Below are 144179 nucleotides of genomic sequence, written 5' to 3'. Positions count from 1 at the left end.
ACAAATAAGCTGAGCAGCTTTGTAAGTTGTAGGTTGATTTTTTTAATACTGAAAAGTAGGGCAGCTAGGTGGTGCAGTGGATGGACAGCCCTGAAGTCAGGAGGACCTGAGTTTACATCTAACCTCAGATCTTTAACACTTCCTGACTATGTGACCCTGGGCAAGTCACTTAATTCCAATTGTCTCAGAGAAAAAAAAGTACCAAAAAATGAAGTAATAACAAAAAATGTTTAAAATACTGAAAGGAAAAGTAAGTTTTATATAATTGAGATTCAAAATTTCATGTAAAATCCCTCTTTTTCTGCCCTATGAATATAGTGCATATGGAGATTGTTGTTTTATTTGGCATTTAAATTAAAAATTAAAATAAAATTATGGAAATAAAATAAAGTCAATAATGAGATTATACAAGATGATTGTAAGATCCCCATCCCATAACCCCAGAAAAGAGAAAAAAAAAACAGAAAGGAGTCCTGGAGGAATCACAAACAAGAAGAGATGCTTTGAAAATTATACCTTAATTCTTTAATATATTGAAAAGAAAAGCAAGTTTTATATAGTTGATACAAAATTTCATGTAAAATCCCTTTTTTTCTGTCCTATACATATAGTGTATATGAGGATTATCATTTTATTTGGCACTTGTTAAATTAAAAATTAAAATAAAATTATGGAAATAAAATAAGATCAATAATGAGATGAAGTCCCCATCCAGTGCTAAATCTTTGATCCCCTGACTTTCTACCCAGGAATCAGGAACATCATATGGGAAAATGTGATTCAAATTGAGTGATTGCAAAATGATCACAGAGATCTGGGTAGACCTGAAATTCTCAGACTCAATTCAGATATTGCAGAGATTGAAAGGAGGGTGACTGATTAGTCATACTAATCTAGAAATCATTTTGCACTTCAACTAGCAATTATAAAGGCAACAAAGTGTTGGAGAATTGACCTTTGAAAGCAACTATAGGGCATAGGCGTTTCATGCCAAAACCTTATTAAACATTGGAATCCAATCTCCCACAAAGAAAATACAAATGTTAAATAGAGTATTTCCATAATTATTCAATAATGCAAAGAATTAAATAGGCATATCAGAACTTAATTTGTTTAAAAGTGGAATGTTTGTGGTAAAACTCTACTCTCTGTGAAATTACTACTAATAGACTCCTTTGAAAATTGAGGACATGAAGATAAACTTTAGACTACTTTAGACTGATCTTAAGGTTAGCTCTATTTGTGATAGAGAAAAATGTCATTTTCTTTATTCATTAGGTATTGAGGGTGCTGCTAAACATAGGCATTATAAATAACTACTCAAGAATAACAGAGTAGAGAGGTAGGATGCACCTGAGACCATAATTTTTCTCCTCTAATATGTAAATATACATGTGGTTATCACAGAAGTTGTTGTTGTTTAGTTGTTTTCAATTATGCCTGATCCTTTTTGGGTGTTTTCTTGACAAAAGTACTAGAACTGGTTTATCATTTCTCTCTTCAGCTCATTATATTAGGTGACCTCCTCAAGGTCATTCAATTAATATCTGAGGTCAGATTTTAAATCCCTGACTCCAGGACAAGTGCACTGCACAGCCTACATATCCCATGATATATACATATCATATATGTGTATAAATATATGTATATACCTATATATAAAATAAGGATTTCACTAGATGAAGGAAAGAAGAAAGGAGATAAACATTTATTAAGCGCCTATGTGGCAAGCACCAGACAGAGTTTTACAAATTTAATTAGATTTGATCATTTCCATTCACACTAAAATAAAATTACAAAAAAATAATGATTCTGAAAGAGTGACTGACATAATAATCCACCATGATTCCAGAGACTCATTGATGAAGCATACTCATAATTTCTTGATAATAAGCATGCAAAATTTTCCACATGTTTTGAGCATAACCAATATGAGGATTTATATTGATTATGAACCTTTGCTTTAATATTTCCTTTTATAATGGGGAGAAGTAAACTAGTGAGAGAGGAAAATAAATATTAATTTAAAAAATTAAATGAATTTCCAATGACTTTTTATTGTCATTAGAATCAAATACAAGGTATTTTGTTTGAAGTGTAAATTCGTTCATAGGTTAATGTCAGCTCATATTTTGATGGTTCTGGAACATTACATTCTACCACACTTTCCACTTTCCAGTCAAACTGATTTAACTGTTTCCTACAAGCAAAAATTCCATCTCTTTTCTCCATCTTCTTTCTCTTTTTATTTGCACAAGTTGTCTACCCATGTAAAATACACTTTCCACTTAGCTGTACTTCCTAAAATCCTCATTTGCCTTCAGTTACTAATTCAAGCCCCATTTCCTCCTTGAGACCCATTCTGATGACCACATCCATTAATAGTTTCACACCTAGAAATGTATTTATACTTGGTATTTTTTGTATTGACCTTCTCTTTTCACATACCGATATATTTCCATTTCCTACTACCTCCTAACAGAATGAAAAGTCCTGAAAGGAATTTTTTTCATTTTTTCCCTTTGTCAGAAAGTAGTGAGAAACTTAGCCTTTTTGCAATTTTATAGCAATTCAATATAAAAAAAACTTTTATTAATTCTAGATGATGTGCCATGCACTATAATAAAACCAACTTTTTTGACATGAGAGGGGGGAGAATCAGGCTTGGATTCATTAGACCAGTTGATCAAGGTCTTAGATCAATAATTCTACTGAGTCTTAGACCAATACATTTTTTTCAGCCACCATCTTTATCCTCTATGCTTCTTTTACGTCAAATGAGATGCTCCATTTTCTCACCTTACAATTTTTTTCTTCAGAAATGGACTGGGACATCCAAATTTGGCTAATAATTCAATGCATCATTCCTCTGACACAATTTGCATAGTGATCCAAGTTGAGCTATTAATAGAATATAGTCTAGTGGACAATATTCTTGACTAAGACAATATCATAAGAGCACTTTCAAGATTGTCCCTATCACTCTTCCATTAAAGGACTAATGAATCACAGTATAATGAAACATGCATCACTTCTCTGTCATTGTTGTTCCACATTATTTTGTCAAAATAGGTACTGAAGTAAATGAAAATGAGATGGAGGAAGTAGTCTTAGAATCATAGAATCCATGATCTTTGGTACTAGAATAAGTGATACAGATTCTATAAATCCAATCAGCTTATTTTATTGTTGAAACTAAATTCCAGAGAGGCAAACCAATTTTTCCAGAATTGCATGTTATTAATAAATCTAGTAGTTTATAGATTTTTTTTCATTTCCTAATTTAGCACTCTTTCTGTCACTCAGATGCCTTACAGGGCTTCCTCTGCCACCATTTTTGTAGACGTTGTGCTGAATCAACTGCAATTGCTCCTTAATTTTTAATGAAGTGAGAAACTCATATTTTATTTGTTCTTTGCTTTAAGTTAATAATTTGAGATTAGTTGTGACATTTGCATGAGATGATTGTCAAATCCTCCCACATGCCTATTTCGTAACTCTATTATGAGAGAAAAAACAGAGAATTGGAAAGTGAAGAAGTTGATCCCAAATGCATACAGGTTTTGGTAAGCAGATGAGCACTAGTGTAGAAGATAGAAAGGTAGCATTCTGGGAGCATTGCCTGTAAAGAAAAGATGGATACAATGAATTATTTTTGTGTGAAGTCCAAGTTAGCTCCCTGTTGACCTCAGGATCAGCCAGAGTCAGGATCAGCAAAAATCCTTGGTCTTTAGGGGGAGAAGTAAAGGAGATGAATGAAAAATCCATGAGTTCTCCATAACTTCCTTTCTATTCCTTGTCCACAGCTAAAGTGACCCTGACTTATTTTACTCCACTCCCTAATCCCTCCTACAATTATCTGTATCTGTGTACACAAAATTGATGCAATATTTACTTTAGCACATTATAACAAGTGCAAAAATATTTGTACCAACTCTTTTTGCAGTGGATTTAGAATTGGAAATTGAGTGGATGTCTTTCAGTTGAAGAATGGCTGAATAAGCTATGGTATATAACTGTAATGGGATATTTTTGTTCTGTAAGAAATAATGAGCAGATTTCAGAAAAAGCCTGGAAGACTTACAGGAACTGATGCTGAGTGAAATGAGCAGAAGCAAAATAATATTGTATATAGTAACAACAAGATTATATGTCAATCAGCTGTGATAGAATTAGTTCATTTCAATAATACAGTGATTCAAGGCAATTCCAATTCACTTGGGATGGAAATTCCATTAGCATCCAGAAAGAGATGTCATTATATTCTCCCAGAGAGAAAATAAGTACCTGTACAATTTCGAATTCATTTGCATTTATTAATTGCAAATTAATACATTTGCAATTTATTGATAAATAAAAAAATTAATTAATTAAATTAATAAATACAAGTGAAATAAAAATTATTAAACATAATATGGGAAGGCACTAAAAGTTGTACACATCAAAAAAATTTCATGTAGAAAGTGGTGTTTCATAGATTTTTTAAAAATATATTATTTACTTCTTTTTTAAATTTAATTTAATTTATTTATTTATTTTAATAATTATAACTTTTTCTTGAAAGAACCCATGCCTGGGTAATTTTTTTTTACAACATTATCCTTTGCATTCACTTCTGTTATGACTTTTCCCCTTCCTACCTCCACCCCCTCCCCTAGATGACAAGCAGTCCTACACATGTTAAATATGTCACAGTATATCCTAGATACAATATATGTGTGCAGAACTGAGCAGTTCTCTTGTTGCACAGAAAGAATTGGATTCAGAAGTAAAAATAACCTGGGAAGAAGAAGCAAAATGCAAACAGTTTACTTTCATTTCCCAGTGTTCTTTCTTTGGGTGTAGCTGCTTCTGTCCCTCATTGATCAATTGAAACTGAGTTAGATCTCTTTGTTGAAGAAATCCACTTCCATCAGAATACATCCTCATACAGTATCGTTGTTGAAGTATATAATGATCTCCTGGTTCTACTAATTTCACTTAATATCAATTCATGTAAGTCTCACCAAGACTCTCTGTATTCATCCTGCTGGTCATTTCTTACAGAACAATGATACTCCATAACATTCATATACCACAATTTACCCAACCATTCTCCAATTGATGGGCACCCATTCATTTTCCAGTTTCTAGCCACTACAAACAGGGCTGCCACAAACATTTTGACACATACAGGTCTCTTTCCCTTCTTTAGTATCTCTTTGGGATATAAGCCCAGTAGTAACACTGCTGGATCAAAGAGTATGCACAGTTTGATAACTTTTTGGGCATAATTCCAGATTGCTCTCCAGAATGGTTGGATTTGTTCACAACTCCACCAACAATGCATCAGTGTCCCAGTTTTCCCACATCCTGCAAAAACAGACCTTTTCTGGCAAATTTCAAGGATGTCTTCTCTTTGTAATTATTTGTGGTTTTTTTTTTTTCAGTCAAGCACTAATTCCAAGGCTTGTCATGAAATAAATTCTGAGAGAAAACGCGGAGCTTAAGTAGATGTGTGCATTTTCTCTGCCATCTTGGCTGGAAGTCCCTTCATTGATACTTTAAAAGAAGATGACTCCATTAGGCAAAAGTAAAGAAAGGGGCAAAAAGGAGAAAAAGTACAAATGCTCATACAGTAGATGGAGTGTTTTGTGACGTTCATAGGTAAGGTCAGTTTGGCTGGATTGAAGAATGAATAAATGACAGTAAAAGAAAATATCTTTGAAAAGAAATATTGGACCCAGTTTGTAAAGAGTTTTAAAAGTTTATTGATGTTAATATGCTATTTTTGTTATTGAGTTTCTTCCTATGACCTCTATTCTGGGATGATTGTTCACATCAGCCATCCTTCCTTCCCTTCCATCTTACTTTGGACTCTTGAGACTTCAATGTTATCTTTTTTTTTTCAGCATTTTTCTGCTACTTTTTGAGTGTAAGATCCATGAAGGGTGGACCATCTTTTTTCTGTTTACATTTCTTTCCCCATTATTTAGCACAATTCCTGGAATGTAGTAAATTCTTAATAAATACTTGTTGCCGCCTAAATGGAGGCAGTAGGAAGACATGGTGTTTTATTGAGTAAGAGATGGTGGGACAGGATCAAATATGCATTTAAAATTGATTTGGCAACTATGTGCAGAATAGACTAGAGTGGATAGACACAAACTTGGTAAATGGATTGGTGAGACTTTTGTAATTAACTAGAGTGAGAGATGTTCAATGTATGTATAGAGAAAAAGTCAGACTTGAAAGGTGATATGGAAGTAGAAATGACAATATTTTTCAACTCACTGAATATTTGAATTGTTGGAATGAAGGATGTTTCTGAGCTCCATTTTCTTCATCTATATATCTATATATCTTTATTTCAGATCTTCTTCCTGATGGTTTAGTAATGGACCTTGCTCTACATCAGGGAATCTTAATCTGTTGTTCATGGAGTTAAAAACAAATGATAAATGAATTTAAACATAACTGGCCTTCTTTTACAATCTTATATATGTTACATTATGCTTTTAAAATATTATTGTAAAAAAGTGATTCACCAGACTATCATAGGAATCCAAATTCTAAAGGTTCCCCTTATAAGCAGTCAAGTCCATGAAAAATAGAATTGTTTGCTTTGTTTATATTTATACATTAAAGAGCACTTAAAGAATTCACTGACAATCCCAAATAGTAACATGTGGTGAGTTCAAATGTTGGAATTCTTGTTCTTCTCAAAACACAGCCGGTTTAGCTTAGAGTCCTCCAAATATCTCCAAATCCAAAGGTTCTGTCCTTTAGCCTCTGCCTCTGCTTTCTTCAGCCTCCAACCAGCACAGAGATGGAATGAATCTCTTGTCTCTTTCACTTGGGGCTCGGCTAGCTTTCTGGTGAGTCTTTCAGACCAGCTTGGTCTCAGTGGGGGAAGTGCAGGAGCCCAGCCACCAACTACAGTGGTGTGAGATGAAGATGAATCTGGTTGTCCACTAAACTCTCCACTCGTAGCTTTATCCTCTGAAAACTCTTCTTCTGCCACCAGCCAGCCAAATGGAAAATATTCCTTCTTGCCTCAGAGAGAGGGTTTCTGGAGTAATTCAGCTGAAATCTCTCAAAGTGTTCTGTGTCTGCACCAGAGTGCTCCTCTCCAACCAGCTTAACTCTCTTCTTCGACCAGCCAGCCAAGTGGAATACATTCTGGAATAGATCTCTCATCACTGGCCTTATATCTGACTCTTCTGAGAGAATGGGATTATGGATTTTCTCCCATAGTGCTCTCTGGCCCTAAGAGCTTTAAGGGAGGTGTGAATTCACCAAGTTACAAAGTTTACTTTGTGAATCTGGCATACTTGTGAACTCCGATGAGTAAAGGTGTAAACACAAGTATTGTACTAATTAGTTCTACTTAGTACCTTGTTTCAGGTTCTGGCCCAAAACATCTTCTTGTATGATTAGATCAACTCTAATTAGTTAGCAGTTTGTAAAGATTCCAATAGTAACATAATCAGCCCCTTTACTTTTTTCAAGTATGTCATCCTATAATTTCCTCCAGTAAGAAAACTGTTAAATGTATTTTTTCTGCAAAATTTTGTCCTCACCCTTCTTCTCTTCTCTCTCTAACCCATTTCACTTGGTTATCTTATTAACTTGCCTGGATTCAGTTATCATCTTTGTGTTATACTTGTTGATCCCCAATCATAATCTTACCCTTTCTACCTTTCCAAGCTTCTTATGTCTAAATTCTCTCCACATACTGATCTTTGCACAATACTCTCCATCTTACAATTCTCAGCTTTTTCACTAGCTATCCTCAAAGGCTGAGAACTTCTTCAAACTCATCTCTAACTCTCTTAGCTTTTAGTATTCCTTGAACACTCAGCTAAAATTCTTCCTTATATAATAACCTTTCCCATATCCCACTTTAATGCGATGGCATTCTTTATATTGATTATCTCCAATTTATTTTTCTCATATACTGTTTGAATACAGGTGATTACATGTTGTTTCCTCCATTAAAATCTGAGTTTCTCAAGAGCAAGGACTCATCTTTTTTGCTTTTAGTTTTATCCTCTATGATTAACATAGTGACTAGGATTTAATAGATAATTAATAAATGCCATTTGACTAATAAATATAGATCCTTGTCTTTTGTAGCTACCTTGGTTGTTAGTAATTTCTTGTGAAATTCTCTATCAAGAGTTAAAGTCAAGTGTTGCTTTTCCCTGGTACTTGGAGTTATAGTTCTAACTTCTATTGTAAGCATCTAACATTCTGGTGTTCTATTCCAGACTAGTGACCATGACTTAGTTACCCTCCATTTTACTTTGTTGCCATTGTTTGTCTTTGATGCCTAGGAAATAGTAATAGTGTTGGAATCCTTATTAACTGCTAAGTAATTAGAGTTGATCTAATCTTACAAGAAGTTGTTTTGGCCAGAACCTGAAACAAGGTACTAAGTAGAACTAATCAAGACAAGGCTTGTGTTCCCACCTTTACTCAAGGGAGTCCACACCTTAAAGCTCTTTGGGCCAGAGAGCACTATGGGAGAAAACCCATAATCCCATTCTCTCAGAAGGTTCACATATAAGGCGAGACAGCCATTCCAGAATACATTTTTTCCTCTTGGCTGGCTGATCGCGCTGGACTCGAAAGGAACGACTCTTGTGCAGAGAACACTTTAACGGATTTCAGTGGAGCTACACCAGAAGCCCTCTCTCCGCGTCAAGTTGGTGGCTGGGCTCCCCAGAAGGAGATAAGAGAGACCTTCCATCTCTGTCTTGGTTGGAGGCAGAAGAAAGCAGAGTCAGAGGCTGAAGGACAGAACCTTTGGATTTGGAGACATCCGAAGGACTCCAAGCCTCTAAACCGGCTGTGCATTGAGAAGAACAAACTCCAACATTTGAACTCTAACAAATAGTTCTCAAATAATTGGACCATAGCAATCTTTTTGGAATCCTTCCTGACATGACTCTGAGTTTTTTGACACACTCTTTTCATCCCCCATTTCCAAGAATTCACTGTTCAAATAGAGTTATGTGAGATAATATTGTAAGCCTTACTACTTGTATTACTTCAATAACTACAATTACTCCAATATATTCCATATCAAAATAGCAAGTCCACAGACATTTTCCTTCTGCTTCCACATTGCAAATCTGGTATTTCCTCTGATGTCAATCTCTCTTAGAGAGGCTTAAGGTGTTACTTTCTACATTTCTTTCCCTTATTGTCTTTCTCTTGGACACATGAACTAGAATATAAAACTTACCCAAATATCATTTGGGTATTTGAATTTTGAAAAAGGAATAAAAATCCCCTAAGAAGTTAGGTGAAGATTCATGTTCTGGTTATTTATAAAATCAAGATCATAATATCTGTTGGAGACATCTCCAGATACTTGAGAAGATTGAATGAGATGATACATTTAAAAATTTGATAAACTAGTAAGTCCTATGATAGATTTGGAAGCCATAAGCTATTCCAAACAATTTATTAGTAAACATTGTTTAAGTGCCTATCATGTATAAGATATACCTACCATATACAATGTATCGAGACTGTGTCAGTCTCCAGTGATGCAAAGACAAAATAGAAACAATTCCTTCCCTTGAGGAACACATATTCTATAGACAGTAAAAACTCACATACACATAATTCCATACAAATCACATTAAAAATAAGGTCAATGTAATTTTCATGCAAGGGAGCAATCAGATGGCTAGAGCTCTGGGTCTGGAGTCTGGAAGAGCTGAATTTAAATATGGACCCAAACACTTACTAGCTGTGTAATCCTGCACAAGTCATTTAACCTCTGTTTGCCTTAATCCATTGCAAGATATAACAAACCACTCCAACAGCTTTGCTAAGAAAACCCCATCAATGTGAATATGGAGCCTGTATTCCATGGGTTCCTGAAGAGTCAGACATTGCTCAATAGCTGAACAACAACAATTTCCATGATATAAGAATGATAAGTACTATGGTTGGAGAAAATTCTATGTAGGAGATAGCATTTCATCTGAGGATTTGAAGGAAATTAGAATGTGTTTGATATTGTAAAATATCATTGGATACAATTAATGTGGCAATTAAAGTATGTCTTGTGCAGAGTCTTCTTGAAAGTGTAGAAATTTTCAAAACCTGGATATGTGCTCTTTTTATAGAACTCTATAAAACTTTACCATTTATAATTTTGCAGATAGTATTTATCTCTTTTCTAAATACAACTTTTCTTTGCTATGATAATGTAAATCTTAAAAAAAATGAAACTGGGTTGGGGAATTAAATAAAATAGGTAAAACAAAGGACTGCTTAGTTAACTATGGCCATAGATAGAAAGTGAAATAGGGAGAGGTCTTCTTTACATGTTTTCATGTTTCATAACAATTAAGGGTTGGAGGATGATTGATAAACTAAGATTTTATTTTACTTCAGTGCTTGGTCCTTTTGTAAGAGTCTTTTTGCAAGACTCAGAAATAATACATTTTCCCTAATGCCTAACGTACAAATGAACTTGAGATAATGCATCCAAAATGTATGAATAGAATAAGGTCACATTAAATTCACAAAATCATGCAGTTCAATTCCAAAACTTTTTACTAATCAGAAAACATAAAACAGAAAATGCATGGGCTTTTACTAAAGTAATGGTGAGCAAGGGACAGATATTGTGGAGGTAGAAATGACAAGATTTGGCAACTGATTAGGCATGTGACATGAGAGAGTGAGGAGTAAGGAAAAATGCTGAGATGGTGAACCTGAAATGTGCTTTATTCTGACAAAGGCACTGTAAGAGCAATACTTAATGTCATATTCATCATCTCCATGAAATATTCCCCTGACTCAGAGAGCTTTATTAAATTTTTGTTGTAGATAAGGATTAAACATTCCTTAAAAGACCTCACTGTTTGAGCATGCACATATAAAGAATATAATTTCTCTAGGTGCCTTTCTTGGGACCTGAGGGAACTGACCACTCTCAGATCCCTAAACTGCCTGTGTCAGCCAGGAAGAAATTAGGAAGAGAGTTTCCTGTGCCAGAATCAAGACACTATCACTTCTCAGCTTCCCAGAGAATGGATGACATTTTTCAGATCACGTAGAAAGAAACTAACAGGTGACATATCACCCAAGTAAGAGACAGTGTCTTGTTACCTCATCTAAGTGTTGAGAGTGCTGGACTTGGAATCAGGACTATGGGTTGAAATTTCATCTTAGAAACTTGCTAGATGGGTGAACTCGGGCAAGTCATTTAAAAATCTCAGCAACAATTTCCTGATACATAAAATGAACAGTTAGACTTGATGACTTCCAAGATTACTACAAAATATATATCTATGATGTTGGAAGTTATCCTTTGAATTTCACAGACCTATGTTTACCATGGCAAGGTAGAATAGAATATGAAGCTCCATCATTACAGATTCCCCTAGTGAGGAATTCCCTTACTAATCAAAACAATCCAAATTCAACTATTATTTGCATTTATAGGGGGAAGGTATACAGAAACACTTACTAATTCAAAGACTAAACCAGAAATGATGGATTTTTATAACCAGCCAGAGTGACTGTAGGACTGTAGATAAAGATCTGAAAGAAAACATAGATATTATCTAGTTTAAAACCCTATTTATGCAGAAAAGGAAACTAAAACCTGAGAAAGTTGTCAATTTAAGCTTGACAGCAGAAGAGAAAAAGTTCTAAGAGTGAAGATTATTTTTTTATTTTTATTTTTAAAAAATTACTGAAGTTTTTTTTTTTTATTTACAAAACATATGCATGGGTAATTTTTCAATACTGACCCTTGCAAAACTTTCTGTTCTAAATTTTTCCCTCTTCCCGCCCAAATGGCAGGTAGTCCAATACATGTTAAATATGTTAAAATATGTTAAATCATATATATATGCAAATATATGTATGTATGTATGTATAGATATAAATTATCTTGCTGCACAAAAAAAAATCAGAACAAAAAGGAAAAAAAAAAACTTGAGAAAGAAAACAAAATGCAACATCAACAGAAAGAGTGAAAATGCTATGTTGTGGTCTACACTCAGTTCCCACACTCCTCTCTCTGGGTGTATATGGCTCTCTTCATCACTGAAGAATTGGAACTGATTGGTTTGAATCATCTCATTGTTGAAGAAAGCCATATTCATCAGAATCGATCATCTTATAGGCTTCTTGTTACTGTGTATAATGATCTCCTGGTTCTGCTCCTTGCACTTAGCTTCAATTCAAGTAAGTATCTCCAAACCTCCCTGAAATTATCCTGTTGATCATTTCTTACAGAACAATAATATTTCATAACGTTCATATACCATAATTTATTCAGCCATTCTCAAACTGATGGGAATCCATTCAGTTTCCAGTTTGTAGCCACTACAAAAAGGGCTGCCACAAACATTTTTGCACATGTGGGTCCCTTTCACGTTTTTAAAAATGTCTTCAGTATATAAGCCAAGTAGAAACACTGCTGGGTCAAAAGGTATGCATAGTTCAATAAATTTTTGATCATAGTTCCAAATTGTTCTCCAGAATGCTTGGATCCATTCACAGTTACATCAACAACATATCAGTATCCCAATTTTTCCTACATCCCCTCCAACATTCTATGTTATCTTTTCCTGTCATCTTAACCAATCTGATAGGTGTGTAGTAGCATCTCAGAGTTGTCTTAATTTGTATTTATCTGATCAATAGTGATTTGGAGTATCTTTTCATATGATTAGGAATAGTTTCAATTTTTTCATCTGAAAATTGTTCATATCCTTTGCTCATTTATAAATTGGAGAATGGTTTGGATACTTATAAATTTGAGTTAATTCTCTATATATTTTAGAAACGAGGCATTTATTAGAACCTTTGAATGTAAAAACATTTTCCCAATTTTTTGCTTCCCTTCTAATCTCATCTGCATTAGTTTTGGTTACGTAAAAACTTTTAATGTAATGTAATTAAAATTATCTATTTTGTGAGAAATAATAATCTCTAGTTTTTGGTCACAAATTCCTTACTCCTCCACAGATCTGAGAGGTAAACTATCCTATGTTCTTCTAATTTGTTTATAATACCATTCTTTATGTCTAGATCATGAACCCATTTCAAACTTATCTTAGCATATAGTGTTGTGTGGGTCAATGATTAGTTTCTGCCATACTAGTTTTCAATTTTCCCAGCAGTTTTTGTCAGATAGTGAATTCTTATCCCAAATGTTGGGTTCCTTGGGTTTGTCAAACACTAGATTACTATAGTCATTGACTACTTTGTTCTCTGAACCTAACCTATTCCAGTCATTGACTACTCTATTTTTTTTATCTAGTACCAAATGGTTTTAGTGACTACTGCTTTATAATATAGTTTTAGATATGATGCAACTAGGCTACCTTCATTTGCTTTTTTTTCACTAATTATCTTGAAATTCTTGAACTTTTGTTCTTCCAGATAATTTTTTTATTATTTTTTCTAAGTCAGTAAACTAGTTTCTTGGGAGTTTGATTGGTATAGCACTAAATAAATAAATTAGTTTAGGTGGTATTGTCATCTTTATTATATTGACTCGACCTGTCCAAGAGCACTTGATATTTTTTCAATCATTTAGATCTAACTTTATTTGTGTGGAAAGTGGTTTTTAATTTTGTTCATATAGTTCCTTACTTTTTCTTGGCAGATAGATTCCCAGATATTTTACACTATCAACAGTTATTTTAAATGGAATTTCTCTTTTTATCACTTGCTGATGGATTTTGTTGGTGATATATAAAAATATTGATGATTTCTGTAGATTTATATTGTATCCTGCAACTTTGCTAAAGTTGTGGATTATTTCTAATAGTTTTTTAGTTGATTTTCTAGGGTTTTCTAAGTATACTATCATATCATCTGCAAAGAGTGATAATTTGGTTTCCTCATTACCTCCTCTACTTCCCTTAATCTCTTTTTCTTCTCTTATTACCAAAGACAGTATTTCTAATACAATATAGAATAGAAATGATAATAGTGGGTTGTTTCACCCCTGATCTTATTGGGAATGGTTCCAGTTTATCCCCATTACATATGATGCTTGCCGATGGTTTTAAATTGATGCTAATATTTTAAAGAAAAGGCTATTTATTCCTATACTCTATAGTGGTTTTAATAGGAATGGATTTTAGATTTTATCAAATGCTTTTTTCTGCATTTATTGAAATAATGATATGGTCTTTATTATTTTGGTTATTCATATAGTCAATTGTGATAATAGTTTTCCTAATATTGAACCCACCCTGCATTTCTGGTATATATACTACTTGATTATGGTGTATTACCCTAGGGATGATTTTCTGTAACCTTTTTGCTAAGATTTTATTTAAGATTTTAGCATTTTAGGGTCTATCTAAATCTAGGTATGCTAGATTTAGCATATTAATTAGGGAGATTGATCTATAATTTTCTTTCTCTGTTTTCATCTTACCTGGTTTAGGTATCAGTACCATGTCTGTGTTATAAAAGGAATTAGGTTGGAGTCCTTTGCTACCTATTTTTCTCAACACATTTACTCCAAATAATAATTTACAATAATAGTTTTTTTTAACCACTAAACCCCCCTAACCCCTTACTAAATTTTATTGCTTCTGTCAAATCCCAAAACCGGATCATAGGCCTTTAACATGGTATATTAGATACCATGAAGATATAGGTACTAAAATGTATGTAAGCAGTAATTAAGCTCAACTCAAGCCCACCAAACTACCATTCACTACTACAAACTGTAATTATTATAAACTATTAAAACTACTACAGGATATTATAGGACATTCTTAGGTATTCTTAGATATTCTTAGAAATATCACAAACTATTTTGTAAAAACTAGATGAGTAAACCATCTTTCAAACCAAAACCTTGGTTCATCTTTTTTTATAAGTTTTGAAAAAAAGCAGAAAAAAATGCAAAATTTTTAATACTGACATAGTATATAAACTCAAATTTCATCAAAAATTATTTATTAGTCTGTGTAGTTTAACCCAAAGCAAAGTACTGAAAATGCTTAGATGGGAGATGCTGAGAAAGCAAGGTTGAGATTCCCACTACTAGAGTTTTGCTGTCAATTTCTTCTTACATCTTTTTAAACTTTTCCTCTAGGAATTTCTGTGCTATACCAGTTGGTGCATATGTTTAGTATTGATATTGCTTCATTATCTGTGGTACTCTTTAGTAAAATATAGTTTCTTTCCTTATCTCTTTTAATTAGATCTATTTTTGCTTTTACTTGATCTGAGATTAGGATTGCTACCCCTGCATTTTTTAGCTTCACCTAAAGCATAATAGATTCTGTTCCACCCTTTTATCTTTACTCTGTATTTATAATTATGCTTTAAATGCCTTTCTTATAAACAACATATTGTAGGATTCTAGCTTTTAATCCAGTCTACTATCTGCTTCCCTTTTATGGGAGAGTTCATCCCATTCACATTCACAGTTAAAATAACTAATTCTGTATTTTCTGCCATCTTTTACCTTATTATTTTTTTCCCTTTCCTTTCCCCATTCCTTCCTCCCCAGTATTTTGCTTTTGATAACTACCTCCCTCAAATGGTCTACCCTTTAGAGTACCTCCTTTTTTCCACCTTTCCCCTAATTCTTTTGTTTATTCTTCTATTAGTCTTTCCCTTTTTTTTTTCTCCCTTTCCCCCTACTTCCCTATGACGTAAGACAAGTTTCTCTGTGAAAACAAATATGTCTGATATTCTCTCTTAGAGTCAAATATGATGAGAGTAAGATTCAAACAATGCTCATCTTCCTCCCTTCTTTCCCTCAATTATAATAGGTTTTCTTTGCCTCTTCATGTGATGTAATTGTCCTTATTTTACCTCCTTTTCCCTCTTTTTTCCAGTATGACCTCCTTTTCATCACTAGTTTATTTTTCATATTATAATAATAAAATTTAATTATAATCATAAAATTTAATTATACCCATATTCTCTAAGTATACCCATAACAGAAATATATTTCTCAAGAGTACTTTACTTTTTACCTTTTTATGCTCCTCTTTATTTCTATATGTGGAGATCAAAATTTTTGTTCAGTTCTCATCCTTTCATTAGAAATAGGTGAAATTCACTTATATCACTGAATGCCCATTTTCTTCCCTGAACAATAATGCTCATTTTAGCTGGATAGCTTTTTCTTGGCTATAATCCAAGTCTCTTTGCCTTTTGGAATATCAGATTTCAGGATCTTCAAATCTTTAAGATGGAACCTGCTAGTTTCTGGGTAATCCTAATTGTGGATCCTCAGTATTCAAATTATTTTTTTCTGGCTGCTTGCAATATATTTTCCTTGGTGCAATAGTTCTGAAATCTAGCCACAATATTCCTTGGGTATTTAATTTTGTGATCTCTTTCAGGAGTTGATTGGTGAATTCTTTCAATGGCTATTTTAGCTTCTGATTCTAAAATATCAGGGCAGTTTTCTTTTATGATTTCCTGTAAGATAATGTCTAGGGTTTTTTTTTCCATCATTAGTTTCAGGAAGTCCAATAATCCTTAGATTGCCTCTCCTAGATCTGTTTTCCAGGTCAGTTTTTTTTTTTCTTGTAGATATTTCCTATTTTCTTCTATTTTTTCTTTTTTTTTTGTTTGACTGATTCTTGAAGTCTTATTGACTCATTCACTTCCATTTCTGCAATTCTAATATTTAGAGCATTATTTTCTTCAGGTACCTTTTTTAGATCCTTTTGCAATTGGCCAATTGAATTCTTTTGTTTGTTGCATTATTTTTTCATTTCACAAATTTTGTTTTTCAGTGAATTGATGTCTTTTTAATATTTCTTTTGTAGGCATTATATGCTTTTTCTATTTCTTCTTACAATGAACTAATTTCATTTCCCGTTTTTCTTCTAACTCTCTATTAAGATCCTTTATGCAATCTTCAAAGAAAGCCTTATGATATGGGGATCAGCTAATGTCTCTCTTTGGGACTTTATCTGGTCTTGCTTTGCCTTTAGGAACCTCAAGATTTGAGTTCTGTTCTTCTCTCTCTCCATAAAAGCTTTCTATGGTGAGAGTTCTTTTTTATTTTTTATTAATTTTTTAATGCTTGATGGCTGTTCAATGTCAAGGAGTTCAGATGCTTTAATTTGTTCTGGGGCAGTTCTGCTGATTGATTTCCAGTGCTGAGTAATGGGGCTAGGTCAGGCGTTTTTTCCAGGGCTCGGTAGTTTATGATTTGCTTTTTGAAAAAGACAAATCTGCCAAACCACCTGCTTGCAACAAGGACAGAGTGGCCTAAGAGTCTCCCAGAAGATTCCCAGGTGCATGGAAGCTACAACCCTCTGACTTCTGACCCCAGCTTCTTGCTCCAGTCTCCCTGTGCTGCAGTCTGGGCTCAGCAGACTGTCCCCCTCCCCATTTAAAACAGACTTAAGTTCTTCCAAGGTAATTTCTTCTATAAATGTGTTGTACTCCAAATATTTGTGGATTCTTTGATTTCAAAACCAATTTAGAGGCTTAATCTGTTGTTGGTTTGAGAGAAGATCTGAGGAGGTTACAGAAAGTTGTGTCTGCTCTCTGCCATCTTTGAAAATTGTTTTTAAAGTGAAGAATCTGTCTCAAGAATCCATAAATCCCATCTAACATCCTCATATTCAATAATCATGTGATTCTATTGATATCAATGTTACTGATAATTTTTAGAAGAAAAAAAGGACTTTTTTACTCATTTGTCTTCAAAGGCATATATTCGTTGAAGCATAAAATCTCAGATTTGGAAGGAACTTCAATAATCAAAAGGTTCAGCTCTGAAGTGAAATAGAATGACTATAAAATTTCACAGACTAATCAACTAGGACATATTCATTTGAGATTAAAAAATAATTAGCTAGTATTTAAAAAGAAGTAGTAATATCTCTCATATACAGAAAATGATCAGTCTACCACTCATCACAGAATGAATAAAGAAGGGGACAAATTAAAAAAAAAACTTTAGGAATCAAGGCATGCACATGGAAGAGCAAATATAAAAAGTATGTATGAAAGGGAATAGACTTATAAGGAAAACTTATAGAGAACATATGTATATAGGTCATACACATAGAAAAATGCATGTGCCCTGGAAATGTATGAAGAAAGGCATGAGTAGCTAGTGCCAACATGGTTTGGTCAACCAATATCCTTGATGCTACTGAGACAGCAGTGAGTTCCTTGTCATCATGTGAGCTATTGTTTCTGTTGAGTCAAGATTAATCTCTTACACTGATCCCTCTGCTAAGAATCTCTGCTGAATTGTTCTTTATAAACATCTGCTCATTTTCAGCTATGCACCATTTTTCAGTACTCTATTGTTCTCTTAAACCATCTTCTGGAGTATGACTGCTTAACAGCCTGTTTCTTATGGTTGAGGCCTCCAGAAAATTAGGTTCAAGACCATCTAATTCATCTAAATAACCTATAACCTTAAAACAAAATCTCCATCTAAAAATGCTTCAAGGAGCTAGAAAGACAAAATCAAATAACAGGGAAACAAATCGAAGATCATATAAGATTTTTCAATTATCACAATAAAAGAGAAAAAATCTCAGAAGAGAATATTCTAAAAGGCAAAAGATAAAGGCTTATAACTAAGAATGATTTATCATGAAAGACTTAATAAAATAGAATAGGTGATAATGATGAAACTTAAATGTAACAAATGACTTTCAAGCATGTCAAAATGTCCAGGGGTAAGTAAAAACTCTGAAATAATGATATAACCAAAAGAAATATATAAAAGTAGAAGAATTGGAAGCTAAGCAATGATAAAATACTGATATTTTATGGGGATAAAGGGACGTGTCCCACAAGAACCTTATATTTCCTTAAGAATTACAGAAGGGTTTAAATAGGGCATATATTGTCTAAGTATGAATTTATTCTATTTTGATGGTTTTTAAAAAGAAAAGAAAATGAGAGGCAAAATATAAGGGGTAAATGAACCAAATGGAATTTACTTTTTTTTCTCATTAATTGGGCATGTGAAAACAGATATATACATGTAGAAAAGGTAAAGGAGGTGCAGGAATCACTTGGAATACTTCTGTCTTATTCAGACAAGGAGAAGTGGCAAAAATGGAAAGCATTTGAAATAGAAATTTATAAAATATATAAGTAAGTAGGTAGGGACAGAAATATAGGGAGTATAACCCAGTAAAAGAAACCATCAATAAGAGCTTATGATCTATAATACTTAGAAGACCACAAAGTGCCTGCAGCCTGAGGTTTCTTTCGAAAAACTCAAATGTCTGTAAGTATGAAGGAAGACAGTACAATGGAATTAGAGCTGGAAAAAACCTCTGATGTCATATAGTTCAACACCCTTACTTTAGAGATTATATAAATCTTAGATTAAGCAGACTGAAGCAGGGGAAGTAAACTTACCTAGCCCATAACACCCATAAAAATAACTGCAGATCAAGAAAGCATAGTTATCTGGGTACATGAATGAGATATAATGCTCTTAGAGATTCTTGGAGAAAGTCTTTCATGGAGATTTAAGGCATCCAGAGCCTCTTATATAAAACTATGATGCTTCCATGCCATCTTTTTGAAGTAAAAGGGTTACAAGTGTTGTACTTAACATATTTCCATTCTTTTAAAAATTATGATCAATTTTACTATTGTTTTTCTCTTTTTTCCTTTTCAACATAAAATAATTTAAAGAAGGCATTCTGATAAGAATAGAGAAAAAAATACTAAAAAAACTATAGTGATATAAGGATATGTCAATAAAGGTTGGTTTTTAAAAAAAATCTACTACTATGTTTAAGGTCTTGACAATATGGACAAAATAAAATAGATGCTTTCTTGAAGGAGTTTTCATTAAATGATTGATGGTTTATAGCATGAGAGGTAAGTACAAGATAATGAACATTACAAGAAAACACTAACACTGAAAGGGACGGGGTGGGGGTGGGGGGCTTCCCTTAGATGGTGTCATTTGAGTGGATGCTAAAAGGAAGCTTAGGATTTCAAGCTCCAGATTAGAAATGACAGGAGGGAAAGCATGGAAGATATGGGAGACAGTTGTATAGAGATATCAAAATAAGAAATGAAATACTAATCTCAGGAACAGCAAATAGGCCAGTTTGACCTCAATGTAGAGTTGAAATGTGATAGCTTAAAAGTGCAGGGAAGCAAAATTTAAGTGTCTGTATTAATGGAAAGGAAATTTCTATGTCAGTAATATACAGAACAGTTCAGGCTAATAAAGTCCAGTGCCCTACATTTCTCAAAAGAGTGATTTGATTTTAAAAATAAAGTTAAATATAATTGTGATTTTTTTCTCTTAAGGATGGATTTAAGAATACAAATCAAGTATCTGAGCAGAAGTATGTTGTTCTCAACAGAAAGGAGTATCAGATTATAAGAGCTGTGAGCTGTGTTTCATAAATAAGTCAGGGAAATGATTTTTAGTGTGTTTTCTGTTTTGGTTTGATTTGGGTTGGGTTTTCTGACCAGCAATTTCTTTCACCAGGTGACTTCAGAAAAGTCAGAAAAGTAAAGTTCTCTAGGTAAAGAAAAACTTCAAATCACTGAATATTACTGTTTTCATCAGATAAATTTAATTATTAATAATGGTTGTTTTTAGCTACAGGGTAAAAAGGCACTCAATGAGGTACCAGGAAGACAAAACATATAATGGATAGGGCAGTGGAATTGGAATTAAGAAGGCCTGGATCCATGTCACTTAATAATTTCTCTTTAATCCAGAGCAATTCATTTCACTTCTCTATGCCTCAGTTTCCTCATCTAGAAAACCAAGGTGAGAATTTCTAAATACTCTTTGAATATTTAATCTCCTTTGACCTCATTGTCTCTCTTTTTCAAAATGGAGAAGATTGTCCTGGTAATGGCTATGAAAATCACCAACTGAACATCCAGCTGATTGACTTAGAAGTAGAAATTTGGGCTTAAGACTGATGTGAAAAAAGAAATCCCACTCATAACTCTGATCTCTTATTAATTAAGCACATGGCTGGGATCCAACACTTCCTAATTTTCTCTTCTGTTCTCAATTGCTTCTTGACTTGCTGGCATCATTATCAATCAATTCCTTACTCTAATGAATGGCAGCATCTCTTTAATCTTCTGCTTAAAGGAAGGAGAAAGTGGATATGACCTTGGCTGCTAAGAACCAATAGTTTATAAAGGAGAAAAAAAAAGAAAAGCAGCCGATAAGAATTGTTCTTCATCAGCTAAGCCTAATTCTTGTTAGCAAGTTTGTGAGTCATTTTATGAATGGCTCTTCTCTTCAAATTATGGCTCTGCTTCCCACTTCCAATGAGTCTCTTGTATTGCTTCTAATATTGTTTCCTCCCAGCAATTGAAACACACATCCCTGCTGGGTTGGTAAGAATAGAATTTCTTTCCGGAATTCTTTCTTCCTGCTGAATTGTTTCATTTTACTTCCTCCAAATCTGAAATAAAGTAATTTGTACCTCAAATGACACAAAATGAACCAAAAGCCTTGTTCTTTTGCTTTTTTTCGGGAAGCCTCTTTGGCAGTGCCAAGGCCCTACCATAACTTGAAAACAGTGGTTGCCAATAGGAAGGAGAGACTCAGGTACTAAGGAATGCAGAGCTCAATTGAATTAATTCAACTTAACTTAACAAGCTTTTTCTAAATGCCAACTAAAAGTACACTACTAGGCTGCAGTAAGGCATGACCCTTTTATCCTTGGCGTTTCAAATCTTCAATCTAACAGAAATAAAACACGGATATAGGGATAGTAGTTATTCTGCCTTCTAGATATTCTTCCATTCATCAACCTATCAGCAGGAATTAGCCAGAGAAGGAAGGAAGGAAGGAAGGAAGGAAGGAAGGAAGGAAGGAAGGAAGGAAGGAAGGAAGGAAGGAAGGAAGGAAGGAAGGAAGAAAGGAAGGAAGGAAGGAAAGAAGGAAGGAAGAAAGGAAGGAAGGAAGAAAGGAAGGAAGGAAGGAAGGAAGGAAGGAAGGAAGGAAAGAAGGAAGGAAGGAAGGAAAAGAGAGAAACTTGGATAATATAAGAAAAGAGAAATAAAAAAGGAAGGAAGGAATAGAGGAAGGAGGGACAGAAGAAGGAAAAAAATAAGGAAGAAAAAGAAAGAGGAAAAAGGAAAGGAAGGGAAGGGAAAGAATGGGAAGAAACATTGTTAGGTAGATAGATTTGCTCCAGATTCTATAGCATGGTGGAAAGATAGCCAGATGTAATTTGAAAATTTTGTGTTTAAGCCCTCATTAGGTGATCAGCTGAAATTCACTTAGTATAGTATGCTAGATGGTTCTCTAAGACTAAGATTAAATTATAATTTAATATAAACAATGCCAAAGAGAGGACTATACAAAGTATATTGTTTTCTATTGAGGGAGGCACCAATTTTATTTTTTAGCTGATGGCAACCAAAGAAGGCTAAATAGAGAAAACCATACCTGAATATGACTTTTCAAGATGAGTAGGATTTCCTGATGCAGAAATGAATTAGAATGGGAATAACATGTGCCAAAACTAAAATAGAGCATGACCAAGGTCAGGGATGCCAAAAGCAAGTGCAAGACAAGTTTAAAATTAGATAATAGTGATAATCTAATTTATCATATGCAAATAATAAATAAAGGGGAATCCACTCTTGCTTTTTGGAATTTTCATTTCCAAACTGTAAAAGGAAGGTAGTAGCCTTGATCATTTATTAATCTGATACCCATGAACTTTTAAAACTTAATTATATTTTTTTTTTTTTTTTATAATTTTTTTTATTTAATAATTACATTATATTTACACTCATTTCTGTTCCGATTTTTTTTTCCCCTCCCTCCCTCCACCCCCTCCCCTAGATGGCAAGCAGTCCTTTATATGTTGGATATGTTGCAGTATATCCTAGATACAATATATGTTTGCAGAACCGAACAGTTCTCTTGTTGCATAGGGAGAATTGGATTCAGAAGATATAAATAATCCGGGAAGAGAAACAAAAATGCAGATAGTTCACATTCGTTTCCCAGTGTTCTTTCTTTGGGTGTAGCTGCTTTTGTCCGTCATTTATCAATTGAAACTCAGGTCTCTTTGTCAAAGAAATCCACTTCCATCAAAATATGTCCTCATACAATATCGTTGTCGAAGTGTATAATGATCTCCTGGTTCTGCTCATTTCACTTAGCATCAGTTCATGTAGGTCTCTCCAAGCCTCTCTGTATTCATCCTGCTGGTCATTTCTTACAGAACAATAATATTCCATAACATTCATATACCACAATTTACCCAGCCATTCTCCAATTGATGGGCATCCATTCATTTTCCAGTTTCTAGCCACTACAAACAGGGCTGCTACAAACATTTTGGCACATACAGGTCCCTTTCCCTTCTTTAGTATTTCTTTGGGATATAAGCCCAATAGAAACACTGCTGGATCAAAGGATATGCACATTTTGATAATTTTTTGGGCATAATTCCAGATTGCTCTCCAGAATGGTTGGATTCGTTCACAACTCCACCAACAATGCATTAGTGTCCCAGTTTTCCCGCATCCCCTCCAACATTCATCATTATTTTTTCCTGTCATCTTAGCCAATCTGACAGGTGTGTAGTGGTATCTCAGAGTTGTCTTAATTTGCATTTCTCTGATCAATAATGATTTGGAACACTCTTTCATATGAGTGGTAATAGTTTCAATCTCATCCTCTGAAAATTGTCTGTTCATATCCTTTGACCATTTATCAATTGGAGAATGGCTTGATTTCTTATAAATTTGAGTCAGTTCTCTATATATTTTGGAAATGAGGCCTTTATCAGAACCTTTAACTGTGAAAATGTTTTCCCAGTTTGTCGCTTCCCTTCTAATCTTGTTTGCATTAGTTTTATTTGTACAAAGGCTTTTTAATTTGATGTAATCGAAATTTTCTATTCTGTGATCAGTAATGGTCTCTAGTTCATCTTTGGTCACAAATTTCTTTCTCCTCCACAAGTCTGAGAGATAAACTATTCTATGTTCCTCTAATTTATTTATAGTCTCGTTCTTTATGCCTAGGTCATAGACCCATTTTGATCTTATCTTGGTATATGGTGTTAAGTGTGGGTCCATGCCTAATTTCTGCCATACTAATTTCCAATTATCCCAGCAGTTTTTATCAAATAATGAATTCTTTTCCCAGAAGTTAGGGGCTTTGGGTTTGTCAAACACTAGATTGCTATAGTTGACTATTCTGTCTTGTGAGCCTAGCCTTTTCCACTGATCCACTAATCTATTTCTTAGCCAATACCAAATGGTTTTGGTGACTGCTGCTTTATAATATAATTTTAGATCAGGTACAGCTAGGCCACCTTCATTTGATTTTTTTTTCATTAATTCCCTTGAGATTCTCGACTTTTTATTGTTCCATATGAATTTTGTTGTTATTTTTTCTAGATCAATAAAATATTTTCTTGGAAGTCTGATTGGTATAGCACTAAATAAATAGATTAGTTTAGGGAGTATTGTCATCTTTATTATGTTCGCTCGGCCGATCCAAGAGCACTTAATATTTTTCCAATTATTTAAGTCTGACTTTATTTGTGTGGAGACTTTTTTATAATTTTGCTCATATAATTCCTGACTTTCCTTTGGTAGATAGATTCCCAAATATTTTATGGTATCAACAGTTATTCTGAATGGAATTTCTCTTTGTATCTCTTGCTGTTGGGTTTTGTTGGTGATGTATAAAAATGCTGAGGATTTATGGGGATTTATTTTGTAGCCAGCTACTTTGCTAAAATTATGAATTATTTCCAATAGCTTTTTGGTAGAATCTCTGGGGTTCTCTAGGTATACCATCATATCATCTGCAAAGAGTGATAGTTTGGTTTCCTCATTGCCTACTCTAATTCCTTTTATATCTTTCTCGACTCTTATTGCCGAGGCTAGTGTTTCTAATACGATATTAAATAATAATGGTGATAGTGGGCAACCTTGCTTCACTCCAGATCTTACTGGGAAAGGTTCCAGTTTTTCCCCATTGCATATGATGCTTACTGATGGTTTTAAATATATGCTCCTGACTATTTTAAGGAAAAGTCCATTTATTCCTATGCTCTCAAGTGTTTTTATTAGGAATGGATGTTGGATTTTATCAAATGCTTTTTCTGCATCTATTGAGATGATCATGTGGTTTTTGTTTGTTTGGTTATTGATATAGTCAATTATGTTAATAGTTTTCCTAATATTGAACCAGCCCTGCATTCCTGGTATAAATCCTACTTGGTCATAGTGTATTATCCTGGTGACAATTTTCTGTAATCTTTTTGCTAATATTTTATTTAAGATTTTAGCATCAATATTCATTAGGGAGATTGGTCTATAATTTTCTTTCTCTGTTTTCAGCCTACCTGGTTTGGGTATCAGTACCATATCTGTGTCATAAAAGGAGTTTGGTAGGACTCCTTCAATCCCTATTTTTTCAAATAGTTTATATAACATTGGAGTTAATTGTTCTTTAAATGTTTGGTAGAATTCACATGTAAATCCATCTGGTCCTGGGGATTTTTTCTTAGGGAGTTGATTGATAGTTTGTTCTATTTCTTTTTCTGAGATGGGACTGTTTAGGATATTTACTTCTTCCTCTGTTAGTTTGGGCAAGCTGTATTTTTGGAGGTATTTTTCTATTTCATTTAAGTTGTCGAATTTATTGGCATAAAGTTGGGCAAAGTAACTCCTAATTATTGCTCTAATTTCCTCTTCGTTAGTGGTGAGTTCTCCCTTTTCATTTTTAAGACTAACAATTTGATTTTCCTCTTTCCTTTTTTTAATCAGATTTACTAAGGGTTTGTCTATTTTGTTGGTTTTTTCATAGAACCAACTCTTAGTTTTATTAATCAATTCAATAGTTTTTTTACTTTCAATTTTATTGATCTCACCTTTTACTTTTAGAATTTCAAGTTTAGTGTTTGACTGGGGGTTTTTAATTTGTTCCTTTTCTAGCATTTTTAATTGCAAACCCAATTCATTGACCTTCTCTTTCTCTATTTTATACAAATAGGCCTCTAGAGATATGAAATTTCCCCTTATTACCGCTTTGGCTGCATCCCATACATTTTGGTATGATGTCTCATTATTATCGTTTTCTTGGGTGAAGTTATTAATTATGTCTATGATTTGCTGTTTTACCCAATCATTCTTTAGTATGAGATTATTTAGTTTCCAATTATTTTTTGGTCTACTTCCCCCTGCTTTTTTGTTGAATGTAATTTTCATTGCATCGTGGTCTGAAAAGGATGCATTTACTATTTCTGCCTTACTACATTTGAGTTTGAGGTTTTTATGTCCTAATATATGGTCAATTTTTGTATAGGTTCCATGAACTGCTGAAAAGAAAGTGTATTCCTTTCTGTCTCCATTACATTTTCTCCAGAGATCTATCATATCTAGCTTTTCTAGTATTCTGTTTACCTCTTTGACTTCTTTCTTATTTATTTTCTGGTTTGATTTATCTAATTCTGAGAGTGCAAGGTTAAGATCTCCCACTATTATAGTTTTACTGTCTATTTCTTCTTGCAGCTCTCTTAGTTTCTCTTTTAAGAATTTAGATGCTACCCCACTTGGTGCATATATGTTTAATATAGATAGTGCTTCATTATCCATGCTACCCTTTAGCAAGATATAGTGTCCTTCCTTATCTCTTTTAATTAGGTCAATTTTTGCTTTAGCTTGATCTGAGATCAGGATGGCTACCCCTGCTTTTTTGACTTCACCTGAAGCATAGTAGATTTTGCTCCAACCTTTTACCTTTAACCTGCATGTATCTCCCCGCTTCAGGTGTGTTTCCTGTAAACAACATATTGTAGGATTCTGGCTTTTAATCCATTCTGCTAACCGCTTTCTCTTTATGGGGGAGTTTACCCCGTTCATGTTTATGGTTAGAATGACCAATTCTGTATTACTTGCCATCTTGTTAACCGCGGTTTATGCTTTCCTCCCTTCTTTCCCCTTTCCCCCCCTTCCAAATATTAAGCTTGTGAGCACCCCTTGCTTCTCACAGCCCTCCCTTTTTAGTATCCCTCCCCCCTCCTTAGAGTTCCTCCCCCTATCTTACCCCTTTCCCTCCCAGTTCCCGTATTCCCTTCCCCTTAGCTTATTCCTTCCCTTTCCACTTTTCCCTTCTCACTTTTCAATGAGATGGGAGAAGTTTCACCATAGATTGAATATGTCTTAAGATTTTTCACTTAAAGCCAATTCTGAAGGCAGTAAGATACCCACTATATTCATCCCCCTCCATTCTTTCTCTCAGATATAATAGGTTTCCTATGCCTCTTCATGAGATGTACTACCCCCACTTTACCCTTTTTCTGGTACAATGTCCTTTCCACATCAATTTCTAGAACAAGGTATACATGTATTCTTTATACATCTATATAGTCAAAATATAGTTCCCAAGATTAATCTTTACCTTTTTAGATTTCTCTTGAGTTCTATATTTGTAGATCAAACTTTTTGTTAAGTTCTGGTTTTTTCATCAGAAATAGATGAAATTCGCTTACTTCGTTGAATGTCCATCTTCTTCCCTGGAAAAAGATGCTCATTCTCGCTGGGTAAGTTATTTTTGGTTGCATACCAAGTTCCTTAGCTTTTCGGAATATCATATTCCAGGCCCTTCGATCTTTTAATGTGGATGCTGCCAGATCCTGGGTGATCCTTATTGTGGCTCCTTGATACTTGAATTGGGTTTTTCTAGCCGCTTGCAATATTTTTTCTTTCACCTGAGGGTTCTGGCATTTGGCCACTATATTCCTTGGTGTTTTGATTTTAGGATCCCTTTCAGTGGGTGATCGATGAATCCTTTCAATGTTTATTTTTTCCTCTGTTCCTATGACTTCTGGGCAGTTCTCTTTGATAATTTCCTGGAAGACAGTGTCCAGGCTTTTTTTTTCATCATGTTTTTCTGGGAGTCCAATGATTCTCAGATTGTCTCTCCTGGATCTGTTTTCCAGGTCTGTTGTCTTCCCCAGAAGGTATTTCACATTTTTCTCCATTGTTTGATTTTTTTGGATTTGCTTGACTGATTCTTCTTGTCTCCTCGAGTCATTCAATTCCACTTGTTCAATTCTGATTTTCAGTGAAGTATTCTCTTCACTCACTTTTTTAAAATCTTTCTCTAATTGTCCAATTGAGTTCTTTTGTTCTGTGGAATTTTTTTCCATTTCGCCAATTTTGTTTTTTAGAGAGCTGTTTTCTGTTTCCAGTTCACTAATCCTATTTTTCAAGGATTTTACTTCTTTATCCACTCTCTCTTTAACTTTCTCCAGACTCTTTTCCCATTTTTCTTCTAGCTCCCTTGTGAGAGCCTTTTTAATCACTTCTATGAGGTTCATCTGTGCTGAGGAACAGACGCTCTCCTCCTTTGGGGAATCACCTGGGGACTGCTTGTTTTTAGTCTCCTCAGGATTTAGAGTCTGCTCTCTATCTGTATAGAAGCTGTCAAGGGTTAAAGTCCTCTTCAGCTTCTTGCTCATTCTGTCTATTAATCAGAGATAAACTACCAAAGAAAAACAGAAAAAAACTGGAGTCTTTCTTTGGGGGGGGGGCTGGGTGTGTTATCGAGCTTCCTCTACAGACTGCAGGTGGCAGCAGTGAGGCACTAGCAGGACTGTGCTGCGCCTGCGCTCTGAGATCCCAGAGCGTGCTGAGTCACTGAGGGGGGGGGAAGGGGGGGGGGCCAGGTCCTGAGAGACTTCAGCTGTTTGCGGTTGTATTCTTCAGCCCCGGTGTTTTTAGCTTTTCTGCTGGGCTGTTGACTTGCTGCCGGAGGAAATTATCCAAACCTGTAGCGAAGCTCTCCCCGCAGAAACGGCTACGATCACTCTCCACCCCCTCTCCAGTCTGCTCCCGTGCTCTCACTGCCGCTGCCCTCAGCCTGTGCCCGATCTAAAACCGCCCCAGCCCTCCAGTAAAGACAGACCTTTCTTGGCGGATCTCAAGGATGGCTTCTCTTGGTAACTATTTGTGGGTTTTTTTCAGTCAAGCATTGATTCAGAGGCTTGTAATGAAGTGGATAGTGAGAGAAAGCGCGGAGCTTATGCAACTGTGAGCCTCCTCTCCGCCATCTTAACCGGAAGTCAACTTAATTATATTTTAATATAATTTAGTAAAATGTGATTCTACACATAATTTATTTTATTTAAATATTGCTTTAAGAAATTATTTCTAGCCCTTATCAGATAGTCTAAGGGGTCCAAGACACAAGGTAATTAGAAATTCCTGTTTTCATTCATCTTCAAGGTCCCTTCCATTTATAAATGCACAATCTATAATCTGCAACATCTTTTTAATTTCTAAGTCTTATGACCCCATATTTCAAATTCATCATTTACTAATTGTGTGATTTTGAACAAATTCTTTATCAGAGCTTAATCTAAAATGTTGATTATAATAATTATAACAAGCATTTACATAAATTTTTAAGGTTTGCAAAGCATTTTACATATATTATCTCATTTGATTCTCAAAAAAACTTTGGGAGATAGTTGCTGAAGGGGATGAAGAAGCTGGTGAAGACAAAGTCCTGTTCTCACATATGCAAAGAAATATTTACAATTATCGGTAGATAATACATACTTTTCAGTTTAATCAGCTGTATTAATACTTTTTTAAGTCTAAGCAATCAATAACAATAACAAAATCAATCTTTGATTCATGCTTCCCTTAGTATGCCATTGTCGTTTGGAGGTGACCTTGGCTTTTTAATGTGCTGTACTGGTGGAGATCATTTTCCATAGGTGCTAACAATTTAGAAGTCAACAATAGAAATAACTAATATCTATAAAGCACTCACTATGTTCCAGGCACTGAGCTAAGTGCTTTAAAACTATTATTTCATTTCATCCTTCTCAAAAAACCTTGGGAGGTGGGTGCTATTATTAGCCTCATTTTACAAATGAGGAAACTAAAACTGAAAAAGGTTTAATGCCTCACCTAGGGACACCCAGATAGCAAATATCTTGGGCCAGAATTGCTTGAGAGATAGAAGTTCTGTCTGGTAAAAAATCCTGGCACAGTTCTAAGGAACTTATTACTAGGTTGACCACAATATGATGAATCTTTTGCCTGCAGCAGCTGATAAAGGTCTTGATTTAATTCAAAGAAGGCTAACAATCATCAACCAGGGCAGTATCACACTGAGGAAATCTAAGATTGCTTAAGTTATAAAGAAATCTTTGCCCTAGCAATTCTCAGGCTTGTAAGGCTTGAATTACTATGTAAAAACACAATAATGTGTATGTTTGTACATATATATGTAAATATATTATAGATACATTTATAACTAACTTATATGCTACATAACATATACATATTCATATATATAGTATGTATATATGTATGTATATATAGTCATATATTCCTTAGATAGATATGTACACACTGTACAACAATAAAGAAGTATGAAATTCTCTAAAAACAAGTCTTTTTTAGACCATCAATTTGCATTCCTAACTTTATCCAAAGGCAGATGACAACAATTTGAATTATCTGTATTTTGATCTGTCTTCCATAGTATCATCATATGATAGGATTTTGATCTGAAAGAAACTTTAAAGAAACTATATAAAGTTTTAAAGAAATTTTATCTAAATCCACCATCTCGTCTATAGATGCAAGAATCAGAGTCCTAGAGAAAAGTGACCTATCCAAGGAGCTCGGATTTCAACTCAGACATACCGATTCCAAATATATGTGCTTTCCATGTTTTCTTCTCCTCCATTGAGACAGTTGAAGTTAAATTACTTGCCCAGGGTCACATAGCTAGGAAATATTAAATGAATGAGGCCAAGATTTGAACTCAGATCCCTCTGACTTCAGGACCAGTGCTCTGTCCACTGAGCCATCTAGCTGCCCTCCATATTTTCTTCTTAACATATCATCTATGCTAATAGGTCTTTGTTGACATTGATTTTTTTAAACTTTTTTTTTTTTGCAATTTTACTTCAGAATGGATCTTTCAGGGAAATGATAAAGGAATTCTTTGAAATGAAAGGGATTATCTTCTTCCATCCAAGAGAGTGAGCCTTAAATGCTGTAAACTTAAAGTTTTACATTATAATTAAAAACATGCAGCAATCTTTATCACTCTGTTATTCAACATGCTAGATATTCCTGCTAGACTGAAATCATCTACTAATTTGATAGGGAAGCAATCTTTTTCTTTATTCAAGTCATTGATACAAATGTTACAGGGAACTCTTCCGTAGACAGATCTCTGAGTCCATATACTAAGGGCTTACTTCAAGTTGACAGTGGCGGTTCAGTAAGGATTGGCATCTCTGGGATGAGCGCTACTGAGCCCTTTTCAGGACTGCTTACCCATTTTTTGCATCTACTTGACACCAAGCTTTTAAGAAACTGTAGCACTTGTAGTCACAAGCCAATTTGATAGATGAGCTGAACCACACTGAAGGTAACTGACAAACTTCAAATTCAATGATGAGTTAGGGAGATGTCCACCAAATACATGGAACAACTTCCCCATGAGTGAATGAGAATAGTTTGTTGCAAAGCCATGAAGGCAGCTGAAACAGGCACTGAGGGCAGAGCTTGGTCAGACTTGAAAGACATTAAAGCCATCCACTACATTCAGAGCCATCACTTGTTTTCTTGATTTTTGTCTTGTCACTGGACTTTTCTAGCTCTGGAAGAGAAAGGCTAATGACTATGCAATTCTGCCTCACTTCAATGAAATTCATGCAAGGGTCAGGATTTTATCCATTGATGGCATTGTTCCTCTTTGAAAATAAAGTATAAACAACAGTAATCAATACTTTGGATCTTGTATTTCAGGTGTTCCCAGACCTACTCATCATGTGGGCTAGTTATGTCAAACTCAAATAGGAATAGTAGCTATTAAACTGTATATAAAAATCCCTATGGTCTACATATCGACTTAGAAAACCATACATTAATATTATGTTGTATTATATCTTTTATTTATTTTAAATATTTTTAAATTCTATTTTATATGGTTCAGACTGTGTTTGGGAGATGTGGACAGAAGGGACCATATTTGAGGAGACTAATAGAGACATTTTTACCCACCAATTAATGTTGGTTTACAAATATATGAATTAAAAGGTAGTATTGGAAGAAGGTCAAAGATACAAAATTTCCAAATATTTTATGTCTTTGTTACAAGTATAGACTTTAAATACAGAAAACTTAAAGTGGATGGATTTACATGAGATATATTTTAAATGGTTAGAGCATGTGATAATCAAAACAAATAAAATTTCTCCTGTAAATAGATAGATGGTGATCTGAGATGAGGCCATGTGATAGTTTTTAAAGGGAAATAAAAACCTCTCAATCTTTGAGAGTCTCTACCCTGTTTATGAAATTATTTTATGAGAAGCCACTTCAAAAATCCTGGAGTAGGACCATATGAAAGAACTGTGTTGGTCCTATCAATATCTCTGCCATACATTTCTCTTTTGCTTATTAACTTAGACATTATTAACATTCTCCATAGATTGGGAATGGGCTAAATTCAAGAGACATTTGGAAGGGTGAAATTAGACAAAACTGGACTAATGTAGGGGAAAGAAAACAAATGTTGAATTAAGTAAAGGACAGAAACATGGCAGCTAGGAATCCAGTAGACAGGAAAGCTATAGAAAAATATAAAAGCAGGGTTATATGTGGGAGATGGGGAAGTGTATTAAAAAGAGGATGATATAGCCAATAAAGTTTGGTTCATTGGTCACATCTAAAATAAAGCTAACATTTGTAATTTAAGGGGGAAAACAAAAACAATAAGCTGGATTTCTTGGGATTAATATCATGATGCTTCTAAATGGGATAATGGTTATGGCAGGTAAAGAACTTTGAAACATTCAGGCATATAAATGAGGTCTCAGGAGTGACAGGGGAGGAAAAAGGAATAACGAAAGGAACACATTTGTTTCCATTGGACTTTTCTCTCAGGTCACTACCAAGTGTGAAATGGGGCTTTAATCATTCTCTCACATAAAGCACAGCACCAATTGGGGTAATTCTGAGTGTCATTGTTCTTTGGGGACCTGAGATGGAAAACGTGGGCCACTTAATAGATTGAATTTGAACCCAGGAGTTTTTGATTCAGCTGTCCAGCATTCTAACCACTACTCCATTCTTTGTCTCTTCCCTGGCACACAATAGACAATAAATACTTGTTGACTGATTCCTTATAAATGGACAAGTTGCATAAATTTTCTGAACCTCAGAGACAAAAAAGGAGATTCTCATCCCAACTTTTCCAGGTCATGGATGGGAGTGGAAGAGTTCTCTCATTAAGATGCCCTTGTTCACTATCAGTTCTACATGCCCTTTATGAAGGATGCTAGGGAATCACTTCGGGCTAATGAAGAATAGCAGAATCCCATGTGTCTCTCTGCCATCTAATCTAAGAATATTATGAGCCACCAAGACTAAAGAACTCTCATTGTCTGTGAGTGATGTTACTCTTCTACACAGGAAGAAAGAGATTTGTTTTTGTCATGACCTTGAATAATCTTTTGTAGTTGACTGTGGGAGTGTGATTTATTTTTCAGGCTCAGAGGAGTAAAAGCATTTGTGTGCTGACCTGAAAGAATGAGTGGAAGACACACAGTACTGAAAGGTGTTGCTATAAAGTTTGTACCCTGAAATGTCAGGGTGGGTGGACGTGGGAAGATGGAAAAGGATTGTGTCATGAATCCTTTATAAACAGATCCCTACCTCTTCCTCTCACTCCTGTGAGCATCTTATCCAAATGAAATGGATATTGGTCTTATGATTGGGGGCTATAAGATATGTCCTGCCAAAACAAGTGTTACTGAGGCAGCTAAGTGGTTCAATGTAAGGATATCTGGGTTTAGAGTCAGGAAGACTTGACTTCATCATCCTTCTTCACACATTCCTTGCTTTTAAAATGAAGTATAAACAACAGTAATCAGAAAACTGTGGTTCTTATATTTCAAATGTTCCAAAATCTACTTATCATTTTGACTAGTTATGACAAACTCAAATAGGAACAGGAAGTAATCTCTGTGGTCCACATATTGACTTAGAAAACCACATATTAGTGTAATGTTGTATTGCATTTTACTAATTTCATTAAATATTTTTAAATTATATTAATGTGGCTCAGACTGTGTTTAGGAGATGTAGACAGTGGGCACCATGTTTGTAGAGTCTGATTGAGACTGTATCTGTATATTTCCACTTATTTCCTTATCCTCTCTCATTTCTGTTTCTTTAATCTGCAAAATGAGAGAAGTTTCAACTCAGTGATACCCAAGGTCCTTTTCAGCTCTAAATCTATGGCCTTTGACACAAAGTCACCTGAGTCTATGAATGAAAAATGATATGGAAAACTTATGTTTTTTCTACCAACAAATGGACAGTTTTAGTCTCAAAAGAAGGGCTTGGTAGATATAAACTGTTTTTCATATTTAAATGATGGTTGTATCTATGTCATCCAGATAAATACTTGAATGTCAAATTTTACTTTGGTGATTCAATGGTACCTTTAGAATCCACTGATATTTCCCCTACCATATGTTTACCAGCTGAGCTTACAGAATGACAGAAAGGCAGGTTCTTGGAAATGTGGATCAGGAAATGAAACAGTTTCTGTTATTTGAAAACAAGGAATGACCTAACTAAATTTTATTTCAGACATTGAAAGACCAATAAAACCACATTGTAAAAAAGCCATCATTATTCCATTTGGGCCTTCCTGAGATTATTACAAAAGATTTTCAAGTAATGAGGGCAATAAGCTGGCAAAGAAAACACTAAATAAGAGCTGGTGATAGATGTTACAAGTAAATTGACTACTCAGGTTGCTACTAAAGAATAAATTAGTTCACTAAGTGCCCAAAGTCTTTATTATAACATTATTTAATAGAAAAATTTTAGTGAGTATCTGAGAAAAAATATTGTATAAAATTACGTTAACCAAAATTGAGAATACTAGTAACTTATGAAGAACAGAAAGTTTTCCTTGGAGTCAGAAAGGCTTGGGTTTGAAGAATACCATCATAGTACATCTGGACTCACTGAATCAAGGTCCCGTAAAGGGAATTATGTGTCTGGGAGAAAAAGAAAGTCACTACCAGAAGCAGCCAGATGGCTTAATTGATAAATCAGTGTGAAGACCAGTCAGTGTTCAATTCTTTTTTTTTTTTTTATCCTTTCTTGTTCTTTTAAAAATATATTTATTTTTAATACACATTGCTTTATAAAACATTTTGGAGGGAAAAATCAGAGCAAAAGGGCAAAACTATGGGAGAGATTAAAAAAAAACAGAAAATAAAAGTGAACATAGCATATGTTGATTTACATTCAGTGTCTATAATTCCTTTTCTGGATGCATATGGCATTTTCTGTTTAAAATCTATTGGGATTGCTTTAGAGAACCAAGTCTTTTATTGTTGATCATCGCACATTCTTGCTGTTATTGTGTACAATGTATTCCTGATTCTATTTATTTCACTCAGCATCAGTTCATGTAAATCTTTCCAGGCCTTTCGAAAATCAATTTGATCATGTTTATAGAACAATAATATTCTATTATCTACATATAGCACTTGTTCAGCCATTCCCCATTTGATGGGCATCTACTCATTTCCCAATTCTTTGCTACCACAAAAAACAGCAGCTCTAAACATTTTTGCACATGTGGGTCTTTTTTCCTCCTTTATCATTTCTTTGGGATACAGATGTAGTAATGACACTGTTGGGTCACAGGGTATCAACAATTTTATAGCCTTTGCAGCATAATTTACTCTTCATAATGGTTGGATCATTTCACAACTCCACCAACAATGCATTAGTGTCCAAGTTATTGCCTATCTCCTGCAACATTATCTTTTCCTGCCATTTTAGCTGATCTCTCTCAGATCAGCTGAGAGAAAAGTGATACCTCAGAGTTGTTTTAACTTGCTTTTCTCTAATTAATAGTGACTTAGAGCATTTTTCATATGACTATAAATGGCTTTAATTTTGCCATCTAAAAATTGTCTGTTAATATCTTTTGACCATTTGATTGGGGAATGACTTGTATTCTCATAAATTTAACACAGTTCTTTAAATAATTTAGAAATGAGACCTTTAATAGAAACAAAAACTTTAAAGATTTTTCCCAGCTTCGGACTTCTCTTTTAATTTTGGTTTTGCTGATTTTGTTTGGGCAAAAACCTTTAAATTTAATACAATCAACCTGTGTTCAATTCTTAACCCTGACACTTGGCTATGTGACTCTGTGCGACTCAGTTTCTCAGTAGTAAATGGGGATAATATTAGTATCTTATTTCACAGGGCTGTTTGAAGGATCAAATGACATATATATATGCGTGTGTGTGTGTGTGTGTGTGTGTGTGTGTGTGTGTGCTTTATATACCCTAAAATTATTATATACCCTAAAATGCTATACAGATATTATAACTATATAATTACTCTAGGTAATATGAGTTTTAGTGCAACTTCATGATTTAATATGCCTCTTCTGGAAGCTTAGTGTGTGGTTCTGGAACCTTACCTATGATACTTTATGATGATAATGATAACAATGATGAAGAAGATGATAGAAAATAATTATATAATACTTAAAATTTGTGACACACACAATGTAACATAAACATACTATTGATATAATATGTATGCTATATGTACTATATCCTTATATACATAATATACATATACATGTAGTATATATAATATATATGTATTTTATGTAATATATGCATATAAAATACATATATACCACATATGCTTATGTGTATATGTAGCTAGTTAGATTGTGTGTGTGTGGGGGGGTATTCAAATGATTCTCACAATAAACTATGAGGAAGGTATTATCATTCACTTTGGCTAAATGAGAAAACTGAGGCTTAAGTGACAGCTAAAATGTATGGAATAGGGGAAAGTAATTAAGGTCATTCTGGCTTTCAAAGATGTCTGTCTGGTTAACAAGCAGTTATTAAGTGCTTTCAAAGTGCTATGTTCAGTGTTTAGGAAACCAAAGCGAGCTTGTAATCCCCACTATTTATGTTTTTGTTTTTGTTTTTTTACTTTACTGCATTCTTATACTTTTACCAGTATCTTTAAACAGTTTCAGCTTTGGGTGGATGCTTCCTCATACTCCCTTGAAATGGTATTCTTGGTATATGCTTTTTGTTCAATTCATAAGACTCCTAGAGTCATTAGTTGAACAGATATCAAGTTGAAAGATACCTCAAAGGCCATCTAGTTCAATCTCCACATTTTAGAGAAGAAAGAACATAAAGTTGTACCAGGTGACATATTTAGTGAATGTCAGCTGCTCTTCCCAAGCCACAGTTAGTACTCTTTACATTCAATCAATCAAGAAATATTTTTAAAACAAATATTATGTGGCAGATACTGTACTAAGTATGGGAGATACCAAGAAATGAGAAGAGAGGGAGAGAGAGACAGATAGAGAGAAACAGATACAGACAGATAGAAAGAGATAGAGAGGAGGAAAGGGAGGGAAAGAGAACTTACTTTCAAGTAGTTCAAAATCCAATGGGGAGAAAACATGTAAATAAATACATACGAACAAGGCATAAAAAGAGGTTTTTAAATGGAGATAGTCAACAGAGTAAAGATAAGAGAATGAAGGGGGCTGGGAAAAAGTAGAAGCTAGAATTTTAGTGTTAAGTACTTTTTGTTCCTGTTCTAGATGCTAAAAGAAACAAAGTTTAAATAAGACATGCAAACAACTACATACAAAACAAAGTATAAGCATAAGTTGACATGGAAATAATCAACAGAGGGAAGACATAAAAATTAAGGAGGGGTGGGAAAAATAGAAGATGTAATTTTAGTGTCAAGTACTTTTTACTCCTGTCCTAGATACTCAAAAAACAAAAAGTTCAAATAAGATATTGCCATTCCATCATAGCCTTTACAGCCTCATTTGGAGTATTATGGCCGAAAGAAAAGGGAATTATGTTTCACCTTCTTGCCAGAAGGATTACCATTTAAATGTGACTCTACTAAAAGTATAAATGGATAGTCACAGCTTACCCCTATGTTTTGCCTTCCTTTATCCAAAGTCTTTTGCCAGGAAAATCAAAAGATGGAGTCTATCCTGTCTTAGATTCCTGAGCCTGGCAATAAATTGTCAGATTGACTAGTCCCTGTCTATCCTCTGCTGAAGCACAGCAAATAATCCCAGTGCAAATGACTGACTAGCTGAATGTAGCAAGCAAGGGTGTTTCTATGTTCTTTGTCCCTGGGGAAAACAGCTCCTACTCAAAAGTCCACTTGTCCCATAGAGATGCACTTCTTTGCATGCCAAACAATGTTTCTTCTTGACCAGATTTATAACAGTGAACATAATGAAGCTTTTGGCTGTCATATTCTTATGATAATAAAGAGGATTTTCTTACCATGATATGGGAAGTAGCACATTCAAATAATTTCATTACAAAATAATTCGGGATCCATTTTTACCAATTTAGAAGCACTAAAACTTTCTCTACCCAAGAGCAAGCTCTGAAAATAGCAGTAAAAAGGCCTGAAATTTGATACAGTGAATTACCAAACTCTCTTCCTCAAACAGAAACCACCTTTAATGTAAAGTTCAAATTTTAGAAATATGGTGTAAAAATTAACAGACACCAACAACAAAAGAACTTAATCATAAAAAGTTACTCTTGTGTCAGGGAAGATCAAAGCAGACTCAGAAGACAACAAAACCCAAATGGTCACAAAACCTTAATAAAAATAAAATAAAATATGAACATTATCTAAACAATTGCAATAAAAATTTCTAGGAGGGTAAATGATTTTCAAAATCAAAAAGAATGATAGAAGAAAATTAAGTAAATAAAAGAAAATGAAGAAAAAAATCATGAAAAGGAAAAGGGGCATCAAGAAATATTGAAAAACATGACACTTTGAAAACATAATTGGTCATATGGTAAGAGAGGTACAAAAGTTGATGGAAGAAAATAATTTCTTAAAAATTAAATTTTGGCAAATGGAAGCTAATGACTCCATGAGATATTGAAAAACAATAAGTCAAAGCCAAAAAATTTAAAAAACAGGAAATGTGAAATATTTCATCAGGAATAATAATGGACCTAAAAAAAAACAGATCAAGAAGGGATAATTTAAGAATAATTGGGCTATCTGAAAACCATGACCAAAGAAAGTGACTAAACTTCATATAGTACATAAGTGGTAATACAGATTGAAAACCATTTGGAAAAATCTTTCACAAAACACTTATTCCTGTTAAAAACACTAGAAAGTATAGTAATCAGCAAAACATTTCTTAAAATGATGAGTAGTATCTATCCAAAACCAAGAACAAGCACTATCTATAATAGGGTTAAAGTAGAAGCATTTTTCAGTAAGAAAAGAGGTGAATCAAGAATTTCCATTATCATTATTATTATTCAAAATTGTGCTAGAAATATACTATATGGATAAAGATAAAATATTAAAGGAATAAAAATAGATAATGAGGAAAACAATAATCACATTGCAGTTGATATGATGTTATGCTTAAGGAACACTGGAGAATATATAAATATAGATATAGAGATAGAATTGGATACAGCCAAACAACAATAAAGAGATAGACATAGAAATTCCATTTAAAATAAAGACAAAAAAAAATTCTTGAGACCCTACTTGCTAAGAAAAACACAAGCATTATATAACATAATTACAAAACACTTGTCTCTCAGATAAAGACAGATTTACACAATAGGAGAATTATTAATTGCTTATGTGGAGGTAGGGCTAATATAACAAAAAAGAAAATTCTACTTTACTTAATTTACTTATTCAATGATATATCAACCAAATTAACAAAGAATTATTTCTTGGAATTAGATAAATAAATAACCAAATTCATCTGCAAGAGCACAAGAAATCAAGGTGAAAAATGTGAAGATAGGTAATTGCAAAATTTCAAACTATATTCCAAAGTATGACTTGTAAAACCAAACCGGTACTGGCTAAGAAATAAAGTGATAGATCACTAAAATGAATGTATTACACAAAACTCAGGAATAAATGATCATAGTTACCTAGTGTCTGATAAACTTAAAATATTAAAACTTTTGGAGCAATAACTAATTATGTGACAAAAATTACTGGGGAAACTATAGAGTAGATGGACAGGAATTAGGCATAGATTTCATACTATAAGCCAAGATAAGGTGAAAGTAAGTAAATGATTTAGACATACTGAAAGATATCATTAAAAAATTAGAAGAGCATGGAAAGAAATGTATGTTAGATATATAGAAATAAAAGAATTTTTTACCTAACAAAAGATAGAGAGAATCACAATAAGTAAAGTGGGTAATTTTGATTATATTAGATTAAAAAGCTTTCAAGCAAACAAAATGAATGTGACCAAATTAAAAGGAAAACAGGAAACTGGATGGAAATTACAGCAAGTTTTATTGATAAAGTCTTATTTCTCAGATAGAAAACTGAGTCAAATTTATAAAAATCTATGAACGGGCAATTTTCAGATTAAGAAATCAAAAGCATCTATAACTAAATAAAAATGCTCTAAATCACAATTAATTAGAGAAATGCAAGTTAAAACAACCTCATACCTATCAGATTGGCTAACATGACAGGAAAGAAAACTTACAAATCCTAAAGAGGATATAGGAAAAAATATAACACTAGTGCACTATTGGTCGAGTTGTAAAGTAGTCTAACCATCCTAAAGAACAATTTAGATTTATGCCCAAAAAGTTATAAAATTTTGCATACTCTTGGACAAAGAAATATCACTGTTAATCCATATACCGAAAGAGTTCAAATAATATTTTAAAAGGATCTACATATACAAAATATTTATACCAACTTTTTTGTGGAGGTAACATAATGGAAATTGAGAAGATATTCATAAATTCAAGAATAGCTAAACAAGTAATGGTATATGATTGCGATGGAATACTTTTCTGCTATAAAATGATGAGCAGAAAGTTTTCAGAAAATATAGAAAGATTTATATGAATTCATTCAACATGACTTAAGCAGAACAAACTTAAGGTGATAGACAGTAACCACAATAGTATAGGGATGATCCAGAGATGAAAAATTTAACTATTATGATCAGAACAATGATCCAAGATGATTCCAAAAGTTTCATAAAGAAAACTGCTATCTAGCCTCCACAGAGAGAATTAAAGAATTCTGAATATAAATTGAACTATATTTTCTTTAATTTTATTTTTTTCTGTTTTCATTTGTAATATGGTGAATACAGTGGGCAAAGGATCCTCATCACAGGTACAGTATAGAAAAGAATCAATGTGGTTACTCATAGATTATAGCATTGGCCAGGAGATGAGTAAACATACTTCTTAGAACCTTAAAAGTACTGAAAATTTACAGATCCCTAGAAGTATCTCTGAAAATTGTATAACACCACTGAAGCTTAGGGACATTGTGCTCCTTATCATAAAAGACCTACTTTAAAAAAGTTTAATAACAAGAAATAGGCTAGAAAAATGAGCAAACAATTAAAAAAAATCAAACCTTGGAAAGATAATATGGTGATAAGGAAGAAAAAAAAACATGCATTCATAAGAATATAACAAAACCAAAAAAGGGCATCCAAATACTCCAAGAAAATATTTGAATTGGCCATTAAAAAGATTTTAAAAATCAAGTAACAGAGGTCATGAAAAATTGCAAAGAGAAATGAGAATAATGTAAGAAAATCATGAAAAATAAATCAACAGCTTGGTAAAGATAGAAAAATACTGAAAAATTACACTTTAAAGAACAAAGAATGCTAAATGGTAAAAGAGGTTAAAAAAGCCAATGAGGAGAAGAATGTCTTTAAAAAAAGAGGAATTGGCCAATTGGAAAAAAAGGCACAAAATTCACTGAAGAAAAAAAATCTTTTAAAAAGTAGAACTGACCAAAATGTAAAGAAGGTACAATAGCTCTCTGAAAAAAAAATAATTCCTTAAAATGAGAATTGAGCAAATTAAAGTTAATGCTTTTATAAAAAAATCAAGAAACAATAAAATAAAAGCAAAAGAATGAAAAAAAGAGAAAAAATGTGAAATAGCTCATTAGAAAACCAACTGGGAAAAAAAAAACCAAACAGATCCATGAGAGAGAATTTCATTTCTTTGAACAACCTGGAAGTCATGATTAAAAAAATGAGCCCAGACATCATTTTTAAAGAAATTATCAAGGAAAAATGTCTGGATATTCTAGAACAAGATATCAAAATAGAAAATGAAATAATCCACTTCTTAGCTCCTGAAAGAGATCCCAAAATAAAAATTCCCAGGAATATTATAGGTAAATTTCAGAATTCCCAAGTCAAGAAGAAAATATTGCAAGTAGACAAAAACAATTAAAATATTGTGAAACTACTGTCAAAACATCACAAGATTTAGCAGTTTCTATGTTAAAGAACAAATATCTTAGAATATAATATTCTAGAGTACAATGGAGTTAGAATTACAATCAAGAATGATCTATGCAGCAAAACTGAGTATAATACTTCAGGGGGAAATATATATTCACTGAAACAGAGAATGCTTAAGCATTATTGTTAAAAGATCAAAGCTAAATTGAAAACATGACTTTCAAATGTAAGATTCAAGAGAAACCTGAAAAGTTAAAGAGGAAAAGAAAAATCATAAGGGTCTTAATAAGGTTAAAATGTTTGTGTTGTGTTGCATGTGTTTTATATATATATATATATATATATATATATATATATATATAATATATATATATATATATATATATATATATATAACACATTCCACAATTGATTGTTTGCTTTGTGTTTTCTTTTAAACCATGGTTAACATGAAAATAAGTCTTGCATGACTGTCTATGTATAATGTATATAAAATTTCTTGTCTCAAGGGGAGAGATGGAAGATTGAGAATTTAGAGTTAAATATTAAAAGAAAAAATAAACAAATGTCAAAAATGTTTCCTCCATCAGGCATTTTATATTTTCTTCTATTTTCATACTTCTTAATTTGTTTGATTGGTTCTTGATATTGTATAGAGTTGTTAACTTTCATTTGCCTAATTTTAACTTTTAAGGAGTTGTTTTCTTCAACTAGCTTTTCTGTTTTCTTTTCTATTTGACCAATTGTAATATTTAGGAGTTGTTTTCTTCAGTGGATTTTTGAAGAAAGGAGAGGTAGAATATGGTAAATTATTTCACATAAAGAAGTACAAAGGCCTATTATAATGTAAGGGAAAATGAGAGTGTGGCTGATGGATATCACTGTCAATAATATTTGTTAGAAGAAGCAATAATATACACAATCATTTGAACACAAAAATAGATTTTGCCCAATAAGGAAGTAGGAAAGGATAAGATTGAGTTAGTTATAGAGGGGGGTGAGGGAAGACAAATTGGGAAAGTTAAAAAAGAGAAACAAAATATTGCTGAAGATTGAAACAATGAAATAAGAGGGAGAACAAACAAGAGGATAAAAATAATGTAGAGAAATATATAGTTAGTTATTGTAATTATGAATGTGAATGGGGCAGATACTACCATAAAATAGAAGTGGATAGCAGAATGAATAAAAAAAATAATCCCACAGTATGCTTTTTTTTTTTTATTATTATTACAGGAGACACATTTGAAGCTGAGACACAGAAAAAGCAAATGTATAGGACTTGACTAGAATCTATTATGCTTCTTTGACGAAAAATACAAGACTATCATTCCTGATCTCATTTAAAAGTAAAATTACATCTAATTAAGAGATAAGGAAGGATACTATATCTTCATAAAAGGTATCATAGACATTGAAGTAACATCAGTACTAAACGCATATGCATCAAGTGGTATAGCATACAAATTCTTAAAGGATAAATTAAGTGAGTCACATGAAGAATTAAACAGCAAAACTATACTAAGTGAGGAAATTAAACTGTCCTCTTTCAAAACTCAATAAATCAAACCAAAAACAAAAAGGGAAAGAATTTTAGAAAAAATTATTTGTGACAGATATTTGGAGAAAACTGCATGGTAAAAGAAAGGAGTATAGATTTTTTTTTTCCCCAGCAGCACATAAAATTACATAAAAATTGAACATGTATCAGAACATTAAAAACTTCAAAATCAAATGTAGAGAGATATAAATATTAAATATATTATTTTTCTTTTCTTTTTTTATTTTTTGAAGCATTTTATTTTCAAAACATAAGCAAGGATAATTTTTCAACATTGACCCTTGCAAAACTTTGTGTTCCAATTTCCTCCCCCTTCCCTTACCCCTTTCTGCAGATGGCAAGTTATCCAATACATGTTAAACATGGTAAAAAAAAAAAGTAAATTGAATATATACAATTTTCTTGCTGCACAAGAAAAACCTGATCAAAAAGGAAGAAAAATGAAAAAGAAAATAAAATTCAAGCAAACAGCAACAAAAGAAGTGAAAATGTAAAGCTGTGATCCACATTCAATTCCCAAAGTCTTCTTTCTGGGAGAAGATGGTTCTCATCATCACAAGATCATTGGAATTGCCTTGAATCATATTATTATTGAGAAGAGCCACGTCCATCAGAATTGATCATTGTATAATATTGCTATTGTTATGTATAATGATCTCCTGGTTCTGCTAATTTTGCTTAACATCAGTTCCTATAAGTGTCTCTTGACCTCTCTGAAATCATCATGCTAATCGTTTCTTATAAAATAATAACATTCTATAACATTCATATGCCATAACTTAGGCAGCCATATCCCAACTGATGGGCATCTCCTCAGTTTCCAGTTTCTTGCTACTACAGGCAGGGCTAACTGCTTTGTACATATGGATTCCTTTCCCTACTTTAAGATCTTTTTGGGATACAAGCCCAGTAGAAACACTGCTGAATCAAAGGATATGCACCATTTGATATCCATTTGAGCATAGTTCCAAATTGCTCTCTACAATGGTTGGATCAATTCACAATTCCACCAACAACAATGCATTAATGTCCCAGTTTTCCCACATTCCCTCCAACATTTGTCATTATCTTTTTCTGTCATCTTAGCCAATCTGAGAGGTGTATATCAATTTAACATATATTTCAATATTGAAAAATTATCCATGCATATGTTTTAAAAATAAAAAAGAAAGCATATATGATAAAACATATTATAAAAATTTATACCAAATGTTTGTGATAAATGCCTCATTTCTGAAATATTTAGAGAACTGAATCAAATTTGTAAGAATACAAATTATTTCTCATTGATAAATGGTCAAAGGTTATGAACAGACAGTTTTAAAATAAAGAAATCATAGCTATTCACAGACATATGAAGAAGTAGTCTAAAACACTTTTGATTAGATAAAAGAAAATTAAAACAATTCTGAAGTATCACCTCATGCTTATCAGATTGACTAATAATACAAAAAAGAAAATAATAAATATCAGAGAGAATTGAGAAAATTGGAGTATTATTACACTGTTGGTAGACTTGTAAAATTATCCAACCATTCTGAAGAACAATTTGCAATTATTTCCAAAGGGCAACCAAACTGTGGATACTCTTTCATTCTACTACAAGTTCTCTATCCCAAAGAGATTCTAAACATTGATCACCTGCCTCTTTCAAGTTACAATATTTGGAACATTCTGAGTTCTAAATTTTTCTCCTTCCCTTCTTTCTTCCAAAAATTTTAGCCCATTTAATATAGGTTATACATATACTATCATATAAAAACTTTTCTATACTAGTCACTGTTATGAAAAAAAAAAGAAACAGGTCAGAAAAAAACACAAAGTACATGAACATCAGAATGCTCAAAATGGCTACACAACTTCATATTAAATATAAATAGGATGAACTGGGAGAGGGCGATCTTGAGAGAACTCTACTCTTTCTAAGAATCAGAATTTTGATTTAACAACAAAAAACTCGATATAGTCAGTCTACAATATTGGAATATTATAATTTGAAAGAGGCAGGTGATCAATGTTTAAGGCATTTCCTTACACGTATTGGGTTTCTGAAGTTTTATGATTAATTATGGTCACATTTTAGAAAGTTCATTTACAAGCTCTAGCAATCTAGTTCAGGGTTAGAAATATGATTTACACCTAGAAATTGTGTTCAATGAAAATCAATTGAAAAGATTGTACAGTTTTATCCAGAAGAGAAAATTTGGTGCAAGTTTGATAGGTGGCATCAAAACCTACTATATTTGTAATCCAGAAAACAACAACAAAAAAAGAAGTTTGTTCTGGGTGGAAAATTCTTAACTAGAATGATCCCAAGGTAAATGAGCTATGTAGAAAGAAAGATAAATTGCATAATGGATAGCATATTAGACCTGGATCCTTGAAGACCTTATAGTTAAACTGACCTTCAGACATTTCTTACATGTATGACCCTGGGCTAGTCACTTAATTTATGAGGATCATAATAACTCAGGATTGTTGTGAAGACAGGATACTTGTAAAGTGTTTTGCAAATCTTGAAGTAGCATATAAATACTAGCCATTATCATTAAAGAGGTCCCGACACAGGATCATTTGCCAGAGATATTATGGGATAGAGTCTTTATTGGATATAGTTTTGAATAAGTGACTTCTCAAATTCTGTGATTCAATCTGTTAAAAAAAAAAAAAGCTTGACCCTCAAGTTGCTTACATTTTATTAGAAGAAGATAACATAATAGGAAACCAAGAGTGGGCATGTTGGCAAAGGTCAGAAAGTCAAAATCAGAGACCTGAAAGTAAAGAAAAGTGTTCAGTCTGGAATTCTCCCCAAAATAGATGCTTCAGAAGGAACTCATAAATAGGAGAAAGAGGTCAAAAGGAAATATATTCCAAAAGCTGATTCTTATTTTTAAATTTCAATAGTAAAAAAGAAACAAAAATAAAGATTTAATAGCATTACCCCAACTACTTGTAAAGATAGTTTTCAAAATTCATTTTTGTGAAATGTTGTCTTTCAAATGTTTTTCTCCCTCCATCTGCTAACTCCCCCTTCCCAAGATAGCAAGCAATCTGATATGTTATACGTAAATTATTTTAACTAAATTTCCAAATCAATCATGTTGTGAAAAAAAATTAAAAGGTAAAAAAAAAAAAAAAAAAAAAAAAAAAAACCTCTCCAGATGGTAAAAGTAGTATGTTTTGATCCACATTTAGTCTCCATAGTTCTCCCTCTAGATGAAGATAGTATTTTCTATCCAAAGTCTAGGGGAATTGTCTTAGATCATTATATTTCTGAGAAGAGCCAAGTCTATCACACTTTATCATTACATAATTTTGCTGTTACTGTATTCAATGTTTTCCTGGTTCTGCCCACTTCACTCAGTGTCAGTTTATATAAATCTTTCCAGACTTTTCTGAAATTAGCCTGTTCATCATTTCCTATAGAACAATAATATTTCATTATATTTATCCTAAGTTCTTCAGTCATTTCCCAATGGATGGGCATTAATTCAATTTCAAATTCCTTTCCATCACCAAAAAATGTGTTTATGGATCCTTTTCCCTCTTTTATGATCTCTTTAGGATCCAGTAGTGACACTACTGGATCAAAAGGTATGCCCAGTTCTAAAACTCTTAGGACAAAGTTCCAAATAGCTCTCCAGGTTACTGGATCAGTTCACAACTTCAACAACAATTCCTTAGTGTCCCAGTCTTCATATATACACTCCAATATTTATCATTACTTTTTCCATTCATCTTAGTCAATTTGAGAGGTATGAAATGGTACCTGAGTTGTTTTCAATTTGCATTTCTCTGATCAATAGTGATTTAAAGTATTTTTATATGAAAATAGATGGCTTTAATTTCTTCATCTAGAAATTGTTTATTTATATCCTTTGACTATTTATTAATTACAAAATGACTTGTATTCTTATAAATTTAACTCAGTTATCTATAATTTTTTAAAATGAGGACTTTATCACAAATACTGGACATAAAATTGTTTACTAGCTTTCTGCTCCCCTTCTAATCTTAGCTGCATTGGTTTTCTTTGGGAAAAAAACCTTTTCTGATTTAACATGATCAAAATTATCAATTTTGCATTTTATAATAATCATTAATTCTTTTTTGGCCAAAATTGCTCCGTTCTCCAAAGATGTGAAAAGTAAACTATTCCTTGCTCTGCTTATTTTCTTATAATATCACTTTTTATGTCTAAACCATGAATTCATTTTAAACTTATCTTACTATAGGTGTGAGAAGTTTGTCTATGTCTAGTTGAAAGAATTGATTCTTGATCAGGAATGAGGTGATGGGATGACTTCTGGGGTTCTTCTTAACCCTGGACTTCTGTGATCCTATCATCATGATAATTAAGATCTTATAATCATTTCTTCATTAAAGTCATAGTGTCCTGCCTCATCAATACATGGAAGCTAAATGTGATTTCAAAAGGCTTTTTAAGCATAGCACACACTCTGTTAGTTCCTTACAAGGTATATTATCTAAAGAACTAGCAACCGAAATGATTGTTCTGGTTGCTATCCTAAATCTACTCAATCTGATTTGAAAGATGCTGATCATTAGAAATTTTAGAACCAGACATCATGATTAGCTAACAAAGGTAAATAGGGATGAGGTTATATACCATTCATTATCAACATCAAGGCTTTTTAATGTCCATATGAAATGAATCAGACCTTTGAAAGAGCTATTCAAAGTACCAATGTTAGATACAGAAGATTAAACCTAGACGTAAAGGAAAACAAGGTTAAAAAGATTTAATGTCTGTGAAACCAAGAAAGAAGCTATTGTCTTTAGTACCAAACACTGAGAAAGAGCTTAAAAGAGTAGCTTCAGACATTGAGAATCAATATAGCAGAAGACTAAGAAAACTAAGAAAAGTCAATGGTAAAGGTTCTGCAGCAGGTGCCAAAGATAAAATAAGTCAGGAATGACTGCTTATTATTACCTACTTCATTTGAATCTTAAGATTCCCTGACCCTTGATTTCTGAAAAGCAGTCCTTATTCTCAGTAATCAATAGTCAAGACACTTTTTCTAGATGGTTAAAATGTTTTAAAGAAAGATCCAAATATCCCTAACCCCTAATATTACATTGAGGGAGTTATGTAGGAGTTTTGCTCACAAGGCCCCACTTGTATTGGAAATGATTGTCTAATAACACAAAAGTTTGAGGAATTTAATGGAAATAACATGGGACTTAGAAGTAAGAAAAGCATAATCCTGGTGCTGGCTTAACTACTTTAGTAGACTGTGTTATTTAATATATATTGTTCACAACTTCTGTCCATTGATACTAAAGTCAGTCATTGCTGCCACAACAAAAACCCATCTAAAAATACCAAAATTGATTTTTCTGAGCTTATACATTATCTATTGTAATAACCAGATCAAGGGCATGATATTTTAATAGTAGCAGTCAGAATTTTACGTGATAATTTAAGAATAAAAGTGTTTTATAAATATTATAACATTTTAGTCTCACAACAATGCTGAAATGTAAATGCTATTTCACAGAAAAGGACGAGGCATTATGTGACTTTCCCAATACTCATAAGTGAACGAATCAGGATTTGGACTTAGATGTTCTTTGTTTTAGATCTAGTATTCTATCCTTAACCATCATATCTATCATATCTATATTTAGTATATCATGTATTTCTTGTATAGATCTTGGGGTAGTTCTTAATTTATCCACTAATTAGATGTTTCTTCATTAATTTAGTAAGTTCAATTTTTCTACTTTGTAATTCAGTTTCCTTGTCTATAAAATGAAAGGATTGGAGTAGGTAGTCACCAAGTTCCCTGTCATTTAAAAAAAATTGATTCTACTGCAATAAGATGCCTGATTTCAAATGATGAGATGTTTTAATTTCTGTTTCAAGATAAAATCATTATGAGTTTATAAGTTAGTTACAATTTACTATGATACCTTTTTCTTGTATAATTTCATCAGGGAGATTGACTTGTTTCCGATCATGTCCAAATTGCCTAGATATTACCCAGAGATTATTTATATCACATGAGATTTCTGTTTCAATTTCAATAACCATGAATGAAAACAAGAATTGTGTGCAGAGAAACCAATGGGTAGATTAACACAATTCTAATATGCAATGCAAATATTATGAGACAGAAATAAAAGTACAGAGTGCTCTTAATTGCTCAAGCTTTCTCTCTCTGGGACTTGAAAGAGATTTGTTTTGTTGGTTTGCCTTAATTTATGCTACCTATGCTTGAGCAGATTTACACTTTGGCTTAAAGAACTTTTAGATAGGAAGGCATTTTCATGAGGCTAAAATATTTGCCTGATTTGCTCAGCAACATTTTAATAGTACCAGCCCTTCTCTTCAGCCCACATCTTCACTTTTACTCTCAACTATTAGACTTCCTATGTCAACAGCCTCTGCTTTTCATAGCAAGCAATAGTCAGCTTTCATGTTCAAATAACTACTACCAACTTGAACCAGGTCCAACAACTAATTCAGGCCATCTTATTAGTTAGAACTCTGACACAATGAGAACAAGATGACTGTTTTGGTTTTATATAATTAAAAAAGGTACAATGTTGTTTTATTCCCAAATTTTTTTCAAGGTTTCATGAACTCTAGAATTATATATGTGTGTGTGTGTGTGTGTGTGTGTGTGTGTGTGTGTATTTGGAAGATCTTTTTGAAACTATTATATATTTGTATATATAATATGCAAAACTCAAAAAGAGCTTCCAACCATAAATAAAATTATTTATTAAATGCATATTTTTATGTTAGATTTGATTTTTAAAATATTTTTCTCTAGTTACATTTAAAACATTCAAAATATTACAAAACATTTTAAAATTTTTGAGCTCTAGTTTCTCTCCTTTATCCCCACTTACAATTAAGAAATGACATGTGAAGTTATGCAAAAATATTTCCATAAAAGTCAATTGTGAAAAAAAAACATAAGATCTCCCACCCTTATGAAAATAAAAATCTTCAAGAAAAATTAATTTGAGAGAGAGAATATTTCAATTTGCTTTTAGACAAGATCAGATTCTTCTCTGTGTATGAATAGGTTTTTCATCATAAGTCCTTCAGTCCTTATTTTTTTATAATCACTATAGCTAACTGTATTTCCTCTCATTTATTCTCTTTCACCCTGTCCCTCATCAAAAATGTTTTACTACTGACTCCTCTTTCCCATAAGTCCTTCAGTCATGGATCATTGTACTGCTTAGAATAGCAAAATAATTTATTGTTGGTCATAACAGAACATTGCTAGTTACTTGATATATTTTACATTTCACTTGTTTTCATGAAGGACTTTCTAGGTTCTATTTTGCTTGAGGGCATCCTACTCATCATTTCACATAGAACAATAATATTCCATCACAAACATACACCACACTTTATTGAGCCATTTCCCAATTGATGGACATCCCCTCAATTTCCAATTTATTTTTGCCCTGAGAAGAGATCTGCTATGATTTTTGGTACATATAAGTCATTTTCCTTTTTATAAAATGTCTTCTGGTATTTATGCTAGTAGTGATATTTTTATGTCAAAGGAAATGCAAAAAAATGTATAGCTCTTTGGGCACAGATCATAACTTGATCCTTTATCAACTGGGGCATGGCTCTTAGTTTTTATAAATTTTATGTTCCATATGTTTGAGAAATGAGGTCTTATCAGAGAAACATACTTCAAAATTATTTTTTTATAATCACTATAGCTAACTGTATTTCCTCTCATTTATTCTCTTTCACCCTGTCCCTCATCGAAAATGTTTTGCTACTGACTGCTCTTTCCCTTAACATGTTCTCTCTTTTGTCACCATTCCCCTCTTCCTGTATTTTCCTACAGGGTAAGATAGTATTGGCCATGTATGATGCCCCCATTCTTATGGGAGTAAGGTTCTCTCACTTCCTTTCTTTTCCCCCTCTTCCCTTCCACCATAAAAGCTTTTTCTTACCTCTTTTCTATGGCAAGTTATTTGTACCACTTCACTTCTCTCTTTCCCATTCTCTCCTTGATAATTATTGAAAGATGATGTCCAGGATCTTTTCTGATCATGGCTTTCAGGTAGCTCAATCATTTTTAAATTATCTCTCCTAGATCTATTTTCCAGATTATTTGTTTTTCCAATAAAATATTTCACATTTTTCTTTTTTGTTTGTTTTATTGGATCTTGATTTCTCATAATGTCATTAGCTTCCATTTGCTCAATTCTAATTTTTAAGGAATTATTTTCCTCAGTGAGATTTTTACCTCCTTTCCCAATTGATGAATTTTGCTTTTTATTAAGACATTCTTCTCATTAACTTTTTGTATTTCCACGGGGACACTGATGCATTGTTGGTGGAGTTGTGAACGAACCAACCATTCTGGAGAGCAATCTGGAATTATGCCCAAAAAGTTATCAAACTGTGCATACCCTTTGATCCAGCAGTGTTTCTATTGGGCTTACACCCCAAAGAGATACTAAAAAAGGGAAAGGGACCTGTATGTGCCAAAATGTTAGTAGCAGCCCTGTTTGTAGTGGCTAGAAACTGGAAAATGAATGGATGCCCATCAATTAGAGAATGGCTGGGTAAATTGTGGTATATGAATGTTATGGAATATTATTGCTCTGTAAGGAATGACCAGCAGGATGAATACAGAGAGGACTGGCGAGACTTACATGAACTGATGCTAAGTGAAATGAGCAGAACCAGGAGATCATTATACACTTCGACAACGATATTGTATGAGGACGTATTTTGATGGAAGTGGATTTCTTTGACAAAGAGACATGAGTTTCAATTGATAAATGATGGACAAAAGCAGCTACACCCAAAGAAAGAACACTGGGAAATGAATGTGAACTACATTTTTGTTTTTCTTCCCGGGTTATTTATACCTTCTGAATCCAATTCCCCCTATGCAACAAGAGAACTGTTCGGTTCTGCAAACATATATTGTATCTAGGATATACTGCAACATATCCAACATATAAAGGACTGCTTGCCATCTAGGGGAGGGGGTGGAGGGAGGGAAGGAAAAGAAAAATCGGAACAGAAACGGGTGTCAATGTAAAGTAATTATTAAATAAAAATTAAAAAAAAAAGAAAGAAATGAGCAGAACCAGGAGATCATTATACACTTCGACAACGATATTGTATGAGGATGTATTCTGATGGAAGTGGATTTCTATGACAAAGAGACCTAACTGAGTTTCAATGGATAAATGATGGACAGAAACAGCTACACCCAAAGAAGGAACACTGGGAAACGAATGTGAACTATTTGCATTTTTGATTTTCTTCCCGAGTTATTTTTACCTTCTGAATCCAATTCTCCCTGTGCAACAGGAGAACTGTTCGGTTCTGCAAATATGTATTTTATCTAGGATATACTGCAACATATTTAACATATATAGGACTGCTTGCCATCTTGGGGGGGGGGTGGAGGGAGGGAGGGGAAAAAACGAAACATAAGTGAGTGCAAGGGATAATGTTGTAAAAAATTACCCTGGCATGGATTCTGTCAATACAAAGTTATTATTAAATAAAATAAAATTAAAAAAAAAAAACAAAAAAAACTTTTTGTATTTCCTTTTGCATCATTTTCTTTCATTTTCCCAATTTTTCTTCTACCTCTCTTACTTGATTTTCAAAATTCGTTTTCAGTTCTCCCATAGTCTGAGGCCAATTCTTATTTTTCTTGGAGGCTTTGGATGTAGGAGCTTTGACTTTGTTATCTTCTGAGTATATCTTCTTTGACAAATAACGCATTTCTTTCTTTTTAGATTTCTTTGCAAGTGCATTGTTTCCCTTTTAAAAAAAATATTTATTTGTTTCAATACACACTGCTTTGTGAGTCATGTTAGTAGAGAATAAATCAGAACAAAAGGGAAAAAAAAACAGAACAAAAAGAAGTCAACATACTATGTCTTGATTTAGAATCAATCTCCATAGATCTTTTTCTGGGTTCAGATGGCATTTTTCTATCCAAAGTCCTTTGGGGTTGCCTTAGACCATTGGGCCATGGAGAATAACCAAGTCTTTCATCTTTGATCATCACATATTCTTGCTGCTATTACTATAAGCCTTAATTATTGTGTCATGTGTATCAAATCTATTCAAATACACCTCTATTTCTTAGCCAGCCTATTCCAAATTATTTTAATGAATATTGTTTTATATTATAGTTTTACGTTCGCTAATGCTAAGCCACTATTATTTGTATTTTTTTTCCATTAATTGCCTTGATATTCTTGATTTTTTTGCTTCTTTCAGATAAACTTAGTCATTACTTTTTGTAATTCTATAAAATAATTTTTGACAATTTGTATCTGATCTTTAAACCTCTGGGAGGTACTATTATTTCTATTTTTGATTTAGCGAAACTTTGAGAGAGGTTATATGATTTTTCCAAGGTCATATAGCTAATACATGTCTGAGGTTGGATTTGAAACCAAGTCTTTTTGTCTCCAGGCCAAGTTTTCTTTCTACTGTATTATTTAGCTATCTCTGATCCATAGGATCACCTACTGAGAGGTAGAAATAAAGATGTGCTGTTGAATGCTTAGCCACAAGCTATCTAAGATTTGCATTTTTAAATGGAAACAAGACACAGTTTCAAATTTAATCTACATTATTAAAATTTTATCCATTGCTCTAAGTCTAACCAATTCGCAAAATAATAAATCTAACTTGATTTGTATTATTTATAAATTTAAGAATAGATTCTTGAAGCAACTAGGTGGTATAAAGGGTAGAGCACCAGCCCTGAAGTCAGGAGAACCTGAGTTCAAATTTGTTCTCAGACACTTAACACTTCTTAGTTGTGTGGTCCTGGGCAAGTCACTTAACCCCAGTTGCCTCACCAAAAAAAAAAAAAAATAGGTTTTTAACAAACAGGAGTTGATTCTCATATACTGCTGGGTCATAAACATGACCTTACAGACCACATAATCTAATCTCATTTTACAGCTGAGGAAATTAAGGCCTAGAAAGTTGAAGTGACTCCACCATGCTTTCATTGGTACTAAGTATCAGAGATGGTTTTTGGGTCCTACGCTACCAGGATTCTAACACTCTATACATATAACCATCCTGCCTCTCGTTCTTAAGAATGATTTAAACATGAACATCTTTGTAATTTTAATACAGTTAGAGAAAGTATATCCAATTTGGAATTGAGGGTACAATTCCCTTTATGCCCCATATGCATTTTTTTCAAAGCTTTGTGTAAAAAGAGAGAAAACACAAATCCTTAGAGAAGCATGAGAGGGTTCTTTGTTTCACTTATAGTTTAGGAATTTAATGTAGGAAATTTAGAACTTGAAGAAAGTGTCACAAAACTAAACCTGAGGGAAATTTTACAAAATTAAAATGTCAAAAAGTCTTCAAATTAACTTCTTATCAACAAATTCACAGTTGGCAAAAAAGAACTCCCCCAGTCATAACCTTTATGGATAAAGATGCCAAGTCACTACTGAATGTATGACAGAATCAGGCTCTTTTAGTGAGTATACTTGGAGTGTGACTGGAAGGAATTTTTATATATCTATTTATATTTTGCTATCTAATTTGTAATTTTTAGAATTATAATTTATAATATTTATACATAGTGTATACCTGTTTTATTTGCATAGTGTTGAGCCCAGATGTTTCTACCTTGTCTAATAAATATAAGACACAAATTCCAATGCTCAGAGGAAACTCTTTCATTGATCCATCCTCAGTATAGCAGTAAGCTATCATTGTCTTTACCTGTGCTATTTGTCTGTTGAGATCACTAAAGATCTGGGATTTAGTAGCAGCCATCTAAAATACTGATTAATCAGTCAGCTAGTATTTCTTAAGAATGTTCTATAAGTAAAGTACTATACTAAATCCTAGGAATAAAAAAAATGTAGCAAAAGATAGTTCCTATTCTCAAGAAGCTTAAATCCATGAGAGTCACCTGGCAATTATGTATAGATATAGATATAGAGAGATAGATAAAAAAGATATAGCTACATAGGTAGAAGCATATATAGATTACACATAGATAGATATACATAAATATTATGTATTTAATATATAGATTATACATAAATAATAGAAGGAAGGGTACATAATTAGATAGACAGAAAAATAGACATATGGATAGATTGATGAAGAGATAATAGATGGATGGAAGGATATATTGATCATACATAAGTAGATAGAAAGATAGATAAATGGATCCATAGACAGGTAGATGGATGATAAAGCTCATACATACATACATATATATATATAGAAGGATACATAGATTATATATAAGTAGATAGAAAAGTAGATAGATGAGTACATAGGTAGATAGGTGGATGATAGATAATATATAGACAGACACATACAAAAATTATGTTATCCCAGATTATCCCAGAGAAAAGGCATTACAATTAATAAGACTTGAAAAAGCTTTTATAGAAGGTAAGTTTTTAAATGTGATATGTAGGAAGCCATGGAAACTAAGAGTCAGAGATTAAGAGTTCCAGGGATGGCAGGTAGGAAGAAGCAGTGAAGTCAGAAGAGATGCCTTATGGAAGAGACACAGTTTTATGAATTTTTATATAATAGTACCTATATCATAGTTTTGTTGTTTAGCCATTTCAGTTATGTCTGCTTCTGTGACCCCATTTGGGGTTTTCTTGGCAAATTTACCAGAAATCTCTATCCAGCTAGTTTTATAGATGGTGAAACTGAAGCAAAAAGAGTTAACTGATTTTTCCCAGGATCACACAGCTGGTAAGTATCTGAGGCAGATTTGAATGTAGGAAGATGATTCTTCTTGACTCCAGGCCTGGCACCTTCTCTTTTGGGCTCCTCCCTTAACTCCCATCTTCCAACCACTGCTGCTCATCCTCATAATAATTTTTAATGCTAAAAAAACTAGAGAATCTGATGCTTTGTCAAACTTCTCCAAATAATATATCCACCAAGAAGAAAGATTTGGAAAAAAGATATGGAATTATGGCTATCAAATTCAGTGTCTAGTGTGTCAGCATGGGGAAACATCAACTCACTCGCAGTGGAAAAGTTTCTAGAATTGATGCCAGATTAAAGTCTCTATTGGTTTATCTTCTCAGGGTGTCAGTATATTTGGGTGATACATCCTTTAAAGACCTGAACTACACATTGGATTATTCTAGTAAATCAGGTAAGCCATGAGTAATATAGTGCTAGGGGCATTAATAACTGAGTGAGCTCGGCCTCAAAAAGCACATGGGAAAATGAATCATGGCTACATAATCCAACACGGCGAAAACTCTCTCTCAAACATGAGTGTGGGAGCCAGTGTTTAATACATCCATCCATTTACTGTCTAAACACTTTTTAAGTGGTTTTTGAACTAGAGATTGAACTATTAGGAATATGCCCCAAAGTTGTGAAAATTAGAAAGAAAATTCCCCTCTATACAAATTTACTCTTGGTAGACTTTTTGAGTTAGAAAAGAAATGCAAACAATATAATAATCTCTCTTTTTGGGAATAACAAACCCATCGAGCATAAATGAAATGGGAAAATATTGGGACAGGTAGGTTACATGGTAGATAGAGTATTGGGTTTATAGTCAGGAAGTCCTGAGTTCAAATTCTTATTAACTGTGTGGCAATGAAGTCACTTAATGCCTCATTTTCTTAGCTGCAAAATGTGATTTACTGTTGAAAATTCCTTACAATGTTTCTGTGAGAAGTATTAAACTATTTTATAAAGCTTCTATAAATATGAGTTGATTATATCTATATCTATATTTATATATATAGATATAGATAGATAGATAAATAGATATGTATGTATAAAAGTAAATTACAGAAAAGTTTGGGAAAACTTATATGAACTGATAATGCAAAGTAAAGTGAGCAGAACCAAGAAAATAGTATATGTGATGGCTACAATAAAGTAAATAAAGTGAAATTTTAAAAATAGAAACTTAAGAATGTACAATTATAATGACCAATTATAGCCTGAGAGAAGAGATAAGAAAATGCATTTCCTTTCTTTCTCTGTTGAGGGAATGAACTGTGAGCATAGAACACTGCATATAATATCAGATATAGCTAATGTGCTAGTTTGTTTGAATCACTTTTTTTTCTTTTATATTCTAGATTATAAGAAAACACTTTTTTGAGGGTGGGAGACTAAGAGAAATATATATTTTTTAAATATCATAAAAAAGCTAAAGAAACCATTAAAATAAAATAAACATCTTTCCAGGTCTCACAGCTAGTACTATATCTGGCCTCACTTCTTGCAGAACTTGTCAGGGAAGTGTAAGTTCCTTTCTGGGAAAACTTAAAGTGTAAGTGCAGGGTCATGCAGAGAGTTGAAGCAACCAATTTTAACCAGAAAATACAACTTATTTGCCCCTTATTCAAATAAATGGTACTTGTAAGCCCATTGGCACTAGCATTCCCTGCAAAGGGGATCTTGCATTTCACTTTCAAAAGATGCTTTGCTCAAAAAGTGCTAATCAATTGAAATGTTTTATTTCATTATTATTTTAGGATGAAAAAAATGCTTTACATATATTATCTTATTTTATCATCACAGTAACCTTCAGAGCTGGGTGTCATTATCTCCACTATATAGTAAAGGAACTGAGGCAGACAAAAAATAAAGTGAATTGCCCATGTCAAGAGACTTAGACCAACAGATCTAAGTAATATATCCAGGGAAATAGCTGAGTTTTGATTTGAATTTAGAAAGATAAGTATTCTTGATTCTAGACTCATTTCCCTATTCACTGAACTGTTCGGGCCAGACATCGTGCCAATCACTTTGCAAATTTTATTTAATTTGATCCTTATAAAAACCTTATGAGGCAGCTGTTATTATTATGATTTTACACATAATGAAGCTAAGGTATAAAGAAATTAAGTGACTTATAGATAGTCATAGAGCAAAGACCTATATGAGATCAGATTTTAAACTCAGGTCTTTCTGACTCCAAACCTAGCAGTTCACGTTCATCAGCTGCCTCTGATGGAGCAGAAAGTCTTCCATATTTGGAGTCAAAGGACCTAGCTTCAAATCCCAACTTTGCCATTAACTTCTTTGGGCAAGACATCCCTGCTCTTGGCATTGATTTCCTTGTCTGTAAAATGAGAGCTTAGGCTAGAAGGTTTGTATAACCCTTTCCAGCTCTAAATCTATGATCTTATGATTCAGATATTACACTTGTAAAATAGATGATTTGGAATGTATGGTTTCTTTTGTTGTTGTTGTTCAGTCACTTTCAGTCATATCCAATTCTTCACGATGCCTTTCAGAGTGTTCTTAGCAAAGATACTGAAGTAATTTGCCATTTCCTTAACCAACTGATTTTACAAATGAGAAAACTGAAATAAATAGAAATAAATGACTTGTCCAGGATCACACAGCTAGTAAGTGTTGAATTCTAGATTTGAATTTGGAAAGATGAGTCTTCCTGATTTCAGATGTGGCATTCTATACAGAATGCATCACCTACCTGCCATACTTTGACCTCTAGGTCTCTTCCAGCTTTATCATTATTTAATACAAAATGAATAAATATTGGCCTGATAAAGTGATTTGAAAACTTGAACCCACTGATATCTTTTTTTTTAATTAAAGCTTTTTATTTTTCAAAATATATGCATCAACAATTCTTTAACATTAGCCCTCGGGGGAAAAAACTTTGTTCCAATTTTCCTTCCCTTTCCCCATACCCTCCTCTACATGGTAAGTAGTCCAATATATGTTAAACAGGGTAGAAATATATGTTAAATACAATATATGCATACAATGTATTTATATAATTATTGTGCTACACAGGAAAAATCAAATCAAACCAGTAAAAAAAAAAAAAAGGCAGAATAAAAAGCAAGCAAGCAACAATGAAAAGAGTGAAATGTTATGTTGTAAACCACATTCAGTTCCCACAGTCCTCTCTCTGGATGTAGATGTCTCTCTTTATCATTGAACAATTAGAACTGGTTTGAACAATCTTATTGTTGAAGAGAACCACGTCCATCAGAATTGATCATCATACAGTGTTGTTGTTGCTGTGTTCAATGATTTCCTAGTCTGCTCATTTCACTTAGAATCAGTTCATGTAAATCTCTCCAGGTCCCTCTGAAATCATCCTGCTGGTCATTTCTTACAGAACAATAACATTTCATAACATTTATATAGGATAATTTATTCAGCCATTCTCTAATTGACAGGCATCCATTCAGTTTCCAGCTTCTTGCCACTACAAAAAGGCTGCCACAAACATTTTTGCACATAACACACTAATAAGTTGTCTTTTTTATTTGTTCATTCTTGGTCCTGTGATGTTGAATACCCCCAAAAAAGCCAAAATTGTGCTTCTTGAGTGCACTACATATGTAAGCTATTTAATTTCAATCAGGTTCTCATTGATGAATTGTAATCCTCTCATTATTCTCCAATTAATTCTATATTATGTTGGTAATCATAGCTATTCCCATAATCATTTCTTTTATCTTGCTCACATCTTTCAAATCCTCATTTTCCTTTAACCTTGATTACTATTTTATTTTAAAATGTCATCCACTATATATCCCTCTTTTGCCTCTTCTATACCGCAAAACTTCTCATACCAAACTCCATTCATTCACCTTTTGATTCAGTCTCTAATGAGAAAGTTGCTCTTTTCCTCCATAAAGCTAATTAAGTTTATTTTTACCTTGAATCCCATTCTCTTAGCATCAATCATACACACACACACACACACACACACACATACACACACACACACTTTTATCTAATATCCATTCTCTATTGCTTCTGCTCACAACTAGGTGGTATAGTATATGGAGCTGTGGATTAAGAATCAAGAAAACCTGAGTTCACATTTGACCTCAGATACTTAACCTGGGTAAGTATCTTTATCCCTGTCTGCTTTAGTTTTCTTTTCTCTATAATGAAGGTGATATAATAATACATGTCTCAGGGTTATTGTGATGATAAAATGAGATAATACTTGTAAAGCATTTTCCATCTTAAAATAATAAGGTAAAAACTTTAGTTGACTATGTAATCTCTTCAGTCTATTATTAGACTTTATGCCCCCTCCACATCTTAGACAAAAACATGGGTTTAGAGCACAATCTAAACTTGTTACTTCTATTTTCTCACATACCATTCACTTCTCACTTCCTCACAATGTGCCTTCCAAATTCATGACTCAACTCAAATTGATCTCTCCAGAATTATCAATGATCTCATAATTGCCAAATTCTTTTCCAAGTTCTTTTCTTTCATAACCTCTATGCATCATTAACTACGTTTTCTTCCTGGATGGATTTCCCTCAGATTTAATAAGACTGTTTTCTCCTGATTCTTCTTCTATCAAGCTGTTTAACTCTTCTCAATCTCCTTTATTCCCACAAAAATCTCTCTGTTGCTATTTATTCTTTCTTCTCCCCTTCTGACTTAATCTCTGTCTCTGTATCTCCATTTATTTATCTGTGTGTCTGAAGGTTTGAATATCTATGCATCTTTCCATCTATTTACCTCTATTATTCTCTTATAAAATAAAGATTCGATGTTAAGTTTAAGTTAGTTTCCACATTCAATATCTTTTCAAGACTTTGATGATATGCCACTAATATGAAAGTAATCTATTAAAAACTTTTATTGTTATAAGAAAAAAAATGAACCAAAAAAATCTGGACAAAAATCTGTACTGAAAAAATATAATAGAAAGACCAAGGTTCTTTTTCCCTTCTCCTCCTCATCTCCTCTCAATATGGAGACATTAGATATGTTAGACATTGTTTCCAACAACTCCTTATTTCCAACATACAATCAGCTCCATCACTATAGCATCAATCATAACAAGCAATGCCAGGAACATCAACCAACCATCAGGACTGACAGGTAAATGCAGTTAAATTGTGGGACTGATAGGGGATATTTGGGTGAAATTAGTTATACAGTCAATGAGACTTTAGGAAGTGATCTCTATATACAGAAGGTAATGAGTACACATTTCAAAGACACAGAAAGAACTTTTTAAGCATTAGAATTGTCCAGAAATAAAATGGACTAATCTCCCTCACAGGAAGTCTTCATTGGCAGCCTAAAGGGTTACTTATGGGGTTTGATACAGATATATCTGATCAACAATAAATGGACTGGGTGGCTTCTGAGGTCCCTGGCAACTTCGAGATTCTGTAATTCCAAAAACACTTCTGCAAGCTAGTTTCTGACACAAATAAAAACACTTTCCAAATTTACCAATTTTCCTATGTCACTTTAAATTAATTAGCACTACTAGTATTACTGAATACTAATATCCCTTCGTATTCCTGAGATTTCCTTTGAGTGTAAAACTGAACATATTTCTAGTAAACTCCAACTGGAATCAGCTTTTCCTTTGTGTAGTTTTTAAAGTGGCCAATTGAAATGGACTATTTTGAATTATTTCCTGAAATTTGTCTAAGTATTCATAAGATGGGTGAGTTCCCCACCAACTATGAAGATGAAGTATGGATTAGGTTAAAAAAAAAAGGTGTCATCCCAAAATGAAGAAAGTGATCAGAGACAGATTAGTAGCAGGAACTTGGTAAAAACATTTCACATGTTTGATATAATAGAACTTCCAAGTCAGAAGAGATCACAAGAATTACATGTTCCAAATCACATCTGCACAAGATATTCTGTTATATTTCAAACAAGTTTTCTAGTGATGGAAAACTCACCATCTTCTGAAGTAGTCCATTTTTGACAGTTGTAATTTTATGAGAGTTTTGTCTTAAAATAGAAATCTACATGTAGTGTAACTATAATATAATTCTAAAGTTTGTAGAAGATAAAAGAAAGGAAAGAAGATGACAGACAGACAGACAGAGACTGAGAGACAGAGTGACAGAGAGCTCAATAATATGACTTTCATAAGAGATGTTATGATTGAGATGAACCTCAAAGACAATTCAAGATTCTAGAATGAGAAAGGGAAGAGGGAATGAATTATGAACATGAGGGAATATCCTGTGTAAAAGTGCAGAAGGAAAAGAGATTGTTTGCCAAATTTGGGAAACTGCAAGTATAATGTGAGAAGTGAAGTAAAGAAACAAACAAACAAACAAACATAAATCTGGAAAGACTAGCTGGATTCAGACCATAAAGGACCTTAAATGTCAAATGAGAATTATGTATTTTATTTTTTACAAGGATTAGGGAATAATGGATGATTTTTAAGTAGGAAAGTGATGGTTCACCATATGTTTCAGGGAAATTATTTAGGCTGCCATGTAGAAGAATTCAATTATTGTGGAAGAAAGACAGATTAGAAGAACCTCCTAAACCATCTACTCTAACATCTTCATTTGATGAAGAAACAGGTCAAAAGAAGTTAAATGATTGCCTAAGATCATGCTAATTCATGTGACAGAACAATAGAGAAGGTTAAAGACAGAAAAGATCAGAGTCAAAGATTCAAATCACATTTTTTCAGTAGAAAAAAACAAGACCCAAACAAGTTAAAGTAACGTCGTTAATGTTTTTCAATAAAGAAATTCCAGACTCAAGACTCAAAACTAGAATTCTGAATTTTTTGACTCCAAGTTCCAGGATTATTCCACTTTATTATATTTTTCTTCATTCTAACTAAAAGATACCTGAGAAATAGTAAGTTTAAACCTTTTTATTTTGAATTTTTATTGCATCCCTTTTGTTTTTTATCTCCTCTACTTCTTAATCCCTTCCAGTCTATACTGAAAAAGCTATAGTAAAATGAAACAATTAAAAAAGAAAGGGGGAAAAGCAGTTCCAACAAAAATGACCAATACTAGCCATGCTTCACAATATATATAGTGTTGCACACTGATAATTCTCTCCTTTGAAAATGGGAGATGGAACTTTCTTCTCTTTTTCATGGCTGAATATAACTATTATGATTATGTATCTCCTTCTATTCCATTCATTTATATTGCTATAGTAATTTGTGTCTATATTCCATTTTTCTTAATGTCACAATGCAACAATTTTATCTTCTATGACATCATAATAATTTGTTAAATCTTTGTGTCATTGGTTGTTCAGCCATCTTGCATTAAATAAATGAGCAGCTACTTTATTTCAAGTTCTTTGGGAAAACCAAACAGTGTTGCTGTAGATATTTTAGTGTATATCAAAGTTTTGAATTTTATAGCTGAGAAAGCAGAGGCCCAGTATTAGCCTGGTCAGTCACAGTAGAAATTTGATGAAAAGCCAACACTAGAACTCAAGTCCTATTTTTTCTGCTATATGATGTTGTATCTTCTCTATTTTTCAATGGATTTGTGAAATGGCAGTATGAGTTAGGAGTAGGAGTTTGGAACCTAAAATAATCCCCACAGTGGCAGCTGAAAAAAATCACTGAAAATGTAAGAATATGTTTCTGGAAAGGATACTGTTCCAAGACTAAGAATACTTAAAACTCTAAAGCATCAGGAGATGGAATTGTGGATTTATAGCATAATCTTAGATTATGAAAAATCATGGTGATGGGTATCCAGAAAGCATGGGAGTAGAAAGGGACTGGTAAAATGGAACTGTTAAAAAAAAAAGCAACTATTTACTTAATGTTCGATTTGGTCCTCTTTTATGGATAAAACTAGCTACTTTCACCCTCTCCTTCTTTGCTCTCTTACTTCAAATGTTACAACATCAAAAATTCTGGTAATTCTGGGAAATGTCAGAAACTCTCCATGCACCAAACATATTTATATCTTTGTATTCCAGAGTTTATTGTTAACAAAATCAGATGAACAAAAATAGGTCTTCGGTTCACATTTTCTTAAGAAGCCAAAGGTAGTTGAAAGGATAATGAGAAAGGGAAAAACTTGCCATTATCTGAAATTTTACTAGTGTAATAGGAATTAACTTAATTTTGTGGAAATTCACCTGTTAAAATGAATCCATATTTAGGGAGTAGAAATGGATAAGGGTTGATACCAGAGTTTGATCTCATTCACACTGAAGACTCTAGACACATTCACTACTATTTCATTAGTTTTCCAGGATTTATTCAAATTGGGGGGAAATGAGCAATAGATGATAACCTTTGATAGTTCTGGAAAAGAAAGACCCCATCCTCTCTGAACTCTCAATAATATATTTCAGACAAATTAATAACAATTAGTTTGAGGATGTTATTGTTTTCAAACTCATCTCCATTTAGCTTAAGTCTATTTTCATTTGATCAATCCTAAGTAGCAAGGTCAATATGTTGGCCACATATTCTCTTAATGACTGAAACAGCCCCTGGGATTTATCTTCATAAAAGTATAGCTAGTTCTCCATAATAGAAAAAAATCAGAAAGTAAGAGTTTTAGAGAACGGATTGGGGGTGGGATGGAGAAACGGTTGTTTTAATAGGCATTATTGGGTAGTCAGTTAAAAATCAAAATCTGTACTGCCAGACAGTAGATATGTATCTTCAGTTCATCCATATGATGTGTCTCATATGGAATCCCAGCTCCTTAGAGATGGAAAAGACCTGTTTCTCATCGACAGGCTCTGCTGCTGAGGCTAGAGAATCAAATGTTTACTTCACACCCAGAAAGCACTGCATCACGCTGTGCCTTCCAACTAGTCTTAACATAAGGACCATGATTCACTTGCCCCCACATTCTTCCCATGAAGAATTCATGAGGGAAATTCTCAAGAGAGTCTCACAGTCATCACTTCACCCACACATGGAGTCCCACAGGGATTGCATTTGATTCTGGGCACTACATTTTAGGAAGGACATTGACAAGTTGGAGCTTATCCATAGGATAAGAGAATCCAGTTGGTGAAGGGACTTTAAATCATGCCATACATAGTTCTTTTGGTCAAAAATAAATATGCTTATCCTAGAGAGGAGAAGACATATTATAGATAGTATCACTGTCTTCAAAGCCTTAAAAGGTTGCCATAGAGAAAAAGGAATAAACTTATTCTGTTTCATCCAAATGGATAGAACTAAAATCTGTGGATGAAAGATTCAAGTAACAAATCTTTAGTTCTATTTTTTAAAATAAATCATTGCTAATTGGAGCTTACCAAAAGTTAACTGAACATAGTGAGATCTTTTCACTAACAATCTTCTGGAAAAGATAAGTGATCATTTATGGAGAATATTTTAGAGTGAAATGCTGACTTTGGGATTGGACTAGATATCCTGTAAATTTTCTTTTAATTCTATGGAAATACACTTGCCATGTACATGTATATAGTATAGAAACACACATGTACAACAATACTGAATCTTTTCTCAATTTGGAGATGACATTTTAACTTTTCTTCCATTTCAAATAGAAAGTTTTAGTTTCTTGTTTCTGGTATAATGAAGATGTGTAGCCCTATATGTTTTAAACTGATTTTATTTAGGGTGTTCTCATTCAAAAGTTCTTTTTTTTTTTCCTGGAGTACCATTTATGGAGGAAAATATCTTATGAGAAAAAATAAAACCTTTCTTCTTCAATTTTATATTAAAAATTGTTTTCAAAAATGTAAAAAGAACATTTTTGGGTCTGAATGATATGATAATGAATATGCATTTTAAGAACTGAATTTTAAAACCATTTAAAATAGCAAATGAATTCTTAGCCAAAATGTGAGCTCTTGGGGAAAAAAAAAGAAGACAACCAAAAGGCATCATGTAAATCACTTCCTGAGCCATAATGAGTTAGGCTTTTTAATCAGACTAATGAGGAAAGATCTGTAATTCAGCACGGCTGATGACTCATGGCATAAAGTTTCTCCCTCCAGCTTCATGGCAGTTCTTGATGTATCATTCATTAGGCACTGAAAATGAACATTTTCAAGAACACAATGAACCATAGTATGGCAGGATGAATGATCACTGAACCCCTCTGGTCATCCCTTGGCATATAGGTAAACTACTGTTTGATTCTACCCATTCACTTTTTGTTCTCATTGTGTTTTCATCCCTTTGCCTCCAAATCTGCTTCCTGCTCTGACCCCCATTAATACCAGGAGTCACTGATTTGGAGTGATTGTATGGTATGATGATAGCCTGATCAAAAAAAAAAGTATTGGGGGAGGAAAAAACCAGAGAAGAAAATTTGATATCAGTGGTATATCCTAGGAAAGGAAATAAGTCAGGAAGCAGATACTCCTCCAAACTGAAAGATAAAACTTAAGTGAGACAGAGGTTATATTATTTTCTGCATCTAATTGGCCCATAAAGTTATATCTGGTTGAGGCAAATGTAAGATTGATTTATATTTTGGGGGTACACACAGAGTGAGAGCAGCATCCATCAGAGATGTTATAGAAAGGATTTATGTATTGAATAGGAAATTGGGTTCACAAACCTTCCTAAAATCTGGACTCTCTTATTCTAAGCATAATGGAAGAAAGAAACCAAAATATGTTTAAGTATTTACTATGGATTAATCTCCTCTTCCCTATAAAATACAAATTATCCAAGAATTGGCATATGCCAAAGTAGCTATAATCTGAAATATCCAATGAACCATCTTTACTATCAAGTTTTCATTTTTAACAAAAAAACTTATTTATTTGTTATTTTAGAGTTATTTATTTCTAATATTTAATTAGAATATTTTAGTATTTAATTAGAATACCATTGAAGAATCTTTTTTTAAACATAGCTCTTATTCTCATTAAGATGTTATCTGATTCTTATTCAGAAGCAATATCATTCCTCATTCTCCAGTTAGTTTAGAGCAGTTAGCCTCTCTTTTGTCACTATTACCCTGTGCTCTGTATTATGCTTATCTCTGATACATATTGTTTGTTGAGATATTTAACCCTAGTTCCTTCAATTTCTTCTTCATCCTAGTTACTCTTCTCTTTTCTGTTTCTAACATGCTGCTATATTTCCTAAAATTTGGCACCCTTAAAAGAACACAAATTTGCAGGTGTTGTTTAGTTAGAACAAAGAACATGATATTATCACCTCCTTAATATTCCATGTTAGGGCTTTTTTTTTTTCATTTAGCCTACAATGGCATGTTTTCTTTTTTTTTTTTTTTTTTGGTTTTTATATCCTATTCCTAATTCATCAGAATTTTGCAGTTCATTAGAATCCCCAGGTCTTATACAGTCCAGTTATTGTTTGGTCATACCTCTTTCAGACTGGAAACATGATTTTTTCCTGATCTGTAGCAAAAAAAGTTATTATCAAATCCTGATAAAATTCATCTTATATTCAAGTCAATGTTATAGCCTTCCAAGACCATCTAAAATTATTGTTCTACTTACTAAAATGTTAGCTATTCTGTCTAGTTTTATCTCTTCCGGAAAATCAATAAGATATCTGATACTCATAAAGTTGATTTTAAATGTGAGTGATAAGATATTATGTTATACCTATTCAGTTTTATCTTACTATGTTAATCTAATAAAATAATTTATAAGTAATAATAATTGCTCTAGTTTGTCCAAAACTTTGGAGATTCTATTATTGAGTAACTTAGCTATGCCTCTCAACTTTATATCTTATGAAAATTAAATAAACATATCATTTTTATATATGTCATTGGGAAATAAAATACAGGGCCTAAGATCAAGAACAAATGAAAGGGGACATTATTGAGCTTCTTCTAAGCTGACATCAAACTACTAATTATTATTTATTAGGTTCTTCTAGTCATTATTTTCTAAGTGTATCTAAATAAGTAGAATTTTTTTCATGAAAAATTTGTGAGGGAAATAAGAAGACTTTTATTATCATCCCCATTCTTCAGATAAGTAAACAAAGATCTAGAGAAAATAATAAAATATGAGAAGGTACCTTGGAAATAAACTGGACCCAGCTTCTTAAACTATGGCTCATGACCCCATATGGGGTTTCATAACAATGTCTTAGAGGTCATGAAATTATGATTTATTATAATTAAATGTTTTGTTTCATTTATATTATTATTCATTAATTCTTATATGATGTCTTTTATTTATATATTTATATACCTGGGGTCATGTAAAAATTTCTCAGGTGATAAGAAGGCATGAGAAAAATTTAAGAAGTCTTGATGGTCACTCATCACCCTGCTTTGCAAAGGAGAAAAGAAGGCTCAATAGAAGTTAAGTGATATGGTCAGAGTTATACAGCTAGGAAGTGGCAGGCTAGGATTTTTAAAGCCAATTATTCTGACCCCAGAGCCAATACTTTTTTCCATTTTGAATTTACCAGAGTTGAAGTTGATGATTAACATTTCACCAAGCATTAAATAATATGGAAGAGAACAAAGGAAAAGTAGCACAATAATCAGAAGTGAGAGAATCAATGGGCTAGCTGGCTTCAGCAGCTGTCAATGTAAAAATTTGTCATACTTCGTCTCTTCTTTTGCATCATTCTTTTATAAAAGAAAAATATTCTGAAAGCATTACATTGCTCTTTTCTTTTTATTACCAATAGTTATGTGCTAGAAAGAAACCTGAGATTAAGCATATTTTTTTTTTCATGGAGAGGATGAAACCCCAAATAGCAGAATTTGCTTGAGTTTCTTCTTCTCCCTTGAATACCACTATTATTTTTTTTTTCTTTTCTTGTTTCAGAGGATGTTCTTATTCATTATTGGAGAAAATCTTTAGACTTTATGTTAAAATAAAGCTCTTCAAAATAACTTTAGTTCTTCAAACATGAAATTGGTTACCTTAGAAGATAGTAGATTGTCATTCATTGAATGACAAAGTCAGATGACCATTTGTCAGTATGTTCAAGAGACAACATGGCATACTGGGTAGCATATGGGACTTAAAATCAAGAAAATCTGAGTTCAAATTGTGTGTCACATATTTACTAGTTATATGACTAGACATATTACTTCAGCTCTGTCTATTTCTTTATTCAAAGGAGTTCAGCTCAGTGACTTATAAAGACTTTTTAGCTCCTGTTCTTTAATTTTATGGATTATTTTGTTATCACTTAGCCTATATTATATACAAGTGCTATTTGAATTGAGAATGACTTGGCAAATTTATTCATTCATTTGTTCTTTTACTCATTAATTCATCTATTCCTTTTTTATAACTGCTTTTCTTCCTTTATTTTTAGAATATATTGATAAGTCTCCTTTAACTGAGAATCCGCTCTGTTACCACCCTCACAACAATAAAATCTTAAGATTTCCGGGTTAAAATTAAACATTGGTATTGCCTTTTCACTCTTCAAGTTCATGATCTTAAAGTGTAGGAGCCTTATTTTCCCCATCCACCATCTATCCCTCCCAATAAGTCTTAAACATCATGCTAGGCTACTTTTCAGCCATGGAAATCATGTGCAAGTTCTTGATGATGTGCTAATTTATCCTTAGAAACACTAGGTGGCACAGTCGAAGAGTGCTAAGCTTGGAATCACAGAAAGACTCACCTTCCTGAAGTCAAATTTTACTTTACATGTTTACTAGTCTTGTGACCTTAGGCATAGCACAATCCAATATGCCTCAGTTTCCTTATCTGTAAAATAAGGAGTTAGAGAAATGAATGGCAAATCATTCTGATATCTTTGCCAAGAAAACCCCACATAGGTCACAAAAATTTGGACATGACTAAATAATATGCCTTTGACAAGGATTTGGGCTCTGAACTTCCAAAATTCAAGGAAGCTACATATTGAAAATCATTCAGTCAATAGAATTCCCTGGAACTAATCACCCATACAGGAGATAGCATAGTAAAACTAAAAGGGTCATTAAATTCTGGACTAAGAGAAACTAAATTCTGGTTCTGATTCTTTTACTAACTAGTCATAGATCTTGGCCATGTCACTTTTTTCCCCTTTTTCTTTTTTGTGTCCTAAATTTTCTCTTATAAGGGAATGGGATTTATGACATCAAAAGCTCTTTCTATACCCTTTGTAGAACTAAGATTCTATATTATTAGGTATAGCCCATGTAACTTAGCCAAATTGAACTCTCTTAGATGACACTGAAAAACCATTTATTATTATGTCTTTAAATGCTAAAATTCTTCAAAGATGGGCAAAAATTCACTTAAGAAAATTAATTTAGTCTGAGTTTAAAATAGTTAACAACATGAAATCCTATATTGAAATCTTTTAATGGAAAAAAGAGAAAAATATTTTATCACAAAATATTAATTCTCTAGGCGTTTGTGCTCAACCTTAGATAAAGGATTGTGCCTCCTCCTCCTCCTAATATATACAAATATGTATATGTATATATATATATATATATATATATACATACACACATATGTATACATATATAGTGTGTTCACTTACATATATACACATATATTTACATATATGTCATATATATGTAAATATATATAACATGTAATATATAAATATATATTATATATACACATCCTCTCATAGGCATAAGAGAAAAAATTCATACATTTTGGGGATGAGACTACTTGGGTTTTCTTAAATTACACTGGAGGAAATTACATCCAGGGAAAATGAAGTGCCATGTTCCAATGCCCAGTAGGGAATGTGTATCATCTAAGATGGTGATATAGTATTTGCTAAATGTAAGCTACAAAGTCATCACTGACTATGCTATAGGAAGCAAATGTACCTAACATTAAAGCAACAGACAAGACACTGAGGGGACACAAATATTAATCATTCTCCTAATGAATGATATCATGATTTAAAAGTCATGAAAAAATATTGGGCTCTTAAATTAATTTGATGGTGACTAACATAAAAGACATGAAAGATACAGTGTTAGTTGGGTCAGAATGATAGAATCATAGATAATAGAATATAAAGGGCCTTAGAAGCATTTGTGTCCACCACTTCATGCACAGAGGAGAAAATTAAGGCTCAGAGCATTTATTTGATTTTCTGAAGTTCACATTTAGTGGACTATACACACACACACACACACACAAATATACACACACACACACACACATATATATATATACATATATAAAATATAATAATAAAAATATATATGTGTGTGTATATATATATGTATACACACACACACACACATATATATATATATAATGTATATGCTTAGTGTTCCAAAGACATAGAAAATAAGAGAAACAGTATTTTTTCTCAATAAAATGTAAGCTCCTTGAAACTGGAGACTTTCATTTTTTTTTTCTATCTCCTTTACCTAGCTCAACAGTAGGATAGTAATACATGCTTATTAATTGACAGGCTGATTTATGTTGATCTGGTCCGAGAAACTGGTTATTAAAATTGAACCCATTGTCATATGAGATAATGACCCTATATAGCAAAGTGAGCAATTTGCTCCCATCTCAGAATAATGATAATTACTATCATTATCTTGCGGCATCAGGCCCAGTAATTCAAATGAATCTGACGTCATTACAAAATTTACTTAAATGAATAAACTTAGAGAAATGTCTGCAGACTGGACTCAGTACAAAGGGGTTATGAAGATTAAAAGAAGATTATCAATGGAAAGTAGGCTCCAGAGACTTCACTACTCCTGGAGGAGTCTTTAAATTATTCTAGTTGAAAGATTTTTTTTTTCTTTACTTGAATATATCTTTTGAATTTTCCTAGGTTCCTTCCTCCTGGGAAGGCAATGTTATAAATCTTTTTATAAGTTCATTCTCCAAACGTGACAAAAAGCAATAGAGATCTTGGTTTTCTTCTTCAGGAATATTGAAAATTATTGAATTATAGTATATAAAATATAGAGCTTAACTCATTTTTCTCCTTAGTGCTAGCCAATTTCCCTCAACAATAGTATTGAAATCTTTCTCCAATATACTATTACCCTGCATTTATAAAATGTGAAACTCGCGTATACATTTTAATTTTCTTAGATTTTTCTGTTTTGTTCCATAGATTAGCTATGAGTTTTCCTATGTGTTATCTAGTCTTAAATACATTTGATAATTATCACTTTCTAGTATATATATGAGATCAAGAAGAGGAAATCCTACTACTGCTTTTGATGCTCTACTTTCACCTGTAATGGGATTAAAATTTCATTTTGCAAACTAAAATTCTGTGGCTTCCCAAATGAGAATAACCCATCCTTGCCTATTTTCTAGGATAATCAAATGACCAAGAGTACCTAAACTTATGGCCACATTAGCTTAGTTTACAGCAACACAGTGGGTTTTTCTACCCTAATTTCTTGTTTCATTAAAGAGGTCTTTAATATGCATGTTGATATTCCTTGAAATAACCTTAATTTCCAATTTCTCATTATACTCAATGCTCATGTCTTACCAGTACTCCATTTCATCTCAACTATTTTATTATCTACTCTTACATCTTTTGTCTCCTATCACTGGACCACACTTTGCCAAACTATGACTTACTCCTTTTCGTCCACTTCCTTTGCTTCTTCTTACTGTGCTAATAAATGGAATTGAATGAAGTCTTTGAATCATCTTAACTGTATCAGTTATTAATTCTAGTTAATGTTAACTCAGTATTCACTACAATAAGACAATTCTACTGTTGTTCCTTGATTGATTACCAATTCTACTCCCCAGAGAAGCTATTTTAAACCATTTCCTTTCTTCACAAGCTGTCCATAGTATTACTTTCCCCAAGCCTCTCTGATAAAGACTTCCATTTTAAAAAATAAGAATATTTGCTAAAGACTCTCTCTTCTTAATTAAACATCTCAAATTTCTCTGCTGTCATTTTCTACTACAATCTTCCTATATATTCTTCCCTTTCTTGGTCTTCATGACTCTTCTAATATCTTGTTCTCTTCATACCTGACTTACTTGTCCCTCTCAGTGGTTTTGGTTAGATCTGTATCAGTCCATTAAATATAGGTGTCCTCCCAGGCTATTCTAGACTCTCCTTTCTTTTGTCTTTATATTCTCCCTATACTATACATACATACTGTGCATATAAAAATATATACTATTTTTGATAGTACAGCATAATGCCCATCCCCAAAGAGTTTTCTGACTCATCCTCAGTCAAGAGAGTCCCCAAGTTAAAGGCAAAAATAGGTCTTTAGTGACCTATTACCTCAAGTGAGTTTAATAATTATTTCTATTGAGATAACTACTGGATTCATATATTGGTGCCCCATATTTCTTCTGCATTCCATTCTCACACTTCCTTTTGATGCCCCAGACATATCTCAAATATAACATAACCCAAACAATAGTCATTATATGTCTTGATAGTTTCCCTCCTCTTTTGAAGTTCTCTATGACTTTTAGGAGGCACAGAAACTACTCTGATAATCCAATTTCACGTTAGTCTCATCTGCTCTTTTCTTTCCCTTATTGAATATTCAAGATCTATTGTCAAAGCTCATAATTTTTTTCTCTTCATCTTCACTTACTTCCATTCACACAGTCACAGCCCTTGTTTAGGTATTAATTTTCTCTTTCCTTGATTACTAGCATACCATTTATTGGTCTTTTCTGTCTCGTCACTCTCCAAACTAATCAATTCCCAATCAGATGTCAAAAAGATTTTTCCAAAGAAAAGATTAAATCATGTCATCTCTCCCCACACTAAATTTGCTAGCTCCCTCATCACCACAATAAAATGTAAACTCCTTGGTTTTCTAATCAAATTATATTCTAATTATCTCCATATATATACTTTTAAAAATCCCCTCTTCTCTTACTATATTATTTTTAGTTCCTTCAACACAATACTTCTTTGCTTAACTCTTTTTTTTGTGTGTGTATGTCTGTGCTAACTACTCTCCATGCTTTGATTTAATTTGTCCCAAATTTCTATGATTTCACAATGTGACATAACTTCTGGAAGAAAAGGCTGCTTCTGTTAAACACAATATTCATAGGAATTGTAACCATAATTTTTGATAGTACAGCATAATGCCACTTTCCCCCCTCCCCAAAGAGTTTTCTGACTCATCCTCAGTCAAGAGACTCCCCAAGTTAAAGGCAAATGAGTTTCTGTACTGGCGTTAAAAGCTGCCCTCCCCCATCCCACAAGAGAACACTCATGGTAGGAGTATTATACATCACATTTTGGAACATAAGAACTCAATAACGTTTATTGCAACATTAATTAGATCTGTTGCAAAGTTAGTTGGCAACTTGACACCTACCTCTCTGTACTAACTAGGGCCAGCCTCATGCAAAATTATTAAATAAATTTTCTCTTCCATATATCATCTCATCCTTGTCCTAATATTCCATCATCCACCTTCACACATGTACATGAATCAGGGTTTGAAGCTCTGTGTTGACTTGAGCTATGTTCATTCACAGTATCTTGATGGAAACATTGACCCATTCGTCAAGACTCGTAGAAAATTCAGTGATATAAACACTCAAGAAATCAATATACTTCTAACACAATGCAGTCAAAAGCCCCAGACCATTCACTATCTCCTTTCCCTGTTATCATTTCTCTTTTAAGTATTCTATTGAAGTTGCTTTCTTAGAAATTAGAAAAGACTTACTAATGGATCAATGAAGATTTACCTCTGTGATTATAACTCACTAATTACCAACTTTTCCTACATTCTTCCTTATTTTTAAGGTCACTTCCCTTCTGGGTCATTTGTTATTATAATGCTCATTTATCTAGTGTTTTAAGGGTTGCAAAAAGCTTTTCTCCTATTAACCCCCTTGATGTGAAACAAATATGTAGGTATTATAGTGACTACCTTTTTAAAAATATTTTCCCCTAATTAGGAAAACAATCAACTTGGAAAATAGATCTAGGAGAGACAATCTAAGGATTATCAGACTCCCTGACATATACGATGAAAAAAAAAATTAAACACTATCTTTCAGGAAATCCTCAAAAAGAACTGCCTGGATATCATAGAATCAGAAGGTAAATTATAGACCAATCTCCCTAATGAATATTGATGCAGAAATCTTAAATAAAATATTAGCAAAGAGATTACAGAAAATCATCCCCAGGACAATACACCAGGACCAAGTAGGATTTATATCAGGAATGCAGGGCTGGTTCAATATTAGGAAAACTATTAGTATAATTGACTATATCAATAACCAAATTAACAAATCATATGTATATATGATTATCTCAATAGATTCAGAAAAAAAACATTCGATAAAACCAACACCCATTCCTATTAAAAACACTAGAGAGCATAAGAATAAATGGACTTTTCCTTAAAAGAGTCAGTAGTATCTATTTGAAACTATCAGTAAAAGCATCATATGTAATGGGGATAAACTAGAACCATTTCCAATAAGATCAGGAGTGAAACAAGGTTGCCACCTATCACCATTGCTATTCAATACTGTATTAGAAATGCTAGCCTTGGCAATAAGAGAAGAAAAAGAGATTAAATGAATTAGAGTAGGTAATGAGGAAACCAAACTATCATTCTTTGCAGATAATATGATGGTATACTTAGAGAATCCCAGAGAATCAACTAAAAAGCTATTTGAAATAATTCACAACATTAGGAAAGTTACAGGATACCAAAAAATCCACATAAATCATTAGCATTATTATACATCACTAACAAAATGCAACAGCAAAAGATACAAAGAGAAATTCCATATAAAATAACTGTCGATAATATATTTGACAATTTATATATCAAGGGAAAGTCAGGAACTATATAAGCAAAATTACAAAATACTCCCCACACAAATAAAGTCAGATCTATGCAATTGGAAAAATATCAAGTGCTTGTGGATAAGTCAAGCAATATAATAAAGATGACAATATTCCCTAATCTATTTATTTAATGCTCTACCAATCAAACTCTCAAGAAACTATTTTACTGACCTAGAAAAAATAACAAAATTCATCAGGAAGAACAAAAGATCAAGAATTTCAAAGGAATTCATGAAGAGGAAATCAAATGAAGGTGGCCTAGTTGTATCAGATGTAAAACTACAGTATAAAGCAGTGGTCATCAAAACCATTTGGTGCTGGCTAAAAAATAAAGAAGTTGATCAGTGAAATATGTTAAATTCACAGAACAAAATGCCAATGACTATAACAATCTAGTATTTGACAAACCTAAAGGCCCCAGCTTTTGGGATAAGAACTCACTATTTGACAAAAACTGCTAGGAAAATTGGAAACTATTATGGCAGAAAGTAGGCATAGACCCATACCTAACATCATATACCAAGATAAGGTAGAATTGGGTTCATGATTTACACATAAAGAATGATATTATAAAACAAATTAGAAGAACATAGGATAGTTTACTTCTCAGATTTGTGGAGGAGGAAAGAATTTGTAATAAAAGAAGAACTAGAGATCATTATTGATCATAAAATAGATAATTTTGATTATATTAAGTTAAAAAGTTTTATATAAACAAAACTAATGCAGACAAGATTAGAAAGGAATCAGTAACCTGGGAAAACATTTTTTATATTCAAAGGACCTCATAAAGGCCTCATTTCTAAAATGTATAGAGAATTGATTCAAATTTATAATAGTTCAAGCTATTCTCCAATTGATAAATGATCAAAAGATATAAACAGACAATTTTCAGATGAAGAAATTGAAACTATTTGAAGCCACATGAAAAAAAGCACCAAATCACTATTGTCAGAAAAATGCAAATTAAGACAACTCTGAGATACTACTACACACCTCTCAGATTGGCTAAGAATACAGGAAAAGATAATGACGAATGTTGGAGGGAATGTGGGAAAACTGGGACACTGATACATTGTTGGTGGAACTGTGAATGAATCCAACCATTCTGGAGAGCAGTTTGGATCTATGCTCAAAAAGTTATCAAACTGTGCTTACCCTTTGATCCAGCAGTGCTTCTACTGGGATTATATCCCAAAGAGATCTTAAAGGAGGGAAAGGGTCCCACATGTGCAAAAATGTTTGTGGCATCTGCCTTTGTAGTGGCAAGAAATTGGAAACCCAATGGATGCCCATCAATTGTGGAATGGCTCAATAAATTTTGGCATATGAATGCTATGGAATATTGTTGTTCTGTAAGAAACAACCACCAGGATGATTACAGAGAGGCTTGGAGAGGCCTGCTTGCACTGATGCTAAGTGAAATGAGCAGAACCTAGAGATCATTATACATAGCAACAACAAAACTATATGATAATCAATTCTGATGGATGTGGCTCTCTTCAACAATGATATTATTCAAATCAGTTTCACTTGTTCAGGGAGGAAGAGAGCTATCTACACTCAGAGAGAGAACCATGGGAACAGGGTGTGGAACATAACACAGTATTCTCACTCTCTCTGTTGTTATTTGCTTGCATTTTCTTTTGTTTCTCAGTTTTTCTTTTTTTCTCATTCTTGATCCGATTTTTCTTGTGCAAAAATTAACTGTATAAATATGAATAAATGTATTGGTTCTAACATGTATTTCAACATATTTAACATGTATTGGACTACCTGCCAGCTAGGGGAAGGGGTAGGGGAAAGCAGGGGAAAATTTGGAACAAAAATATATATTGTATAAAAACATTGTAGGCACTTAATAATAATTTGTTCCCTTCTCATATTCCTTTCTCAATTTTCATGGTGGGTCTGTATTTTTTTGTCACAAAGAGAACAATTTTGATTTTTTGTGGAAGGGGGCAAGACCTGCAATTCCATTGATTTGAAAAGACTAATGATGGGGTATAGTGGTCAAGGAATATATCCTTTAGCTCAGATCTTCCTAAATCAATAATGATATTACCCATAGATAATAAAGTTTTTCATAATGATACTTTACAAAGGCTGAATAGTAAAATGACCAATTAAATCAAGAAAATTCACTCCCTCTGCAAAATTGGGTGTTATGACATCTTAAAACATTCAATAACTTTTTTCAAAGATGAAATTTGTAGCCAGTATGTCAGAGATGTTCCCCATTCTCAAAAACAGTGTCACCTTTATAAAGAATCCACTGCACTGGCTTTCAGAGGTTAACACTGTCTTTCTAGACAAGTAGTAATAGAGGGAATAGCTTCAGTCTCACTGCATATACCATTTATCTATCCTTTCTCCTTTTTAATACAAAATAGGACATTGAAGAAGTGATAGCCATATACTACACTCATCTCTTATTCAGTCTTTTCATTGAGGTCAGTTAATCCCTCTGACGTCAATCACTGTTTCGTGCACAGAATAGACCACTTGGAATCTATGTGAATTGATTATTCTTCAGCTCTGCATCCTTACAACATCAACAGCTTCATTTTTTACTGCAGGTGTTTTCTTTTTCTCTCTTTTCTCTTCAAAAACAAGTCTTAAACTGCAGCCTAAAATACCAATATTGGGATATTAAGACAATCTTTTCTAACAATTGAACTTTTAGCAATAATCTACAGCTCATTTTCAGAATAAAAATGAATAAAGCACTTGGTGCCAGTTTGGAAAGGTAGAAAACACTGTTATCATATTAAATAAACTTCTTTTAAGGAAATGTAAATAATTCGTTTCTACAACATGGATTCTGGAATTGCTTCCATCAGATGCAATGGAATATGAGTTGCAGGCTACATAGGAGAAGGATACTTTAAAATATGAAGCTCCTGATTCATTTATTTGAAATTTCAAACCTGCTTGGAAATTTACAAATGAGGTAATCCAACTCTCTAATGCTACAGATATGGAAATGGAGGCCTCAGGGAAAAAGTTTCTTGAATAAGACTAATATAGATATTAAGGTAATATTAAGGAGAAGAGCTGAAAAATCAAACCCAGAATTTCGCTAAATTTAATCATCAATCAACATGCGTTTATTAAAAACCTACTGTATGGCAGAACCTGTACTAAAGCCAAGGGATACAAAGATGCTTTCCATAGTCCCAGATAGTAGTCATTATCCACTTATTTCCAAATTAGCAAAGAAAATTATATTTATTGATATTATTGAGAAAGTATTGGTATTTTTAGAACCTTGTTCATGAAATGATATGTAGAAAACCCAGCATTTAACCCCCAATCCAAGTTTATATAGGAACAAAGTTATTTTCAGGTATACAAGATCCTATTCTCCCTCTTCCATATCCCAAGTTATGAGAAAGGATGGTAGTTTTTGTTTTCTCACCCCTCCTAACTTGGACATTCAGGCTGGCTGATCTTGCCATCCTCACTTGGACTCTATCCTGTGAGTAACTTCTCATCCTGTTTACTGCATCTCTTGCCTTCCAGATCCCAATTAGTTTGTCTCAGACAACAGCTTAGTAACTTGACCCTAGCTATGATTAACCCCACCACAGGGGCTAAATAGGAAGGACCCAAGCCCCTGCTAGTTTTCCTTAATTCAGAGGCCACTCCAATTAGAGCAAGCTTTTCTAAGTGTGTCTCACTTGGTAGAAGGGGCTCAATAAATGACCTTATTTTTTGTGGGCCTTAGAGGGTGCTGCTGGCTATGGCAAAGAGTGTGACTCATCTTGCTGTATGAATGGAAATGTAATATTAAAGAAAATAAATAACAGAACTGAGAGGGCATTAAGTGAGGAAATGAGGCATGGATGCGTGAGACACAGGTTATCCTACTACACGTAAGTGAATATCACCCAATTACCTGAGAAGCAAGATTTGAGAAGAAAACTACAAAAGCATGATCTGTAGAATGAATTGCAAAGTATACAATAATAGAGGAATGAATTTTCTAAGCTATAGTTTATAAGATACTATCTCAATAAAACACACATACAATTCTATAATCACATTGTATAAAATTAAATATAATTATGACATGTTTGTGTAATCTTTCATAATTCTCAAGTGATTATTAATACATTTTCTTATTCAAGTTGCACTTGAGTACTTTTTGTGTGAGTAGACCAAGTGTAATTCCTGTTCACTGAGTTAATTACTGAGTATAATACCTAATAAATAATGAGTTAGTACAAGGGTACTGAGGTAGCATATTGAGAAACATGTGAGTTCAAATCTAGCCTTAAATGTTTCTTTGGTTTGTGACCATTGGCAAGCCATTTAACACTGTTTGCATCAGTTTCCACATCTGTAAAGAACTGGAATAAAAAATAACAAGTATCTTTGTCAAAAGAAATGGCATTATAAAGAGTTAGACATAGTTGAAAAATGACTGAAGAAGAGTTAGTATAAGATGCCAGTAAGATAAAGATTGAGAAGCTAGGTGGCACAGTGTAAAGATTGCCAGGTCTGAAGTCAGGAAGAATCATGTTTATGAGTTCAAATCTGGCATCGGACAATTACTAGCTCTGTGACCCTGGGCAAATCACTTAACCCTGTTTGCCTCAATTTCTCATCTATAAAATGATCTGAAGAAGGGCATGGCAAACAACACTAGTATCTTTGTCAAGAAAACTCCACATGGAGTCTTTAAGAGCTGAAAAGTGACAGAACAGAAAGAAGCAAGAGATTTTAAAAAAAAATTAAGTGGTTCAGTACTGGAGTGTTGGATAGCATCACACCACTCACATCTATTTTCCTTCAGTCCACCAAGCTGGGGGGTGGGGTGAAGTTACATGGAGGAAAAGGGAAAGTTGTCAAGAGAATCATAAGATATAATTAGGCTAGTCCATTTTTATGTATTTGGGTATTCTGGTGTTTTCATAGATTTTCTAAGAAAATGTTTTCCAGATGAGGGAACATCTCCAAGTCTTTTCTCCAGGGATTTTAATTCACAAGCTAGAGTTCAGAAGCCAGAATATGTATCCTGATAAGCTGTCTAGATAGAACATTGTGGTAGTTTTAGAACTATCCCTATATAGCAAAGGATTAGTGATCTGTATGTTATGATGTGACTGTTTTTAATGACATCTTTAATTGCATTTGGAGCCCAGCCCCTATCCCCAGTGACATTTTATTTTTGCTAATTCAGATATAATAAAAGTACTTATCTGTGGATGAGTATATAGCTAAATTGTGGTACTTGAGCTAGTTGTAGAGTGCCCATTGATCTTGAGGATCTTGCCCCCAGTATTCTCTCAATACCTGTCACAATGGCCTGAGAACATCTGTGACCTCTTTGACTTTCACAATTTAAGTGATTGTTTTTAAAGTAACCTCTTAGAGGTTGAGAAGTTTCACTCACAGAGTAAATGAAACCTTTATGGGTGCAATAATTAATGCATTCTTGTCTCCTTCTCAACTAATTGCAGGGTACCCTAAGGCATCTTTTTAAGCCTTTTAATTGTAATGGTTTCTGTCACCCAGCTTTCTGTGTTAACTGTTTAGCAGTGTCCCAAGGGCCACCACATTACAAGGATAAGTTGGAATTCATGATCCAGACCAGTCCCAATGTTCAAGAAACACATAATATGCTAATTTTGAGCATTATTCTATAATTAAGGCACACTTAAATAAGTTCTAATTCTCTTGGGCTATGAATTTAAAAAAAAAAACACTGTCAGAGTTTGGGTCCTTTTGACTGAACACTTATGGTACAATCTAGATATTTAGCAATAATCTAAAGCACAGTGATTGTTTTCTATAAGGAAGCATGTATAGTTAAAGGCATGAGAAAATTGTCATAGGAGAGGTCCTTCAGATTGAAGAAAGGAACATCAATTGTAAAAGTATAAGAAGCATAATAAATGAGAAAGTAGAGAAGAAACAAGGCAGAATAGAACTTAGAGAAGTGCTATGACAATTTGATACAGCTAAGGAAAAAATATACAAATCCATTGTTTTGGAGCTCTGTATTACAAATCCAACTCCTTTGGAAACAATTGTGAGTTATATGAGAAAGTGATTATACTTTCTATTTATCAGCTGATAAATGGGCACATAAAGCCAAGAAATTAAAAAAATAGATACAACACATTTATATCAGCCCTCTTTGGGTTAATAAACCTAGAAAGAAAATACGTGTCCAATCAGAAAACCACAATGAACTATTTTGCAATTAGAAATAATGATGAAAAGGACTTCAGGGAAATATGGAAGAATCTGTCTGAACTGATGCAAAATGAAATATAAAGAAGCAAGAAAACTATGCTAGCAAACATATGTGGAGAAAGAAAAAAGAAAGCACATGAGACTGTTCAGGGGCTCACTATTTGCCTTCTGTAGTTGTGTTAAAGGTCTCACAGTTGGGGATGCACTGACTTCTGAAACAGGGCAGAGCAACCAATGCTGCTTTGTTTTGGCTAAGAGCCTCCCACTGGATTCCCCCAGCTCATGGTGGGGTCTCTCTGCCCTGGGTCTTTCTACATTGCACTTGAGCGGGGCTGCCTCCCTGCTGCTCTTTGAGACAGACCTTTCTTGAAGTTTTTCCAAAATACCTTCTGCTGCAAATTTGCGACACTCCCAATAGTTGTGGGTTCTGTCACTTCAAAATCTATTCATAGGCTTGATCTACTGTTGATTCTAAAGGAGACTAGAAGAGCTTAGACAAAACCTTGTCTACTTTCTACCGTCTTGGCTCCCTAGTTAATTTCTATGTGGCACCTAGGACAGTTCTTCACACAGGGGCTGCAAGAAAAGTTACTTATACTCAATCTTCTCTGGGACTTTGTATCCACTTAAATCCATGGTTTATGATCCCATATACATAAGATGTTTATTTTTACCTGTTTGTCAAAGAAAGAATTATTTCCAAACAAATGGCTTTTAATAAAGTAATATAGCAAATAGAATGACAAGAAAAGATAGCTTATTGTTCATTAGAGAAATAGGATTCCTTATGATTTGCAAGGAAGTGCACATATACTCAAAGCATGGGTGCCCAATGAATGTTTAGAAAATATTCATGTACAGGTAATATGTAAAAAGTCACAAACTAGGAATCCTTGAGTAAGCATGTGGAAGGCACATGTAGGGATACATTTGCCTATATATATATATATATATATATATATATATATATATATATATATATATATATATATATGTATGTATAGGGATGGAACTTTTCTTCACTAAATTAGTCCAGAGCTGCCCTATCTCTTGATGATCATATTTCTATTTTACATTGCGTTGTCTATGGTGTGTGAACTCACTGGTCTCGTAGAGATCAAATGTTTATAGCTTCCTATGTTTTTTGCACTTCCATTAAGTTTCTTTATAACAAGGGCAGAATAGTGTTCTATTAAATCTAAATCCTCCTTAGACAAAGCTGTGACCTACTAGAATTAGCTAAGAAGCCAACAAAAGGCAACAGAATGCCTCAAATTAAGGTTAATTCTATAATTGTGTTGTCTAACTTGTACTGATTGACATTATGTGATCATAGATAAATATTACACTTGTGATTACGAAATTTTGTATGCTTTCAATTATATCCTCATATCCTCAGTTGTGACTATGCCTTTGCTAAACATATTTAAGGGACTCTGCCTGTAAAATTTGCCAGAGCTTTGTGGTAATTTAGGGTACTAAAAGTTGACTTTACTTCTAAATTCATCTTTGATTGGCAGGCAAGTGAAACAATTGGCAAAAAATAAAATCTAGATAAGATATTTTACATTCTTCTTTATATTCTATATTGTTGCCAGACTTGAAGCATATTTCTGAGTTTATCAAACCATTTTATAGAAGAAACTAAGAATTAGAAAAAAATAGGTCTTCCAAGTTTTCACAACTAGTATATAAAAGTCAAAAACATTAGAAATGCAAGAAAATTCCTTCTAACCCTAATATATTTCTATTATATCACAATGTCTTTCCTGTTAATTGGCTAGTGGATCAAGAGATAATAATTATAATGATGTATACTTCTCCTGGAGAAGCCAGGAAATAAAATGAATAGAATGTCAGGAGACCGGAGTTCAAATTCAGCCTCAGATACTTATTAGTTGTGTAATCATAGGTAAGCTTAACTATTTTTCTTTAGTTTTCTCAACTGTAAAATGAGCTGTGGGGGGGAAATGGTAAATCACTCCTCAATTTTCCGACATAACTCCAAATGGGATCATGAAGAGCTGAACACAACTCAACAACAATATCAAATACTCCTCTTGTGAAAGTTATTTATTTGACTGCTGAAAAAATAATACTATCCTTGTCAGCACCCCCTCATGATGTAGTTACCCCCCAACTGTCATACTAGAAGTTGAGCCCCCAGATGGACAACTGCTACCTTAGATTCTAGGGACTAATCATGTGCAATTGATTACCTGTCTGTCAAAGAAAGAATTATTTCCAAACAAATGGCTTTTAATAAAATAATATAGCAAATAGAGTGACAAGAAAAGATAGCTCAATGTTCATTAGATATGGACAAACATTATATATACCTACAAAAGATCCTAAATTGAAGAACATCAGTTATAAAATAAACTTTAGATAAGTTTAGAGGCATAAAAAGTGGAAAGAAGATTCATTTATGGAACATGAAATGTCATAACACAAAGATTCAATTCAATAATTCAATTTATAAATACTTTTGAGGATTTACTACATGCCAGACACTTTGCCAAGCACTAAGGATTACAAACAAACAAACAAACAAAAAAAGACCGTTCCTGTTCTCAGGGAGCTTAAAATCTAAAGGATTAATGTAAAGGTCATCTCAATCAGTCACCTCTATCTAAAAATGAAGAAAGTAAATTTGAGAGAAGGGAAATGATTCACCCAAGGTCACATACCTCTTGTTGTTAGCAGAACAGATACCATAATCCAACTGGTCAAAGTCATAAGCCACTGTTCTTTCCATCATTTCACAGTCATCCTTCTATCACTTTTTTTAAACCATATACTATTGGAGTGAGACAGTGTATTTGCCATTTCCAGGAGTCAATAAGATTACAACTATAGTTCAATATCCTCCATTATCACCGTTTAATTATTTTTCTTCCAGAAAAGGTAGTAAAGTTGCAGAATTTTCTGAATTGTTAATGCTTTTCAAAGGTCAGGATATTCATACTGAGAGCAACTACAAGAACAAAATGAAGAATTTTAATGAATGTGTTCCTTCCCTTTTATTTGGAAATATGAATTAAATATTGCTATATTTTTGATGAAGAAAATTTTAAGATAAAATATGTTAAGACATTTATATGATTAGATGAAATGCCTATTGAAAATTTATTTTAAAAAGGGACACCTGTAAATATAATTTCCAATTAAAGTTTTTCAAAAAAAATTGTCCCTTTTCTGTCAGTGATGTTCTTCTATCTTCTAAATTATATAGTGAAAACATGATTAGTTACATATTTTGCTGTAGAAACATTAGTAATAAGCATTGTTCATATATAAATCAAACTTCTAAAGTCATTTCTTTCCCATATAAAACTTGCATGAAATTGACCACCAATTTTAAGTTTAGGAACTAGTGGGTTGAGAGATATTTTGTTTTTTAATGCCCTCATTTTAATAAATACTTTTGAGTATTTACTACATGCCAGACACTTTGCCAACCACTAAGGATTACAAACAATTGTAACCCTCATTTTAATGAGGGCATTAATTCCAATTTCAAAACTTGTATCCCTAAGTTCATAAATCCATTCAGATGAAAGGCCCTTTTACTCCATAATCCTTCTTACATCATGAAAAAGAAATCTATATATTCATCTTTCCAATTTCATAGATGGAAAGAACTTTAGAATGTCAGAATTAGAAGAGATTTTAGAATCAAAAGATCATGATTCTAAAATAGGAGTTATTAATCTGGGTTCTATGAAGCCATGTTAAAATACATTCCGATGTAGCTATTTTATTATAAATATAAAGAAGGATCCTTAGAAGGTAGAAGACAGAATGTTAGACTTCCCAAGAATATTTGAACACAGAACATTCAAAGTAAGATGCATTACGCTTTGATCTAGCAGTGTCTTTACTGGGCCTATCTCCCAATGAGATCATAAAAAAGGACCCACATGTGCAAATATCTTTATACTATCCCTTTTTCTAGTGGCAAGGAACTGGAAACTGATGCCTATCAATTGGGGAATGGTTGAATAAGTTATGGGATATGAATATTAGGGAATATTATTGTTCTGTGAGAAATAATCAGCAGGATGATTTCACAGTGACTTGGAGAGACTTAGATGAACTGATACTAAATGAATAAAATCAAGAGAACATTATACACAGCAATAACAAGGTTGTTGATCAATTCAGATGAACATGGTTCTTTTCAACAATGAGGGGATTCAGACAAATTCTGATTTTCTTGTGATGGAGATTGTCATCTGTAACCAAAGAAAGAACTGTGGGGACTGAATGTGGATCACAACATAACAGTTTTATGTGTTTCTTGTGTTTGCTTGCATTTTGTTTTTTTTCTCTTTTAATTTTTGATCTGATTTTTCTTGTACAGTATAATTGTGGAAATATTTATAGGATAATTGCACGTGTTTAATATGCATTGGATTATTTATCGTGTCAGGGAGAAGGTAGGTGGAAAGAGGGAGAAAATTTTGGAACACAAGATTTTTCAAGGGTGAATGTTGAAAACCATCTATGCATATGTTAAAAGCTTAAAAAAGAAAGTAAGATGCATGAGAGACTTGAAAATGTAAAATATTAAATGGGTAATATATTCCATAGACAACATAGTCTGGTGAAAGGATTGCTAACTCTGGAGTCTGAGAACCTACTGTAGTTTGACTTCATAATCCAGGCTCCTTGAAGAAAAAGCAAGATGCTTTATATTTTCAGGGATTTTTATATACTACACCTATCAAATTCTGGCATATTTAAATGAAATTCAATTAGTAGAGCATTCTTAACTGGTTACTGAAGCATTGATGTGGTTTAACATTGGCATCCTTCACTTACTGAACAAGACAATTTAATGGAAGATATTATCAATGAAGTTTAAATATGAATCTGTTGAATTGTCAGAATGAGTTCCATAATTCTAAAAGTAAAAAAAAATAATGATTGAATAAGAACCAAGACATGTACTGCCCCCTGCTTAACTTCATCATGGTCATTATTCATTTATTCTTGTACTCATTACTTATCCTGTGTATAAAGTAATTGTTCATTCTATATCCATCTGAAGATATATTTTCTCGACAGGTCTCTACTTTGTGATTCAATTAACCTCTGTGAAAATTTAGAGAGATTCCAGGAATGAATACAGGAAAACCTTGCTAGAAAAATGTACACATATCCCATTTTTGTTGAGTGATAAATGATATTTAGACTGGGAGATTTCTCCCTTTAAGTAATCAAATTCTAGCATGACTACAATAGACACTTCCCTAAAAGAGAGCTAGGAAAGAAGATGGGGACTGAAGTGACCTTACATCTGACATTTCTTGCCCTACAACTAAAGAATTTCATTTCATTCCTTGACAGAGTATATTTGTAAGATGTCTCCTAAGTTTAATTATTGTTGTGGCCCTTTTAGATCTTCAAATGAGCAATCTGGGATAGCAAACCAGAAGTCTCTAGATAGAAATACAAAATGGAGTTCCTCTTCAATCTAATCTAACTTCACTAGTATTGAAAATTGCCTACTATTTGTTAGAGGCTAAAATAAAAGAATCCTTGACCTCACAGAACTTGAATGCTATCAGTAAAATGACATATTCATAAAAAGATACATAGATGATGCAATGGATAGAGTGCCAGGAATACTCAATATTCCTGAGTTCAAATCCGACCTTAGACACTTATATAAAATACATGCACTTATAATATAAAATCTATCAAGGTTATTTTCAGCAGATAAATCACATTAGAAGCTGGGCAGTCTCCCTGGCTTCCTTTAAAGTCCTACCCAAAATCTAACCTTCTAAAGGAACCTCTCTTAATTCTAGTGTCTTCTCTCTGCTAATTATTTCTTAGTGATCCTGTATGTAGCCTTGCATATATTTATATGTTGTCTCTAATTAGATTATATGCTCTTTGAGGGCAAGAACTTTTCTTTGCCTCTTTTTCATATCCCAAGAACTTATTAGAGTATTTGGCACATGGCAGGAACATGATAAATGTTTATGTCTTGACAGATTTGTTAATTAAGAAAAGGTTTCATTTAGAAAGTAATAATTGATCAGAGTTTAAAGGGAATCAAGGATTCTGAAATAGAGATTGTACTCCAGGCATGGAAAAGGTAGATCTGTTGTTTAATTATAAGAGGCAAAATTGAATTCAAATAAAGGAAAATTCTCAAACAGAATTAATCAAGAGAAAAATGAATGAGGGAGAAAAAAAAACAGAAAAAGAAAGGTAGGGACAGACAGACAGAAAGACATTCAGAGAGAATTGAGTTCTTCCTCTCTAAAGATGAGTATACCCTGGTTCACCATTGTTCCATGAATATATTATAAAAGACTGATTTCTCAAGCTTGCCTCCCCTCTGCAGTTGCTTTTATTGGTTCTAGGATTCTATAATTCCAAGATGAGGACAAACACAAGTAGGGCCCACAGACCTGAGTTTGGGGGATTTTCTTTTTTTTTCTAGAGCAGTACTTACTCTTTTATGGGACACGTGGAAGGAATTAGGAATATTGGGCAAGTTACTTTATAAATGATAACTCTCCTCATATTCCCAAAAGAGCTGAAGATGCAAAATACTAGATGTCTTGCCAGGAAAAAAAAACTGATTTACTAGCCTGGTAGGTTTCCAGCAGAATTTGGAAAATCAGTAGCTCACCATATGGATTTGAATAAATCTGAGAACAGTTTACAGTTCTTCCCTTCTTAATGCCATTAATTTATCCTCAAGTTGGCAGGGTCCTCCAGGGAGCCACTAGATGTGCTGATGATCATCAAAAAGTTTTTTTTTTTTTTTTTTTAAGACTCACTGCAGAAGCAGGCTAGGTGGTACAAACTACAGAGCAGTGAACCTGGAATCAGGATGATAAGAGATCAAATTTGGTATTAGGCACTTGTGAACTGTGTGAGTCTGGGCAAGTGACTTTATCTTTGCTTGCCTCACTTTTCCTCAACTGTAATATGGGGACAATAAAAGCATCTACCCCCCTCCCCCAGGGTTGTAAATTTTAAATGAGATAATATTTGTGAAGGGTTTAACATAGGACATAGAACACCATAAGTATTTAACAAATGGTTGTTTCCTTCCTTCCACTTTCTTTGGTTTCCAGGTATGACTTGTATGAAAGGGCTAAAGTGTGATATGGGGTTTGAAGAGTAAACTGAAATTAAATAAGAAAAATGGGGTAAAAGGGGAGAATATTGCACAGTGAAAAGGCATATATTACAGTGGTCCTCAAACTTTTGTTTTCAATATCTTTATCCTATTAAAAATGATTGAGGATCTGTCCAAAGAGTTTTTGTTTATGTGGGTTATAGTTATAGATATTGATCACATTAAAAACAAAAACTAATTATGAATTTGTAGACTCTCTGAAAGGATTTCAGAGATTCTCAGGCTGCTCTAGACCATACTTTGAGAACCACTGGATAATATTGATTTGTAAGAGTGAGTAGATCAATCTAGTTGTGGTAAAGGATATGTGATTCCTGCTGACCTGTAAGTTGGATGACCAAGATTTCCATCCTGCCTTTGGTACTCTGTAGGTATCGAAAACAAGAAGTTTACTCAAACATCTTCTAACTTTTTATATCAAAGAAGGTATGACATTGAGAGAGACCAACTGATGGATATCCATTCAGTTTTCAGTTTCTTGTCTCTACAAAAAGGGCTGCTACAAACATTTTTGGACATATGGGTCCTTTTCCCTCTTTTATGATCTCTTTGGGATACAGGCCCAGTAGAGACACTGGATCAAAAGATATGGACATTTTTTCCAACAGTGAGGCGATTCAGGCCAATTCAAATAGACGTGATGAAGAGAGTCATCTGTATCCAGAAAAAGGATTGTTGGGACTGAATGTGGATCACAACATAGTATTTTTACCTTTTTTGTTATTTGCTTGTTTTTATTTTTTTTCATTTTTTTTCTCTTTTGATCTGCTTTTTCTTATGCAGCATGATAAATGTGGAAATATGTATAAAATAATTTTACGTGTTTATATATACTGAATGGATTGTTGTCTAGGGAGAAAAAATTGGAACACAAGGGTTTGCAAGGGTGAATGCAGAAAACTATCTTTTTTTTATTTTTAAGCTTTTTATTTTCAAAACATATGCACGGATAATTTTTCAACATTGATTCTTGCATAGCCTTGTGTTTCAGATTTTCCCCTCCTTTCCCTCATCCCCTGCTCTAGATGGTAAGCAATCCAATATATGTTATACATGTTAAAATATATGTTCAATCCAATACATGTAAACATGTTTATACAATTCTCTTGCTGAACAAGAAAAATCAGATAAAAAAGGAAAGAAAATGAGAAAGAAAATAAAATGCAAGCAAACAACAACAACAAGAGTGAGAATGTTATGTTGTAATCCACATTCAGTTCCCACAGTCCTCTCTCTGGGTGCAGATGTCTCTCTTCGTCTCAAGATCACTGAAACTGGAATAAATCATCTCATTGTTGGAAAGAGTCACATTCATTTGAATTGATTGTCCTATGATATTGATGTTGCTGTGTGCAATGATCTCCTGGAGTGTGCAATGATCTCCTGGCTCTGCTCATTTCACTTAGCATCAGTTCAAGTAAGTCTCTCCAGGCTTCTCTGAAATCATCCTCCTGATTATTTCTCATAGAAAAATAATATTTCATAACATTCATAGACCATAACTTATTCAGCCATTCCCCAACTGATGGACATCCATTCAGTTTCCAATTTCTTGCCACTACAAAAACAAGTGCCACAATGTGGGTCCACTTCTTTCCTTTAAGATCTCTTTGGGATATAGGCCCAACAGAAACTGCTGGATCAAAGGCTATGCACAGTTTGATATTTTTTCAGCATAGTTCCAATTGGCTCTGAAGAATGGCTGAATCCATTCACAATTCCACCAACAATGTATTAGTGTCCCAGCTGAAAATTATCTTTACATATATTTTGAAAATAAAAAGGCGTTAATTAAAAAAAAAGATCTGAATTCAAATCATGCCTTATATACATTCTAGTTAAATGACCTTGGGCAAGTGATTTAGTCCCTGATTGTCTCAGTCTACTTAATTTGTAAAATGAGGATAACAAATCACTTACTTTAAGATCAAATAAGATAATATCCTTAAAGACCTTAACAGAGTGCTAGGCTTTTATTTGGTGGTATATAATGGCTTATTCCCTCCTATGTCCCAAGCATTTGGAAATATCTCAACAAAGTTTCACAATTCAATAATAATGAAGTAGTACTGAACTATAAGAAATGATGACTAATAGTTAATTCAGAGAAATACAGAAGATTGGGGTGACATAATGCAAAAAAAAAAGAAAGAAAGCAGAACCTAAAGGAAAACATGCACATTGGTTACAATAATCTAAATGAAAACAGCACCCAAAAAAAAAACCCCCAGTAATAGACACCAAGGCAAAATTTTGGTCCTGGAAAAGGGCTAAACACAGTTACCTTCTTTTTCTCAGTAAAGAGATGAGCACTAGAGTTGTAAAATATAATAGACTTCCTCCAGAAAAAATAACTACAGAGATTGGCATTGTTTAAAGATTTCTGTTATAAGAAACATCCAACAATAGAAGGAAGGAGTCAAGTGGAAATGACTGTGATTTAGTTATAAAAAGCCTCAAAAATATGGGAGAAATACCTTGAATCAGATTAAAATGTAATTGAAAAATCCTTCAACAAAATAAATAAAAAATACACTAAAACATACATAATAGCCAGAGGTTTTCTAAATCAATATGTAGTCTGCAGAGGTATATACAGTTTAGTGGTTCTTTCTCTTTGATTTTGACACAAAACACAAAGGAAAATGAACAAATCTGTGAAATAGGAAATAGCCAATCATGGAATATAAAAGTGTATTTGAAGATACTAAGGACCTGATTGGAAAGAGCCTAGGCAGGGAAAGAGAAATCCTAAATTGGTGACAGAACTCTGCCACTTCTGACTTCTGTGACTTGATGCACAGTCAAAGAACTTTAATAATCATCAGTTTTTTTTCCTCACTAAAATGGAGCTCATGATGTTTATACTGTCTATAGAATCTATATGTGGCGAGTGTGACAAAAGGGATTTATAAGATAATTGATTGTGAAATCAAGGACCTGGCTTAAAATTCTGACATTGTTTCTAGTTACCGATATGACACTGGTAAGTTATTTTATTATCCTAGACTTCAGTTCTATATGTAAAAATGGGAGCATTTAAGTAAATCTTATTTCTAAATTAAAAGTCTTTTTCACCAGCAAGCTTAATGGATCAGAATCCTATGGCTTGAACCAAAACTCAGGACTAGAAATAGGTGACAAAAGTTATATTTTTATTATTATTTTTTAATTTTTCCTCAATGTCTCATTTGATTTTTAATTTTTTTGAGTCCTTCTATAAAATTTATCTGTGTGGGGATTCATTTCACATTACTCTTCAGGATGGAAGGTTTTTCTTTTCTTTACTAAAGTGTCCTCCTTTTAGGATAAATTCAGGTCTACTCTGTTCCCATAATAAATTTCAATGGTGAGATTCGTTCTTTTTTTGTCAGTTCATTTTTTTTAATAAGAAGCTTTAGTTTAAGCACCTCTAATCCTGATGTAGGATAAATGGTGCTTCTGGCTTCACTTCAGAAATTCTCCCCTCCAAGCCCCAAATCAAGAACTCCCCAGCAAGTGCCCACAGCCAGGAGCATCCTTGCCTTTCTGTCTCTGCACTCACAGGGTGCTGATTCCATCTCACCCAGGGCTGCCTTAGCACCACACGTGGGCCTGGAGTTCCGAATCAGCTGAGACTCACTCTGTCTTCCTGGACTCAGATCCCAATGCCATAAAATGTCCAGGAGGTGAAAGTTTCTGTGGTTCCTGCTGAGGCTGCAGTCACACCCAGCTAGTCCTAGAGCTCCTCACTTGGTGTTTCTGCAGAGTTAACCTGGAGGTGTTTGTATTTCACATGGATTAATCCTTAGCCTGGGGTCTTTTTTCAGATCTTCTAAGGGAAGACCCTTATTCTGCCCCAAGTCTTGATTTTTCACCAGTCTATGTTTGCTATGAGGCACAAATTTTTTCTATTTGTGAGGGAAATAAGGAGAGTTTAAAATTTACCAACCTACCCTGCTATCCTCTCAGAATCCTCCCTGTATTTTTATAATGTTACCTTTTTGATGTATGCTTTTCAATGCCAGAAAACCTTCCTCGCCATAGCCCAAAGGCACTTAATTTTGTGATGTCCAATAAAACAATATAGTAAAAGCTCAAAATCCCCCACCAAGGGGGAGGGTAGTTTCCCAATATCATCCAGGGCCCCTCACCCCTGCTTTTTTTTTTGCTTTTTTTTTTTTTTTTTTTTTTTGACTGTGACCCTCTAACTGATGCAAACAAGAATGCTCTTACATTGAGCATCATGTATCTTCCTACCCAACAGATGGAATAAGATACAATTTACACACTCTATGCCACCTCATTAGGTTGACTTGGCTCCCACATCAAAATAGTAATTGTATGTTGGCAAAGTTAAAAATTACCTTGGAAAAGCAAGATGAATGTGTTTCCTTGTTGAGTCTTAGCATAATAGAATTCTGTGTGCTTCTTGGGGAAGCTAGATAGTGGAGTAGCTAGACCACCAGACATGGAAGCAGGAAACTGGAATTCAAATGTGGCTACAGATGATTAGTTACTCTGGGAAAGTAACTTAACTTCTTGCCTCAATTTCCTTATGTGTTAAATGAAGTGCAAAAAGAAAAGGCACACTACAGTATTTTTGCCAAAAAGAAACCCAAATAAGTTAACAAAGAGCCAGACATGAATGAAAAACAATAAAAGCAACAACAATAGTGTGCTTTTGAGAAGAGATCTTACTCAGCTTTTCTTTCTGATAAATAGAAAAAATGAAGCCCCAGAATCACTGATGCTATACATGAATTCTTTCACACAAGTACATTGGGATACATTTGGCAATTTTTAAAATGGTTTGATAGAGAAAAACATGGCTATGAAATGTCTTCCTACAAGTTGTTTCACATATATATGGTAAATCATTCAAGATTCCTAATTGGAATAAAAAGTAGGAAACAGAACAACCTTTGCTCTCAAGGAGATTATATTCTATCAGTGATGAAGCCCTCTAAAAACTTGTATTTCTAGGTGTCATTTTGTTGATTGCATCAAGTACTACACATCCACAGAGTCTCTAAACTAAGTTTCAGAATCCTAAAAGAAAAAATATATATACTCTAATAATCTACATTTCCTGCCCTCTCCCCCCACCAAAAAAGCAAAGTGATGTGACAAATAGAGTGTGGATGTGGAATTACCAAGATCTGAAATGGAATCCTGGCTTAGATACTTAATGTCCTTAAGCAACTCACTTAACGTTTCCCAAACCCACTTTTTTCATTTCTTCATTCTTGTAAAATAAGAGAGTTGGAATCATCATCATTTCAGCTACTTTCTAACTCTAAATCTGCGATTTTATGATTCTATAACAGGTAGTACAGCAGATAGAGTGCCACATGTGGAGTCAGGTAGACTACTGGATTTAAGTTCAAAGCTGCCTTTAGATACTTATATACTTTATTCATCTGTAAATTAAGATGGAGAAGGAAATGGCAAACCACTCCAGAATCATTGCCAAGAAAAGAGCAAGTAGAGTCACAGAATCAGATATGATAGAAATAATCAAATAACATCATCAACAACAAATTCATAATAGTGACTGAAAATAACTGAACAACAATAAGAAAAATTATTCTATAAAAACCTATACTTCCCAAATTATGATATATAGTCAAAAAGTAATCTCAGAGTTTCTTCACAAGTACAATTACATAGTCACTGAAAATGGACAAAAAAATCAGAATTAAACATAGGGCAGAGTAGGTCAATCTGGTTTCCCTTTGGGGAAATGCATAGGAATTTTGATGATTCCAAGATTCTTTGAAGTAAATAATTATCCTTTTGTAAAAATTTTATTCATTTTGAACTTAAATACCAAAAGACAAAAACAGGACATTTCATGGACACAGCCTAACATAAAATATAATTCAATGTGAAACCACAAATTTCCATTTCACATTATCTACTTTGAAGAAAAAAAACTAAGTAACAAATACTAAACATCTTTTTCAAAGTTACCCTTCCATTCTGCACTACCTCCCAAATTTTCTTTTTTTCCCCTCTCTATTGTGTACTTTTTTTTCCTTCTTTCTTTCCCAGCCCTCCCTGGAGCAAGCTACCATTGATCACAAACACATTTGATTATGTAAAACCACACTATACATATTTCTATTATCAATTATTTCTCTGGAAGTGGATAGCATCTTTCTCCATACATCCTTTGTAACTGCTCTGAGAATTTACAATATTCAAAATGACTTAGTCATTCAAAATCATTTTGAAAACAATACTTCTCTTACTGTGGATGTTATCTTAAGACTGCTCATTTCACTCTTCATTATTTCAAGCAAATATTTCCACATTTTTTTTTCTAAAGTCAATAAGCTCATCATCTTATAACACAGTAGTATTCAATCACAATCATACACCACAACTTGTTCAGCCATTCCCTAGTTGACAGGCATCTCCTCAATTTCTGATTCTTTGCCACCACAAAGAGAGCTGCTGATGAATATTTTAGGACATATGGGTTATTTTCCTTTTTTTCCTGATTGCCTTGTGAAACAGACAAATAGTGGCATTGCTGGGTTAAAGGTTAAATATCATTTTATAACTCCTTGGGAATAATAATTATTTTTTTGAATATTCTTCCAGTTATGCTATATAGCTACATATCATAAAGTACCACAGAATACAAGAATTAAAGTACTTATTATCCAAGAGGCAATTGGAAAGTAAATGATGGGTGTAAGAAGACAGCTGCATGTAGCCAAACATGAATTTATAATAAGAATGGAAATGTTTATTCTCAAGAGATGTATAATCAGAAATGTAGGTCAGCCAGTGATACAGTAAGAAGTAGAGATAGATAATATAAATAACAAAAATAACAGTAATAGGTGCCATTTCTATAACACCTACTATATGTGTTAAGTATTATATCAAGCATCTTGCAAATATTTCATGTGATTCTCACAATCACCTTTGGAGGTAAGTCCTATAATTATCCTTATTGTAAAGATGAAGAAACTTAAATAAACAGATTTAAGTGACTTATCCAAGGTCACAGAGTTAGTGTCTGAGGCTGGAGTTGAATTCAGATCTTTCCAACACCAGACTGGGGCCTCTATCAACTACATCAGCCAGTGGCCTTAAATAGCCAAACAATGATTATCTACACAATAGCAAGATATTGAAAGCATGTAAGTCATGAAGAGGATTTATGAGAAAAACATAGACAAGAGACACATGGACTGAATAAACATGGTTGCATTATAATTTGCATTGTTGGAGGAACTATATACTTTGAGAACTCAGAGCCATCCACATACTGAAGTATCAAAACATGAATATTCAATTTTCCAGAAACACAGTAAAAAGTTACTTCCCAAATATAATACCATATATCAAAGGAATAAAAGCACTGACTTGGGAATTAAGGGGCTTCCTTAGTCATTAAAGCACTATTGGACTTTGGATATATCCTTTAGCAGTTCACTCCAGAATTTCTCCATTTGTTAAATGTAGGTATTAGACAAAATGATCAAAAGTTATAGGATCTGAAATTATAATTGGAAATCGCCTTATATATCATTTGAGTACAACTTCTTCATTTTAAAAAATAAGGAAACTGAGGTACAAAAAGGATCAATAATTTGCCTCCCATAACACTTAAGAGATTTCAACTAATATATAATTTATATAGCTCAGTTCTATTTAGTGTAGAGAGTGGATCTTGTAAAGATCTTGTAAATTTACATTTATGCTGGTTTTTCTATCATGCTGAAATCAATTATTATATTTTATGTGATTATAACATCAATAATGCCCATTTGAATGCATGGGATTCCATACATCATGGGATTCATTGTTCACACTAATCAAGACCTAGTTGATCCAAAATGTACAACAAGAGGCATAATGATGGGGTGGACACAGGGACTGCTTTTTGGTCAGGAAGACATGGGTTCAAATTTTGTTTTGGGCACACCTTTCAGATCATGACCATGTCACTTGATTTCATAGTGTCCCAGGGAATACAAATTACTAATAGTTGACCAAAACAGATGTACTGGGGGAAGAGAGAATTTGCTCAGAGTAGGGGGGAATAAGGAGACATGAGAACCATGCTAAGAGGTTCATATCAATGAAATCATAAATCAGGATGTTAAGTAAACAGAAAAGTTCATACAGTTCATAGGTGGCAAAGTCAAAAGAATACCAGGTCCAGAATGAATTTTAATCTAGCTTCATATACTTATGAGGTGTGTGGCAAGTCACTTAATGTCAGTTAACTAAATTATATTTAAACTAAATTATAAATAATATAATACATGTATATGTTATATTTAAATTATAAAATAGATATAAAATAATTCCCCTATACCAATATTATTATGATAATCAAATGAGATATTTGTAAAGTGTTTAATATACTATCTTTATAAACATTTTAGTTACTCTATTCACCATCATCATTATCACCATTTTCCAATGTATAGCAAATGTTATGATGGAGGTAAAAGAACAGTCTGCCTCAAATAGGCTTAATAACCTAGTTGGAAACACATACAAACACAGAAATGAAAAAAATACTAATATCTTATGCTTCCTTCAGAGCTTTGGAAATTAGCAGAGAACACACCCCATAGAGACAAATAGGACAGCTGTTTTCAAAAATTAAGGTAGGAATAATCTGTCTAAATCTTTGAATTTTGGTCTTCCTGCCTCCAAATCCTCATTATTTACTGCAATATCCTCTACCTTACTCATTGAGCATCTATATATACAGGATCAAGCAATCCAATAGAAAGCACATTGGAAGAATATCCTAAGAAAGATTTATGGAAACACATCATAAAATAGAAGTTTAGGTTTAAAAAATAGGGTACTACTTGTACAAATGGACAATTGTAGAGACCTGAAGTCATTTGAGGTAAAATTCAATCTTAAACATAACAATGTTATCCTAGGAAGGCGATTTAACCTCTATCTATTTCAGTTTCCTCATTTGTGAAAGTAATGGCACTAAATTCATAATGTATCCAATGAGATAAATTATGTAAAGCCCTTTGCAAAACTTAAAGCTGAATATAAAATTTTGTTATAATTATTATGAATTGTTCTGGCATTGTTCAATAAAATCCTCCAGAAATAAGCTTGATTATGCCTCGTAAGAGTTCTGGGCACATAGTAAGTGCTCAGTAGATAAGGAAATGGTTGACTGATAGCACAGATATTCCCTCACCTACAAATAATATGTGTTATTCTAACCTCTATAGAGAATTAAAATACCATTCTCTAAATTCAATCAGGATGAAGAGGTTTTATCTTAAGCATTAGAAGACTTTTAACCCAACAAGTCAAGGACCAATAGACCTGTTTCTCCCTATGTCCAAATATAAACACACACACACATACACACACTCACACTCACACACACTACTGAAAGTCTCATATAGTGATGTGTTCATGTCTTAGTAGCAAAATTTGGAGAGTCCTTATGTAGTATATCATGATTTTAGAAAAATAATAAATGAGAAAATTAAAAATAGTATACTTTATTGGAATTAGACTTACTACCCTATCATTTTATTTAAAAGGTTTGGAAACTTTTGGTTTATACTTTTATTAAAATATTTTATAAATATTTTTATAATTGTGCAGACTAAAATAGAACAAGAATTTATAGTTATTTTTAAAACTTAGACAGAATGCAAGTGTTATGTCAATTGTAAGATAGGAACTAATAAGCACAAAAAGAAATCAAAAGCATTTAGATGAAGTAGATTAACACTAAATTATTTTAATGTGATGAAACATTTTCTCCATAATAATATGATTGCTTTACAAGAGACCTACTCACCCTTGTCTCAAGAAGTGTAGAGATGACCTTGGGTTCTCAATACCTATGCCTATAAAGCACAAGGTCTAAAAGGTCCTCCCTAGTGTGAAAAGCTTTGAAAAGCCCAATGATCGACTGTTTATCTGTGACAGGTCAAACTAACTGCCAAAAGATTAATCATACAACGGTTGACTCTGGAAGTCAAATTCTTTGATCACAATCACTAACCAAGTCACATATTGAAGCATAGAAAATATTTCAATATGTATATTGGGACCATTCCCACAGAGATATCAAGCATTTTGAAAATATTAAGGGAGTTTAATAGTTACTTATTAAAAAAAATAATACTAGATGAATTGTAATTATTATTAACCAATTGGCTATTTATTCTCATATTCAGTACCTCAACAATGAGAAGAAGTGGTATATATGGCAAGTTAAACCTGGGGTCAGGAATATGAGAAAGATGATATTCTACCACAGAAATATTCTGGCTATGTGACCCTGGCAAATACTTAACCTCTCAGTGCCCTAGGCATCTTTCAAACTACAAATTTCAATGAAAGGGGATATCTACTTTGGGAGAGAGAGTTTTCACATTCAAGAATTCCCCATATCAATGAAACCTCAAGTCCAGCCCTCATCCTTATCCCCCACCATATGCTACTAAAAAGCACAGATTTTAGGAGCGATTAACATAAAACAAGAACTATCCTTTGCTTCTTATAAACTTCACTCTTTATTCAATTATCAATGTAATCTTATGACTTGATGGTGCCTGACGAGACAATAAAACTCATTAGTATTTATTCATTTATTGAATATTATCTATGGCACTATATGTACAATCCAGGATAGGAATACAAGTCTACAGAAAAAGGAGAGTGTGTAACCAAGAAATAAATGATCCATTTTGTATAATAGGTTTTTTTTTCTTTTTTTTTAATTTTTATTTAATAATTACTATATTTTGACACTCGTTTCTGTTCCGATTTTTTTTTCCCTCCCTCCCTCCACTCCCTCCCCTAGATGGCAAGCAGTCCTTTATATGTTGGATATGTTGCAGTATATCCTAGATACAATATATGTTTGCAGAACCGAACAGTTCTCTTGTTGCATAGGGAGAATTGGATTCAGAAGGTATAAATAACCTGGAAAGAAAAACAAAAATGCAGATAGTTCACATTCGTTTCCCAGTGTTCTTTCTTTGGGTGTAGCTGCTTTTGTCCGTCATTTATCAATTGAAACTCAGGTCTCTTTGTCAAAGAAATCCACTTCCATCAAAATATGTCCTCATACAATATCGTTGTCAAAGTGTATAATGATCTCCTGGTTCTGCTCATTTCACTTAGCATCAGTTCATGTAAATCTTGCCAGTCCTCTCTGTATTCATCCTGCTGGTCATTTCTTACAGAACAATAATATTCCATAACATTCATATACCACAATTTACCCAGCCATTCTCCAATTGATGGGCATCCATATAATAGGGTTTTTATAAATTGAAAGCCATTTGACCATTTGCTTTCCACTTTCCATTGGGATCCCCCAAGTATGTAGAAAGTCTGACATTGAAATCATAACTAAAAGCACAAAGGTATGTTTTTAGCTTCCGTGTTTCCCAAAGTGGTTGGGCTACTTCAAGAGGCAGTATGGTTTTTCACCAATGAAAATAGTCTATTTGAAAGGGATCTTGTAGAAGGGTTTTTACTAAGGTATTGTTTGGATTAAGCCTCAGGCGATGTGGTTTTATACCTTGGTGAATGTGTATGTCACCCCTCAAGGATATTTGAATCTACCATTGAGACTTTGAATATTATTAATAATATACAAAAAATGGTATTCTGTTTGGTACAAGTCCTTAAAGTTCATGTCATATGAAGTCTTATTAAAGAATCTAGTAACATGGATGTTGAAGTAGAAAAGACTCAGATGGATTATGACAGTTATTTTCAGGTTTTTCTAGGACTATTATGAGAAAAACAGATTGGATTTGTTCTGCTTATTTGGGAATAGGACTAGTAGATAAAAATGAAAAGGAGCAAGTTTTGTTTTAATAATGGAGGAAAATCTTAACAATGAAATCTTCCCAAAAAGAAAATATGTTGACTCAGGGAGTGTACAAACATTTATTACAAAGGAAGTCTTGAGGCAAGGCCTAGATGACCACTTGTTGGATAAATTTTATGAAAGGGGATTCATGTTCAGATATCACTTTGTATAGATACCCTCTGACATCATATCAAATGATGAACTTCTGTATTTCAAATGCTGTGAAACAGTTTTGCATAGAAATTTCTTAAATAAACATTTGTCCTCAAAACACAACAATGTCCAGAGTGTCCAGAGTGGAACAATAACATTCGGGAAGACCACATTTTCTTAGTCATGGCATCAATTTAAAATATCAAGGCAACTGAAGCATATGAAAAGGCAATTGTCATTTTTAATGCTTCTGTTAGAATTTTAATGATGAAACTATGACACATATGCTGGGAAGATTGTTCCAGAAAGCTAATAACAAAGATTGAGAAGTAGAAAATGTAACATATCTAATGAAAATCAAAGGAATTGAATTTGTGACATTCAGGGAAATAAAAGATGTTGACAAAATCCTTAAAAAGGAGAAATACTGGGAATTTTGGATGTAAAGTGGGTGGAGTAAGCACTAAATAATTGTATTTGTTCCATATTCACTTCTAAACAACAATGAAATAGAGCTCTAAAACAAATTGTAGAATAATGGAACCAGTAAAAAGATTGGGTGAAATATTTTAGCCCTAGAAACTTGGAAGATTGTTAAGAAAGGTCTGTCTCACCTAAACAAAAAGGTAATACTCTCTAGGACAGGAAACATCCCAGTAAACCAGAACCAGCAAACCAAGGGGAGATCATGAGCCCCAGGGCAGTTGAGCAGGCAAACACCAATATTAGGATCTCCCACAGAAATCTCAGAACACCCAAAGTCATAGATTCTACCTCCTAGAATTGTCACATACTTCAGCATAACCCCAAGCAAACTGGCAACTCTAGTAGTCAGATGTCCACATATTTCAACATAACCCTAGGTAAACAGGCAGCTTCCAGTATCTAGACTACCAAGGTCTTCAGTGTAGCCCCAGGGACATGCAGAAACACTTGACTAGCCTCAGCCCACACCATAAAATAAATAGCATTATATTATCATGATTACAAAAATAGAAGAAAATGTAAAATTCTTCAATAAAAAAAACTGATTTGAAAAATAGATCCAAGAGAAATAATATCAGAATCACTGGATTATCAGAAAGCTATAATCAAAAGCAGGATCTGTACAGTATCTTTCAAGAAATTATCAGAGAACACTGTCTTGATATCTTGATAGAGCCAGAAAGCAAAATAGTCATTGAAAACATTCATTGATAATCTCAGAAAATAGATCTTAAAATAAAAATTAAAAGGAACATTATGGTCAAATTACAGAACTTTCAGGTCAAAGAAAAAATATCACAAGTGCCCTGAAAGAAACAATTCAGATATTGGAAAGACACAGTGAGAATTACGCAGGATTAAGCAGTTGCAACATCAAAAGATCAGAGGTCATGGAACATACTGTTTCAGAAGGATGAAAGGAGCTATGACTGCAACCAAAAATCACCTACTTATCAAAACTAAGCATAAGCTTCAGTGAAATAGAATTTCCAGCTTTCATAAGGAGAGACCAGAATTGGAGGGGAAAAACATTTATTTCCAATATCAAGATCCAAAAAAAGCACAAACATTCAAAAAAAAAAGAAAATATAAGGAATTCAGTGGAGCTAAACTCCATATATGGAAAGATATTTATTTTTAAAAACTGTACCAGTAATAGTTCAGGTAGAAAGAACATACATAGACAGAAAGTTACAGGTATGAGATGAATATGAAAGAATGGCATAAAAATAACTAAGGAATGAAAGAGTATTACAATGTATGCAGAAAGAAGGGAGATGTAGAATGGGGACAAATTATCTCACAAAGAAAGGTCCAAAAGGACTTTTACAATAGAGAATAAGTTGGGAAGGTAGGCAATGGGCATCACTTGAATCTTATTCTCATCAGTATTAAATCAAAGGGGGAATTAGTTGAATATAGAAATCCAGGTTAATTGACAAGGAAATAGAAGGGGTAATTAAGTAAAGGGAAGGGACTAATAGAAGGCAGACAGATTGGGAGATGTGGGAGATAGAAGCAGAACACTGGTGAATAGGAAAATGGTGAAAGAAGAGAGATCCCAAACAGAAGGAAAAATAATGATGGGGAGAAATACACAGTGACTAATCATAATTGTGAATGTGAATGGGATGAACACTTCTATAAAATGGAAGCAGATAGCAGAGTGACTCAAAAACTAGGCTCTTATAATATGTTATTTACAGAAAACCTACTTGATCTAAAGAAATACCCATAAAGTAAAGATAAGAGGCTGGAGCAGAATCTATTGTGTTTTGGCTGAAATAAAAAAAAAAAAAAAGCAGGAATAGCAATCCTGATCATTTAATTAAAACAGGTGAGGGAGGAAACTACATGTTGCTAAAAAGGTATCACAGACAATGAAGTAATATCAATATTATGCATATGCACCAAGTAGCATAGAATCCAAATTCTTAATTGAGAAGTTAAGAGTTATAGGCTCATTACCAAAAGATAGAATTATGAAATTATATTCATACCCTTTGACCATTTATCAGTTGAGAAATTATTTGTATTTTTGAAGTTTCGGTTCTCAAAATATTTGAGAAATGAGACTTTATCAGAGACACCTGGTATAAAGTTTGTTCTCAAGCTTTTCTTCTAATCGTCATTGCATTGGTTTTGCTTGTGCAAAAGGTTTTAATTTTAATATAATCAAGATTATCAGAAGGAAAAATTTGTAACACAAAATCTTATAAAAATGAATGCTAAAATTGTCTTGATTTGTTATTGGGAAAAGTAAAATACTATATTAAAAAAGGATAAATGCTGTATGATAGAAAAGAGGCTACTTTGAACTTACCTTAGTAAAAACATCCTTTGATTTATCCATTTTTGGAAAGGAATTTTTCTAGGAAATGTGGTAACAGAATCTAAGGAGAAAATCTGACCCTTGAAAGCCTACCCAGTGCATGCTAATGAAGAGGTCACATTGTTAAGTAGTCATTTTTAGCAATCAAGAGGCTAAAAGAAGTTCTCTTGTTAAGGGCGTCAGTCTGAGAAAAACGAAGAAGAAAACCTCTTCAAAATGAAAAACATCTGTATTGTCAATACAGCCAGTCATGTCAAACACTACCAGAAGTGAATAGATATTTGTCTTTGATACAAATGTATTTAAATACTTGGAGTATGGTGACCAAATGTATGAAAAGATTTTAACATTATGAGTCAAAAGATAATTGAAGTCACCATATTATGTTTATGAGATTTCTCAGACTGATTCTCATTCTTATTACTTGAAAAAAGTAAAGGAATTAATTGAGGGATTATCATACTCTTTTTTTCCCCTTTGGGCTTTGAAGAGACATTATCTTGAAATGGAAAGAATATGAATGAGGGGAAGTAGGTTTGCATGGTAAGCTGAATGCTGAAGTCACAGTATCCCCCAAATTCTGATTAAGTATAATTCTAAGTATATTGATGCCATAGGGAATTCTAGTGATATCTATCAATTAAAATTTTTGTCATGAAGTCTCCAGAAAGCACAATGTTATTTGAAATGTCCAAGGACTTTCAATTCTTGCTCCACAACCAGTAATTTGATTAAAAAAAAAGATATACTTAGATCTATCCTTTAGAACATTTAGCTAGTTATCATTATGCTTTTGTCAATATCATAAACATGGAAAAACATGATTTGCTTCTAAATAAAATATCAACAGAAATCATACTAGATTGACACAAAGATAATTTTAAATCAGATCATCATTAATTAACAATTATTCTCTGTGTTAAGACAACTTGATATCTGAACATTATTTGTGATTTGGAGTACATTATTCTTCTGTAGTTTTCTCCCCGAGGAATTTTTTTAATAGATTTCTATTGAAATCTTTTCTTTTTATATTGCTTACATTTCTTCCTTTATCCCTCCTCTCTTCTCTCCAAGAGAGGACCAAGCAAACAAAATGAGAAAATAATCACCCAAACGAATCAGCATATTAGAAAAATCTCACATTGGATGCAATATTTCAAATACACAATATCCACCATCTCAGCCCTTCTCTCTAAAGTAAGGACTGCCAATGTGTCCTCTCATATTTCTTCTTTGGTGACAAGTTTCATCATTATATATTTTTTTAACTTTTGATTGTTTTATTATTGTTCTTTTTTTTTACATTGTTATAGTCTTGTGCTTGTTGTTTTTCTTTCTCTGTTTCTTTCACTTTACATCCATTCATGTGACTCTTTTTGATTCTCTGTAGTCATTAAGTCCAAAATTTTATAGCATACAAATATTCAACTTGATATATTTCAGATATGTTTATCCATTTAACAAATGCTGAACATCAACTTTTTCTCAATTCTTTCTGTTTATAGATTTTTAAATATTCCAAACTGTCACTACAGGGACTTACACCAGAGAAAACAGAGGGGAAAAGCAGATAGTAGAACAATCCAAAAGTGAGTCAATTCAAAAATCAATTAGCAGAAGGCCAAGAAAAGGGAATATATATACTTCAAGTCTATAATATAGTAGCAAACTCATGAGGAGGGATATTGATTATCAGGAGTTGAATTAAGAAGTCAGCAATAACAAAATAAGATCTAGGTAAATGAAGTGCATGAAAACACCTGCAGAAATTGCTAGTCCATTATACTATTTCTTTACTTGCTTTTAAATTCCACTTGCTAGCACTTTCTAACAATAGTAATGGTAATTTACATTACACTACTTGAATCATTTAATATTTTTTATTATTACTCAATAGGAAACAAGAGAAAGTGAAAAGGAAGCAGATGATTTATACTTGGCAAGAACCTTTGAGGATATCTAGTCCAGTCATTTTATTTTATAAAAAATGACAGTAAGGGGCAAAGGATTATGTTATTTACCCAAAATCTTTCATGTAGTAATATATAGAAATGAGATTTGAAATGGAATCTCTTGTTTTTAAATCCAGAAATATTTTTACTCATGTTTCATGAAATTGAAATCCCAAGAGATTACGTGACTAACCTATTGATATATATATTTTTAATATCACACAAGTAGTGCCCAAAAGAAGGCTTAAACTTGAATTTTCTGATTAATATGTAGTACTCTTTCTACTATCAAATTTTGCTCATTTTCTGGACATGAAAATAGACTTGGAAAAGGCAAATGATAAATTTGAGAATGCATGGCTTAGAAAAGGCAAGAACAGGGCAAGATGCAGACATCAAACAGTGATTATACATTTTGTAATGCTCTGGTGTTTTCCTACTATTGATGTCACCTTAGAACTAGGGTAAAATATATTAACATATGTGGGAAACAATGATAAGGAAGGGGGAAACATATTAGCATACAGTTTCAGAACTATAGAGAAATATACAAAACCCAAAATGTATTGGGATAAATATGATAAGAATAATCTTAAAACACAAACATCAAGCTTTAATTATCACAACATGGAAACAATTGTAGCTAAGACTGTTCATCCACATGGCTTCATGAATTTAAGGTAAGGCTGAATGTTGATATTTCATATTGATGTTTCAAAAATCCTATAAAAATATGTGAAATTCATTAATGGTAGAGAATGCTCTTTTCTCTTTGCTAAACTGTCAGTTCATTATATTTTGAAGCTCTATTCATGTAGTACCTATTATGTTTAAAACCTTATATTTTGGGAGAAATTGATGAAAGAAAGAAAAAAGGCCCTACCCTCAAGTAATTTATATTCTATTTCTTTGGAGAGGACAAAGGATATGGCACATAACTATATATTACAAGAAAAATAAAATTACAGGCAGAGATTAAAAGAAAGAAAGGAGAGATCAAATGTTCTGAGAGTTCTATGAGGAAAATACAGGGGAAATTTAAGGACAGATACATGAACAAGGTTACTCTTGACCTGAGCCTAGAGTTATAAAAAGAACATAGAATATGGATTAGGGACCCATTTTATAGTCAGACTTTCTCATCGCATTGGATGCTGGATCTCACTTTCCTAGCTATAAAATAAGAGAGTTGAATCAGATGAATTCTAAGTTTTCTTCTCGATAAAGAACTCTTATTCTGATTCTCACTACGATAACGCATTAGAAAAACAGGAAATTCAAAATCATATTACCTTAGCTACTAAAACTAGAAGTGAGCTTAAGGATCCTGAAGTTCAAAATGGATATATGACCTCGCTAAGGTCACACAGCTAGAATGTGTCAGCGTGACACCCAGACTCATATTTTCTGACTTCCAGTCCAATGCTCATTCATTTCTATGAAGTTGTTTGAGGGAATTTTCAATTTTGGTTCTCAAACTTGGTTCTACACAAATTTCTTTTTTTGTGAATGGACTAAAATGAACTTTTCTTAAAACTAAATTAATTAAAAGGCCTGTGTGAATTGTTTCCTTTGAGCAATTCCAATTGTTTCAGCATTTATTTTCAAAGCTTATATTATTTTAGCCATTCTGGAAATAGAAGGAAGCTCACACATGTATTAATAGCATCATTCGTGCAGTGTTCCTTTTGAAATAGAGTAAACAGTAATAGCAATGTCTTCCATCTGTATTTGTTTTACAAATTGCCATTAAAATAGCCCCAAGTAGAAATTCAATATGTAGATGAGGAATAGATCACATGTATAGTCCAAGACTTAGATGCAATATGACTTTGTGTTCTCTCTTCCTATGTAAGACCTACTGGTAATAGTACAAATCTTGGATGCTAGAGAATAGATTTATTCAGACATTACTCAGTCTGTACTACACCCCCAAGATGTCATCACTGTCCTTTCCTGGTGAGTTTTGCTCTCATTGACTTTCTCTAGCTAGGAAAGACGTGAGGGAATGAAATACTAAGGAGACATGCAGGAAAGAATTCTCCCAACTGATTGTGAATTCCTGTGCTATAAGACACAGCTCAAATTGTGTTGAAATCAATAATATGATGGGAATCAAAGTTAAAGTGCTGGTTTGGCACTATAACATAAATGGAATATGACCTCAATCTCAAATACTTAACCAACATATTTTACCAATTTTACCAAATTTGACCAATTTTACCACCAATATTTTACCAAAGTCAGATGATTTTTTTTTTTTTGGTGTTAGTTTTTTTGTTTATTTGTTGTCTGATAGGAGTAAGGGAAAGTGGTGACATGGCTCTCTCTCCTTTTTTGGCATCTCAAATTAAGGTTCCTTTATTGTGTTTAGTATCTGAAAATTCTTAACATTATCATGTCACATAATTTCTAACAAAAATTATTTTCATGACATGAAGATCAAGTTTAATTGATGCTATCAAAAATGAGAATGATAGATAACTAATGAGTTTCATTAAATGTTATACTGATATCTTCATGAAATCAAGAAAAAAGGAAATTCTGTATTACATGGAATAGATCCCCTGTAGTAAACTTATAGAATTTCACAGTATAAAAAATGAACAGGTTATCATTTTCATCAATAGAGGGAAAAATCCACATCTACTAAAGCATTTAAAAAAGCAGAGTTACATAGCTATTCAGATTGAATTTTCTTTAGGAGTACTTTATTTTTTATTAAATCTTTTTATTTTTCAAAACATATGCATAGATAATTCTGCAATATTATCCAGTGTTCCTTCCTTCCCCCACCTCCCTCTACTAGATGGCAAGTAGTCCAATATATCTTAAATATGGTAGAAATATTTGTTAGATTCAATATATGCATACATATTTATATAATTATCTTGCTGTACAATAAAAATCAAATCAAACAAAAAGAAAATAATGAAGAAAATAAAATGCAAACAAACAACAACAAAAAGAGTGAGAATACTTTATTGTGAACTACACAGTTCCCACAGTCCTCTTTCTGGGTGTAGATGGCTCTTTTAATCACAAGACTATTGGAACTGGTCTGAATCACCTCACTATTGAAGAGAGCCACGTCCATCAGAACTGATTATCTTATAATATTGCTGTTGCCATGTACAATGATCTCCTCATTCTGCTCATTTCACTCATCATCAGTTCATGCAAGCCTTTTTAGTCCTCTCTAAAATCATTCTGCTGATCAGTTCTTATAGAACAATAATATCCCATAACATTCATATACTATAACTTATTCAGCCATTCTCCAACTGATGAGCATCCCTTCAGGTTCCAGTTCCTTGCCACTACAAAAAGGGCTGCCATGAACATTTTTGCACATGTGGGTCCCTTTCCCTCCTTTAAGATCTCTTTGGGATATAGAGCCAGTAGAAATACTTCTGGGTCAAAGGATACACACAGTTTGATAACTCTTTGGGCATAGTTCTAAATTGCTCTCCAGAATGGTCAGATTTGTTCACAATTCTTTAGGAATACTTTAAATCCAAAGGCATGGAGTCAATTCAATTCAATACATTTTTATTTCACAGAAAACTATCACTGTGTTAGATGCTGCTTATTGAAAAACAAATAGAAATCAAGCAGTTGGCTCAATTGATAGAGTGCTTCCTTAAGACTTAATAACTTTGTGATCCTGAACAAGTCAATTAACTTGTTTTCCTCAGTTTTCCCAAATGTAAATGGAAATGATAATAACATTATCTTCTACTGCCCAAATAAGAAAAAAAACAAATAATAATAGTGAGCGTGATAATAAGACTTGCAGGGCTGTTGTCTGAATCAGAGCCAATATGTGTAAAAAAAAATCACATAGCACCATTCCTGTATAAATGCTTATTCTTTTCACTATTCTTTCCTTAATACTATGACCCAGATCTTATTCTCAAGGAACTTATGGTCAAATAAAGAGAAATTGGAATAAAACCAAAAAGAGGTGCAGGCAAATTACAGTGAGAAGTTAGAGAAGGGAACTAATCACTATTAATTAATTTTACATTTTTAAACTCATAGATTTGGTAATGAATCAATCTAAAATTGTTCAGGATAAGTGTTTTAAACTTATTCAATACACTGCCTCTTATAAAATATATTGGGCACTTTAAAAAAAAAGTAATTTCTTTCCAAAGATTTCTGCAATCAATTTCAACTTCATGGATCTTGAAATTAATGTTCTTATCATTCAGGGATAATGGAATAACATTCCATGACAAGTAAATATTTTCATTCTGAGTATCAAAGGGTCAAATTAATCTTGATCCATTGTAAGTGTTCAATGGTTCGGAAAAACAGTTTTGAACTAAGTTAGTTCTGAAACTGAGAAAGACAAGTTTGTACATTATTCTCCAAAGTTTTATGTAAATTCTAGTGCTGGTTATCCTGAGGATTTCTTCATCTAGGCAAAAATTAGAAAATTCATTACCATATAACCTAACCTATGAAGTCAAGTAAATAGAAATCTCCCAATGAATATCAAATGAATGTTTGAAATTGCTGTCCCCTACGTTATAAACTTCTAACCCAAGATCAAGCATCAAAAAAATTTGCATAGAACTTAGAGAAAGAGCAAGATGTAGTGTTTTTGTCAAATACTAGCTCTAGGAATAAAAGAGGGACAGAAGAGTAATAACCCAAATGTCAAATGATGTGAAATCCAAATTCTCAATGATCATATAACAGCATATAACTTTTCTAAAAAAAGATACTTACGTTTGGGTTTGTAGCCAAAGCACAATTCCAGGAACAGAAAGGGTATTTAATAAATGCTAGTTCAATTAATGAATGAATGAATATTCATAGACAGAGGATCTCATTTGTAAAGACATACATGAATTTAGGTCATTATTGACTGTTGGATGTGTGACCTCTCAACATAGAGAGATGATGAATGGATGGCCATGGTTTCACTCTTACTTTCAAGGAACTAAGAAAGTCATACACAGACAGTTCTTATTAATTGTTACCATTACTATGCATATTGCACTGAAACTGGCTCATCAATTATTGTGGTTGCATAAATTCCTGAGCCATATGTGGGAGAATCATATTTAACAAAGAGGAGGTTATGAGCAAATAGATTATTTTTTGCCATCCATTTGAGGAGTCTATTATGTTCTTTTGGTCACTTAATTGCAACAGCTGTCACACAAATAGTAGCGAGGTGCATTTAGAGTTCTGATCCAACCAGATTTTAAGGTATTTCAAATACAAGGCCTATTCTGGGAGGTACAAAGAAATGAGAGGGACAGTTTCACAGCTGTCATAAGGAAAATTAGGAGTTTTATTAACATCAAAAAGGGATTGAAGTATAGAAGCCTGAAAATGAATTTACAACTTAATTGGTTCATTCATGACACTTGGCAAAATGTTTTCAAAGCTTCCCAATGTAAATTCTTTAGAAAAATTAAAAATATGAGATGGAATGGGGGGAAAGGTAGTCAATATGCATTTACTAAGCATCAACTTTGTGATGACATCTTTAAAAATAGATTTTAGTTATCTTCAATTGTTCAGTCATATTTCAATTATGTCCAACTCCTTGTGATTCCATTTGAGATTTTCTTGCCAGTAAAAATGTATCCAGTAGTTTTGCCAAAAAAAAAAAAAACACCAAATGAGATCATGAAAAGTCAGATACAACTAAAAATATGCTGATAGAGATAGTGGAGTGGTTTGTCGCTTTTTCCCCAGCTATTTTTACAAATGGGGAAACTGAGGCAAATAAGGGTAAGTAGCTCGACACAGGTCACATAGCTAGGAAGTGTCTGGGGCCAAATTTAAATTCAAGAAGATGTCTTCCTGATTTCAGATCTAACATCCTAGTCACTATCACTTGGCTTCCCTTATTTTCCACTTACAAAGCACTTATTTTTCCCTCCCTCCCTTCTCCTTATTGAAAAGAAAAAGAAGGAAAAAAATTGTAACAAGTATGCAGTCATGAAAAACACATTGCCACACTGACCATAGCAAAACTGTGTATCACATACTGTTCACTTAGTTTCTTGCTTCTCTGCCAAGAGGTGTGTATCATGCTTCATCATGAGTCCTTTAGAATCTTGTGTGGTCACTGTGTTGATCAGAGTTCTTATATTTTTCCAAGTCATTCATTTTTCCAATGTACTGGTATCATAGTATAAATTATGCTTTATTTATAATGTGACAAATTAATAGAGCCACAATCTTAGAATTGGATGAAATCCTATCGGAAAGACAACCCATAACCTCCCAAAGAAAGCCATTTCCCTTGAAGATAATTCTACAGGTATTCTGTCACTGTTAGGAAAACAATTATCAACACCTCTGAAATGGTTGTGAAGTTTTCTTTACATCACCCTTGATTTTGGTGTACAAACAGGAAAAAAAAAAGCCTAACTCCTCTTCTAATACAGTGCCCTTTCAAAATCTTGAAGGCAGGTGTCACTTCCCTTCTAAGTTTTTTTTTCTAATTCCATGAAATTCACAACACCACTGATTCATATATTTTTCCAACAGTTCACATCACAATCCTACCAGAAGTTTGACCTCATGATAGGCAAGAGCCGAGAAATATGGAGACCCAGCCATATGAGGAAAAAAAGTCTTTATGAAAATTATTCAGAGGTACCTCAGAGATTCAAATGCCACTGAAAAATGCACCAAGAGCCTATACTTTATCCAGAGTTTCCAACATGAAGAATTCTCATGATGAAACTGAAGATGATGATAATGAAGGTGAAAACAAGTTTATAACTGGCCATATTTTAAATAAAGTATATGTATTATGATAACACTGTGAAGTAGGTAGTGCAGATAATTTGATCAACATTTTACAAATGAGGAACTGAGGCAAAGAGAAATTGTCACATTGTCAGAAAACATTTTGTGACACTACTTGTCAGTATCCGAAGCAGGACTCATAACTGAGTCTTTTAACTCTACTGTAAATCTCTTCCCAATATAACATGTTTCTTTAAGGTGAAAACATCCATCAGGAGAAGCAAAATGAATAAGGGTAGGAACCTGTGCTAAGATCAAGAAGATTTTGGAACTGCTAATTAGTCCTAGAAATTTAAATACTATTCTTCAGGGATCAGCACAAATGGAAGGAAGTTTTGTTAATTCATTTTTTTTCTTATTGTCAATGAGCAGGTGGTCAATATGTATATGCTGTCAATATTAGCCTTTTCAAACATATAGCATTTTGCTCATATCTGTGGCATAATAGACATAATGAAAGATTTATAGTCATAATAACCTGAGTAAAATTCCAACTTAAAAACTCTGAAGCCAATGTGGAATCAGAAAGACCTGAATTCAAATCTTGTCTCAAATATTCACCAGCTTTGTGATTCTGGACTAGTCACAGCTTCCTTGTGCCTCAGTTTCCTCATTTGTAGAAAATTAGTTGGGGTTGTATGAGCTCTTTCAGTTCTAAACCTATGCTCCTCTGATCTTCTCCAAAATTAAAATTTATCATCAGTAAATAAAGTATGGATAATAATAGCAGCACATTATCATGAGGATCTAATCACATAATGTCTGCAAAGGACTTCCAAACTTTAGAAAGCTCCATGTAAATTCCAATTATTATTAGCACTGTGGCTTCATATATTCATAGGATCATAGGCTTTATACTTAGAATGGACTGAAGCAGTCATCTGAGTCCAAATCCCTCATTTTATAGGTAAATTAACTATCGTGGGATCAAAGAAAATTTCACCAACACAGAAATTTATACTAATACAAATATTGAGACTTCTCATTTTTTTCTCCATGCAAATTTCTATTTTAATTTCTTCTGACCCTCTACTTTGTAAATCTACTTTGTTCTAGAGCATTTTAAAATGCAGTTCATTGGTTCCTGAGCAGTAATAACATATCTCTTACTCCACATCTGTTCCATATGGCAAAAGTATCTCTCATCTTGAAAAAATATTTTGAGTCTTGTAGGGCCTTGTGCTGATGTCCTGATGACAGCTCTCAGAATATTTTTAATGAAGTTCAAATGAATATTTAAGTAGTCCATTCACAACTCAGTATAGGGTTTAGGTGCCCCTTGGATGCATGCTCATTCATAAGCCTTTGCTTCTAAAATAGTTGGATTTTGCCCTTTGCAAATGTCCCCAGTTGGCAGGAGCCCTTTTTGGCTGTGATTCATAATTATTTCATCACAAAGCAGGGACTGAAAAGAACATCATTTCCTGGATCCCTCCAAACTCTCTCCAAGGAATATCGTTGTTTTCTCTCCCCTCATGAAGAACATAAGCTGTTGTAGAAGAGGTTTAGTATTACACATTGATAAGACTACACAATAGAAAGAATCAACAGAAGTAGTTTTGGACCAGTGAAGAGAGAATTAGAAAGTCCCAAATCTGAGTCTCAATTTTGCTGCTGTTGCTAGATCATGGCTGAATCTTCATGTCCTCATCTGAGATTTTTCTGGCAGAGATTCTAAAGTGATTTGTCATTTCCTTCTCCAGTTCACTTTACAAATGAAGAAGGAAGACAAATGGGGGTAAGTAACTTGTCCAGGTTCACACAGTAAGTGTCCGAGACTGGATTTGAGTTTATGAAAATAAGTTTTCCTGATACCAAGCCCAGCACTCTATCCACTGTGCCATTTAATCACTCCATGTTAGTTTGTCATCTGGACATTGAGGGGAGTAGACACGATGACCTCTTAAAGTCTCTTCCAGATCCAAATCTATAGCTATACAATACTATAATCCTGTAAGATACTGACTAGCTATGAGATCTCAAGTAAATGACCAAACTATCTCAGTCTCAGTTCCCCATTTGTTAAACAGAGATAATAGTAATATTTTCTTCCCAGAATGATGGTGAAGATCATATGGCACATTGATGTATTTCATAAATTTTTGTGCACTATATAAATATCAGTTATATTATTATTAAATTTGCTTAGAAAGCAGATGAAACAAATGTTGCTGAATCCTGAGAAGTCAGAAGTCTGTTGTACAAAATATTTTACTCAAGATTTCTCACCGTCACCATTGCCACCAGTTCAACACAATTCATAGTTAATGATTGATGTTTATTATTTTTATGTTCTTTGGTCAATTACTTGGTGTACTTACCACATTCTCACATTTAACCTCCTCCCCTTCACTGCATCCCTTTGCCACTTTATACTAGAGATTACAAGTAAGATAGAATTAATGAAACAGGGTCTGCATGTGTTGTCTTCCCCAATTTAGGAGAAATTACTGGAAACACACGACAGTATATATATATATATGTATATATATACACACACATACACACACACACACGCACACACACACACACACACACACATATACCCTGCATCTACTATTCAAATATTGCAGCTAAAAATAAACCTTAGAAACTATCATTACATAAAAAAATCAGGAAACAATGTAGTTATATAGTTATACATACATACATGCATCCTCCTTCCACTACTCAGCTATTTTTAAAAAACAAAAATAAACAAACCTCAAGAGCCATTGTTACATAAAAAAATCAGGAAATAATGTAGTTATATTGTTACATATGTGCACACACACACATCCTTTTTCAACAACTCAGCTTTTGTTGCTAAAAAAATAAAAACAAACATAAACAAACCTGAAGAGCCATTGTTACATAAAAGTCAGGAAACAATGTAGTTATATATGTATGTATGTGTAGATGTATGTGTAACCATTATTATATTCATTACTCGGCTATTATTACAAATGTGTGTGTGTGTGTGTGTGTGTGTGTGTGTGTGTGTACACACACACATATAAATATATATGTATATGTGTGTGTGTATATATACACATATACATATATATTTATATATATGTACATATATATATACATATATGTAAATACATAAATCTCAGGAGTTTTTAGAACAATATAATTTTATAGAAAATTATAGAAAAAATCAGGAAACAAGGTAGGAAGAAAAAAGGCACATCTTAGAAACAAACCAACAACAAGGTCAAAGAAGAACAGATCTACATAATTCTTCAAAAGCTGAACGATTGCCACCACCTACTATCCAGGCCAATCCCATTTTTTTTGCCTTGTTGTCTGTCATGAGATACTCACATCCCAAAAATGTATGGTTGGATGTATAGGATCAGTGTAGCCCATGTGTGTAAAAATGAGGGGAAGAGAGTGCTAGTATTAAACACAATGATGACATCAAGAAGACACAAGTGTGAGACATATGACTATGCATATGCATGCTCATGTGGAAGGGAATCACATAGAACAAGATGATTCTATTATAACATTTGGGGAGAAGAGTTGGTGTGCTTACAAGAACATTTACTATCAGCTCAGTTCTTCCCTTTGGTAAGGAGAAGTGAATTAATTATATTAATAGAGATGTCTTCACTCTTTTTGTACCTGAAGCAGCATTCACTTTTTCAAATAGTCAAATTTTGTTGTTGTTTTTTTCTTGATTTATACTTCACATGGCATTTGAAAATCTGGGGTTCTCAATCATCATAGGTTTTGCCTTCTCTTTCTGAGGAGGGCAATTGATCATAGTTAAATTCTTCAAATCATTTCTGAAGATCACATTGATAAAAATGGCAATCATTCCAATGAACTTCATCTTTCTCCAATAACATAATCATCTTGATAGTCATTGGGGACGTGGTAAAGAGAACTAGCTCCATTTTTTCATTACTAACTAAAAATTAGATATCTACTGTCAGAATCAGTCCAAATCCCAGAACAAAATACTATTGTTGGTGCTCTCTGTGTGAAATGAGGTCAATGACATTTGCTAAATGCCATTTTCATGCTATGTAGCCAATTAATTTTGTAACATGAGACATTGGAAAATGCAATTGGGTCTACTTGAACACTCAGCTCTTAACAGAGAAGACAAATATGAGCCATCAATAAACACAACTAGAGTATACTATTTGCCAAATATCTCATGGGATTCAATTTGCTGGCAGTTCATTTTGTTTTTGTAAAACTTCCCCTTAGAAAAGTCTTCATCTTCCATTATTATTTCAGTTCAATATTTCAATGAATCTACATTGCTACCAATATGGATATATCTTCCAACAGTACATAGAACACAAAGAATTTGTTGATTTATCATTTTGCTCTTCTCCCCTCTTCTAGAAGTAGAACGTTCTGTGTGACTAAAGTATATATTGAAAAGAGAACGCTAGATTTCAGATCTTTCCAGAATTGTTTCTGACATACATGTCTAGAACTTTCCAACAAGGTATAGAAACTCTGATAAAAATTAAAAAAAAATTCATTGGATGACTTTTTGTTTTCCAGAAGAGTGCATTATAATAACTAACATCCTACCTTATAGGAATATAAAGACCAAATGAGATGGCCTACATTAAAACATTTTAAAAATGTTTGACATTATGGAAGTGCTAGCTCTTATGGTTTTATTTTCATGTTTACATTGTATCAGAATAGCCTGAGTCCTAGTCTACTACATTCTGACAGAAGAAGAAAGTGGAAAAAAACATAAAATTGAAAATGACAACAGTTCCTACAGAGGACATTGTACAAACAACACTGGAGGCATATGAGAATTAACAATGACAAATCCTAGGAAGGGAAGGAATAAACCTTTAATAAACACCAACTATGTGCCAACTATTATGCCAAGTTTTTTACAATTATTATTTTATTTGATCCTCAGCTTTTTTTCCCCATTGTCTACTCATTTTCCTAGCCTATTACTCTGATTTTAACTCTTTGTTAAAGCAGGGCTCTATTTCCAGGGTGGAGGTGCACTGCCCCAAACTTCAAGAGTTTTGTGCAGCTGTTTTCAGAAATCCTTCTAGGAATCTGACTACAAAAAAGCATTATTTTCTGCCATGGAGCTATTAGAAGTGTCCCTGACTCACTTTAGTTATAATATCTAGTGTTCTAAAGCAACATAGTTCTTTTTGCTGTCTCAGGGCCAGGGCTAGGATGGGGGTTGGGGCTACTCTATCAGGAACTGATCTGAGACTACACTCTATATTCCTACGCTATTGCCACAGAACATCTCTGCTGCCTGTCTACTCCTCCCTGATGTTCCGGGGTCTGAGAGGTCCAAAACCTTCATCATGCTATTGGTTCAGAGGGACAGTCTCATTGATGCTAAGGCCCAGGCTGGCCCCGGAATTGTATTGATATATTCAGCATTGGGACTGCATATTGGACTTGCATTCTGGTATCACCGATCTTTTTTGCTGACCTTCTAATTGCCTTAAGCTGGAAAAGGTATATTATGATGCTCTAAAATTTGTTTAGAGTCATTATTTTAAAGAATTTGGAGAGGTTTGGGGAAGAGGTTCCTGCCTTTATGCCAACTTGACTCTAGTTCCTTGATAGATTTTTAAAACAAGTTTATTATTAATTTTTTTTTGCAGATCTTTTCCATTTTTCTTCTCTTTATGGTCATTTCCTTTTCAGCATGATATGTCCTCTGGATCGCTAATGAAACTCTGTTTAAACTTGCTTTAATCACCATTGTTCCTTTCTTTGATATACAACAAACTCCTCAGTTTTCCATTACTTAATAATATTTGACAAATGATTTTACAGCTTAAACCAATGTTACATTTTGGGTTCCATATCTTTGGGAAGCAAGTAAAATATTTTACTAATATGCTTTTGAATATTTCTCTCTCTTTTTATGGTAAATGATTTAACTTAGTTTGAATTTTTCTATATAATATTTTTAATTATCACTAATTTGCTCAAGTACATTAGGATTGTTTCAATCATTTCTTTTTGTATCTTATTTCTATTCTTTTTCACTTTGTACTATCATGGGATCAAAAAATATTTACCATTGGAACATCTATGTCCTCCTAATCTCACTCAAACTCAAGATGAGTTTGCATGACTTCATATTGCGTAAGAATTTAGCTAGTGTCTACTTGAAATTCACTAATGAGGGGGAATCTATCATGCCCCAAGACAGTCCATTCTATGTTTGAACTGTTCTAATTATAAGGATTTCCCTGCTGTACCAATTCATATATTCATCTTTTCAGTTTCTATGTGATGTTCCAGATTCTGCTTTTGGAGGCCAAACAAAACAAGTGTAATCTCTATTTTGTATAGCATTCTTGTAAGTACTTAAAGATGTCTCAATCATCTTCCCTTATGCCACTTAATCCTTCTCTGCCACAGGTTTAACATCCCCAATTCATTCAACCAGTTCTCATATTACATAGACTGTAAGCCTTTCACCATCTTGTTTCCATTCATCTAGATACTCAACATTTATTGATGTCTTTTTTCAGTTATGATGACCAGAAATATATTAGACATCCCAGATGCCATTTGACCAAGGCAAAATACAAAAGAGTTATCACTATTTTATTCCTGAAAGGTACCCTTCTTTTATTCAGCAAAGGATATCGCATTACCATTTTTAGCTGCTGAATTATATTGCTGACTCATATTGAGCTATCAGTCCATTAAAAAAGAAAACAAACAAAAATAGATTCACTGCAGAGAAATTGCCATCCAACAACCCTGCATTTACAAAGCATAGCTTCATATTATTAGATATAGCCCAATTTCTAGCTGGTTAATTTTTTTTTAGATTCTGATTCCATCATCCTGTATATTAAGTATCCCTCACAGCTTGCATCATCTGCAAATGGAAAGCATGTCAGTTATGCCTTTATAAAAATTGTTGAGAAGAATATTGGCCAACAGAAAGTCAAACACAGATTCCTGGAACTCTCATCTAGAAATATCCTGATGTTAAATTGTCATTGAGTATTCTTTGATTACAGCTTTTCAATCTCTTCTGAGTCCTTCTAACTGTAATATAATCTAGTTCATTTAATCCATAACTTCCAAAAAGAATTGAATGAAATATTTTACAATTATATTATGTTTGTATACATTTATTCCCTGTCTATAAATTTAGTGACCTAATTTCCTCAAAAAAGAAACAATATTTTTGCTATGATACATATTTTTGATAAAGCCATTCTCATTTATTGTAATCATTATTTTCTATATCTTCATTAAAAATCTCATTTAAAGGTCCTTTTTAGGATTTTGATAGGAATTGAGAAGGTTCATTACCTTATAATTAGTAGTTTCTGTTGTCACCCACTTAAAAAATGTGACATATGTCCTTTGTAATTCCTATCCCATATCTTGGTTTTCATAACCTTTCAAATAGCATTTACTATAAAACCACATCTGCCCATTCTTTAGATACTGAGAATATAGTGTTGTTGTTTTTCCCCTAGTTCATAAGATAAATTCAACAAAACTGACTTGGTACATTTTTATGTCCCTACTTAATAACAATTTCCTGTTAGCCACTTCTGTTATTTTGAAAATGAAAATCATCTTCTTTGTATAAAAAACAAAAGAAACAAAATAGAAATTGATCAATTCTGTTTTTTCTGTTGCCAGTTATCATCATGACATCCACTCCAAACAGTAGTTTTATCTCTTCTTTTATCCCCCTTTCTTCTCTAAAATAGATAAGAAACAATTCTGAGTCTTTTGTATTATTTTCCAGTCTTCTCTCATTTGGAGTTTTAATCCTTTTGATACTATTTTTGAAAAACAGTGTCATGCTTTTTAAATTCAGTCTATCCTTTGTTACTTACCTTATTCCCCCTTTCTATATACATTTTTTTTAAATTAATGAGCTCCTGGCACATCTATGTTGTTCTCGTCAGACAATCTCCATTTTCGTTTCTAACAAAAATGATTTCCCTTTGTATCTTCAGAATTTCATTTTGGATAACTTTCCATCCTTCCTGGACTGACTTCCCCTATGGAACTTTGTTCTATGTGATCTAACCTATCCTTTCTCTGAACTCTATGAAATCTTGTTTTTCCAAACTCGAAAGTACACTTTGGTCTAACAAGTCAGTGATCTGATTGTACACAGATGGCTGATTAAAGAATGACTCCCACATCAGTAGCGAGTCATTTCCTGTCTGTTAGAATATAATCAAATTTGTTTCTGCGTGTGTGATGTTTTATGCTGCTTGCCATGTGTAATTCCTTGCAATTATTTTTTTTTAAAGAGAATTCATAACATATAGGCATGGGAATTCTAGAGAATGCAAGTTTTCAGCAGCTCTTATTCTTTTTCTCTGATTCACATTTTCCAATTGATTCCTCATCATCCTCACTTATTAGCACCCTTGCATTAAAGTCATTAAATCAAGGCATATGCTGATTTTCTTTTGAAGATCTGAATAAATTCTTCATAGAATTTCTCTAAGTTTTCATCTTCTGCAACATATGTTGGCACACAAGCTGCAATCATTTCCACTGAAGTCTTTTTTGCAAAATGTCATGAAGTTCACTGCAATATGTAATGACCAAAGGCCTCACCAATTCCTCTGTATCTACAAAGCTTGTGTAGCAATGAGCTTTTCCCTTAAGATGTGTACATTCTGAGGCAGGTAGGTGGTGCAGTGGATAAAGCACCAGCCCTGAAGTGAGGAGAAGTCAGTAAGTCAGTCCGAGTTCAAATGTGACCTCAGATACTTTATACTGTCTAGCTGTGTGACCCTGGGCAAGTCACTTAACTCCAATTGCCTCAGGGGGGAAAACATGTGTACATTCTACTAGGGAAAATAACATACATTCATTATCACAAAAACATACAAAGTAATTGGAAAGGGCCTTTAATAGTGGAGAGATATTAAAAGGCTTTGTTTAAAAAGCAGTCCTTAATTTGAGTTTTGAATGGGTTTAGGGATTCAAAGAGGTAGAAAAAGAAAGGAAAATCTAAGAAATAGAATTGAATATAGTCAGTGTGATCCTTTACTTTTTGAATTATTATATTTGTTGCAAGGTCTTGATTTCTTTTCATTTTTTCCAAGATTTAGAGGGATGTGGGACAAAGAGAAAATAAATTTTTGTTCATTAAAAATAATGTGTGCATAGATGTGTATATGTATACAGCAGAGGTAACACCTACATTGGATAAGGAAATAACAAACCATTCTAGTATGTTTGTCAAGAAAACCCCAAATGAGGTCATGAAGAGTTGGATGTGATTGACATGACAGAACAACAAAATCAACACTAGAGAATATATCACATACAATGGTTTGACTGTATCACGGAGTACATGAAGGGAAGTACTGATAAATGTTGAGAACCATAATTTAGAGCCAGATTGCAAAAATCTTATTTGTCAAAATCAGTTTTTTTTTTCCTTTCTCCCTCATTAAATAGGTTTATTCAGTGGCTATTCCTTCCAGTGCCTAGATTTTTTTTCCACATAAAGAAAATGTGCATTAAGAATATCATGGGAGTGGAGCCAAGATGGTGGAGAGCAGACATGCCTTTCTGTGATCTCCTCTGACCTTTCTCTCAAACCAACAGCAAATTGAGCCAAAAACTTCAGTTATGAAGCAATTGAACCCATAAATTTTGGAGTACAACACATACCTTGGAAGAACTTCAGAAGAGGTCTATTTCAATCAGGCAGGAGGACAGTCTGCCAAATCCAGACCACAGCACGGGTAGTAACTCAGGGCAAGGAGTTGGGGAGGGAGCCAGAGTATTGCTGTGTCTGTGCAGAAGGGAACCTTCAGTGAGTCTCTTAGGCTATTCTGCCCCAGTTACAAGTGAGTGGATTATTAGATTTGTTGGAAAACACCCAAAAGCCTTTACAAAAGGCAAATTATAAACCCCTGAGCCCCAGAAGAACTCTACACCTGGTGGTGATTACCCAGCACTAGAAGTCAGTCAGAAACATCAACCCCAGGGCAAATTAAAGCAACTGTGGCTCCTTTGTCTTAAGAGCAGATCTCAATCTTAAAAATTAAAAAATAAATAAAATTTTAAAGTGAGCAAAAAACTAAAAAGAACTCTGATCATAGACAGCTCTTATGGAAAGAGAGAAGAGGACTCAAACCCTGAGATTTCCAAAGATAAATCAACTTCAGGTGAAGTACCAAAGGGAGATATGAGCTGGTTTGCATTTCACAAGGCATTCTTGGAAAATCTCAAAAAGGATCATAAAAGAGAGTTAGAAGAAAAATGAGGAAAGGAAATAAGATCTTTGCAAGATGCTATGGAAAAGGAAAAACAGAAATTACTTGAAGAAAACTCCCTACAAAATATATTTGATGAAATGGAAAAAGCATATTACTCGTTAGAAAATCAATATGAAAAAGAAACCAATTCATCAAAAAACAGATCTTGTAAAATGGAAAAAAAAATGCAATGAATAGAATAACTCAATTGGCCAAATGCAAAAAGAGCTAAAAAAATAATAAAGAAAATAATACACTAAAATTAGAATTGAACAAATGGTAGTGAAAGACTCAATAAGACTTCAAAAATCAGTCAAACATAATCAAAAAAAGAAAGAAAGAAAGAAAGAAAGAAAGAAAGAAAGAAAGAAAGAAAGAAAGAAAGAAAGAAAGAAAGAAAGAAAGAATAAAAGAAAATATGAAATACCTCCTAGGAAAAACAACTGATATAGAAAACAGATCTAGGAGAGACAATCTAAGGATTATTGAACTTGCTGAAAGCCATGATGAAAAAAAGAATCTAGACATTATCCTTTAGGAAATTTAAAAGAAACTGCCCTGAAAATCTAGAATCAGAAGGCAAAATAACCATTGACAGAATCCACCAATCACCTCCTGAAAGGGACCCCAAATTAAAAACCTCAAGGAATATTGCTAAATTTCAGAACTATTGGACCAAGGAAAAATATTGCAAGCATCCAAAAAGAAACAATTCAAATACCAAGGGGCCACAATCAGGATAACCCAGGACCTTGCAGCTTCCACCTTAAAGTATCAAAGGCCCTGGAATCTGATATTCTGAAAAGCAAGGGAACTTGAATTACAGACAAGAATAAGCTATCCAGCTAAAATCAGTATTATTTTTCAGGGAAGAAGAAGGACATTCAATGATACAGGTGAATTTCATCTATTTCTGATGAAAAGACCTGAGCTGAACAACAACAAAAAAGAAAATCTCCAAATACAGAACACAAGAGAAGCATAAAAAGATAAAAAGAGAAGAAGTCTTTTTAAAAAATTTTTATTTAATGATTACTTTATATTGACAACATTATCCCTTGCACTCGTTTCTTTTCCAATTTTTCCCCTCCCTCCCTCCACCCCCTCCCCTAGATGGCAAGCAGTCCTTTATATGTTGGATATGTTGCAGTATATCCTAGATACAATATATGTGTGCAGAACCGAACAGTTATCTTGTTGCATAGGGAGAATTGGATTCAGAAGGTATAAATAACCCGGGAAGAAAAACAAAAATGCAGATAGTTCACATTCGTTTCCCAGTGTTCTTTCTTTGGGTGTAGCTGCTTTTGTCCGTCATTTATCAATTGAAACTCAATTAGGTCTCTTTGTCAAAGAAATCCACTTCCATCAAAATATATCCTCATACAATATCGTTGTTGAAGTGTATAATGATCTCCTAGTTCTGCTCATTTCACTTAGCATCAGTTCATGTAAGTCTCGCCAGTCCTCTCTGTATTCATCCTGCTGGTCATTTCTTACAGAACAATAATATTCCATAACATTCATATACCACAATTTACCCAGCCATTCTCCAATTGATGGGCATCCATTCATTTTCCAGTTTCTAGCCACTACAAATAGGGCTGCTACAAACATTTTGGCACATACAGGTCCCTTTCCCTTCTTTAGTATTTCTTTGGGATATAAGCCCAATAGAAACACTGCTGGATCAAAGGGTATGCACAATTTGATAATTTTTTGGGCATAATTCCAGATTGCTCTCCAGAATGGTTGGATTCGTTCACAACTCCACCAACAATGCATTAGTGTCCCAGTTTTCCCGCATCCCCTCCAACATTCATCATTATTTTTTCCTGTCATCTTAGCCAATCTGACAGGTGTGTAGTGGTATCTCAGAGTTGTCTTAATTTGCATTTCTCTGATCAATAATGATTTGGAACACTCTTTCATATGAGTGGTAATAGTTTCAATTTCATCCTCTGAAAATTGTCTGTTCATATCCTTTGACCATTTATCAATTGGAGATTTCTTATAAATTTGAGTCAGTTCTCTATATATTTTAGAAATGAGGCCTTTATCAGAACCTTTAACTGTGAAGATGTTTTCCCAGTTTGTTGCTTCCCTTCTAATCTTGTTTGCATTAGTTTTATTTGTACAAAGGCTTTTTAATTTGATGTAATCAAAATTTTCTATTTTGTGATCAGTAATGGTCTCTAGTTCATCTTTGGTCACAAATTTCTTTCTCCTCCACAAGTCTGAGAGATAAACTATTCTATGTTCCTCTAATTTATTTATAATCTCATTCTTTATGCCTAGGTCATGGACCCATTTTGATCTTATCTTGGTATATGGTGTTAAGTGTGGGTCCATGCCTAATTTCTGCCATACTAATTTCCAATTATCCCAGCAGTTCTTATCAAATAATGAATTCTTTTCCCAGAAGTTAGGGGCTTTGGGTTTGTCAAACACTAGATTGCTATAGTTGACTGTTCTGTCTTGTGAACCTAACCTTTTCCACTGATCCACTACTCTATTTCTTAGCCAATACCAAATGGTTTTGGTGACTGCTGCTTTATAATATAATTTTAGATCAGGTACAGCTAGGCCACCTTCATTTGATTTTTTTTTCATTAATTCCCTTGAGATTCTTGACTTTTTATTGTTCCATATGAATTTTGTTGTTATTTTTTCTAGATCATTAAAATATTTTCTTGGAAGTCTGATTGGTATAGCACTAAATAAATAGATTAGTTTAGGGAGTATTGTCATCTTTATTATGTTCGCTCGGCCGATCCAAGAGCACTTAATATTTTCCAATTATTTAAGTCTGACTTTATTTGTGTGGAGACTTTTTTATAATTTTTCTCATATAATTCCTGACTTTCCTTTGGTAGATAGATTCCCAAATATTTTATGTTATCAACAGTTATTCTGAATGGAATTTCTCTTTGTATCTCTTGCTGTTGGGTTTTGTTGGAGATGTATAAAAATGCTGAGGATTTATGGGGATTTATTTTGTAGCCAGCTACTTTGCTAAAATTATGAATTATTTCTAATAGCTTTTTAGTAGAATCTCTGGGGTTCTCTAGGTATACCATCATATCATCTGCAAAGAGTGATAGTTTGGTTTCTTCATTGCCTACTCTAATGCCTTTAATATCTTTCTCGACTCTTATTGCCGAGGCTAGTGTTTCTAATACGATATTAAATAATAATGGTGATAGAGGGCAACCTTGCTTCACTCCAGATCTTACTGGGAAAGGTTCCAGTTTTTCCCCATTGCATATGATGCTTACTGATGGTTTTAAATATATGCTCCTGACTATTTTAAGGAAAAGTCCATTTATTCCTATGCTCTCAAGTGTTTTTATTAGGAATGGATGTTGGATTTTATCAAATGCTTTTTCTGCATCTATTGAGATGATCATATGGTTTTTGTTTGTTTGGTTATTGATATAGTCAATTATGCTAATAGTTTTCCTAATATTGAACCAGCCCTGCATTCCTGGTATAAATCCTACTTGGTCATAGTGTATTATCCTGGGGATGATTTTCTGTAATCTTTTTGCTAATATTTTATTTAAGATTTTAGCATCAATATTCATTAGGGAGATTGGTCTATAATTTTCTTTCTCTGTTTTCAGCCTACCTGGTTTAGGTATCAGTACCATGTCTGTGTCATAAAAGGAGTTTGGTAGGACTCCTTCAATCCCTATTTTTTCAAATAGTTTATTTAGCATTGGAGTTAATTGTTCTTTAAATGTTTGGTAGAATTCACATGTAAATCCATCTGGTCCTGGGGATTTTTTCTTAGGGAGTTGATTGATAGTTTGTTCTATTTCTTTTTCTGAGATGGGACTGTTTAGGATATTTACTTCTTCCTCTGTTAGTTTGGGCAAGCTATATTTTTGGAGGTATTTTTCTATTTCATTTAAGTTGTCGGATTTATTGGCATAAAGTTGGGCAAAGTAACTCCTAATTATTGCTCTAATTTCCTCGTTACTGGCGAGTTCTCCCTTTTCATTTTTAAGACTAACAATTTGATTTTCCTCTTTCCTTTTTTTAATCAGATTTACTAAGGGTTTGTCTATTTTGTTGGTTTTTTCATAGAACCAACTCTTAGTTTTATTAATCAATTCAATAGTTTTTTTTTATTTTCAATTTTATTGATCTCTCCTTTTATTTTTAGAATTTCAAGTTTAGTGTTTGGCTGGGGGTTTTTAATTTGTTCATTTTCTAGCATTTTTAGTTGCAAACCCAATTTATTGACCTTCTCTTTCTCTATTTTATACAAATGTGCCTCTAGAGATATGAAATTTCCCCTTATTACCGCTTTGGCTGCATCCCATACATTTTGGTATGATGTCTCATTATTATCATTTTCTTGGGTGAAGTTATTAATTATGTCTATGATTTGCTGTTTCACCCAATCATTCTTTAGTATGAGATTATTTAGTTTCCAATTATTTTTTGGTCTACTTCCCCCTGGTTTTTTGTTGAATGTAATTTTCATTGCATCGTGGTCTGAAAAGGATGCATTTACTATTTCTGCCTTACTGCATTTGAGTTTGAGGTTTTTATGTCCTAATATATGGTCAATTTTTGTATAGGTTCCATGAACTGCTGAAAAGAAAGTGTATTCCTTTCTGTCAAATAGAAGAAGTCTTGAGAACCATATTTCTGTTATGGGTATACTTAGAGAATTCTGGTATAATTTGAATTTATTATGATAATATGAAAAAGTAACAAGAGGTAGAAAGGGGATTGTACTGGAAAAGAGGAAAATGGAGATAAAATGAAGGAAATTATATCTAATGAAGAGGAAAAAAAGACCTATTATAATTGAAGGAAAGAAGTGACAATGGGGTGAGCATTGTGTGAATCTTACTCTCATCAGATTTGCTCAAAGAGAGAATATCAGGCAAATTTAGTTTCACAGAGAAATTTTTCTCCCCTTATGGGGAAATGTGAGGGGAAAGGGGAAAGGAAAGGGAAGGATAATAGAAAGGGAAAGAGAAGTCGTAAGAGATAGATGTAAGAAAGTGGAAGGGGCTCTAAAAGGGAAGGCTGTCTAAGGGAGGTGGTGGTCAGAAGCAAAATAATGGGGAAGAAGGAAAGAGGAAGGGAAAAAGTAAAACATAAATTGGGGTAAATAAGGTGGCAGGAAATGCAGAATTCATCATTTTAATTGTAAATGTGAATGGGGTGAACTCTCCCATAAGACAGAAGTGGATAGCAGACTGGATTAAAATCCAGAATCCTACAATATGTTGTTTACAAGAAACACGTTTAAAGCAGAGTGATACATACAAAGTAAAGGCAAAAGGCTAGAGCAGATTCTATAATCCTTCAGATGAAGTAAAAAAAAGCAGGGATAACCATCCTTATCTCAGATCACGCAAAATCAAAAAGTGATTAATTAAAAGAGGTAAGGAAGGAAACTATAAATTGCTAAGGGTTACCATAAATAATGAAGCAATATCAATACTAAACATATATACACCAAGTGGTACAGCATCAAATTCCTAGAGGAGAAAGTAAAAGAGCTGCAAGAGGAAATAAATAGCCAAACTATACTAGTGGGGGATCTCAATCTTTCTCTCTCAGAGCTAGATAAATCAAACCGAGAATTAAATAAGAAAGAAATTAAGCAGGTAAATAGAATTTTAGAGAACTTAGGTATGATAGATCTTTGGAGAAAATTAAATGGAGACAGAAAGGAGTATACTTTTTTCTCGGAAGTTCTTGGAACCTATACAAAAATTAATCATGTATTAGGGCATAAAAACTTCAATCAAATGTAGAAAGGCAGAAGTAGTTAATGTATTTTTGTCAGATCATGATACAATAAAAATGGCATGCAATAAAAGGCCAGGGGAAAATAAACTAAATATTAATTGGAAACTAAATAATCTAGTCCTAAAGAATGAATGAAACAACATCTCATAGACACAATCAATAACTTCATCCAAAAGAATGAAAATAATGAGATGACATACCAGAATTTGTGGGATGCAGCCAAAGCAGTTATAAGGAGAAATTTTATATCTATAGATGCTTATTGCATAAAATAGAGAAAGAGAAAATTAATAAATTGGACATACAAGTAAAAAAGGTAGAAAAAGAACAAATTAAAAAGCCTCATTTAAATACCAAATTTGAAATTCTGAAAATAAAAGGGGAGATTAAAAAATTGAAAGTAATCAAACTATTGAATTAATAAATAAAACTTAAAAGTTGGTTTTGGGGGAAAAAAAACAACAAAATTGATCAACCTTTAGTTTATTTGATTAGAAAAAAGAAAGAAGAAAATCAAATTGTTAGTCTCAAAAATGAAAAGAGAGAACTTTCCACCAATGAATAAGAAATTAGAGAAGTAATTAGAAACTATTTTGCCCAACTTTATGCCAATAAATTTCATAATCTAAATGAAATGGAAAAATACCTAATATTATATATATATATATATATATATATATATATATATATATATATATATATATATGTTGCCTAGGTTAACAGAAGAGGGAATAAATCATTTAAATAGTCTAAATAGTCCCATTAAAAAAAAAAAAGAATTAGAACAAGCTGTTAATCAACTCCCTAAGAAAAAAGCCTCCAGGACCAAATGGATTTATATGTGAATTCTACCAAACATTTAAAGAACAATTAATTCCAATACTATATAAACTATTTGAAAAAATAGGGAAAGAAGGAGACCTATTAAATTCCTTTTATGACACAGATATGGTACTGATAGCTAAATCAGGTAGGGTGAAAATAGGGAAAGAAAATTATAGACCAATTTCCCTAATGAATATTGATGCAAAAATCTCAAATAAAATATTAGCAAAGAGATTACAGAAAGTCATCCCCAGGATGATACACTATGACCAAGTATAATTTATACCAGGAATGCTGGGCTAGTTCAATATTAGGAAAATTATTAGCATAATTGACTATATAAGTAACCAATCTAACAAAAATCATATGATTATCTCAATACATGGAGAAAAACCATTTGATAAAATCCAACACCTATTCCTCTTAAAAACACTAAAGAGAATAGGAATAAATGGACTTTTCCATAAAATAATCAGTAGTATCTATTTAAAAACATCAGCAAGCATGTTATATAGTGGGTGCCAATTAGAACCATTCCCAGTAAGATCAGATGTGAAATAAAGTTGTTCATTATTACCATTACTATTCAATATTGTATTAGAAATGTTAGCTTTGGCAATAAGAGAAGAAAAAAGAGATTGAAGGAACTAGAGTAGATAATGAGGAAACAAAATTATTACTCTTTGCAAATGATATGATGGTATACTTAGAAAACCCCAGAGAATCAACTGAAAAATTACTAGAAATCATCTGCAACTTTAGTAAAGTTGCAGGATACAAAATAAATCCACATAAATCATCAGCATTTTTATATATTATCAACAAATCCAGCAGCAAGAGTTACAAAGCTAAATTCCATTTAAAATAACTCTTGATAATATAAAATATTTGGGAGTCTACCTGCCAAAGGAAAGTCAGGAACTATGAGTACAACTACAAAATAATTTCTATACAAATAAAGTCAGATCTAAACAATTGGAAAAATTCAAATGTTCATGGGTAGGCCAAATGAATATAATAAAAATGACAATACTACCTAAATGAATCTACTTATTTAGTGCTATACCAATCAAACTCCCAAGAAATTATTTTACAGATCTAGAAAAAATAATAATAAAGATCATGTGGAATAACAAAAGGTCAAGTATTTCAAGGGAATGAATGAAAAAAAAAATGTCAATGAAGGTAGTCTAGCTGTGCCAGACCTAAAATTATATTATAAAGCAGCAGTAATCAAAATCATTTGTAGTCAATCAGTGGAATAGGTTAAATTCACAGGACAAAATAGTCAATAACTATAGCAATCTAGTGTTTGTCACCCAAAGATCCCAGGTTTTGGGATAAGAATTCACTATTTGATAAAAAATTGCTGAGAAAATTGGAAACTAGTTTGGCAGAAACTAGGCATTGACCCACACCTAACACTATATACCAAGATAAGGTTGAAATGGATCCATGATTTTGATATAAAGAGTGATATTATAAGCATATTAGAAGAACATAAAATAGTTTACCTCTCAGATATGTGAAAAAGGAAGGAATTTGTGCCCAACAAAATAATGAAACTCATTATCGAACACCAAATAAATAATTTTGATTATTTTAAGTTGAAAAGGTTTTGTACCAACAAAATTACTGCAGACAAGATTAGAAGGGAAGAAATAAATTGGGAAAACATTTTTACATGTAAGGCTTCTGATAATTTTCTGAAATATACAGAAAATTCATGAAATTTATAAGAATTCAAGCCATTCTCCAATAGATAAAGGATAAATTTTCAGATGAAGAAATTAAAACCATTTCTAGTCATATGAGAAGGTGCTCTAAATCACTATTGATCAGAAAAATTCAAATTTAAGACACTTCTGAGATACCACTACACACCTCTCAAATTGGCTATGATGACAGTAAAAGATAATGATGAATGTTGGAGGGGATATGGGAAAACTAGGACGCTAATACATTGTTGGTTGAATTTTGAATGGATCCAGCCATTCTGGACAGCAATTTGGAAGTATACTCAAAAAGTGATCAAACTGTGCATACCCTTTGACCCACCAGTTTTTCTACTAGGCTTATAGATCTTATATCTCAAGATCTTAAGAAAGAACTTAAAGGAAGAAAGGGGACCCACATGTACACAAATGTTTGCGGCAGCCCTTTTGTATTGACAAGAAACTGGAAACTGAATGGATGCCCATCAGTTGGAGAATGGCTGAATAAGTTATGGTATATGAATATTATGCAATATTATTGTTCTATAAGAAACGACCAGAAGGATGACTTTAGAGAGGCCCAGGGAGACTTACATGAACTGATGCTAAGTGAAATGAGCAGAACCAAGAGATAATAATCTCTTGGTGCATGGCAACAGGAAGATTATATGATCATCAATTCTCATGGACATGGCTCTTTCCAACACTGAGATGATTCAGGCCAGTTCTAATATCCTTGTAATGAAGAGAGCCATGTACTCCCAGAGAGTAGACTGTGGGAACTGAGTATGGATTGCAACATAACATTTTCATGTTTTCTGTTTTTGTTTGCTTGCATTTTGTTTCCTTTGTTAGGTATTTTTTTCCTTCTTGATCGGATTTTTCTTGTGCAACAAAATTACTGTATAAATATGTATACATATATTTGGATTTAATATACATTTTAACATATTTAACATGTACTTGATTACCTGCTCTCCAAGGAAGGGAGGCAAGAAAACAGGGCAAAATTTGGAACACAATCTTTTGCATGGGACATTGTTAAAAAATTATTCATGCATATGGTTTGTAAATAAAAATCTTTAAGAAAAAAAAAGAAAAATAGAGTGAAGAGAAGAAAAAAAGACTATCATAGTGAGGATTCTGTTCAAGTATAAGTTGGATTGGGTAGTTCATTGATGCCCTTTATAACTTTCAATTTTAGTGATTTTGTGATATCCTGTACATATTTTTTTAAATCTTATCAATGCCTTACCAATAGAATGAGAGCTACACGAGAGGAGAATTTTAAAATCTAATGTATCTTATATTTTGTAAATTTTTAGTGAATATTTGCAGAATTGTAATTTGCTGAATTTGGGCACTCAATAATATATGAGCTAGATTATTAAAATATTTTTTGTAACAACATTGCAAACTCTGAGGCCCCAGCAACCATCATGCTGTAATGGAAAAAGCATAGATTTGAAGCTCAGAAAATCTGTTAAGTAGAGTCCATGTTTTTTCTATCCTTTATTTTCAGAAACTCCTTATCCAGGAAAATATTTTGCTTCCTGGCTCAAGACCTATATATTTCTGTCTTCTTTTTATTTATTGTACCTCTTCCCACACAGAAATGGAAGGAGATACTGATTTGCTACATATTACAGATTCTAGAACTTCAAGATCAAAATCATATTTTGAAATTGAATCCATTCAAAGTTTCATTGGTCAATACTGAGTGATTGATTAGGATGAAAATAGAGAAATATCATAATGACAAAAAGTAGCAGAAAAGAAGTCAAGACACATAAATAATGGAGGATGCTTCTGCCTGTTAAACAGGATATTCTAGAATAATTTTTCTTGATTAGCATTCAACACACTTATCAGGGCAGAGAACTGTTGCAATGCTCAATTGTCATACTTCCCAATCTAAACTCCATTTACTGGTATATACAAATATTGGTGTATTAGCCAACTCACCCAAACTTCAGCTTGCTCTCTTATTATGTTCTGTACTAGCATGTGTCTACAGGAAGCCTCTTTACTCCTCCTACTTTCGATTTCCCTACAAATAAAATGGAAATAACAATATTTAAAATGTCTATGTCACATGATAGATTTGAAAAAAAATCTTGTAAATTGTAAATTGCTACATAAGCATGTCATTGCTTTACTTTGAGTTGACATATAAGAATCAGATGGTTGAGACTGTTCCTTGAGATGCTAAGCTGTTTCTGGCCATCTTCTCATAAGACAAGTCAAGGCTGAGTCTATCCTTCTATTGGTGATCATCTGCAATATTGCTGGAAATTTTCCTCTAGGCTTAGGCATATTGCCCCAAAATTAATATCCTAATCTAATCAAAGCACCCATATTCTTAGGCATTGGGTCACCAGGTGGCCAGAAGAAGCCAAGGATTGTGTTTCCCCAAATTCTAAATCATCATGTCCTTCAATTCCCCAGATATTTCCCAAAAAACTCTGAAAGCAAGTTCCTTAGGATGGCCCCCAGAGGTCAATTAAATTACTGAAATAGGACTCCTTTATTCACTCACAAATGAAACAAAAACAAGAGAACAAGGAAATATAATTTCCACCATTCCTCTCTTCCCCAAATTCAGGTAGTTAATTACAAGCTTGGAAAGCAAGTGCCAAGGTCAATGACAAATCAATTAAGTTACCTACCTGTCATTGCATCTGCCACACGACCTATTTTGTGGCAGAGGTTTGTTTATTTTTCAATTGGATATATTGGTCCTTTATTGACAAGTCAGAGAAAATGAAATCAATCAACTGATATTTCTTCCAGCAATCTCTCCAATGCAGAATTGTACAGAGGTCACCCACCCTCCATAAAATTGTGTATATGCTCACGCTTTTTGGCATGTGTGTATGTAAAGTGTCAATCACAACCCCCAGTTCATCATTATTGAAAAGTTTTGCTTTCCAGAGAAGATGTCAGAACTTGATGAATTTTCTCATTTGCTATAGACATGGTTTCCCAAGGGTCAGTCTTCCCAGGGAAGGAAAGAAAGATTTTGAATTATATTGCTGGAGGACCCTCAAAATAGGCAATCTGAATGCTTATATTTGGAGAGTGAAAAATTCAGCCAAAAAAATAAAGATCAAATGTATGATGCATATACTTGAGCTTATCCTGTTAGATCATGCAATTAAGGAATTCAAATGTGGCTTATAAGGTAGACTGGTATATGAAGAAGGGAGGGATTGTGAGAGAAATAAAAGTTAGAGAAGGATATCTGATATCTTACTAAACACCTGCAAACTACCAAGGCATGAAGAGACCAAATATAGTGAAAGAACTTCCAATTGGTGTGATTTGTTCAAGAACTCACCTCCAGGCTTTGTTTAGCTTTAAGGTGGGGGAAATGAGCCCTTGTTCAGTGGCCACACCAACTCATGCTTCATCTAGTTAACCAGAATATACACCCATGGATTTTTTCTGTCCCTTTGGGTATCTCTTTTTTTAAATAAAAAAGCAAACACATAAACAATATACATGCATTTTGAGAAATGTAACCCTGTGAAATGGACAGATTTTGAAATGAAATGAATTTATGCTTCTATTATATGCCAGATAATGTTTGCTAGACGCAAGAGAGAAAAAGAAAATGATGAAATAAATGCCCCTGCCCCTAGAAACTTCATTTCAATTGAAAAGGGAATACACAATTTATTTGGGGGTACACACACATACAAACACACATCCAAATAGACAAATACTTATGTGTATATATGTGTCTTCCAATTGAGTGTTATATCTATTTTATAACAGATATAACAACATCGAAAACATTTATATATAAACAAGTATTTGCTAAGTCCCTATTAAATGTTTGTCCTAATACTAGGTTTGGGAATATAGTACAGAATATTAACCCTAACCCTAAATGTGCACTGAGAGGATCAAATGAGATAAAATGTAAAGCATACTTCTAATTTTAAGTGCTATATAAATATTAGCTATTATTATGAATTACCTTTAGTGATTTTTATGATGTTCTACTTCCTGGGCTAGGTACTATAGGATATAAAGGATATAAAGAACAAGAATGAAATAAGAGCTTATCCCATTTTGGGGATATGCTCATCCAGGTATTCAGAAGAAAGGGGAAAGCCTCTCACTCTTCCTAACTTGCCTGGGATTTTGAGTTTTTAACATCATGAGTTGAAAAGTAGCTTAGTCAATATAATTCATCTATTTTTCAAATGTGGAAACTGAGGTCCATGAAAATCAAGTGTTCCCTAAGATCAAATAGATGATAAGTATTTTGGTTTCACATAGCAGACATAGGGCTAATATGATGTGAGCATTGAAGGACTAATTTTAGGAAAGGGATTTCTTGGAGACTGAGTGATCACCATAGCAACAAGTGATCTGGAGTAATGTGTTATATCCCTTACCCAGTTAGAGAAGGGTATATAACTAAGGGTGCATATTGGTGCAGTGTAGAACAGTACTTTGCACATTTCTACATATATTTGATGTCAATGTAATTCACAAAGAACTCTGTCAGTGCTCATGATGCAGAGGTCAGGGGTCAATTTTGCTAAGTGTGACTGCCATTTGAGAGAATGGATGATTATATTTATCTAAACACATGGGCTTCTAGGCCCTTAGTCTTTGTAAGGGCATTTCAAAATTCTGTAATTTGAGCCCAAGCACTTATAAGGTGGTTCATGAAGATAATACACTTGGGCTCATATTTTATAGGATTTAAAGCTGGAGCAGTCCTTAGAGACAATTGTTAGGGATAAGCAAATATTTTTGAATGAATAATAGTATATGTTTAAAGTAATTGGTCTTAAGGGGTCCTATCATTTAAAAATGCAAATGTTCTTCCATTAAGGTTATATAGCCATTAAAATGACAGGAAAAGAGAATGACGAATGTTGGAGGGGATGTGAGAAAATAGGGACACTAATACATTGTTGATGGAACTGTGAACAGATTCAGCCATGCTGGAGAGCATTTTGGAACTATGCTCAAAAAGTTATCACACTGTACATGGCCTTTGATCAAGCAGTGTTTGAACAGGGGTTATATCCCAAAGAAATCTTAAAGGAGGCAAAGGGACCCACATGTACAAAAATGTTTGTGGCAGCCCTCTTTGTAGTGGCTAGAAACTGGAAACTGAATGGATGCCCATCAGTTGGAGAATGGCTGAATAAATTATGGTATATGAAAACTATGGAATATTATTGTTCTGTAAGAAAAAAACAGGATGATTTCAGAGAGGCCTGGAGAAACTCGCATACTGTTGCTAAGTGAAATGATCAGAATCAGGAGATCATTATACATGGCAACAAGAAGATTATACAATAGTCAATTCTGATGGACATGGGTCTCTTCAACAATGAGATTATTCAAACCAGTTCCAATTGGTCAGTGATGAAAAGAGCCATCTACACTCAGAGAGAGGACTGTGGGAACTGAATATGGTTCACAACATAGCATTTTTACTCTTCTTGTTGTTTGCTTGCATTTTATTTTGCTTCTCTTTTTTTTCTTATGTGGCACAATAATTGTATAAATAAGTACACATATATCATATTTAACATGTTTCTCTCATGTTTTAATATGACATTGGACTATTTGCCATCCAGGAAAGGGTGTGGGGGAAGAGGGGGAATTGGAACACAGGGTTTTGCAAGGGTTAATGTTGAAGAATTGTCTATGCAGTATGTTTTAAAAAATAAAAAGCTTTTAAAAAAAGAAAGAAAAAAAAAGTTTTTATAGCCATGAGTCTTAGAAGACTGTATTTTCCCAAGAATCCAACTTGCATGTGACCCAGGAACCAGAAAAAGAGATTGATTATGGATTCAATTAGGCTACTGACTATTTCTAGTAATGAGACACATGTAATGTGTGGTTCAATTGTTGATAGTATCATGGATTTATAATTGGAAGTGAGCTTCCAAGTCAAAGATTCTTAACCTTTTTTCTGGATCATGAAATCTTGGCAGTCTGGGAAAGCCTATGCAAACTATCTTAGAATAATGTTTTGAAAAGCATAAAATAAAACCCATAATTACAAAGGAAACAAATATATTTAAATACTATTATTGTATTAAAAAAAGTTCACAAACCCAAAACAAGAAACCTCAATTGTAGGTTTTCTAGCCCAATCCCTCCTTTTATAGTTGAGGAAACTGAGGCCCAGGGAATTAAACTGATTTTTAAGATTTGATTCCTTAAGTAAGGAATATCCTGGCTGATCCAGGATATGAGACCATGTCCTCTGACTGTAAAGCCAGAATATTTTCTACCTGACCACCCTGCATCCCAAGGAGACAATTCAAGAAAAGAACAAATGGAAAAGGAAATAGTCCAGACTAGGATTAGAGGTATTGATAAAGGAGTCATCAACAAGATGATAAGCAAAATCCTGGGAAGTGATGATATAACCAAGAGAATATATAGGAAATCAAAGGAAGGGGACCAAGGGCAGTGTCAGGGAACAACAAATCTTTAGAATTATAATATTATGGTATAGTTGATGATTGTGAAAAGAACAATGAGATGAGTAAGTAGACAGCGAGGAAGAAAATTTATTTTCCTTAAATCATATTCCCTTTATGCTTTATTACTTGAAAGAAAAAAAGGTAGAAGTAGTTATATGACAAATCAGTCAGAGGTTTCTTTTTCCTCTTGGGAAATGTCCCTCATAAGAACTGTCCTTAAAGGTCATATTAAGAAGGATGACATCTGACAAAGATGAGCTACCTGCACCACAGGCTGAAGTCTTCCTGAAAAATAATTTCTCAGTATGATATCACTACAGCCCTTATTCATTTATCACCTGTCTTCTCTGTCCAGAGGATAGTGACATGTGAAAGTGCTCTCCACATGTCACACTGTCAATAAAACCTGGGCACTCTCAGTAGGCCTTTGTACAAGTATAGCAATGGCAGACTTGTCAGTCTATTTCATTCATATAGAGTTTGCCTCTCTGGTATCATCTTTGTCTTGGTCAATTGCATGCTTTTAGACAAAAGGATGGTGGGCTGAGAAAGAGGCAAAAATGCTGGCAAGGGAGAGATCTGAAAATAGGAGCCTAGCAAGGAGGCAAGACTTGGGGAGTGTGGGGGTGCAGGGTGGGCAGAAGATAGGACAGAACATGAATCATGCATGCTCGCTGCTTGACAAAATTGACTACAAATTAGTGATCATCTCTTAAACAAAATTTCATAGAGCATTAAAATAAATGGCTTCCTAAAGCTTTCTCGCCTTGGAAATCTAGATAGAAATATCAAAATATGTTCTTCGTGTACTCTGTGTTCCACAAAACTGGCCTGCTGGCAATGTCCTGGACACAGCCTTCCATTTCTCAGCTTCTTTGTCTCATTACCAACTGACCCCTTTACTTGGAACATTCCCTTTGTTCACATCTGCCTCTTGAGTTTCAGAGATTTAAGATTTAATGTGAATCTATCTCCTATTAAAGCCTTCTCTGACATTCACCTCTCAACTCAGACCCAAGTAATAATGATCCCTTCTCCCTTAGAAAGTAACTTTTTATATGCTTTGTATTTATTTGTAATGTTCTAATCACTGGAATAATATAAGCTCCTTGAGGGCAAAAACTGTCTATTTTATCTTTATTTCTCCAGAATTTAATGTATATCTTATGCATGGTGGGCACTCTGTAACATCTGCTCAATTGAATTGAATTCAAGGTATTTTCCCCAGGAAGGGAAACATATCCATGTGATGACCAAGTGTTTGATCACATAGGGGTTCTAAATGAAGGCTAGGAAGACATGCTTATTTTTAAAATTAAGACAATGGGGATGAAATGTATGTACTTTTTCCATAATGGTGGCATTTCTGGGATGGAGAAGACAACTCTGAACCTGCATGTCTGATGGCCCTAACTCAAGACAAAAATGATAGTATGAGTAGTGGAAAGTATACTGAGGGTCAAGAGTCCTGACCCTGCTGGTTTATTTTATGGTCTTCAGAAGCAAGCCATTTTCTCTGTCTGGAATCCTCTTTGCCCATCTGAAAAACAAACAAAACAAACAAACAAACAAACAAAAAAAGACTAGATATTTCATAAGGCCCCTTCTAGCTTTAAAAGTCTGAGTCTAGTTCCCACTGCATATATTATAACCATAGTGATATTATAGCCATATTATAAAAAACGAGCTATCAGTCCATCTACTGGCAGGACAGGACAAGAAAGATAAGTTGGGGAAAGCATGGGGGAGGAGGGGCGAGGAAGTGTGGTGAGTCATGCTGTCATCATTACAACTAAAAATAATCACAGCATATTAAAATAACATACTTCCCCTCTATAAAAAAATGAAGATTTTTTTTTACCTATATGCCTGTAGTTTTCCATTTCTAAACAAGACTCCATTGGCATAACAGCCCATTCCTTGAAAATGTTAGCTATCCTGAGAAATAAGGAAGAAGAACTGGGATCAGTTCATATGTAGTATGGAAGATTGTTTAGATTTATTCTGTTCTCCCTCATTGCAAAGAACTTAGACTACTTGGTGGAAAATTACTAGAAGCAGATTTCTGCTCAATCAGAAGAAGCTTTCTAACACTGAGAGCTGTTCCGAAATGCAATGGGCTATTGTGTCAAGTAATGAGTTCCCCATTACTTGTGGTATACAAATATAGGTCTGTCTTTCTTTCTCCTTCTTGCTTTTATTTTCATAAATACATTTTAAAATTATCATTTAAAAAGCCCTTTCTTTGTGGTAGTCTGAAAAATAACGTCTCAAATGTTGTAGAAAAGATTCTTGTTTCAAATAAAAAGTTGTAATGTTAACTTTAATGGATCCTTCCAACTCTAACCAACTTAGCCAACTGAAATTGTTCAATTTATTAGTTATCAGACATGACCTTTTCAATAACTCTAGTAAAAAAAAAACAAATGCCCTAGAGTAATTTTAGCCAAAGGATATACTTCTCATCTGCAAACCCACTTCTCAAAGTCTTCCAAAAGCTGAAGTATGTCCTGCGTCATCAGATTTAGATTTGTGCCTTCCAGTTCACACAGAGTTGACTTTTACAGATTCCCATTCCCCCTTGAATATTTTTTAATAACAACAATCCTTCTCACACTACTGGAAAAGATTATATTTTGATTGTATTTGAAGGGGCACCAAAGGGACAGCAGGAACAACTTGAGAGTATAAAAATCCATCTTAGATCTGCATAGTGAATCACTAGCTATTTTTATAGTCGAAACAGAATTGATCTAAAACTTAGTTATCCACACACCCCAGGCAGAGGAACAGTCCCTGCTCTTGCTCACAGTCATGGAAGTTGGACAGGAGAAGAGCAATACAATTTGCTCAGGTTTTCCCCCACTAATCCATTCTCAGCACTCTCTATCAAGTCTAAAATAGCACCAATGTTCCAAGCTGAATAAAGGAACAGAAAATATACTTCCCTGTCTTTGTTCTATCATGTCCCTGTACATAATTCCCTATTGGCATTTTTTTATAAGAATAACTACTTGGAAAGTACTTGATCAATAAAAATAAGGTTATTTGAATATGCAGAAAATGTCAAAACCTGTGGGAATGAAAAGTAGAATGCAGATGTTTGATAATTAAATTTACCAAGGCAGTAAAATTGATGAAGCCTACATCACATATATGTCATTATTAAAGAAACAGCTGTTCCCCCCACTCTACTGACTCAATCTATGGACAACCCTCCCCCACAGTAGCTGTCAGGTACTATGAAAATATGGCTTGTCTATCCAATTGAATCATTATATAAAAGATGTCACTGAAAAGGTTATTGATAATTCATGTTGGGGGAATTGACAGGTAACACATGGAGATGTAGGTCAAAGACCTCCTCATCTCATTGTTGCAGAGATTCATGACTCATAAGCAATATAATCTTTGTCTCAGAGACCAAAAAATATTCATTTCCATTCTAGACCATTCTTCTTTTAGGGAACTTGTTGTATGGAGTCTGGGGTTTTCATTTGTTCATTTTCAGTGGTAATAAACCAATCTCTGTATGAGGCAGAGATCAGGTAAAAAAAAATGAGAAAGAAAATTAAGAATCCAATTAGAAAATTTATATGAGCACACAATTTGGCATGGTAGCTATTTTTAATTAAAAAGTTAATGTGAATTTAGCATGCATTAATAGAAGCACTGTTTGAGAGAGAACAAGGAGAGCAGACAGCCCAGCGTAATCTGTGCTGTTTGGACTATTTATGGAATACTGGATACATGCCTTGGTTTCATGTTTAAGTGAAATATTGACAATGATCAATAAAGATTTATTATATGCCTAATATGTGCTAGTCATTGTATTAAGAGTTGGAAATACAAAAAGAAGCAAAAGACTGTTCCTCCATTTCAGGAATTTATAATCTAATGAGAGGAATTTACAAGCTGCAATGACTAGTGAGCATGCAACTACAGATGGTCAGGGAGGTAAATGGTAATTCCATTTTAGGGACAATGGACTTCACTGAGGAATCTCAATAATAGCCAAATAATAAGCAGAGCCAAGGTGGCACAGTGAAGGTAAGGTATAATCCAAGTTCTCCCCAGACATCTCCACACATCTTTAAATAATGAGCATAAATAAATTTTAGAACATCAGAACCCATAAAAAGATGTAGAACCATTTTCCAGCCAAAGGTGTCACTGGGGTGTATCTGAAGCATAAGTGTATGTGTCAGCACATCTAAGGCATCCATATACTAGGGATGTCAGGGGAGTCCCCAAATAGGATTAGGCTTTAGGAGCCACTGAATCAACATTGCAGCTGCACTGAGATGGGATGAGGGATCAAGTGACCGTAACAGCTATAACAGTAGTTTCAAGAAATCTTAGCTCATAGGTTGATGGGCCAGGCTCCCAGTTATAGGGAGATTGCAGGAAGCCTCTTTGCTGGCACTGTGGAAAGACTCTGTTGTTCTGCCCATACCTAGATCTTGGAAGCAGTGCTGACTCACAATACAGGTACCTAGAAAAATCTCTTTAAGCAGCTGCATGAAAACTCTGAAGCCTGGTACAGCACACCCTCACCATGAAAACAGAATCATACTTTAATAAAGAATTGAAAACTAATTAATAGACTGGAAGAAATGAGTAAACATCAGAAAAAAAAAGATTCTGACCATAAAAAGTTACTATGGTGATAAGGAAGATCAAAATACATACTCAGATGATAACTAAGTCAAAACTCCTATATCCAAAACCTCCTAGGAAAATAAGAACTGGTCTCAGATCATGGAAGAGCTCAAAGGGGATTTTGAAAATCAAATAAGAAAGATAGAGAGCAAATTGGAAAGAGAAATATTATGCAAAAGGAAAGATAAAAAGCTAATGAGGAGAAAAATGCACAAAAAGCATAATTGGCCAAATGAGAAAGAAGATACAAAAAATGAGGAAAATAATTCCTCAAAAATTTGAATTGAGCAAATGGAAACTAATGACCAGATGAGAAATTAAGAAATAATAAAAACATCCAAAAAGAAAAAAAAATTAGGAGGAAATATGAACTATATCATTGGAGAGATCACTGATCTGGAAAATAGATCCAGGAGAGAGAATTTAAAAATCAATGGTCTATTTGAAAGCCATGATCAAAGAAAGAGCCTGACTACCATCTTTCAAGAAATCATCACGGAAAATTGTTCTGATATCCTAGAAGCACAAGGTAAAATAGAAATTAAAGGAATCTAGCAATTACCTCCTAAAAGTTTTCAAGATGAAAACTCCCAGGAATATTACAGCCAAATTCCAAAACTCTTAAGCTAAGGAGAAAATATTACAAGTATCCAGACAGAAACTGTTCATGTATAGTAGAGTTATAGTCAGTATAACACAAGATTTTGCAGCTTCTACATTAAAGGATTAAAGGACTTGATGATATTCTTAAGAGTAAAGGAGCTATAAATCACTCATTCAGGAAATAATCACTCATTCAGGAAAACCAAGTATAATATAAGTATAAATATAAAACATATAAGTGTAGAAGAAATGGTACACTTGGAGAGGGGCATTAGAAGCAAAATATTTTTGAAGAGAATCAGGGTGAAAGGAATGAATGGGGAGATACAGTTAGCAATGGTAATTCTAAAAAGAATTTTGAAGAAAGTTTCTCTAATGAAGACCTCATTTCTTTAATGTCCAGGGAACTGAATCAAATTAATATTTTTTTAAAAGAGGCACTAATATTCTAATAAAATAAAATGTTGATGATAATAACAATGATTGATGCTGATAGAAAAGACAAATCTTGAGAGGCAGATATAAAATGGGTAGAATTGTTTTGTGTTACTTGAGGGAATATAATTAAGACTAAAAAGGGAATTACAAAAGGTTAAAATTTTCAATTCCTTGTCACG

General features: G+C 33.3%; 1 pseudogene; it reads left to right on the top strand.

The window, feature by feature from the left end:
• Positions 1-56886: 56886 nt before the first annotated feature.
• Positions 56887-105197, top strand: LOC127541527 (RNA-binding protein 43-like; annotated as a pseudogene).
• The last annotated feature ends 38982 nt before the right edge of the window (positions 105198-144179 follow it).

This window comes from Antechinus flavipes, chromosome 6 (assembly GCF_016432865.1).
Source record: "Antechinus flavipes isolate AdamAnt ecotype Samford, QLD, Australia chromosome 6, AdamAnt_v2, whole genome shotgun sequence".
Classification (NCBI taxonomy): Eukaryota; Metazoa; Chordata; class Mammalia; order Dasyuromorphia; family Dasyuridae; genus Antechinus; species Antechinus flavipes.
Note: the sequence above shows the minus strand (reverse complement) of the source record. Positions and strands in the feature narration are given on the sequence as shown.